We start from the raw sequence: 142,911 nt of genomic DNA, 5'->3' as shown, positions 1-142,911 counted from the left end.
TAAAGGAACAAGAAGCATCAGTGGCCGTGGAGGCTGGGGGTGGAGGGAGGTGTGGGCTGACTACAGAGGGGCGGAGTGAGGGAGGGAGGATTTTAGGGTGATGGGCTGTTCTGTATCTTGACCATGATGGTGGTTCCATGACTCTGCATTTGTCAAAACTCACAGAACTGGACACCAAAAGGAATGAATTTCCCTGAATGTAAATTAAAATATAAATAAATAAATGGTTTAAAAAACAAGAAAGGAGGCATTTTTACCTTTGTGAGTGGAAGTGGTGCTTCCTTCAGGAATGTGTGAGTGTGTGGGTGTGTGTGGAGTGGAGGAGAGACAGGAGGTATCAAGAGATGGTAGTCAGAGCTGCCGTTCTGGAACAGTCCCTGGATTTCAGGTATTTCATCTCTGCTGCTCTGTACATAAGCCTGGTCTAGGGGCTCTTGTTGCCCAGAAACAGGAGTTTGGACTTTGAAACAAAATACTGCGTTTTGTTTTGTTGTTCAGACGTTTTCTCTCTCTTTGGTGGTAGAGAAGAGGGAGGGAGCCGGTGAGTGAGGGAGCCAGTGATCCCATGCTGGGGGCACTCCTGAGCCTCCCCCTCAGTTCTGTTCCTTCCCCAGCATCCAGATTTCTAAAAATAAGAACATCAGGGATTTGGAAAGAGGACTGGAGTCCCAGTACTACATAGGTTAGCCGAGAGGCTGCCCCAGGCCTCAGTTTCCCCATCTCTAGGAGCAAAACTGTGGGATTCTGAAATCCTCCAGTTACCCCACCCCACTCAGCAAGAATGCAGTCATAATGAATGAAGGAGGCACACAAGGAGCAACTCAGCCTCTCCTGCTACCGTTCCCCTGCCTGGGGCTACCCCCTTCACTTCTGCATCCAAATGCTAACAGGAGTCCTGGGTGTTCCAGGCTACCCCGTGCTGCCTGCACACTCTGAGATTAGTGAATGAACAAAGGTGTTAGACCTGATGAGAGGATTCAGGAGAGTTTGGTTCTTTTTTTTTTTTTTTTTACTGGAAGTCAATGCTTCGGGCCAGAAAATGCTTAGACCCGGCAGCGGCTGACAAAAGCTGCCTCTTGTCAGCAAGTGTATCAGCTTCTGAAAGAGATAAGAGGCAGGGGGCTGGAGTGCAGGCTTCTCAAGTGAACGCTGACAGGAGAACAGAAGAGCTGCCTCCCACTCTCACCAGCACGGAGATCTGGGCTGCCAGGGCAGAGACATCAACCACTCCAGCCCCCACACTGCTCTGATGAGGGGAGACAGGTCTGGGCACCGGCAGTGATCTGCCCAGGGCCTGCAAGCAGCAGCGGCTGTTGCTGGGGTCCCTGGGGAGAGTCTGGGGACCTGTCTGCCTAAATGCGCACTGGGGAAGAGTGGAGCTGCTCTGGACTTAGCTGTGGAATGGAGGCAGCCTTGTAATTTCTGAGCGCTGTGGAGAACAGAATCCCTGTGACTCCCATTCTGAGAAAGGAGTGTTGAGGGCCCAATCAACCACAACTCCCAGGGAGGTTGGATTCAGCCTGGGCCAACTTCGGGACCACTTTCTTACTGATGGACCTTTCCATGGGAACAGGGTGAACACAGGGCTTGATGTTTATTCTTTTGGAAGATTCTACTGAATAGCTCTCATTCATTTCCAGGGTCCAGACCTTAGCTATAATGCCTTTTAGGGTCCCACCTGGGATGCCTCTAGATAAACATCCAATAGAAATGCCTTTTCCTACTGTTGTTGTCAAGCCTCTGGGGGTGGACAGCAGGGAGAGGCCCTCCGTTTTCCTCCTGGCTCATGTGCCTGGTCTATACCTGTTGGATCACACTGAGAAGCAAAATTGAACTGTTCAATGCTTCTGAGGCTGAGCGGATGGGGCACTCAGCCTCAACTTCAACATCCTTCTAGTGCACCTTTCTGTACCCAAGCCAGAAGGCTAGCAAGTAGATTTCCCAGACTCCTTTGCAGATAGAGTTCTGGATTTAAATTTAGATTCCACCAATTAGATGTGCTGGCATGAGATTTGAATAGCAGTTTAAAGCAGAAATCATCTTCCTACTGTTTTGGCTGTTTCTCCTGGCAAGCATAGTAGAGATGTTGGGCTTTTCTATATCAGTATTCCAGTGACCTGTGACTAGATTTATGAGTATAAAAAATAATATGTAGCAGGTTTAATGGCTTTCTTATCATGGTGAATTCTCCCTTCATTTTTTGAAGCACTCTCTTGGAAGTCAAACATCTTGTAGAAAGTCTGATCACCATGCTGTGAGGAAGCTCAGGACTGCCATAGGTAGAGAGACAGTCCATGTGAAAGAGCAATGAGATGCCAAGATGGGAGTAAAGCATTCTTGGATGTTCTAGCTCATCCTAACCAACAGCTGAATGCAGCTGAGTGAATGACCCCGGCTAATGCCACATGCAGCAAAAGAACCACTCATCTGAGTCTGCCCAGGTTCCTAACACACAAACTTATGAGCAAATTAGAAGGTGGTTTTTTTTTGTTTTTTGTTTTTTTTGAGACAGAGTCTTTCTCTGCTACCCCGGCTGGAGTGCAATGGCGTGATCTCAGCTCACTGCAACCTCTACCTCCCGGATTCAAACAATTCTCCTGCCTCAGCCTCCCAAGTAGTTGGGATTACAGGCACCCACCACCATGCCTGGCTAATTTTTTTTTGTATTTTTAGTAGAGATGGGGTTTCACTATGTTGGCCAGGCTGGTCTCAAACTCCTGACCTCAGATGATCCACCCGCCTCGGCCTCCCAAGGTGCTGGGATTACCGGTGTGAGCCACCGTGCCCTGCCTAGAAGGTAATTTTTTAAAGTCCATTAAATTTTGGGATAGATTGTTGCATCTCAATAGACAACTAAAACACTGATCCTTGGATTAAAGCTGTTATAATTAGTACTTTTTAAAATGGAGACATAATTTACATGGGGTAATATTTAAAGTGTACAACTTGGTAAATTTTGACATATGTATACGTCCATAAAATTGTTACCACAATCAAGATAGTGAACATATACATTACCTCCAATAGTTTCTTGTGCCCCTTGCACTCCCTCCCTCTTGTCCCTTCCTGTACACCCACCTCCTCACCCCTGTCACCAGGGAACCACTGATCTACTGCCCTTGCTTTCTGATACTACAAATTAGTTTGTATTTGTCTGGAGTTTTCAATAATGGGATAATTACTATTATAATTTTTCATCTGGCTCTTTTAAGCATAATTATCTTGAGATTCATTCATGTCATTTTACGTATTGATAGTTCATTCTTTTTTATTGCTGAGTAGTATTTCATTGTATGGTTGTATCACAATTTGTTTACTCATTCAACTGTTGATGGACATTTGAGTTGTTTCTAGTTTTAGCTGCCATAAATAAAGCTTCCATGAACATTCATGTGCAAATCTTTGTATGAACATAGGCTTTCATTTCTGTTGGGTAAATATCAAGGAGTGAAATGGCTGGATTGTACAGTAGAGGAATGTCTAATTTTTTAAGAAATCATAAAACTATTTTCTAAAGTGGTTACACCATTCCCACCAGCCGTGGCAAGTTCCACTTCCTCCATTACCTCCCCAAAACTTGGTCTGGTCTGGTCAGTTTTTTAAAATTTTAGCTAAGTGTTTAATAGTATATCATTGTGATTTTAATTTTTATTTTCCTAATGATGATGTTGAGCATCTTTTTGTGTGCCTGTTTACTATCCTGGTATCTACTTTTTGAAGTGTCTGTTCAAATCTTTTGCCCGTTTTAATATTAGATTGTTATTTGCTTATTATTGAGTTTTGAGAGTTCTTTATATATTCTGAATCATTTATCAAATTTGTGTTTTGCAATTTTTTTCCAGTATGTGGCTTATCTTTTTTTTTTTTTTTTTTTTTTTTTACAATGTCATGGACTTCTGGTTTCAAAATGGCAGCATAAGTTCAAGCTAGCTTCACTGTCCTCCCCACAACAGAAAACCAAACCAAAATTATACAGTGCTAGGATTATCACCAGCAATATCCCAGAACTCAGATATGAGAATGAGTCAATTCCTGGGGCCACAAAGAAGTGAAAAAACTCCAAGCAGACAGTAGTAGAATCAGATTTTCATATCTGCAATGCCCCTTTCCCCAAGCTGCCGAGCAGCAAGCATGCAAAATTCCACCCCCTCCTAACTCATATTTTTTTTTTTTTTTTGAGAGAGTCTTACTCTGTCACCCAGGCTTGAGTGCAGTGGCACGATCTTGGCTTGTTGTAACCTCTGCCTCCTGGGTTCAAGTGATTTTCATGCCTCAGCCTCCTGAGTAGCTGGGACTACAGGTGCAGACCTTGATAATTTTTGTATTTTTAGTAGAGACAGGGTTTCACCATCTTTGCCAGGCTGGTCTCAAACTCCTGACCTCAAGTGATCCACCCACCTTGGCCTCCCAAAGTACTGGGATTACAGGTGCCAAATCAGTTTCTACATTGGGAAAAGTGATACTAAGGTGAATAACCAGCTTCCCCACTTTCTAGATTCCCTGGCAGGAGCTCTGTCCATGCCTCAACCCACAGGAAGTAGCGTGAGTGCCTAAAGTGGACATATTCCTGAGGACAGCAAGAGACAAAGTGGGGAGGCAGGATTATCACCCCTGGCTCTAGAAAATTTGCTTTGTAACTTAGCCGAAGGAGATGGCAAATGGGAGTGGTTGTTCAGCAGCAGCACACTGTAGGAGATACATTCCACAGGTCCTCTGGGCACAAAACCGCTTGTCAGCTTTTCCACATTGCTGAATATCGCCTTTGGAGCCTTTTCCTGACTGGCAGCTCTCTGATTACTTGCTAGAGCTGAGGCAATCCTGGGCTTAAGGTGCCATCTAGTGCCAAAAAGGAGGCAGTGACCTAGTAGAAAAAAAGAAATTCAACAGGTAGATTATGAAGAATGTCTAAGTAAATATACCCAGTAAGAACGAAAGCAAGTCATACAGAGAATACTGGAGTAAGTTACCAATCCTTCAATCTGAAAACAGTTGTATACAGGGAACTATGACCTCTGCAAATGGACAAAGCAAAGAAACAGTTACTGACCCTAATGAGACAGTGACATGTGAGCTCTCTGACCAAGAATTCAAAATAGCAGTTTTAAAGAAACACAGTGGTCATCAAGATAACACAGAAAAAGAATTCAGAAATTTATCAGAGAAATCTAGTTAAGGCATTGAAATAAATTTTTAAAAATAAAACAGAAATCTTGGAATAGAGAAATACACTTGCTGAATTGAAAAATTCACTGGAGGTTCTCAACAGCAGAATGAATCAAGCAGAGGAAAGAATCAGTGAACCCACAAACAGGCTATTTGAAATGATATGGTCAAGGGAGAAAAAAGAAAAAAGAATAAAAAGGAATGAAGATTTCCTACAAGATATAGAGAATTACCTCAAAGGCCAAATCTAATAATTATTGGTGTTCAAGAGGGAGCTGAGCAAGGGCAAGGGGTATAAAGCATATTCAAGCAAATAATAATGGATTATTTTCCAAAACTTGAGAAAGATATAAATATCTAGGTACAGAAAGGTCAGAGAGCACAAAACAGTTTCAACCCAAACAAGACTACTTCAAGGCATATAATAAGCAAACTCTCAAAGGTCAAGGACAAACATAGGCTTCTAAAGGCAGAAAAATAAAAGAAGCAAATTATATATAAAGTAACTCCAATTCATCTGGCAACAAACTTCTCAATGGAGACCATACAGGCTAGGAGGGATAGAATGACGTTTTCAAAGTGCTGAAAGAAAACAACTGCCACCCAATAACACTCTATCCAGAAAAGTGATCCTTGAAATATGAAATAGAGATGAAGTCTTTCCCAGACAAATAAAAGTTAAGATAATTCACCATCACCAGACCCATCTTACAAGAAATGCCCATGGAAACCAAAAAAGAGCAGGAATAGCTATACTTATATCAGATAAAACAGACTACAAAGGGATCAATACAGCAGGAGAATATAATAATTACAAATGTCTATGCACCCAGTACTGGAGTACCCAAGTATGTAAAGCAAACATTAATAGATCTAAAGGGAGAGTTAGACAGCAATACAATAATAATAGAGGACTTCAATGCCCCATTCTCAGTAATGGACAGATTATCTAGACAGGAAAACAACAAAGAAACACCAGAGTTAAGGTACATACTATACAAAATAGGCCTAATTGACAGTTACAGAACATTTCACCTAATTGCTGCAGAATACACATTCTTTTCATCAGTACATGGAACATACTCCAGGATAGGCCATATTTTAGGCCACAACTCAAGTCTCAACAAATTAAAAAAGTAGAATTCACACCAAGGATAATTTCTGACCACAACTGAGTAAAACTAGAAATCAATAACAAGAGGAACTTTGGAAACTACACAAACACATCAAAATTAAACAACATGCACCTGAATTAAAATTAATTAACTTGAATTAATTTTAATTAACTAAAATTAATTCACGTTAATTAATTTTACTTAACTAAAATTAATTAAAAGGGAATTTAAAAATTGCTGGAAACAAATGGAAATGGAAATACAACATACCAAAAAGATGAAATACAGCAAAGGCAGTACTAAGAGAGAAGTTTATAGCAATAAACGCCCACATCAAAAAAGCTGAAAGACTTCAAATAAACAACCTAATGGTGCACCTCAAGGAACTAGAAAAGCAAGAACAAACCAAACTCAAAATTAGCAGAAGAGAAAATAAAAATCAGAGCAGAAATAAATGAAATTAAGACTAAAATTTTATGAAAGATGAATGAAATAAAAAGTTGGTTGTTTGAGAAGATAAATAAAATCAACAAACCTCTGGCTAGATTAACAAAAAAATGAGACCCAAATAAATAAAATCAGAAAGGAAAAAAGGGACATAACAACTGAGACCATAGAAATACAATGAATCATTGAGGACCATTATGGAAAATTATTGCTAACAAATTGGAAAACCTAGAAGAAATGGATATATTTGTGGACACATAAAACTACCAAGATGGAACCACGAAGAAATAGAAACTTCAACAAGTCAATAATGAGTAACAAGATGGAAACTGTAATTACACAGTCTCCCATCAAAGAAAAGCCCAGGACCTGTGGCTTCACTGCTGAATTCTACTAAACATTTAAAGAAGAACCAGTACCGATTCTACTCAAACTCTTTGAAAAAAATTGAAGAGACAGAATACTTTCAAACTCATTATATGAGGCCAGTATTAGCTTGATACCAAAACCAGACAACCAAAAAAACAAAACTACAGGTCAATACCCCTGATGAATATAGATACAAAAATTATCAACAAAATACTAGTAAACTGGAGTCAACAACACATTAAGAAGATCTTTTATTATGATCAAGTGGGGTTCATCCTAGGGATGCAAGGATGGTTTAACATGCACAAATCAATAAATGTGACATATCACATTAAAGAATCAAGAACAGCAACCATATAATTATTTCAGTACATGACAAATCCAATAAAATTCAGCATTCCTTTAGGATAAAAACCCTCAACAAACCAGGCATAGAAGGAACATACTTGAAAAGAAGACCATATATGACAAACCTACAGCCAACGTTACACTGAATGGGGGAGAAATGAGATCTTTCCTCTAAGATCTGGAACAAGACAAGGATGCCCACTTTTACCACTTTTATTCAATACAATACTGGAAGTCCTGGTCAGAAAATTAGTCAAGAGAAAGAAATAGAAAAACCTAAAGAGCACACCAAAAAATTGTTAGAACTGATACAGAAATTCAGTGAAGTTGCAGGATACAAAATAAACACACTAAATCAGTAGCATTTTTATATATTGATATTGTTTGGCTGTGTTCCTACCCAAAATCTCATCTTGAATTGTAATCTTCTTAATCACCACATGTCAAGGGTGGGTCTAGGTGGAGGTAACTGGATCATGGGAGTGGTTCCCCCATTCTGTTCTCTCTCGAGATCTGATGGCTTTATAAGCACCTGGCATTTCCTCTGCTTGCACTCACTCCTTCTGCTGCCCTGTGAAAAAGGTGCCTGCTTCTTCTTTGCCTTCTGCCATGATTGTAAGTTTCCTGAGGCTTCCCAGCAATGCTGGACTGTGAGTCAATTAAACCTCTTTCCTTTATAAATTACTCAGTCTTGGGTATTTCTTCATGGCAGTGTGAAAACAGACTAATACATATGTCAACAGCAAACAATCTGAAAAACATTTCAAGAGAGCAATCCCATTAAAAATAGCTACAAAGAATATAGAATACCTAGAAACCAACTTAACCAATGACATGAAAGATCTATATAAAAATACTCTATAAAACATTGATGAAATAAATAAAAAAGATGGTAGGATACTCCATGCTCATGGAATGGAAGAATTAATATTGTTAAAAATGACAGTACTACTCAAAGCAATGTACAGATTCAATGCAATTCTTATCAAAATACCAAGGACATTCTTCACAGATGTAGAAAAAAAATCCTAAAATGTATATGGTGATATAGTTTGGACATTTGTTGCTGCCCAAATCTCATGTTGAAATATAATCCCCAGTGTTGAAGGTGGGGCTTGGTGGGAGGTGTTTGTATAATGAGAATGGATTCCTCATGAATGGCTTGAGCCTTCTCCTTGGTGATAAGTGAGTTCTCACTGTGAGTTCACTTGAGGTATGGTCATTTAAAAGTGTGTAGCACCTGCCCTCTCACTCACTTTATCTTTCTCTCTTGCTTCTGCTTTTTCCGTATGATGTGACTGCTCCCACTTCACTTTCTGCCATGATTTTAAGCTTCCTGAAGCCTCCCTGGAAGCAGATGCCAGTGTCATGCTTCCTGTACAGCCTGCAGAACCATGAGTCAATTAAACCTTTTTTTCTTATAAGTTACCCAGTCTCGGGTATTTCTTTATAGCAATGCAAGAATGGTCCAATACATATGGAACCACAAAAACCCTGAATAGCCAAAGCAAACTTGAGCAAAAAGAATGAAGCTGGAAGTATTACATTACCTGACTTCAAGATAAACTCCAAAGCTATAATAACCAAATTTTAAAAATCTGATTTAAAAAAGGGCAAAATATCTGAATAGAAATTTCTCAAAAGAAGACATACAAATGGCCAACAGGTATATGAGAAAATGCCCAACACCACTAATCATCAGAGGAATACAAATCAAAACCACAGTGAGAGACCATCTCACCCAAGTTAGAATGGCTTTTATTAAAAAGACATGGAATAACAGATGTTGGTGAGGATCTGGGGAAAAGGGAACCCTTGTTCCTACCCATGGCAGGAATGTAAATTAGTACAGCCACTATGGAAAATAGTATAAAGGTTCCTCAAAGAACTAATAATGGAACTATGATATGATCATACGATCTAGCAATTCCACTACTGAGTATATATATATATATACACACACACACATATATATACACATATATATAACATATATATGTATATATTCCATATATATGGAAATAAATATATCAGAGATATCAGCCCTTCTATGTTTATTGCAGCACTATTCACAATAGCCCAAATATGGAATCAACCTAAGTGTCCATCCATGGATGAATGAATAAAAAGAATGTGGTATATATACACAAGGAGATATTATTCAGCCACCAAAAAGAATGAAATTCTGTCATTTTCAGTAACATGGTAGGAACTGGAGGTTATTATGTTAAATAAAATAAGCCAAGCACAGAAAGACAAATATCACATGTTCTCACTCATATGTAGGAGCTAAAAAAAGTGGATCTCATAAAGATAGAGAGTAGATTGATGGTTACCAGAGGCCAGGAAGGGTAAGAGTGAGGAGGATGAAGAGTTGATTAATGGATACAAATACATACTAAGATAGATAGACCTGGTGTTGGATGGATTATTAGGGTGACTGTAGTCAACATTAATTAATAGTACATTTAAAAATAGCTGGAATAGAATAATTCAAATATTCCTAACATAATGAAAAAATAAATATTTAAGGTGATGGATATCCCAGTTTCTATAATTTAATTATATGAATGTATCAGATTATCACATGTACTGTAAAAATATGTACAGCTATTATGTACCACTACAAAAAATACTTAATTTAAAAAATAAAAAAGTTTGATTACAAAAAACAAGAACAAGCAAATAAAAAGTGTCTTTTGCAGAATAGAAGTTTTAAATGTTAATGATTTATAATTTATCATTTTTTTCTTTTAAATTTTATTGCTTTTGAGCTTATATCTAAGAAAGCTTTGCCTACTGCAAGGTCAAAAATATATATTCTCCTATGTTTTCTTCTAGAAATTTTGTAATTTTATGTTTTATATTTAGGCATATGGGCATATATTAGGCATAGTTTAATATTTGTATAGGATGTGAAACATACATAGAAATTCTTTTTCTTTGCATATAGATATCAAATTGTCCCAGCACCATTTGTTGAAAAGTCCATCCTTTCTCCATTAAATTGTCTTTGTGCTTTTGTCAAAGATAAATTCACCATATATATGTGGGTTTATTTTTGGAAACTGTATTCTGTTCCATTGATCTGTATGTCTCTTCTTTCATCAATGCTGTATTGTCTTGGTTACTAAAGATTTATAGTAAATTAATCAAGTAACAAGAATTCCTGTACATTTTTCTTTTTTGGAAAACTTGACTATTCGAGTTTCTTTACCTTTTAATATAAATTTTAGATTCAGCTTGTCAATGTCTTATTTTATTTTATTTTTTGAGACAGGGTCTGGCTCTGTTGCCCAGGCTGGAGTGCCGTGGCATGATCTCAGCTCAGTGCAATCTCTGCCTCCCAGGCTCAAATTATCCTCCCACCTTAGTGACATGAGCACCTGGGATTACAGGCATGCGCCACCATGCCTGGCTAATTTTTGTATGTTTTTTTGTAGAGACAGGGTTTTGGTATCTTGCCCAGGCTGGTCTTGAACTTCTAAGCTCTAGCAATCTGCCTGCCTCAGCCTCCCAAAGTGTTGGGGTTATAGGCAAGAGCTGTTGTGTCTGGCCAGCTTGTCAAGTTCTACAAAAAATCCTGCTGGGATACTAAGATTATATTGAATCTATAGATCAGTTTATGGGAGAATTGACATCTTTGCAATATTAAGTATTTTAATTCATGAACATGGTATGTCTCATTTATTTAGATTTTACTTGATTTCTTACACCTATATTTATAGTTTTTAACATACAACTCCTGTACATATTTTGTTAGATTTATACCAAGCGTTTGATGATTTTTGGTACTGTTATAAATTTTACTTTTTAAAATTTCAACTTATATTTCTCCTTGGAAGGAATATCTCAACATGTTTCAGATCACTGGACTCTTGGAATCTGAGATTATGTGTGCTTGCATTTTAATGGAATTTACTCTCATCTTTTGATTCACATCTGTCTTACTAAGGCAGCTAAAAAACTTGCTACTTTTTGTTCATCAGATCTAATCAGCATAATACCAAGAATGATGTGAATCAGTTTGCTGTTATGTAGAATACCAATATTATGAAGATTTCTTCAGACTATATAATTGCAGGGAAAGCGAGTTTAAATAGTCCTGTAGCAAAACTGTGCAGGTACATTGTTAGTCATGCTAGGCAAAAGCAAGCTGCTTCTGATGATCTTTGCAAATTGATGTGAAGGAAAAAGCATTTGCAAGGTCAATAGCTGCATACAGGACTCAGAACCTGTGTTGATTTGTTCCAGTAAAGATACTACATCTGAAATAGCAGTTGCAATTAGAGTAACTACGTAATCAGGCTTACAGTAATCCGCAGTTATTCTCCAAGATCCACCTACCTTCTGAACAAGCTAAATTAGTGAGTTAAATGGGATGTGATAGATAACACTATCTGTGCAACTTTAAAGTCTTTGTTGGTGGCACTAATCTTTGAAATTCTCCCAGGGGTTTCAAAGGGCTACTGTAATAGCCCTTACTCCATGTGTCAACAAGCCAATGTGAGGATTCTGCCTGCTTCCAGGTATGCCTCTCCCAGCTGTCAGGGGTCAGGAAACATTTCCTGTGAAGGATCAGATAGTAAATGTTTCAGGCTTTGTGGGCCACATTGTTGTCATCTCCTCCTCCTCCTTCTTCTTCATAGCCTTTAAAAAAGATAGAAACTATTCTTAGCTCACGAGATGTACCAAAAAAATAAATAAATAAAGAAGGCTACAGGCCATAATTAGACCAGGCCATATTTTGCCCACCTCTGGTCTAGACCAGCGCTATATAATAAAACTTTCTGTGATAAGATGATAATGGAAGCTTAAATTTAAACAGCCACAGGTGGCTAGTGTTGACTATATTGGACTATGCAGATCTGTATCCAGTAACCATGAAGTATGTCAATAGACCTATTGGGTCCACTATGATTTGAACTTTGGTGACATCTCCATAATCACTGACTTCCATAAGCACCCATTTTCCATTTAGATTGCGGTGGCATTTTGGGTCCCCAGGAATTAGCTTCAGTTCAGAGTCAGTGTCTTTTAATCCCTCGGGATATTTCTTTTTCACCAGTGCACAATTACTATAGTAAATAGTTGCAAGTTCCTATGGAAAAAGCCTGGTGAAAGATTTATAGTATATACTTTTGGAAATTCTGCGGAATCCTTTTTCAATAGCAACTTGTCTCTACAATCAAAGGAATCTTAGTTTGTGAACTGGTTAAGGTTTGGAAACTGGGTGAGAGTCTGTGACTCTTTATTGCAGTGACCCTGCTTTGCAGTGGGTAATTTCTGTCAACCTATCTTCAGATTCACTGTTTCTTTCCTCAGCTGTTTTGAATCCACTGATGCATCAGTTGAAGGTATTCTTCACTGCTGTTATTGTGGTTTTGATTTATACTATTTTCATTTGATTCTTATAGTTTTCATTCCTGCTGAAATCTGATCTTGCATGTTGTCTATATTTTCCATTAAACCTTTCAACATATTACCCATATATATTTTGAATTCCCTGTCTGATATTTCCAATTTCCGTGTCATATGTGAGTTTAGTTTTGGTTATTGCTTTATGTCTTCAGCTTATGTTTTGTCTTGCCATTTTGTATGCCTCACTTTTTGTATTATTAAAAGCTGGGCACATTGTATAAGTCAGTAGAAACTGGGGTAAATATTTTTATGCTTGGACATGCACATGCTTTTGTTTTTGCTAGGGCTTTAGTTTGGGGGTTTGTGTTAATCTAGTCAGTAGTTGGGCTGGGTTGAGGGCTGCTCCCCACTTGGCTTTGAGTTGTCCCTTTGAGCTGCCCCTCAGAGAGAATGAATTTCTTGCAGCTCTCTCAGATGTATTCCACTGTCATTTTTACATGACACTTGTTAGCATGGTGGTAGCGGACAGGAGAGGGAAATGTTTTTTGATGTATTAATTTAGTTTCATTCTTAGGCAGGTACTGAGAACCTGGGTCTTGGGAGTGTGTTCTCCAAAAGTGTTCTTACTTCTTTATATCATACTGGGCCTTGTTTATACTCCTGTTCATCCCTCTGGGGATACAGGATTTTTGTTTGTTTGGTTTTATTTATTTATTTAGCCTCCCCTGGCTGCAGTGGGTTTCCACCAGTGTTTTAAGGCTATTATTCTGTTACCTGTCCTCTGTGGACTAGGGCTTTTTTAAAAAAAACTAGGGGAGATAGGGAACATGGGTCTGGGTAGAGGTTTTCTTTTCTTTTCTTTTTTTTTTTTTTTACTGTGGCTGCTGTTCCCCTTCCCCAGCCCCCAGCCAGCAATGGGGAGGGAGCTTTAGCAAGTTTCTTACCTATGTCGCCTGTGAGAACCAGGTGGGGTTCCCGGAATAAAAAGATGCAAGAGAATGTAGACTCCCCTGTTTATATGCCACCCCACTCCCTACAAGCTTTACTCTTTCATGCTACCCCACCATTGTACCTTACAATTTATTAAAAATTTCTAGTTAAGCCAGGTGCTGTGGCTCACGCCTGAAATCCCAGCACTTTGGGAGGCTGAAGCAGGTAGATCACGAGATCGGGAGATCAAGACCATCCTGGCCAACATGGTGAAACCTCGTTTCTACTAAAAATACAAAAATTAGCCGGGCATGGTGGCACACGCCTGTAGTTCCAGCTACTCGGAAGGCTGAGGCAGGAAAATCATTTGAACCAAAAAAGCGAAGGTTACAGTGAGCCGAAATTGTGCCACTGCACTCCAGCCTGGTGACAGAGTGAGACTCCATCTCAAAAAAAAAAAAAAAAAAAAAAAAAAAAAAAATTCTAGTTAAATCTTCTCATTGGCTTATATGGTTTTTAACAACATCTGTCCTAGATAAGCAAATGCTTAGGTCTTGTTTTTCCCTACAGGCACCTGTTTCTCTCCAGATATTGGGTTAGTTGTTTGCCCTGTGATCTCAGTTCTCTCATGGATTTTAGAAAAGTCACTACTTTTTCAGGGTTTTTCTTATAAGGGTGGGAGCAATGCTCTTTCCGGCTCTCTATATCTTCACGCTTGAGCTGGAAGTTCTCACTATTCATTTTAATAGAGGTAAATTAGTAGAGATAATATTATATAGAGAATTATGAAGTAGGTATTAATCTGTTAACTAAGTAACTGAAAAAGTAAAAAGAGAACGTTAAGGTCTCACAGCAGTAGGAACTACAGGAAGCAGATATAATTATAATTAGATAGAGCTGGAGGTACAAAGGAAAGAGCTGGAAGGAGGGGTCCTGAGGAGCCGAAACTTGGACTTTAAGGAGGTGACTCTGGCTGGCTAGTGAAGGTGTTTCTAGGGTAAAATCATGAAGAGGTTGGTTCTGCAAGTGCTGAAAAAATGCAAACTAGGTTTAATTGCTGCTTTGGGAAGGCTCTGCTGCTCAGCACATGACTAGTAGAAGTTTCTAAACCTGTGAATTTGCTAACATAAAGTCCAGTGACTTAACAAAACTCCAGCATAATAGGGGATTAAACAAAACAGAAGTTTATTTCTCCCTTGTGTGAATTAATTTTGAAGATAGGCAGTCTAGGCCAAGTTTTGTGGTTCTATGATCATCAGGAACCCATCAATTCTGTCTTTCTAATTCACCATCCTAATTCACAGCTTCTGTCACCTCACAGTCCAAGGTGGTTGCTCCATCTGTCTCATTTGTATGGTAAGCTGGATGGAGGAGTTAAAACAGAACTCAAAATAATCTGCCTCCTCTTTTTTTTTTTTGAGACGGAGTCTCACTCTGTCGCCCAGGCTGGGAGTGCAGTGGCATGATCTCTGCCCACTGCAGCCTCCTCCCTTTTAAGGAGCTTTCTGAAAGTCATAAAAATGCCTCTGGTGATATCTCTTTAATCAGAATTTAGTTATAAAGCCATATCTAGCAGCAAGGGAAGCTGGGAAGGCTGTGTTTTAGCTGAGTATACTTGTCAGAATTCTGTTACCAAGGAAAAAGAAGAGATTGGATTTTGGGAAGCAATTAGCTGTTTATTCCACTATGTGATTGAGGAAACCTACCAAAAACTGATAGCAAATACATTAATAAATTCTGAAAGGTTTAGATATACCTGCTAAAGTCAGAAACAAGATTATTATACCCACTCTTTTCACTGCGGTTCCACATTGTGCAGGAGGTCCTCCATGCATTAAGACAAGAAAGGAAATGGTGGCTTAAGGATGGAAAGGAAGAGACAAATATATTATTTTTTACATAAGACCTAATTATCTGCAAGGAAAATCTAAGAATCTACAAACTTGTAGCACTTAATAAGAGAGTTCAGAAAAATTTCCAGATACAAGATCAACTTTTGAAAATCAATAGTGTTCCTATTCAATAGTAATAATTAATCATAAAAAGTAAAGTGCAAAATATGCCTTTTGTAGTAGCAACAAACTATGTCCTAGAAGTAAATATAATAAAGTTGTGCAAGTATTTTATGAAAATTAATGTCATATGTTATTGAAGGGCATAAAAAATCTGAGTAAATGAATAGGCATATCTTGATGTTGGATTGGAAGACTGAATATTTTTAAAATGTCAGTTCTTTTCTAATAATCTATAAATTCAATGTATTGTCAACAATTACTCTAATAGATGATTATATGGAACAAATCATAATTCTAAGATTTATATGGAAAACTAAAAGCCCACAAACAATAATAAAATTTTTAGTAAAACTAAGTGAGAGACTTTGCTTATCAGATTTATTACAGGGCTATAGTAATATAGTGTTTTTCCTGTAAAAAGGCAGAGATACACATTAGTGAGATTGAACAGAATGTCTATAAACAGGCCCAAGCATATATAGGAACTTGATATTACATGTGTCAGAGGTGATATTTCAAATCACTTAGGGAATGGATGGCTCTCTACAAAATGGTGTTGGAAAAAATGACTATTAATATGGACAAACATTGAATTCTGTGTTGAAGATAACAGGTTGTCTTCTAATATCCATTATCCTTCTCCTGTTTTCATAAATCAATATATTTTTAGTTGGGCATAGACCTATCCCCAAGGCTGAGATTAAGACCTCTTTTAAGATGGTGTGGCCACCCCAGGAACACGGCCTACTGGTAGTGAAGAGATTTACCACAGAGTGTGGGCAGGAGCTAGTTTAGAAGTGGCCCACAATTGGCATAATAAATGGGTAGGTCAAGTCTGTTCTGTAGAAGTCACTTGCCATTGTGGATGGTATGTCATTGCCTGAGGGTGCAGCTAGAGCTGGTCCTCTGTGCTAAATAGATAGAGTGACAGACTAGAACCTGGAAAGGAATATGTTCTTGCTAGAGCTTAGTCAGGTGGCAGCACCTAGCTTGTAAGGGAGACTGTGACAGAAGAAATGTGGGTGACTTCCAATCATACCTTTAAAGGGAGAAAATGTGCTGTCCACTTTTCCATTTCCCGTTGGCTGAAATGTGGATACAATAGTGGGGTCCAGAACAGCCCTTCTGGGCCTTGAGATGAAAGCTTCATGATGCAGATGTCAGAGCAGCATGGTAAAAGGAGCCTTGATTCATGGTGGCTATGGAGCCTTCAGTCCTATACTTACCACTTGGATTTTCACATGACAAAGCAATGCACCTCTAACCGTTTAAGCCTCTGTGATTTGGGGTCTCTTTGTTACAATAGCCAAGGTTATATCCTAACATAAATAGATACCTTGTGTATTAAAATATAAAATTCAAGGTGAATTTAAGAAGCTAAGACAAAACACAAAATTTGAAAGTTTTAGAATAAAAAGAGAAGATTATATTTAAATTTTTAATTATATAAGGAATGATTTCTTACATAGACCAAAAGAGGGAAAAGATTGACAAATATGACCTATGTAGATCAAAATCCTCTTTTTATAAAAATCATTGAAATAAAGCAATAGTAACTATATATGATAAAGGCTTCTTTGCAAGTGACTGTTCTAAATTTCTTTTCAGTAATTACATATTTATGGTCAAAACAGTGCTCTGAGGTCTATGCTATTACTATCTCCATTTTGACAATGAGGAAATGAAGACACAGAGAGTTCATATAATTTGCCCAAGGGCACAGGGCTAATAAGTAGTAGAAGGGGGGTTTGAACCTTGGCAGTCAAGTGCTGGAGGTTACACACTTGACCACTACTTTATGCTGCTCCTTACTGATTTCTAAATAGACTAGAAAGACAGACGATAGGCTGGGAGAAGATATTTTCAATTTATAGCAGGTAAAGATATATGCAAAGAATGCCTAAAAGTGTATAAGAAAAGGACAACTGATGTAATAGACAAGTGAACAAAAAGTACAAGCAGGCAGTACGTAGAAGAAAAAATACAAACAGCCAAAAAATGTTTTTAAGAGTAGTAATGTTCACACAGTGGTCTAGAAAATGGAAGAGGAGGGAGAACTTCCAAACTTATTTTAAGAAGCTAGTATTACCCTGATACCAAAACAAGACATAGAAAGTACAAAAAGGAAAAAAAGAGATCAATGTCTCTCATGAGCTTAGCCACAAAAATCTTCACCAAAATATTAATAAATTGAATCCAGCAACACTTAACAATTATTATATACTATGACCAAGTGGGATTTATCATAAATATTTAAGGCTGGTTTGAAAAGTGATTTGGAAAATCAATTAATATGATCACCATATCAACAGGCTGAAAATGCTATGATTATATTAATTGATTAAGAAAAAAAGTATTGTAGAAATCCAACACTCATTCATGATAAAAACTCTCAGCAAGTTAGAAATAGAGAGAAAGTTTCTGAACTTGATGGAAAGCGTCTATGAAAAACCTATGGCTAACATCATACTTAATGGTGAAAGATTGAATGCTTTCCTCCTAACATTGGGAATGAGGAAAAAATGTCTATTCTCACTGTTCTTATGCAACATACTACCACTGGAAGTTCTAGATAGTGCCATAAGGCAATAAAAAGAAATAAAAGCATTCAAAAAGGAAGAAATAAAAGAATTACTATTTGCAGATGACATAATTGTCTGGTAGAAAATCACTACAAAAACAAACAAGAAAACTCCTAGAACTAATAAATTAATTTAGCAAGATACAGGATACACGATCATCACACAAAATTTTATCACATTCTATATACTAACAATGAGCGCATAAAAACTGAAATTAAAAACACAATACCAATTGGTGAAAAAAACCCACAATATCATTATTGTATTCATTTAAAAGAAAATGAAATACATTAATGAAACGTGTAGGTTCTACATTCTGAAAATTACAAAATGTGGGTGAAAAAAGAAGAGCTAAATAAATGGAGAGATATATACCATATTCATGGATTGAAAAATTTAATATAGTAATGATGTTAGTTCTCTTCATATTAATCTATAGATTTAATGCAATTTCTATAAAAATATCAGCAACAGTTTTTGTAGACATTGACAAGCTTATTCTAAATAGTACATAAAAATGCACAGGACCTAGAATAGCTAAAATAATTTTGAAAAATAGAAAAAGTGGAGGAAATCACTCTATTCAATGTTAAGGTTTATTACATTGTTATAGTAATTAAGATAATTAAGTAATTAATTAAGTTATAATTAAGTTATAGTAATTAAGTAATTATGGTGGAGAGATAAACGTAGAGGTCAATGGAGTGGAATAGAGAACTCAGAAGTAAGATATACATATATGTGCAACTGATTTTTTTTTTTTTTTTTGAGATGAAGTCTTGCTCTGTTGTCCAGGCTGGAGTGTAGTGGCATGATTTTGGCTTACTGCAACCTCTGTCTCCCAGGCTCAAGTGACTTGCCTGCCTCAGCCTTCTGAGTAGCTGGGATTACAGGTGTCCACCACCATGCCTGGCTAATTTTTGTATTTTTAGTAGAGACGGGGTTTCACCATGTTGGCCAGGCTGGTCTTGAACCCCTGATCGCAGGTGATCCACCTGCCTTGGCCTTCTAAAGTGCTGGGATTACAAGCATGAGCCACTGTGCCCAGCCTTATGTCATGCTGATTTTTGACAAAAGCGTCAAAACAATTCAATAAGGATACCTTTTTCAACAAATGGTGCTGGAGTGATTAGACATCCACAGGCAAAGACATGAACTGTGGCTGGGCGTGGTGGCTCACGCCTGTAATCCCAGCACTTTGGGAGACCTAGGCGGGAGTTTGAGACCAGCCTGGCCAACATGGCGAAACCCTGTCTGTACTTAAAATACAAAAATTAGCCAGGTGTGGTGGCAGGCACCTGTAATCCCAGCTACTTGGGAGGCTGAGGCAGGAGAATTGCTTGAACCCGGGAGGCGGAGGTTGCAGTGAGCCGAGATTGTGCCATTGCACTCCAGCCTGGGGGACAAGAGTGAGACTTCGTCTGAAAACAAACAAACAAACAAACAAACATGAACCACAACCTCAAAATAAACTTCAATAGATCACACATTTAAGTGTAAAATGTAAAACTAAAAAACTTTAAGAAAAATATTTAGGTAAAAAATTTCAAGACATTTGGACTTAGACTTGATGCCAGAAACATGATCCATAAAAGAAAAAGTTGACAAATTGCACCTCATCAAAATGAAAAACTTTTGTTCTGTGAAAGACCATTAAGGGGTTGAAAAGACAAGCTACAGATAGAGAGAAAATATTTGCAAATCACATATACAATAAAAAACTATTATCTAGAATATATATAGAATTCTCAAATCTCAACAGTAAAAAGTCTCAAACAACCAAATGGGAAAATGAGCAAAATGCGTAAACAAACATTTGGCTGAAGAAGATTTATAGGTTGCAAACAAGCATATGAAAAGATGTTCAACATCATTAACCATTAGGGAAGTGCAAATTAAAACCATAATGACATATCACTATGCACCTATCAGCATCGCTAAAATACAAAATAGTGACAACACCAAATGATGAGTAGGATATGTGGAAACTGGGTCACTCATGCATTCTGGTGGGAATGTAAAATAGTACTGCCATTTGAGAATAGCTTGGCAATTTCTTACAAAAGTAAACATGCACTTACCATATGAACCATCAAAGGCACTCCTGGGCATTTATTCCAAAGGAATGAAAACTTATGTTCACATAAAATCTGTACATGAACATTCATAGTAGCTTTATCCTTAATAAATAAAGAGTTAAAATAACCAAGATGTCCTTCAATGGGTAAATGGTTAAACAAACTGTGATACATCTATACCATGAGATGTTATTCAGCAATGAAAAAAGAATGAACTATGAATACACACAACAACTTGGAGGGATCCTTAGGGAATTATGCTGAGTGAAAAAAAATCCAATCTCAAAGCTTACATACTGTATGATTCTATTTATTTGATATTATTGAGATGGCAAAATTATAGAAATGGAGAACAGATTAGTGATTGCCAGAAGTTAGGTGTGGAAAAAGGAGGTGGGTGACTGTGCCTATGAAAGAGTAGCACAAGGGATCTTTGTTCTGTGTCTTCACTGTGATAGTGACACGAATCTATATGTGACAAAACTGCTTAGAACAAAATATACCCACAGGCACACACACATGCAAATGAGTGCAAGGGTTTTTTTGTTTGTTTGTTTTTAAGTTACTGAGACTCTGTGAAGAAGTTTTAGGAATACCTTAAATTATTAGTTTTGCTTATATACTCTTTTACATATATGCATAGAAACAATATAAAAGAACTATTTCAATAAGTTCAAAATAAAAATTCTAAGTGGTAAGAAAAAAAAGGAACCAGGAAAGTATCACTAAAATACCAATGATTTGTCATTTCATATTTAAAATTGATGAAATTTAATTAAAATTAATTTAAAATAAAAATTTCTGACATCTAGTGTGGATAATGACATGGGCAAGCGGGAGCTTTCCACACTATTGGCATCATTTGGTTTGACCACTTTGGAGTACATACAGTCCTTGAGGTGCAGAGTGTACCCCAGAAAACCTTGAAGTAGGTACCCTAGAGCAACTTTTACATATATGCACAAGTAATTGCTTATAAGATTGCTCAGATCAGCACTGTTTTCAGTAGTAAAAATTTCAAGCAATGTAAATGTTCATCAGTTGGAAATGGTTTAATCGTGGTATATTCAAAAGATGAAAAATAATTAAAAGTTAAAGTGAATAATGAGCTTAAAAATGTTGAGTAAAAAAGTAAGCAACTGAAAGACACAGGAAATATTACACTGTTTATGCAAAGTTTATAAAATGCCCAAGATATCATATATCACTCATTAAACAAATTTATGTAATATAAACACAAAACCTTTATTTATGTAATATAAAGATAAAAATCTTGCAAAAAAATATGTGCTCTAAATTCATCACAGTGGTTGTCTCTGGGATGGAAGGAAAGAGAATCAGAATGGCAAGGGATACAAGGGATACCTCAACTCTTTAATGTTTGAATTCTTTCAAGAATAAAGGAAGAGATCTGAAACAAATGTGATTGACAACATTTGTTAAACAGTTACAATGCTCCAGGCACAGATTCAAGTCTTGGATTCAGTCACTTAATATTCGTAACAATACACTACCCCTTTTGCAGATGAGGAAGGTGAGGCACCGAGAGGCTGGATAACTTACCCAAGGTCTCACAGTGGGTAGAACCTGGATGTGTGGTGTTTGTGGGTGGAGTGCCTGTCTTGTATCTGAGCCTTGTGAGGAGGGTTTCAATAGGCCAACTCTGTGATCTCTGAGGGTGCTTTCCCCACTAGTAATGACCACCAACCTATTCCTGAAGCACTGATTTGAGGATGGGAGATGTAGTGGCTGGTGTTTCTCATGCCTGGAACATGACGCAGCTGAAGATGGGCTGGCTAGCTGTTGGCATAGAGGCCGGCCGAATGCACGGTGGCTGTATTGGGATAGATGAGCCCCCCTAGAATTTGTCACCTAACAGGATGCCCAGAAGGACCAAGGGACCTCAGCAGAAAGAATCTGTAGGGGACTACCTCAGAGCTTCTCAGGGCTGTGGAAGGAAGCGAGAGGACAGGGCAGATGAGCTAGAGGAGAGCGTCTTACTCCAAAGGAAGAAACTACAGGTGGGAGAGCTCCAGGAATGAGAGCTTGAGGTAAACCCATAAAATCTCCTACAGAGTCATCTTTAAACATTGGCGAAGCTCAGAGAGCCGGAGGTCAACTCACAACAGTGACAGCTGGAAAGAATTTTCCAGTTCCCTTCCCTCTCCAACACCCAAACCCCATAGGGGTCAGAGACAGCAGCTAGAAGAGGGAGAAGGCAAGTGAGAGAGAAACAAGCAACACCCCTTTCCAGGAACTGAGACTTTGAACGAGGTTGAAAGCTTTGGCTATTACATAAGACCGGCATTCTAAGTACCAAAGTGGGACTGTATTTTGTGACCAAAAGTTATCAGTGGACTTCTTGTTAAATAAACGTAATCAGAAGAGGCAAGGGACAATGAAGATTTAATTCAGAAGTGTTACAATTTCCATTCTGAATGAAATTCAAGAGGGCAGTGAGTGACAAAAATGAAGTTGCATCATTGAATACAGAAGTAAGAGGCAAGCAATGTGCCAGGGTGCAAAATTTAAGGAGACATCAACTCTCAGGCTCATGCAACTGCAGGATCAGCACTTGAGGGTGAGTGCCTCCTTAAATCCTGTGTCCAGGGCACCATGCTTGCTTCACTCTGGTCCCCACCTCGACAGGCAGTGATCGAGGAGAAAGCACAATCCCTGCAGGTGGTAAGGGGAAGCCTATTCTCGAGGCACTGATTTGAGGAGGTCAAAATTACTGCATGGGAGCTTCTTGAATGGGGGCTCTCCTTCAGAAACACTGCTTCACAGTGTTGAGGGCAATCCATGGTGACTGTGGGCACTCAGGAAGGGGAGGGGTTGTTGCTAGATCTAATTAGAAAGCAGCTTTTCTGGTCCAAGATGGCTAAGGATGCTCAGATGACATATTGCTGAACATCTGCTCTGAGGGGCTCCATCTGTGGCACCTTCAGAATCTACTCTACTGCATAATGTTCATGCAAAAGCCACGTTCCTCCCATGCTGCCTCCATCAATGACTAAAGAGTGGGGTTCTAGAACTAGGCCATTCTTGCCCATTGAAGACCCCTCCACTGGGCACTCTTTATTCTAAGACTCCTCACCAACCTGCTTGAGACTTTCCCACTGCTGGCTGCACTGCAGACTGAGGCTCTTCCAATCTAATCCTACTTCCTTCCTTCTCTTCTTTTACAGACAGCAGACTTGCATCATATTGGAGGTTCTTTCTGCTGATTCTTTCTCCCCTCCCTTTTATTCTTTATAAATGTCCCCCTCCATGAATCTCTTGCAATGTAATTTTGACTTGAGAGACTGGCTCTTGGAGGACCAAGATTGACCAGAGGTGCTCTTCTCACCATGGCAGCATATTGCGGGGGCAGTTAATCTTGGTCCTATAGACTCTGTATGGGAGAGATTCAGGGAGGGATTTTGAGAACTATAGGAAGTGTTCAAGCTGGCAGGATAAATATATCTGAAATGTGCTCCATCATCCTCAAGGAGATCCCCATCTAGAAAGACTTTAGAGCTTAGTAAGACACTATAGAGGCTCTGTCCAAAACAAGGACAGTGAGTGGGGTAGGTGGACCTCATAGTCCATACATAGGATGCCACTGGAATGAAGCCACCAGTTGGAGCCCTTATTTCTCCATGTTTAGGAAAGAGCCTTGGCTGCCTACTGACTTCTTTTATGAGGTGGAAAACAAGGGAGAAGCCGGAGGGTTTCTCCCACGGTCTTCTGCTGCTCTGAGCGGCAAAAGCTAAGCTTCTTATTTACAGTAGGCCACAGCAACTTAGCCTGCTGTTGTGTGCCAGGAAAAGGAACCATGATAGCTTCTGGGTACAGTCACAGTTTGGAGAGTCTTGTTGCAAAGTGTGACTTCCAAAGTAGTCCAGTACAATAAACTAATGGAAAAAGGGCCAGAGGTGGTTATAGACTTGTTGGGAGTCTTGTCAGTTTACAAGAGGCAGTGAGAAGCTAGAACTTGGGCTTATAATTAACCTTTTCTTTCTCACAGAACAGTTGAGAGGGGAGGTGAGGATCTACTTGGTCCCAAAGCAGTTGCCACCAAAATCAAAGCCTTCAGTAGTGCTTTGAGAGGGTGTAGAGAGGAGTTTCACCCTCCTCCTTGGTCAAAAGCAGATGGGCGATGGGTGAGCAGTGGGGAGCTGGAGATGACAATGTTGTTTTTAGGTGGGACCCTTCAACAACTCACATAAGCTAGAGGAAGTGATTTCCTTTCTCCAGGAGCCATCTATAGCAAGCCTGGAGATGAGAGCGTTAGCATGTGGATGGCATGGGAAAGTGACTTCCCAATTCTGAGAAGCGGGATGTCTGGGGGTTTGTGTTAATTTGTGTTTTCCCCTAAACAGGAGCTGAGACAAGAATTTGGGGACAGAGTTTATTTGGGTGGCTATTCCAGGAAGTAAAAGTGAAGGAGCAGGAAGAGTTAGCTATGAAGGAAGAAACTCCAAGAAAAGCTGGTTAATGCCCTGGATAACAGGGCAGGGCAGGGACTAAGGCGAGCTGAGACAGTGGCCTCGGGTGCAGAAGGTAAGGAAGCACTCACTCTCAGTTTCATGAAAACCTAGCACTACACTAGAGCCTAGGCATGCTGGGGATTCTCTGAGGAATTTGGCTCAGAACTGTCTCTCCAAGGAGATTAGGATATTTATCTTCCAACTCTTGTCCTCCATTGGTAGAGGGTTGGCCTCAAGAGTGTCAACATCCCCCTGTACTTGCTCCACCACAGGAAGAACAGCTTCTGGGCTGCTGTTCCTGAAAAATAGCAGTGGAGAAAAGCCCAATGGCTTTGGAGAAAGCCCCGAGGCAGAAGAGCTGCAGAATTGTATCCCAAGTCAGATGAGGCAAGGGATGTGGCACGGAGCCCCAATGGTATGTGCTACAGGGTTGACATGGTAGAATTTGAGCATAGCCTCCCACAGTGGTCTCTAGAGGAGCTGCCATCTATTTTGATGACCCAAGTGCTGGGCATGTCCAGGGAGGACCCTGCAATGTGGTGAGATGCTCCTTTGTGTGTGAGCACAGTGTCACCCACCCAACACCCCTCTACTCAATGAGGCAGGGACAGCAGCATTGCCACTTGGGAGGGGCACAGTGTGGCAGGATGGGCTCTCTAATTTCCCCCCCTTTTATCTTTCTGCTTCTTTCTTCTGGGCAGGAGTGGAAGGCATCTCTTAGCATGAGAATGTTTAAAAGTTATGCCAATGGCAATAAATGGTTGGCCTGTAGGTGCTCCTTTCTAAAGAATACGGGGTAGGGGTCAATGGGACTTAGTGACTTAACATAAAAGGGGAGGGCAAAATGGGGCCTTGGCTGGCCAACTCTTTATGAACTGAAAGGCAACCCTAAGTGGGCAGCAAAGAAGCACCAGCATCATCCTCTGCTTCAGAGCAGTTTAGGGTCAGCTAGAAGCAAGCTTGGTTGTGGGTGGAGTGGGCATGACTTTTCAGTCACTGTGGGTTGGGGCCAGAATGATGGGAGTTATAGCACTGGACTGAGGTGGAGGTTTTAAGGCTGAATGCATTTCTAGGCAGTAAATTTAATATTTCAAAGAGTTTGGGGGAAGCAATCATACTAATCCAGAGAGAAGGCAAGATCCTGAGTTAGAGAAGTAAAAATAACAGATGGTGAGAGGTAGAGATTTGACATAGAGACCCCAGGACTTAGCTGATGGAGTATGTGGAAAGGCAGCAAGCATAGCTAGCTCTGAGTGTCCAAACTGGGTGGATTGGAAGGTGAGTGGTAACCTGAAAAGGGCAGGGGGCACTGGAGACTTGTATGAGAAAAGAGGTGTGAGTTGGAGTGATCTGAGAACATTCAAATGGACATGACCAGGAGGTGCTGGAGCCAGGGGAGGAGGGGTGACTTTGAATTCTAGGGAGCACTCACATTTTTAGTCTTTAGAGACAGTGCCTCACTCTGACAACCCAGGCTGGAGTGCAGTGGCACAATCATAGCTCTACTTCATTAGGAGGAAACTCTGGGAGTTAAGCACTCCCTTTGCACATTCCATATCTGCTGTATCCTCAAACTCCTGGGCTCTAGTGATCCTCTCACGTTAGCCTCCCAAAGTGTTGGAACTATAGGTGCAAGCCACCACACCCAGCTAATTAAAAAAAATTTTGTAGAGATGGGCATCTTGCTAAATTGCCCAGGCTGTTCTTGAGCTCCTGGTGATCTTCCTGCCTTGGCCTACCTGGAGTGCTAGGGTTATAAGCATGAACCACTGTGCCTGGCCGGCACTGATACTTAAAGATGGCCAGAGGATGAGGTGTTCAGAGAGGGAGAGGGAAAGAAAGTGAAAGAAAGAGAATGTTTTCAGAGAAGGGAGTGTTGTAGGAAGGATTCAAGCCCTCTTGCCTCTTAAGGGCCCGGTGTTTTGGAGGCTCTGCCATTCTACTTCATTAGGAGGAAGCTCTGGGAGTTAAGCACTCCCCTGCACATTCCTTATCTGCTGCAGAATTTCATAATGGTCCCACCATAACAACCCCTCCCAAAGCTGTTTTTCTCTTTCAAACCTTCCAAAGCATTTTCATCCCCTTCGAACTTCTTTGGTGGGTTTGGTAGGCCAGTAATCTTTCCTCCAATTGTGTAGATGAGAAAATTTGCTCAAGGAACTTGTGACATGCGCAGCAGAAGGCCTGGAATCAAATTGGGACCATCTGCCCTCTCATCCAGAGCTCTGTCTGGAGCGCCATACCACTTAGCAGATGAGTTTGAATGCTTCTGTGTGGATCATTTCCAGACATCTTCGGCCTCCAGGTGTTTCTGAGGCTCCTTGTTCTAGCTTCAAGAACATAATTATTCAACAAGTACACACACACACACACACACATACACACACACACATATTTATATTGCTTTATAATGCAATTAAATCTGTAAGCTGGAAGTAGGAATAGCTACATTTCTAACAATCAATTAACTCAATTCTGGTAAGGAAAAAAAAATGAGTCTTCTTCATGTACCCCCCTTTAGAATTTATCTTAGTGCAGTGTGCATATGGACCAGGTTTTGTTGTTGGTTCTGTTGTCAGAACTGGTATTTAAAGGGTTAGCAGTAGACAGGAATTTCCTTGGTGTATATTTGATGCCCCCAGAAAATCCTGCCTTTTTCTACCTGAATTCAGGTGAGTGATGATTTATCTGGGTCTCCTCAGGAGGACACATTTCAAACATATTTCCATTTCAAGGAATGTTTGAATGACTTTCTGGAGCCAGAGTTCACTGCCAATGTTTGGGGCCTAGGGAGCATTTATCCAGACAAAAAGTATTTGACCATCTCCCCTTAGATGAAGGTGGGAGCAGGAAGCCTAGTCCATGTCCTTGGCATCCTATCTGAGCAGGCTTAGTGGCTTTTAGTTAGTTTGGTTGAGAGACTCAGAAGTCCTTAGATCAGGTCAGCACTGGACACAACCTCCTACCTAATCTCTCTGCACCTAAGCTCAGCTTTCATGTAATTTGTAACTGTGGCCAGAGGGGTCTTTACAAAACATGAATACAGCCTGTAACTTGTAATACTCATGGGGAATTTTTGCCTACCAGCTTCCTTCCTCCTTTTGGTAACAGTGCTTTCACGTTTTTGTTGGGGGTGAGGAAGGGTTTGGAGACAGGAGGTGATTGCACGTGGTCTTGTTGGAGCTATCAGTCTAAATGCCCCTCTCTTTCTTCACTGGAGCTGGGCCAATCAGATGCTCTCTTCCTGAAATTTGAATCCTAACTGGGAGACTCACAAGGGAAAAAACTGGAACTGCTTGGTCTTGGCCTCCTGAAGAGACTTTCTATTAGTGTCTGCTGCTCAGAAACCTACCTAGCCTGGGGTGCCATCCTCCCTGGTTCTTCAGCATTTTCTTTCATTCTTTGAGCTTCCCATAGCCTTCTAGTAGATTATTTCTATGCTTATAGCTGAATAATTCTGATGCAGAAATTGATACCTAGAGATGAGTGTTACTGTTAACAGATTCTAAAATGTGTCATTGGCCAAACTGAGGTTTGAGTATAGAGCACTGAAACTTTCCTATCCCCAGATCCAAATTTGGAAATCTCTATTATGCCATTAGCTGTAGCCTGTTGTATCTGAAGACTCAGGCCACCTGCCTCTTGCAGTAGGAGTTTTAGGGCCTTGATGGAAAAATTCTAGGATTTGGAAGGTGTGGGCTACTTTCTGTAAGGCTTAGCAAAGTCATACGAATGAAGATAAACTTACTTTGCCTAAGTTGGCCCATATTAAAGCAGAAGGGGAAGCTTTCTCTCTTTATGGTAAGAACCCTAGATCTTATAGGCTTATGCATTGAAGAGTAGAAAAAGCAAATTTCTGTCCCAGGCTAATAATGGTAGAGAGAAGGCAATGGGGCTGGAAACAGTGGTGTGCCAGAGCCGGCTCATATTGGCTCAGGTCGACTGTGTACATCTCTTCCCAATTCTATCTTCAGGGTGGTCACATTAGTAGTTTCACATGGGCCATGGTGGAAGTGTTTACACTAGACAAGGCAGAAAATGCTACATATCAGGGTTTTTTTTTTTTTTTCTCCTGGAGAGCTGACTTTTTTAAACACTTACCCGCACACCACTGGTTGGGTACATTGAGATGGGGTAAGAATAGGAGCTGGGAGAAGCCTGACACCTCCTCCCCTCTCTTGCACTCTCTGTAGGGCAAAAAAGATATTACCCCAATTTAAAGAGCTGTCCAGTGGGATACAGACTGGGGTAAGGGGGAAGTAAACTGTGCCTCCAAACCCAAGCCTATGTTTTTTCAGCAGTATCTTTATACAGTGGCTGGCTAAAGCCAGGATGAAGGCTACTCATCTGAGAACTGGAGGGAGGGAAGGCAAAAGGTCTATTGTTAAAAGACAGTAACATACAGGTCTAAGTCTCGATGGAAGGGGCGTAACCCACTAGATCTGACAAGTTGGTAAAATATAACAGAAAAAATCTCTTATATTTTGAGACTGGGGTTTTGAGGGAGTTGCATTGCCAGAGAAACTTCAGTCCAGATAAGAAATGGCCTGTGATTGCTCAAACCTGAAGGGAATTTCTAGGGCCCAGTGGTACCAACAGAAAGTGCTGCCTATTCCCAAGAGGGAATCTCTTCCCAGTGCTCTTGTCTCATGAGGAAGTAGGACAGTGGATGAGGAATTCTTCCGGCGATCAAGACCAAGAAAACTCTCCACTGTCAGGTCAAGGAGTACATGCTTCAGGGTACATTGTGGATTGGCACTTCGGGACGTGGTTTCTCCTTTTCTGAACAGCGTTTTTTAAATGGAAGCTAACATGTTTATCCTATACTATCAATTGCATGGTTAGCATTTGGGTACTGGGCCATGAAGAGCTACCTCTAAACTGATCAGGAAGAAAGCATTTCACTCATTTGACAAATATCTTTGAATTTACTTTGATACTGTTCTGGTGGCTAGGAATATATCAATGAGTAAAGAAGAGTCCTTGCCCTCACAGAGCTTACATTCTAGTGGAGAAGACAGGCCATAGCCAAGTTCATGTATGAGATCCCAGAGGGTGTTAAGTGCTGTGGTTGTGGCTAATGATTAGATAGGCTGGTTGGAGAAGAACTGAAGAAAGCACAGGGCTGAGCGCTATGGTTATAATGGCTGAGGGAAAGCAAGTTCCATGGACTTGACATTGAGGCAAGAGCATGCCTTGTGCGTTTAAGAAACAGCAAGGAGGACAGCGTGGCTGAAGCACAGGGAGTGAGTGGAGGGGAGATGAGGTCAGGGAGGAGTGAGGGCCCGATGATGTGAAACGGTTGTAACGATATCTACTCAGAGCACTCTGGGGCCATGGGTGGATTTTGAGCTCTGGCTGTGGTTTGAGAATTGATTGTTGAGGGTAAGAGTAGAAATTGAAATAAAACTTGTGAAAAATGATGGCTACTTGGATAAAGTTGAAAGTTAATGTGGTAAGAAATGGTCAAATCCTGGATGCATTTTGAAAGCAGAGTTGACAGGAGTTGCTGATATCTATTATTGAAACATGCTTGACTTGAAGCTGAATGCAATAATTGGACAAGGCTCTGGAGTGTATGGTTTTATGTGAGAAAGTTACATCATGTTAGGAAGTTATTCTTGTTATTGCATGTCTGGAAAGAAGGAAGTTTGCTAACACTGGGCAGCCATGAGGTGGAATGCGGTGAGCAGCTATTATTCATCATCTGTTCCTTCTTGTTATGGCCACAGGGCTCCTCTATATGGGAACTACTCTCCACCCAGTTTCTGATTCTGATTGAGCACATGATCCAGGAATGGCCAGTGGGCTGCATGTTCCAGACACAATGTTTGCTTAGGAAAAGGGATGTAATATAATGAGGGCCAATACCATGCCCTCCTGGATTTTTGCTGGAATCATTAGGTAGAAGTTAAGCTTCCCCTCTGCGATCACAGATATGAGCAATTTGCAGGTGATCTTGGCTACCCCATGGAAAGAGTCTGCCTGATAATGGAGCCAACATATAAGAGACCAGAGTCAAGAGGGAGAGATGATATCTTGATGGCATTGTGTGAGCTCCTGAATCCAGCTAAGCCCAGATCCAGCTGCATCTCAGGGTTTCCGGTTTAGTAGATGAAAATGTCTTCTTTTCTTTCTCCTTTTTGCTGGGAACTAATCTAGGTGGGATTTCTATCACTTGCAACAGGGGATAATATCTGGTCAGTATATGCAGGTATAATGAGATATTTCTATACTGACTCGGAAATAGCGGCTGCCTCAAGTCTTCCAAGGGCTCCCTACTGTGCCAGCTATCCTGGTCCCTACTTTGGGACCTCTCTCTGGACCTCCCCACAATCCAACAATGAAAGGGTTAATACCTGACGCAGCAGGGGGCCTGCTTCAGCAATATGGTCAGTTCCTGCTAATTGGTTGGCACCAGGCAGATTGTGAAAAGTTTTAATATCACTCAAAGTACCATCCAAAATAATTCAGAGGGATATAAAACTTTGTGCCCGTTGTGAGCATATCCTACTCACTCCCACACTCCCTGATATGCTTGTTTTACAATAGCTTGGTTTCCTTTCCTCAAACTCTTCATCCACATGCACATCTTCTGTGTCCTTTGCAGTTTTTATTACTTTTTCCTAGAATTTTATTTTTTATTACCCACTATTGAACTCCTACGCCACCTTTTACAACTCAGCTCTGATAATCCAAGTCCAAGATATAAAATGTCACCACTGAGAGTAGCAAATAGTAACTACTTATGTGAAGAGGGAGGAGAATCAAAGCTGAACCATTTAAAATTTCTTTTTTTTTCCTTAAAATCATGAGATAGCGTATCAAAGCTGAACCATTTAAAATCTCTTTTTTTTCTTAAAATCATGAGATAGAGCACACACACAGAAAATGCATGAAACAAATATGTTTAGCTTAATGCATAGACATAAAGACGATACTTGTTAAGAGAACTACGTAGGTGAGTAATTTTTTTTTTTTTTTTTTTGAGACAGAGTCTGTCTCTGTCACCAGGCGGGAGTGCAGTGGCGCAATCTTGGCTCACTGCAACCTCTGCCTTCCAGGTTTAAGCGATTCTCCTGCTTCAGCCTTCTGAGTAGCTGGGACTACAAGCATGCGCCACCATGCCCAGCTAATTTTTGTATCTTTTAGTAAAGACAGGGTTTCACCATGTTGGCCAGGATGGTCTCAATTTTCTGACCTCGTGATCCACCTGCCTCGGCTTCCCAAAGTGCTGGGATTACAGGTGTGAGCCACTGCGTCCGTCCTACATGAGTAATTAGAACATTGCCAATCTCAGTCACAAGCGCTATCTTCCGTCTACCAGTAACCTTGATTTTTGTGGTCACCAGCCCTTGCTTTTCTTTATACATTCCTAAACAATACAGTTTAATCTTGCCTGTTTTTGAAACTCATATAATCGTAGAGTAGATATAGTTTGTGTCTGGCTTCTTTCATTTAATAAGGTTCATTTTTAGACTTGTTTGAGGCTGTATCTCATCCATTTTCATTACTGCCTAAAATTACATTAAAAAATACCACAATTTATTAAATTATCCTACTATTGAAGGACATTGGGTTGTTTCTAATTTGGGTCCATCATGAACAATATTGATAAGAAATCGTCTTGTAAATGTCTCCTGGAATATGCGTGCATGGATTTCTCTAGGTTTCATACCCAAGAATGGAATACCTGAGTCATGAGTTTATGTATCTTCAACTCTTCTAGGTAAATTTAAGCGGTTTCCCTAAACACAGTCATGCTCTGCATGATAACATTTCTGTCAATAACAGACCACATAGAAGACGGTGTGCCATAAGATTATAAGGAGCTGAAAAATTCCTGTTGCCTAGTGATGTCATAGCCAACAAAAAGTGGTAGCACAAGTCATTACTCTCATGTCTGTGGTGATGCTGGTGTAAAGAAACTTACGGGGCTGCCAGTCATATAAAAGTAGAACATGTACAATTATGTATAGTACATAATAATTGATGATGAAAATAAGTGACTGTTACTGGTTTATATATTTACAATATCATATTTTTGTTATTAAAGTGTACTCCTTCTAATTATTTTTTTTAAGTTAATTGTAAAAGAGCCTCAAGCAGGTCTTCCAGGAGGTATTCCAGAAGAGGGCATTGTTATAGGAGATTACAGCTCCATGAGTACTACTGCCCCTAAGACCTTCCAGTGGGATGAGATGTGGAGAAAGAAGACGGTGATATTGATGATCCTGACTCTGTGTAGGCCTAGGATAATATGTATGTTTGTATTTTAGTTTTTAACAAAAAAGTTAAAAAAATTAATAGGAAAAAGCTTGTAGAATAAGGATATAAAGAAAATACTTTTGTATAGCCTGTACAATGTTCTTGTGTTTTAAGCTAAGTATTATTATTGAGTAAAAAAGTTAAAAGAAATTAAAAAGTCTATAAAGTAAAAAAGTTACAGTAAACTAAGGTTATCACCGAAGAAATAAAAATACTTTAAAAAAATTTAGTGTAGCCTAACTGTACAGTGTTTATAAAGTCTACAGGAAGCGTACAGTAATGTCCTAGGCCTTCACATTCACTCACCACTCATTCGCTGATTCACCAGAGCAACTTCCAGCCTCACAAGCTTCATTCAATGTAAGTGCCTTACAAAGGCATACCATTTTTATCTTTTACACCATATTTTTACTGTATCTTTTCTTTTTTTTCTTTTTTCTTTTTTTTTTTTTGAGACGGAGTCACACTGTCTCCCAGGCTGGAGTGCAGTGGTGCGATTTTGGCTTACCGCAACCTGCAACTACCGGGTTTAAGTAATTCTCCTGCCTCAGCCTCCCGAGTAGCTGGGACTACAGGTGCCTGCCACCACACCCGGCTAATTTTTTGTATTTTTAGTAGAGACGGGGTTTCCCCATATTAGCCAGGATGGTCTCAATCTCCTGACCTCGTGATCCACCCTCCTTGGCCTCCCAAAGTGCTGGGATTTTAGGTGTGAGCCACCCACCCGGCCTACTGTACCTTTTCTATATTTAGATACACAAATGTGTTACAATTGCCTATAGTATTCAGTACAGTAACATGTTGTACAGGTTTGTAGCCTAGGAGCAACAGGCTATAGGTGATGCAGCCCAGATGTGTAGTAGGTTATATCATCTAGGTCTGTGTAAATGCACCCTATGATGTTTGCACAGTGACAAAATCGCCCAAAGACACATTTCTCAGAATATATCTCCGTTGTTAAGCTACACATGACTGAAGTTGTACCAATTTACACTGTCTTTAATGGGAATTCCTGTTTTCTCCATCTTTGCCATCACTTGATATTTCTTAGACTCTAACATTTTTGCAGATCGAATAGATGTGTGGTGGTATTTCACTGTGATTTTAGTTTGCATTTCCCTAATTACTAATTAGGTTGTGCATACTTTTATATGCTTATTGGTTATTCAGATTTTCTTTTTTGTGGAGTGCCTCTTCCAGTCTCTTGCCATTTTTTTTCTATTGTGTTATCTATTTTGCATTGATTTGTAGAAGTTAACAAAAATATCCTCTGAATATTATTTTGTTGAATATAAGTGTTTTAAATATTTTCTTCCATTCTATACTTTGCCTTTTCATTCCTAATATATGTTTTAATAAACTGATGTTCTAGATATTAATGTAGTCAAATTTATCAGTCTTTTCTTTATTCTATGGTCATGTAGATATTTTCCTCTATTATCTTCTAACAGCTTTATAGATTTGCCTTTCACATTTAGGTATACTTGAAATTGATTTTTGAGTACAGTTTTAGGTAGGGGTCTAATTTTTTTTTCTTTTTCTTCTGTAAACACAATAATCCTAGCACCACTTATAGGAAGACTATCTTTTCCTCACTCTGTGTTGTCCCATCTTTACCGTATATGAAGGGTCCATATATAAGCTTGGGTGTGCTTCCTTTTGTAATTGATTCTCAGCTAAATTGTATTATCGTCTGAAAACATACGTATATTTTAATCCCTTGAACATTGTTTGAATTTTATTCTATGGCCAGGCATACAGACTATTTTTGTAAATGTGCCCTATGTACTTGTATTTGTACCCTTTTGGTAACCTTAGGTTTTGTGTGACTTTCTGTAAACAGAATTTATTTGAATTTTTTAAAATCTTGACTGACACTCTTTTTCCCAGAGTCCATTTAAATTTAATGTAATTTATGAATATATTTGTTTTTGAATATACTACTTTACTCTGTCTTTTCTATTTGTTTCTTTTATTCTGTATGTCTCTTTATCCTGTTTTTTATTTATTATTATTAAACTTTAAGTTTTAGGATACATGTGCACAACGTGCAGGTTTGTTACATATGTATACATGTGCCATGTTGGTGTGCTGCACCCATTAACTTGTCATTTACATTAAGTATATCTCCTAATGCTATCCCTCCCCCTCCCCCCACCCCACAACAGGCCCCGGTGTGTGATGTTCCCCTTCCTGTGTCCATGTGTTCTCATTGTTTAATTCCCACCTATGAGTGAGAACATGCAGTGTTTGGTTTTTTTTGTCCTTGCGATAGTTTGCTGAGAATGATGGTTTCCAGCTTCATCCATGTCCCTACAAAGGACATGAACTCATCATTTTTTATGGCTGCATAGTATTCCATGGTGTATATGTGCCACGTTTTCTTAATCCAGTCTATCATTGTTGGACATTTGGGTTGGTTCCAAGTCTTTGCTATTGTGAATAGTGCCGCAATAAACATACATGTGCATGTGTCTTTATAGCAGTATGATTTATAATCCTTTGGGTATATACCCAGTAATGGGATGGCTGGGTCAAATGGTATTTCTAGTTCTAGATCGCTGAGGAATTGCCACACTGACTTCCACAATGGTTGAACTAGTTTACAGTCCCACCAACAGTGTAAAAGTATTCCTGTTTCTCCACATCCTCTCCAGCACCTGTTGTTTCCTGACTTTTTAATGATTGCCATTCTAATTGGTGTGAGATGGTATCTAATTGTGGTTTTGATTTGCATTTCTCTGATGGCCAGTGATGATGAGCATTTTTTCATGTGTTTTTTGGCTGCATAAATGTCTGCTTTTGAGAAGTATCTGTTCATATCCGTTGCCCACTTTTTGATGGGGTTGTTTTTTTCTTGTAAATTTGTTTGAGTTCATTGTAGATTCTGGATATTAGCCCTTTGTCAGATGAGCAGGTTGCGAAAATTTTCTCCCATCCTGTAGGTTGCCTGTTCACTCTGATGGTGGTTTCTTTTGCTGTGCAGAAGCTCTTTAGTTTAATTAGATCCCATTTGTCAATTTTGGCTTTTGTTGCCATTGCTTTTGGTGTTTTAGACATGAAGTCCTTGCCCATGCCTATGTCCTGAATGGTATTGCCTAGGTTTTCTTCTAGGGTTTTTATGGTTTTAGGTCTAACATGTAAGTCTTTAATCCATCTTGAATTAATTTTTGTATAAGGTGTAAGGAAGGGATCCAGTTTCAGCTTTCTACATATGGTTAGCCAGTTTTCCCAGCACCATTTATTAAATAGGGAATCCTTTCCCCATTTCTTGTTTTTGTCTGGTTTGTCAAAGATCAGATGGTTGTAGATATGCAGCATTATTTCTGAGGGCTCTGTTCTGTTCCATTGGTCTATATCTCTGTTTTGGTACCAGTACCATGCTGTTTTGGTTACTGTAGCCTTGTAATATAGTTTGAAGTCAGGTAGCGTGATGCCTCCAGCTTTGTTATACACCAATAACAGACAGAGAGCCAAATCATGAGTGAACTCCCATTCACAATTGCTTCAAAGAGAATAAAATACCTAGGAATGCAACTTACAAGGGATGTGAAGGACCTCTTCAAGGAGAACTACAAACCACTGCTCAATGAAGTAAAAGAGGACACAAACAAATGGAAGAACACTCCATGCTCATGGGTAGGAAGAATCAATATCTTGAAAATGGCCATACTGCCCAAGGTAATTTATAGATTCAATGCCATCCCCATCAAGCTACCAATGACTTTCTTCTCAGAATTGGAAAAAACTACTTTAAAGTTCATATGGAACCAAAAAGAGCACGCATTGCCAAGTCAATCCTAATCCCGTTTTTTTTTAACCTTACTTTTTTGATTGGCTAATAGTTTCTTAGCATAGTTCCCCCTTGTCCTACTTTGGAAATGATATACTCTATTTCTGATTTGTTACTGGCAACCCCAATAATTAAGTCATTCGTTCTTAAGTTACACAGTCTAATGATAATAAAAACCTTTACTTTTTTTTTTACTTTTTAGCATTAGGAGAAATACCTAATGTAGCTGATGGGTTGATGGGTGCAGCAAACCAACATGGCACATGTATACCTATGTAACAAACATGTACATTGTGCACATGTACCCTAGAACTTAGAGTATAATTTTAAAAAAAGAAAAAAAAGGAATTGTCTTTTTAATGTATTTGTGAACCTTCAGCCTGTGTTCAGCTCCAGACTGAAGATCTGTCTTATTTTGCATCCCTAGCCCTTAGGAAAGTGACTTCACTTTTGTCTTAAGCAAATGCTCCAGCACACCAGGGCTCCGCCTATACCTACTATTCTGTGTTAAGTGGATGTTCTGAATATTATTTGCCATCTGTGTCTATGTGTTATGCAGTTTAATGGTATAAAAAGTTAGGGCGGTGTTTATGGTGGAGGCATATTTTTGAGAACTTGCAGGTTCCAGATATTTGTACAGTCAGTATCATTATCCTGTCTCTTATCTCCCTTCAGTGCTAAGGTATCCTCACATTCTGGGCCAGAGAGATTCTAGTTTTATCTCTTATGAGTGGGGTTGAGAAGGTAGCTCTGGCTCTCAGGTTGGCTCCCATGGAAATCTAGTTTCTACTTTGTAATTGTACCACCAGGTGAACTTGGAAACTGGCTCTAGCAAAATTTTCAAAAGATAATCTTGCATTTGGTTATATTTCCAAAAACTCCGTGTCATGAAAGATGTATATATTGCATCCCTTTTCCAATGTTTCCCATTACAATTTAGGAAATGCATTTGTGTAGAAAAAATGAGAAATGGATTAGTTTCCCTGGGATGCTGTAACAAATTACCAGAAACTAGGTAGATCACAATAATAGAAATTTATTCTCTTACACTTCTGAGGCTAGGTGTCTAAAATCAAGGTATTGGCAGGGCCATGTTCCCTCTGAAGCCTGCAGGTGAGAACCGTTGCCTTCCATGCCTCCTCCTAGCTTCAGCAATCCTTGCCATTCCTTGGCCTGCAGATGTATCTCTCCGATTTCTTCCTGTGTCTTTGTACAGCTGTCTTTTCTCTGTTTGTGTTTTTTTCTGCATCTTCCCATGGTATTCTCCTCTCTGCGTGTCTCTGTTCAAATTCCCCTCATATTTTAACAACACCAGTCATTGGATTAGGGCTCACCTTCATCTGAATTTGTTTACATCTGCAAAGACCCTAATGTCAAATAAGGTCACAATCACAGGTACTATTGGTTAGAACTTCAACATACCCTTTTAGGGAACATTATTCAACCCAAAGCATAATTCAACATAAAGTTGAATTATGTTTCTATGTTTAGGGAGCATAATTCAACTCAAAGTAAAAATACTTTTGAGAATGGTGTCATCTACTTTAACAGAACCAGTCTGATGGTTTGGCACACTTAATTCTTTCACATATCATTGTAAAAATAAACCTGTGCCCCAACTCTCTGTCCACTTAGCTGTCTTATAAACACGTGGGCTAGTATCTCAGATGGCTTTTTCATCATCCACATGGGATTTAGACGTTGAAGAAGCTGCATAGGCGGTATCTGTGCTCCCGGGTTCAGTGGTACGAGAGAGGAAGGGTTATTTGGTTGAACTCATCTTTTAGAATAAATCAGGCATTCAGAGAATAGCTGATTTGAGACGGCTTGGGCCCTCTGCTATCCCATCATCATCTTATTAACCTGCATCTGTGGATGCTGCCAACTCCCAGTAAGCATCTTGAAAGCCTTTTGACTTCTGATGGGCTAATAGTGACAGAAAAGGGAAAGCAAGGGCTCAGCAAATCTGTATCTTTGAGGCATGTGAGATGTATCAGCCACTGTGCTTTGTAATTATACAAATGGAAAATCTTATGAAATGATCAAATATATAGACCATGAATTGGCTATATATTTGAATCTTTGTGATTGTGGCTGGGAATGGGTCAAGAGTTAATGGAAGATCATGATTGTCATTACAATCCCTATGTCCTATGTTGTCATAGGGAGTCTTTGCTTTCCTTCATCTCAAAATCTGCAACATGCCTTTGGCCTAAATAAACTCCTCTGACAATTCTTACTCCATTCGGTTCATACAACTAATCTTTTGGGGGCTTAACTCCTATTTTATCTCTTGTTCTTCGAGCAGTGCCCATCATATAGTAGGTAATTAATAACATTTGCAGGATGAATGAAAGAAACTACTGGCCATACATTTTATCTACCAGATCATCATTCTCATGATTATACCTTTTCTTCTGATTATACTAACTATGGAGTTCTGGACGCCAGGTAATGTAAAAACTCTCCTCCTTAATGTCTGATTATGAGATGTGAACAAACACTGGAATGTATTCTAAAGCTACCTCTTTAGCTACACAACAGAAAGGTCCAGCCATTTCAGCCTCAGAAGAGTGTTTTTCCCATATAAATGGGGCAGGCACCATTGAGTTCTACAACACGAGATGCGAAGGCTATAGAAAGCATTCATTTTCTTCTCTTCCCACCAATTTTACAAGTGAGGAAATTGAAGTTAAGAGGGGAAAGACTTTAGCCCTGGTCAGTCAGACAACTGGTGGAAAAGTTAGGATTCCAACTGGCATTTCCAGATCTCAGGACAGTGCTCTTTCCTGCTCCACCCAGCCTCAATCTCAAACTGAAAAATATCAGGATCCCAGAAAGTGAGGGGTAAGTGACTCATGATACATGTCAGCATCACAGAAATAAGAGAAAAATAAAATGATGCTTTATGATACAAGACTGGTGTGGACATACCTTTAAAAATATTAATTTTAATGGATATCTCAAAGGCTTTTCATGACATAGGCCACAGGTGTTACCCTGGATCAGAGCAGTTGTCCAACAGCTCTCACATGCAGTCATGCAAAATCCTAAATAACATTGCCAGTCTCTATATGGTGCTTCACAGAGGACTACCTTGGACCTTCAGTAATGTTCTTGTTCTATATCTTTGGAAGTTCTGGTGCTGAGAAGTTTGTCTCAGTGAATATAATCTGATTACAATAAAAATAAAAGGACAAGGGATATTTTCTGGAGAGTAAGAGAACCCATGATCTGATATTGAAATTCAGAAGGGAAATCACAGTGGAAGTGCTCTTAGCTTCTGACTCCTTTTTGTGTATGATGGCTTTTTTAAAGGTGGTTACCAGCTGCATTCCCTGCCCAGTTCTGACATTGTGACCAGTGGCATGCATTGGTGAGGCTGTAGCTGGGTGTGATCTGCAATGGGAAAGAGTTAACACAGAGCAGAAGGACACATCATAACTGAACATATCCAGGCTGGAGTGTTCTCACTAGGGCCCAGGGGCAATCACCTCTGTACTGGTGGCTTCATCTTCATTTTGTATTGAGCTTGATGTCCTCATGTTGACTCTATCACTAAGGCCTCTAGTGACACTCTCATAGGATGGTGGGAATGATGTGGCAGATGCAGTTTCAGATTTGTCTGGGAGTACACAATTTTCATTTGCTGTGAATGGAACAAAACTTTCATCTGGGAGTGATGCAGCCTCCTCCTCAGCTCTGGGCACACATGGGGTGTTAGAGAGTGCCATGGAGCGGTGCAGCACATAGCTCCGATAGGCCTTTTGAATGACAGTGGCTGAAATGTCTTCTTGCTTCCATCGGAGAGTGGTTGCTATTGGTTCATAGGATGATTTTGAAAGATTAGTTGCCATAAACTTCTCCTCCATATTTGCCTTCAGAGAATCCAACTCCCCGGATTCTCCTAGGACATTCTTGGTGAAAGCAAAAAGGATGTCCAAGCAGTGGATCTTATCTCCAGGAACCAAAGGCAGGTCCATCTGGATCAGTATATTTCGATTGGGTTTTGGGATTCTCAGGGGACCAGAGAGAGTGTCTGCAAAGTCCGAGAGAGCAGAAAAGGTAATAAACTGAGTGGCCTCTGGGTCAAACTTCTCCCAGGTCTCATAGAACATGTCAAAGTCATCCTCACTCAGGGGCTCGGTGCTCTCCTCCGTGGCCACATTGAAGTTCTCCAGAATCACTGCAATGTACATGTTGACCACGATGAGGAAGGAGATGATGATGTAGGTGGTGAAGAAGATGATGCCTACGGCTGGGCTCCCACAGTCCCCTCTGGTGCCATTGCTGTTGGGCAGATTGGGGTCACAGTAGGGGGGCCCTGTGTTGAGGATGGGGCTGAGGAGGCCATCCCAGCCGGCCGACGTGGTGATCTGGAAGAGGCACAGCATGCTGTTGGCGAAGGTCTGGAAGTTGAACATGTCGTCGATGCCAGCCTCCCACCTCACATGGGGAAAGCTGGACATACCGAAGATGGAGTAGATGAACATGACAAGGAAGAGCAGCAGCCCGATGTTGAAGAGGGCAGGCAGGGACATCATGAGGGCAAAGAGCAGTGTGCGGATCCCCTTGGCCGCTCGGATCAGTCTGAGGATGCGGCCAATTCGGGCCAGGCGGATGACTCTGAAGAGCGTCGGGGAGAAGTAACTTTGAAGTGACTTAAGAATTGCAGAAAAAATCAGGCCTTTAAAAGAAGGAAGAAATTATCTAATTAGTATCTCCAGCCATGCGACCTGACAAAGTTGGCTGTGATGGCACTCTGCTTTGCTTGGTATAGACTGTCACTTGGGCATCCACATTTGAGGACTCTGGGCCCTCAGAGCCTGGCATGGTAGGTAGCACAAAGTAGGGGCTCAGTAAATGCCCATTGCATAAGTCCTCTCTTCCTCATCAGTCTTACCCTTCCTACCATGCTATCTTTGCCTCCACCCAGAATATCCTCTTGGTCAACCTCCACAGTCAAAAACTTATCTTCTGCAGCCAAGTTCAGCTGGAAGTGACTACAGTTTATTCCACAGGCTCACAGTCTTTGGCCTGTTTTTGCCTATGACACAGACCCTGCTCCTCCCTGATACTGCAGCCTTTGGGTCATGCCCTTTCCTCCACCCTGGTCCTGTGCTCTGTGAAGGCCAGGACCCCTTATGATTCCTCTCCCTACCTCCTACTGTGAAGATTGACTCTGTTTCTGGCACCCGGGCCTGTGGCTAATTGTACGGAGCCTGGTGTTAATTACAAGGAGGCCTGAGGATTCGGGCAACTGGCTGACAGCTAAAGCATAAGGGCTTTAAATGACCAGCTGTCTGCACAATGCCTTAATTTGTTTTTTTTTTTTTTGGTTCCAGCTGTTTTTGAACTTTATGTTAGAGCCTGGAGATAGGTTTTTTTGGGGGAGTCAGTTACTGCCCCCAACTCCAACTATGAACAAAGTTGGAAATATAAAGAATGTATATGTCCCTCTATATGATGTCTAACTTGAAGATATTTGAATTTTGGTCTTGGGGACCTGGGGAGCCCTATTTGTACCAAAGGCCTCCACCAAAGATGAGGCAAGGGCTTCAGGTAAGAGAGGGTTCAACATCTCACAGGAAAAATGGTGAGGGATGTAGCAGCAAGCTCTCGCTCCTTGCCGGGTTCCCTGGGCCCTCTCCCCTACTTGCCCTTTGTCGTTATGCACATGGGTCACAATATTGTGTCAGAAAGAGGAAGAAAGTAGAAGGGGACTTGGGAGATAATTATAATTTTGGATTATAAAATCTTTGTGGAAGACCTTATGTAAAATTCCAGTTTAACTAGGACATGTTCCCATCGTGTAGGGTACATTATTTGTCTACATACTCTGGTAAAATTTTCTGTCAGACAACTGGTCTACAGTACATTTTAATTTGCTCCAGGATCTTATTTTAAGGGAGAATGGGTCCTCGTACTTGTAATAATTAGATACTCAGTCACCTCTTGCTGGTGGGAAGGAAGAAAGGGAAGTAAGGAGAGAGGGCAGAAAGACTGATATGTGGGTTTTTCTGCTTATTTTCCAGCTCTATAAGGGATTCCTGCCCCAGCGGATGGTGATACCCTGTAAGTCACAGGAACTGGTAGTTAAGATATCCCCATCATAGAACTTGGCTATGTTTTATTTCTATATTACTGATACACAAACAAGCTCCCTTCTTTAATATAAAATCAAAATAGCCTTTGGAATCTTTCATTTTGGAAGACAAACAAAACAAAACAAAAATGAAAACAACCAACCAACCAACCAACAAAAACTCCTATTATGCTAAGTAAGATAAGCCAGACACAGAAGGACAAAAACGACATGATTGCATTTATATAAGGAATCTAAAATAGTCATACTCATGGGAGCAGAGAATAGAATGGTGGTTTCCAGGAGCTGGGAGGAGGGGAAATTGGGGAGGTACTTGTCAAAGTGTACAAACTTTCAGTTATGTGACATGAATAAATCCTAGAGCTCTACTTATAGCATAGTGCCTATAGTTAGCAATATCGTGTTGTCTACTTAAAAATTCACTGAGAGAATAAATCTTAAGCGTTCCTAGCATTCAATAAATAAATAAATAGACAGGAGGAAGTATTTGGAGGTTATGGACATGTTTCTGGCATTGATGGTGGTGATGGTTTCATGGGTGTATACTTATCTCCAAACTCATAAAGTTGTGTACATTAAACACATATAGCTTTTTACATGTGGATCATACCTCAATAAAGTGTTAAAAAACAGAGCAGCAATATCAAAATAAAACAAGAACAAAAACAAACTGAAATCCACGGAAATACATGCAACCCAAGGCTGTGTTTCAGCACCAAGGTGGGGAGGTTGATGAAATGCTGCTAAGTTGTATTTAGATACTCTCAGCTCTTGGTAGTAAATCAATGGGAAATTAAATCTACAGCTACGCCCTGACATGAAAAGTAAGCAGGTCAGGATATAACCAATCAAGATACATTTATAATGCCAGGTGAAGCTGGTGAGCTGTGATTTGGCCTTTATAGGGTCAAACTTCAGCTAACCCATAAGCCCAGGGACAGTCTCTTGGCTGTTGGTGACAGGCAGCAAGTTCATTAGAAGATTGGAGGCTGTTCTAAATTCAGCTTCAACCCTTGGAAACTGTGACCCTGCATAATATTCTTGATCTCTGAGTCTCAATTTTAAATTATAAAATGAGGATAATAACACCTGCTTAACAGGGCTGCTGTGAACATTCATGGAACCCAGCTCAGTGCTCAGAACTTAGGAAGTATTCAATCATGGCAGCTCCATTTCCCCATGTTAGCCTCTAACTCTAGTAATTTTCTCTGAACACCATTGGGCCCAAAATACTGGGCCTGTCATTCAACAACACCGAGACTGGGCCTTAACAGTATTAATTTCTTGGCATTGATATCTTGACTTTTCTATCACTCATGTTCCCTAATAGAACAGTTGTGTAGAGATTTAATTCCAGACCCTAGACTTGAGAATCTCCTTTGAACAATCTCCTCCCAGTCTTTCCTCACTTTGATGGTAATCCATCTCCTTTTCCAGAACATATTTTAAGACTCACCTCACATTACACCACCTGCCCCCTGCTTTCAAGACCATAAAAGTAAGGTCTGCTGGAGACTCCATCGTCTTACAGCCTGAGGTTCTCAGGAGGAGTGATTATTCCCTGTCAGCCCCCGAGGTTCTAGCCATGGGCTGTGCACACAGTAGGTGCCTGAAAACACTTCGTGTGAGCATGGAGAAGGCCAATAGAACCTCTTCACTTCACTGAGAGAGCAGCCCAAGGCATTTAAAGCTTGCTACTCTTGGAAAGCTGCAAATACAGGGTTCTTCTAACAGAAACACTTATTTCAAAAAGTTGGTTGGTTATTTCCTTGGTTTTAGAAGAGCATCCCAAAGACCCCCAAGCAGAGGTGGGGCTTCCCCACCACGTGGCTGCCCACTTACTCGCAATGGAGAGAACCACGACAATGAAGTCAAACACATTCCAGCCATTGGTGAAGTAGTACTGCCTCAAAGCGAACATCTTCATGACACATTCGCCTGTGAAGACGGCCACAAAGAACTGGTTGATTTTGCCCAGAATTTTTGTCTTTTCTTCACTCTGGTCATCAGTCTCCACCATCATGGTGATCATGTTGAGGCAGATGAGGACCATGATGGTGATGTCAAAAGCTTGTCTGGTCACGATGTCAAAGACAAAACCCTGGAACTTGTTCTGAGAAAACAAGAGACAGTGGCATCATGGCCTTTGGGCCAACACAAACCAGGCATCTGTGTTATCCATAGATGAGTTTTGTCTCCATCACACTCCACATCCGAACAGAAGCCAAATACTATCCTTACCTCTTCCAAAATTTCACTTTTAGTTGACTCTACCTCATTGCCCCAGTTCAAGTCTTTAATACCTCTCCTGGCCCTTTGATGTCACCAAGCCCTTTCTTTCTCCTGGTCTGTGCCCTTGCTTCTATTTGCAATGCCCTCCCATCTCCTCTCTTGGCTGTCTAAATTCCAACAGTCTTGAGTAATCCATCTCTTTTAAGCTCCACTTACTGCATGGAGCATCCCTTAGTCACGCGACACCATACTGCCCTGTCGCTTTGGGGATCCCACTTTTCAGTCAGCCTCGAGTTCTAGCACTTTGTATATGCGTCTCTTCTTCTCTACTAGACAATCAGCTGTTTGAGGACAAGGGCTATACCTTCCTTAACTTTGTTTCCCTGCAGTGCCCTGCACATTGCAAGAGTTCAAGAGCTGCTTGAAATATTAATTTGAGCTACTTTGCTGAGAGTAAAGTCAAGTGCAAAGGGGAAACTTATTCTTGGAAATGTTCTCTCTGTTCCTGGTGCTGTGCAAATGCCTAGGCAAATGCAGGTATGGGGCGTAGGGTCAAGTCTTGGTTGTTTGCATCTTGGAAGGAGGCAGAGTGGCCTGGATAACCAAGAGATCATTTATATCTGGTTATTTTTATGGTGTCTTTAAAAAGCTCCTAGTGTGATCCTCTCTTCTTTTAGTGCTGTGAACATCTTACTGCTCTGTGAGTCCATGATCCCAACCCCATTCCCCACACTTTGACCTTCTCCCAAACCTTCTCCTGACCTCTATGGAGCTCACCCGCCTTGATCTGCACATATCTCCCCCTATTCAAAGGCTGCCATTCTCCCCTACCCCATGTACATCAGGGGTCAGGCCTGGGGTTCTCCTTGTTCACCACTGACCCTTCCACACCATTGCTCTTCCTGTGTCTTGTAAAACCCCTTCTTGCTTTGAAGCTTTGCCACCTAGCTTTGTCACTTCTTCATTACTGCCACTTGCCAAACTCTTGGTCCCTGTGCCTCATTAATGATGGGTGAGGCTCTTGGCCACATTTGCCCACTCTTGGCTATTATCCTAGGCAACATTAATGTCCATGTGCATTACTCTTTGTATCTTGGTTTATTGCACAAATCTCTAATGACCTGGTTTCTCCTAACTTAAAGCAGAATCTTTCAGAAACTTACATCTCCCTCCAGCTACTGTCTTAGATCTCTTCACACTTTCAAAGCAAAATTTCTTGAAAGAGTTGTGTACAATCAGTGTCCCTCATTCACTCCTCAGCCCACATCAACAGAGCTTTTGCCTCTATCCTGACAGAGATGGTTCTCACTAAGATCATGAATGACTTCCCATAATATTAGATCCAAGGACACTTGTCTGATATTGCCTAGTACCCCTTCTATCTTGAAATGTTGCTTTCTTGGTCTCCACCATGCCTTACATTTCTGCTTCTTTTCTTGCCATTTGTGATGCTCTTTTATAGTCTCCTTTACCCAATTTTTAGACATCAGAGCTCTTCGAGGCTCAGTCTTGAGCATCCTTTGATCTTCACCCCATTTTTTCTCCCTTGACAATTTCTCCAGCCAGGAATTAATATATATGTGCAACTTTTGGCCAACTGTTTGCCTCTGTCACTGGACTGTAAACTGTAAGAGTAGGAACTTTGTCTATCTTGCTCACTACTCTAACCCTGGTGTCTGCATAGTGCCTGGCTGCAATAGATGCTTTGCAAATTGATAAATGAATGGAAGACAGAATGTGACTTTAAATGAAAATTTAAAGTCACCCTTTATTTGACTAAATTCAATTCTGTACCAAGGGTACCTACTGAATGTATGGGATGTGCAGGCCTCTGCATGAGTGGCTATGAGGGAGGAAGAGAAGAACCTGTCTGATCCCTGCCAGGGAGCCCACGGGAGCTGCACAGCAAGCAGAGGGGGAAGTGCTGTGATGAGGCTGATCCTTGCCTTCTGCTTCATGGTGGGGATGGGTTGCTGCCCTGTTGGGTTAGAGCAAAGAATCAGACCCAAGTGGCCTTCGCTCAGGGCAGAACTGCTGGCTCACATCTTTCCTGGGGTGGGAGGGGGATTGCTGGGCCACTAATCCCTTCCATTTCATCACTGAAAATGGTGAAAGAATACAGGCCCATTCATGGTCACATGACTTCTAATTAAACAGAGCAGGCAACAGCATCACTAAGTGGCTGGGTGTGAAGTTTGCCCTGGATATTCTGACTTTAGGGAATGGAGTAGCTTGCTAGCTGCTCTTAGATTAGCTCACGGTCAGGGATCATACCTTTGCGACCCTTGGTGCTCTCAGAGACGATGAAGTGGGTGATCGATGATGTGATATTCTCTAGAGCCTATTATATTTCTATAAAGTGGAGTATTGAGAGCTGCTTTTATTGATTTCTGTAGCAGGGAATGTTAAAGAATAAAATTTCCCAGACTTGTGGAATCCTTAGCCTTTCCTATGGAAGAAACAAGATTTAGAGCCTGAGCATCATCAGAGGTGAGAGGAGGTGTGTGAGGCTCCTATGTGGTCCCAGGTAAGCTCTGTCATGAATGACACCCATGCACTGATGGGGCAGAAATCTTGTGTCAGTGCTTGCTGGTATGACCATTTTGACCTTTGGGGCTCCTAAGGGGAGAAGGTGGACATTCCAGGGCCAATAATCTGGTCAAAAGCAAGCTGGGCCTGGGAAGAAGGGTCTTAGTTGGGAGTGGGAATTTCCTTTTTCTTTGGATTTCTTTCTTGGTTCTAGACTTTGAAGAGGGAAGATGATCAGGGTTGTGCCACTGGGCATGTGGGTGTCAAAGATGTTGCCTGCCATATGGATGCTGGTCAGGAACTAGGATGATCCAAGACCTATGGGTCCTGGAGAGCAGCCATCTGCAGGTGCTGCTTGGACTCTGCTTTGTGCTGATTTCTCTGTTGGCATACCTGTGACTTCAAAGTTTTGTTTAAATGTTCTAGCCTTGCCTCAGCTATGCGAAATTAGGGAACAAAGGAAAGAGTGTTTACCTTGCTTGGGCCAGAATATTAAGGGGAGAGCCACGTTCCTCCACTAAGGCTAGCATAAGGTTGAGAGTCAATTACTAATCCACTCCTCTTCCATTCAAAGGATGGAGAATCTCAGGAACAGAATTGGTTATGAGGTTTCACTTCCCCTCCATATGTGGAGGTCTCCCCCAGTGCCATCCTCGGAGGATCTTGGTTGTAGCTTAATTAGGAGAAATGGTGATTTTGTTGCAGGTCTTCCTGCCTGAACATCAACTCCGTCTCCCACTCCTATTTACTGCCTGGAATTTCAACATTAGGGTCATGCCTTTATAGGTAGATGCCCTCTCCAGGGTCCCTTTTTGAAATATGATTTATCTTGTCCTAAGAATGTTGTCTTCCCTGAGGGGAGGAAGCTTTCTTTGGCATCATATGCGGTTGGGTGATGAGAGGGAAGAAGCTGGGATGTCAAAGAGAGATTGAGTAGTATGTGGGGGAAGGTGCCGAAAACTTTCATGATTTTGCCAAGGGTTGTCCCTAGCATACAACTCCTTGGCATTTGGTTCAAATGTGGATTCAACCTTACTCCAGCCACAAGTAAAGGCCAGTGTGGACTCAGCTGCTTGCTTCTCAGTAAGTCTTAGGGTCCTCCTCTCATTACCCATGACTTGAATGTGGTTGAGACTCAGCCTTTCACCTAATTTTAATTTTGAGCCTGCTCCTCTCCATTGAACTTGTTGATGGAGGGATACTCAATGAGCCTAAGCACTTTTGCTCAGGCTCACTCAAATCCAGTTATCTTGATCGTATGGGTGACTTAGGAGGAAAGCTCTGCCCCTACAGAGGTCTGAACCTCCTATCACTCCACACTGTAATACTTCTTATCAGAATCTAGACTAGTAATAAATTCATGACCACTATTTCAAAATAATGTGTCAAAAGTCATCACTTTTTTTCTCTTGTAAATGTTTTTCACTTAGTTCTGACAAAGTTTGAAGTAAATTATGCAAATCCTATACCTTGATTTAAAAAAATCTAATACCTTGGCTAACAGAATGCATGTCTCCGTAATTCATTTAGGGAAAGGCTTGTTCCTTTGTTAAATGTCCTTTGGACTTTTCCCTTGTGTGGGGAAGGGCTAATGAAATTGTGCCACCAGCAATACTTGTGATTTTCTTCACTAATGCTGCATCTTAGCCACAGAAAGTTTATGTAGAGGGACACAGGGCCAATTCCATTCACTGGAGTGGATGGCTTAGAAATTCTTTGAAGAGGATCAACAATAATTTCTGACACATCAACATCTTCACCCCCAAACCTGTTCATCCATTCCCAAAAACGTGCTATCTTGGGGCTTCTCAGAGGCTTGATGTTTTCTATCTTCTGACAGAGGGCTGAGAAGAACTTAGGTGATATCATGTGTGGTATGGGTAGTGCATTTAATGGAGGAACACAAAGCCATGTCTCTTGAGATCTTTATGAAAAAAGGAGTGAAACTAGAGTCTGGCCCTAATTTTTGCCCAATCTTTAAACTCAAGCGGGATAACTTTTGGTTCCTATTGGGCCACTTGACCACGACCATGACTGCATCTTGTATCCCGGCAGGGGAGTTGGGTTGTTGTCATTTCCTCTTTATACCTGTAGGTGTGGGGTAGAATATAGGGTGATACTGGAGATCCACTGCGACCTAGACCATGATACATAACCACACAAGTTTAATCCCTGGGTTCTAACTACCCTTACTGTCACTTAGCTTAATCTGCCTCCAATCCTGTGCTTGAACTCTAAAACTGTTGGAGAAACTCAGTGCTTCCCCCAACAGACTCATTTCAAATAGCTGTAAAAGGTATGTTTACTCCAGAAGACCAGAGTTACTTCTTTTGAACTTCTCATTCCTTGGGCGTAGGAACCCTCATCACCCTCATCCCAATGTCAACCCAGATTTTCTCTTCCATAAACAGCACTCCCTCAGGCCCCTGCCTGACACAGGCATAGACTGTCATGTTGGATTCACAGACAGGCTGTGCTACAGGAAACCTCTGGGGCTCACCAGGGGCCGTGGGATGGGCTTCTGGGGCTTCTTGGAGCCCAGTTTCTTCATGGCATTGTAGTACTTCTTCTGCTCCTCTGTCATGAAGATGTCCTGGCCCCCTAAGTGCAGAGAGGGCCACACTGTTATAAAGCAAGAGGAACCCCCTATGGATACCAAAATCAGAACAGGCAGGAGAGAAAGGATCATATCAACATTCTCCCCTCCTCTGCAGATAGACACACCAAGCCCAGCCTCAAGGAGTGTCTTGCCACAACCAGTGTCAGAACGGTGGGACTGAGTTCCATTGCTGACTCCCTGCCTGGGTCTCTAAAGCAAAGCCAGTTGCTGTTCTCCAGGGATCCAGAGATGCTGGATAGAGGGTGGGGAGGGTTGGGAAACAGGACTCAAGGAGAAGGTACATGTTGGTTCAGATCTGAGCCTTGGATCTAGCCTGTTCATTCCAGTAAAATTCTTTGGGCTTCTAGAGTCACAGTCCCTCCCAGGGGGCAAGAGATTTCCTAAGGACCTTGAAGCAAAGACTCTGGGACAGAAGCCCTCAAATCTTTTCTGGAGAGGAGGAGATGAGGACAATTACTGCCTTATCCTTGGGTCCTTTGTCTCAGAGGGACCTCTGGTTCTCTTGAGGCCCTGCCAGTCACACTGCCCTCTGCTGTTACAGTGCCAGGAACTGCACCACCAAAGATGTCTTCCTCCCTTAGGACTGGGTATTAGTTTTTCTTTAGGGGCCCTTTGGATTTTCTTCATTCAAGCTCTCACCTTTAACTTCCTGACATAATTTGAAAGCCACCTATTTTAACAACATGTTTATGTAAGTTAGTCCCTGCAAATGCTGGGAAAGTGGGCTGAGATCTGTGGAATTTGAAAGGAGATCTGAGAAGATCTGTGGACACAAAGGGCTTCCTGGGAGGACCATCTTTATGGGGGGAGAGAAGGAAAGGGCAAGGGCAGTGGGTAGGTGAGCTCCAGGTGAGGTCATGCTGAGAACTCTGACCAAGGATTCAGTAGATGCAGTTTCTCAGTGACCCCAGCCTGGTCACTAGCTCATCTCCTTCCGTTACCCTCTGTAATCTGTTTCTTGACCTCAGTTTTCTCATCTGTAAAATGAGAGAAATGATTGCTTCAATAATCTCAAACCTCCCCAGGGTACTAATCACACTGATCAGCACTGTCTTGTCCCAGACCTATCCTGTTCTCTTCTTATGCCCAGAACCCTGGGCAAGGATTTCCTGTAAGTGGGATGCCTGCCCTAGTAGGCATATATTTTAAATTGTTAATAGCAACAGCATCTGGTGCTCTTGGGGCCCTGCCAGTCACACTGCCCTCTGCTGTTACAATGCCAGAAACTGCACCACCAAAGCTGTCTTATGCTCAGTGATCTTTGTTCAGGGTTTTGTTTACCCCTCACCACAATCCAGAGAGTAGGTATTATTAGCCCCATTGAATGAATAAGAAAACTGAGACTCAGAGAGGTTTAAAATATTGCCAGCATGAGCCATCCACAAGTAGTTGAGTCAGGAATGCAAACCCAGGTTTGCATGTACTCTGTGACTTATCCATGTAGCCCCTTTTCTCTCGGGATCTCAGTTACGCAAATCTAGATCAGCGCCTATCTACCTCAGGGGTATGGAGGGCATTAAATGAAAGGATAATAGGAAAATACTTTATACCTTTATTGCCCTGAAATTTTCTTATAAACATGAGAGGTTATCTGGGATTTGATTCCTATTAATCACAGTTGGTACCTTTGGAGGCACAAGCCTTCCTCCCCATCCCAAGGAGGGTTGGGATTCTGCCAGTGTTGGGCCATGGCCTTTCCTGAGGTGCCCTGACTCAGTCCTTTGTGGGGATCATATCCCCCAACAGGTCAGCAAGCTCTGGATCCCTTTCTTTCCCTGCTTGTATTCTCCCAGGGCTCACTTGGAACACATCTAACACAGCTGGTTCCGGTTGGGAAGACCAAGATCCCTTTGGGATGTGAACCCTGAGTGAGGATGTTAGTGGGGCATTGCTGACAGAGAGAAATGCAACTCTTCCTGCAACAGCAATCACAGGGCAAGGGTTAGCACTGATATTAAACTGATGGGCTGTGAGTAGTGTTGGCTTTTGTCAGGAGGCCAGAGCTGGCCAGAGAACAGGAAATATAAGGCTTACCACTACAGCAGAAACCAGAAACCCCTGAGCCCCACTTATCTTTTTTTTCTGTTGATTGAAGTTGTCAATTATGACCCCAACAAAGAGATTCAGTGTGAAGAAGCCTCCGAAAATGATGAAGATGACAAAGTACAAATACATGTACACGTTGTCCTCCCACTTGGGTTGCATGTTGACCTGTGACCAGACAAGGGAGAGTGGGAAGGAGGGTGGGTGTCTTAGTTCAGATTCAATCTGAAAGCCAAGCCTGAGACATGGACCTGGGTGCAGGTGATTTATCTGGGAGGTGATCCAAGGAAGCAGGAATGAGGGAGTGGGGGAGAATAAGCGGGAATGGGAGAAGAGCCTGTGAAGAGGATGTTGTTAAGCAGGGCATCATTGTGGGCAACTGGAGCACAATCCTACTGGGGTCCTCTGAGTAACTGTGTAGAGCACATGCAGGATTGTATCACCAAGGGACAGGGAAGCTAGAGTATTTATCCTCAGACTCCCAAAACTTATTGGTAAGGGTTGCCCCTAAGGACATTAAATCCCTGGTCCTTGGGGGAGAAGTTGCTGAACAAGCTCCTAAGCCCTGAAGTCTTTACACAGAGAATCAGAAGTGCAGCCTGCAGGTGAAATCAGAAGTGGGCTAAGGGAAGAGATGGCAGGGAATTGACAGTGCCTGCCACAGCAGGAAGGAGTCATTCCCCAATAGTGTCTCCCCAGCCTGACTTTTTCTTTTCTTTTTTTTTTTTTTTTGAGATTGAGTCTCGCTCTCTCACCCAAGCTGGAGTGCAGTGATGCAATCTCAGCTCACTGCAACTTCTGCCTCCCGGGTTCAAGAGAATCTCCTGCCTCAGCCTCCCGAGCAGCTGAGACTACAGGCACAAGCCGCCATGCCCGGCCAATTTCTTTCATATTTTAGTAGAGACGGGATTTCACCGTGTTGCCCAGGCTGGTCTCCTGAGCTCAGGCAATCTGCCCACCTCGGCCTCCCAAAGTGCTAGGATTACAGGCATGAACCACTGCGCCTGGCCCAGCCTGGGTTTTATGATAGTTCCTGAGATTCTACCACATTCCTCTCGATGCACCTTGATTTAGCTACTACCCTTGCTTTGCTCCCACCCTTGTTCAGGGAGTGGCTCACATGAACTGTCTCTTAGAGGTTATCTGTTGCTTTCCTCAATAGTGAACAGAGGAAAACCTCGAGAAGCCTAGGGAGTGTAGATGAAAGGGGGATAGGCTCGGTGGCTGAAACACTCAACAGAGAGCCAGCTGGACACTGCTGCAAGGAGGGACAGTGTGAGGTTGCTGGGTGATCGCCTCTTCCAGTACCAGGGTCATCGTCACTTCATTTCAAATGCAGACCGATATGGGTAGGATGCACAGAGGGGAAGGCTGTAGGGACAGTGGACTGAGACTCACCTCCCGGGAATCAACAGCTGCATACATAATGTCCATCCAGCCTTTAAAGGTTGCCTGGAGACAAGGAGCAGAGGCCACTCAGTGTCTGCCCATCCATCTACACTGGACCCTTCCCAAGCCATGGTGGCCCAGTGAGAGAGGGGAGAGTCCTGAGTTGGAAAGGGCTTGTGCAGAAAGAATGAAAGGAAAGGTTCCCTTGGGCTACTTGACTAATCTCATATGATGATTTAAAGTAATCCCACATGTGGCTGTTTAAGAATAGAGTAGCATTAAAGACACAGAGCCTTTCAGAAAGTAGTATGGACTGAGGACTGAGTGTCTAGGTGTCTGGTTCTAGTGCCAACTGCTACAAGGCTGCTCTGTGCACTTGCCTAACATTTCCCCTCTCATGGCTGCCATTTTCTCAGCCACTTTCCCACCTTATGCACATGATGTAAGAACAGTATATCTTCCAGATGGAGAAGTTGAGAATAGAAGACCTCCACGTTCCTGCCTTCAGCTTTAGCACTCTTGAGGTCTAGAAACTGGGCGTGCCTTCCAGCATGTTCAGGGCATGCAAGACATCTTAGGTCTTACACTCCTAGTGTTACACTCGTGTTACAGCACTTGATGAGCTGTTTTAATTCACTTATTAGTCTGTTTCTCTCATACAGCATCGGTGTCCAAGCCCAGTTCTGACTGTATCTCCCAGGGCTGAGTAGTACCATGCCTGGCATACCAGAGCTACTCAGAGATTATTCGTTGAATAAATGCAAGAACCAGTGGTGGAATGTAGACACTCAAGAGTAACTGCATGACAAATGTATAAGTAATTGTATTAACACTTGAATGAACAGAGGACTGAATGAACAGGTAGATGAAGGCAAGAAATGAGCGATTGAATGGATGATGAAAGAAAGAAAGACAGGGTGAATGTGTTTGACTGTCATTATCACCAACATTATATATCATTACAATAGACCTAATGAGACATAATTTATTACCATTTAGGAAATGATGTGAAGTTGAAGACTGAACATGTGGCTATGCCTTGTCTATTTTGTACAGGTTCTGTGTTTTAACTCACCACCTGATAACAATCCCATGGCAGGCCCATCCCTTTATACTATTCTACTAACCCACACTTGTGTAATTGCACCACTGTGATATCATATTCACTAGAGGCCCTCTAGCCTCATGGTGTAGTCTGTAGGAATAGAGAATGATCTCAGTTCACACTGAGTGCTACTCCTTGCAAAGTCCCCACATAGCATCTTCTGGGAACCCAGACTCTCCATTTTATTGAGCAGCCAAAGCAAGAGATATGGTGATCTCATGGTTGACTCACCACCTGTAGAAGTGCAAGGTAACCCATTGCAACATTATCAAAGTTGACTTTCACATTGACCCAGAAGAAGCTGCCGGTGGAGTTTTGAATCTTGCAGTCAGACTTGTTATTCACAATCGACAAAGGTACAAGGGAAAACTCTCCATCGGTATAGTTGATGCACCTCCAAAACTTCCCTGCGAAGAGGTTCACGCCCATGATGCTGAAGATGAGCCAGAAGATGAGGCAGACGAGGAGGACATTCATGATGGATGGGATGGCGCCCACCAGGGCATCCACCACCACCTGGTGGGAGATAGAGAAAGACCTGGAACCCCTCAATACCCCACCCCCTCTGCTGGATTCTATCTCTTTCTATACTCATTCAGGCTGCTTCATGAGCCAGTGGCCTTTGGAAGCAGCAAGAGAAGTGGGTTAATTAGTGCAATAATTCAGACTCAGAAGACTGAGAGACACTGGGCAGCTGAAGATGGATTTAGACCTTCTTCCCTTAACCTCATTCAGGGTGGGTTGCAGTGAGAAAATGGATAAGTTTACAAGCATACTGCACTCATTTAGAAGTGTAAGTGTGTGTATTGTACTTGCACATACAGACTTCTAGAACTTTGACTTATTCTCCTTAAATACCATACATAAAACACAAACACAATTTAAATACAATTTAAAGTATGCTTTGGTCAAGAACTAGTGAAAACCTAAATCCATATTAACAAAACAGCTCATTTGTAAATAAGCAAATGAGAATCTATTAGATACAAAATAAAATAAATTTCAAACTATTTCAATCTTCAGGTCCTAGTGTTTGTAAAGGTACAAGTTAATTTCAAAAGCCCACTTTTGTTTTTGAAGCTATGATGACTACTTTCAGCCAATGATAGTGGAGCAAAGCAAAACCTTACTTTCTGCTGGGGAGCCTTTTGTAATTACGAGGAAGAGGTGGGTGTCAATCAGCAGTCTCTAAGACAAGGCTCTGGCTGTGAGCATTCTGTCCTGATGGAGGCAGTTAGGGCAAGGTGGAGGCTGACAGTGGTGGATAAGGAAAGGGGTGGATGGAAGGGAAAAATTCACAGGGCCTGATGATTGCATTAGGTAGGAGAGAAGAAGCATTCCAGTGGGTGGGAGCTGAGGTAATGAGCTAATGATGTCACTATTTTTAAATGGAGTATTAGAGGAAAGACTAATTTGTCATGGAAAGACAGAGAACTTGGGATGTTCTGGAGATGTTGGCAATAAGAGGCAGAGTTGGGTGATTGAGATAATAGATGCTTGTGGAGCGATGATTCAGGGTCACTTCACTAAGAGCAAAGGGGGTGAGGTCTGGGTCCTGGTGGCTGTAATATTTATGGGTGACAAGGGAAGAGGGGCCCACAAAAAGACTTGAAAGAGAACTAAGAGAGTTAGGACATGCAGCACCACCAAAGTCAGGTCAGGAAGTGAAGACTCAGAGCCTGCCTTTGGAGGTGGGGCCCCGGAGCTCAGGGTTGGTGGGATGGAGGGCATAAAGGAGGAAGGGTTACCAAAAGCTGCAGATCAGAGAAGTTTTTTGTTTGTTTTTTGAGACGGAGTCTCGCTCTGTCACCCAGGCTGGAGTGCAATGGCACAATCTCAGCTCACTACCACCACACCTGGCTAATTTTTGTACTTTTAGCAGAGATGGGGTTTCAGCATGTTGGCCAGGGTGGTTTTGGACTTCTAACCTCAGGTGATCCACCCACCTCAGCCTCCCAAAGTGCTGGGATTACAGGCATGAGCCACCGTGCCTGGCCAGATGAGAGAAGTTTTGAGATCAGACTTACCCGCATGCCTTCAAATCGAGACAGAGCCCGCAGTGGCCGCAGAGCGCGAAGAGTTCGAAGGGCTTTGATGGGAGCCACTTCAGAATATTCCAGAATCTTCGCTGTGAGACTTATCAGTGAGATCTGAGTGCAGGAGAGGGCAGAAACATCACTCTAGGTTTCCAGAAAGGCAGTCCTGGTGGAAGGAGACAGGAACTCCCTGCCCAGCCTCCCATCCCTACACGTCTAAGCCATCATCCTAGCTCCCACCTTATTCGGAACTCCAATGAGAGGTCTAGAAAGAGTTCTGTATCCTCCCTTTTATTAAAAATTTTATTCACCACTCTCTTAAACAATCTGGGCAAGAAAAACTCAGTCTCTAACACCACCAACCTCTGGTATGTAAGTGGCCAAGCTTCCAGTGTGTTAAATCAACTCTTCCTTTTCCCTCTAGGGGTAGCAGTCAGGCCTCAACAACCTTGAAACTGATTTTCAGAGACTTGGAGACATGATGTTCCCTCCTAGGGGCTATGCTGAGAGTCTATTCTGAGGAATATAGTAGTCTGAATTATATTTGCTCAGAGAAGTGGGGTGGAAAGAATAGTGGTTTGAGTAGGGTCTAATTCCCTTTTGACCCCTGATTTTTTGTGACTTTGGGTTAGTGCCTGGCTAGTCCAGGGTACTTTCACCCTTTGTAAAATGAAAAAGTCAGACTAAGAGAATTCCAAAGTTCTGATAGCTCTGTAGTTCTTCAAAAAGTTTCTGGTACGGGTCCATGAGATCTAGCTTCAATAGATATCTGAGATATAATGACTGACTTGTGAGCCCCTTTTGGTCTGTCAGTTTTCTTTAAGTGGTGGTCCAAATACTGCAAAGGACAGAAACTTACATGAAGAAAGTTCCCCTGCTAGGAACTTTAAAGGTGCCAGGGAGATGTCACAGATACGGGCTATGACCCTGTCCTGTGAGATCTTAGCCGCACCACAGATGGTAGGCTGAATTCAGGCTCAGCTTATCCTGGCAGTTAGGTGGGATGCACACAGGAGCTTCAGAAAAGAAGGGCTTTATACTTGAGTGACAGAGCCCCAAGCAATGTCCGTTCTTTGGGTGAGTGGCTTATTCCACCAGGACAAAGAAATGGAATGGAAGAGACCCCCTTCCTTCATTCATGCAAGGCTCCAGACATCAGCAGGTGAGACCCAGTTGCCTGGGTGCCTGAGGGTAGGGAGGTTTGGGGCCAGTTCCATGCTGAACCCTATTCAGTCTTTTGCTCAGCCCCCTGGGAAGTCTGCCTCACATGTATAATCTGCAGCTGGGGCAGACAGGTGCTGTTGCCTCTCCAGCAAAGTCCGTCCACCCAAGCCCACCTCCATTCCCACTGCTCAGCCCACTAGCCTCCCAAGTAGTCTCCAGGCCGTAGTACAGCACCATGCATCTATTCTCCACTGCATATCTGATTATGATCATGTCTTTCTCTTACTCCCAAACTTCACTGGTACTTTATGACTCTCAGGATAATCTCCATACTCTGTAGCCTGTGTCATATGGTCACAACCTACTTTTCTAATCATATTTCACCCACACATTCTACCCAAATCAAATTGTTCCCTGAGCATACTTGTGTCTGTGCCTTTGTTCAGGGTCAGTCTTTAGCTAAGACGGGCCTTCCCCAGTCCTCTCGCAGCTCCTTGCTCCTGCTTATTTCTATGCCCCACATCTAATGCCACCTTCCATAGGAAGCCTTCTCAACCACCCCACCCCAAGAGTGGAAGAAGGCTCATGTCTCTGTGTCTCCAAGGTACTAATTGCCCCCAGCAGTGCTCAACACATTCACCCTTATAATACATTTATTTCCGTGTGTGTCTTGTCTGCTGAAATACTAAAGTGTAAGATCTTGGAGATAGTGAGTATTTATTCTGTGCTTCTGTTTCTTGCAGAGCACTTCATAAGGCAATCCTGTATTCAATAGTTATAAATAGACATTTGACAAATGGAAGAAAAATAGGAGCATTGGGATGGCTAGAAGGAAGGAAAGAAAGAAGTACAGCTGGATGAAAAGTTGAAGGGTGATTGCATAGAGGGATGAATTAAAGGATACAATGATAAATAGGATAGATTTAATGTATAACGTGAATACTATAGTTAATAATAGCATATTGTTTTCAGCATTTTTGCTAACTGAGTAATTATAGCTGCTCTTGCCACAGTGGGAGAAATGGGTAACTATGTGAGATGATGGATATGTTAATATGTTCCTCTATAGTAATTATTTTACTATATATATATATCTTATAACATCATTTTGTATCCCTTAAATATTGATATGATTTGGCTGTGTCCCCACCCAAATCTTATCTTGAATTCCCACATGTTGTGGGAGGGGAGGGGCCCAGTGGGAGGTAAGTGAATCATGGGAGCCGGTCTTTCCCATGCTGTTCTCATGATAGCGAATAAGTTTCATGAGATGTGGTGGTATTATAAGGGGGAATTTCCCTGCCCAACCTCTCTCTTTGCCTGATGCCATCCAAGTAAGATGTGACTTGCACCTCCTTGCCTTCTGCCATGATTGTGAGGCTTCCCCAGCCATGTGAAGCTGTAAGTCCAATTAAACCTCTTTCTTTTATAAATTGCCCAGTCTTAGGTATGTCTTTATCAGCTCCGTGAAAATAGACTAATACAAATATATACAATAAAATGTATTTTTAAAAATTTTAAAACAACAGATACAAAAAGATGGATAGGATAGGTAGTTGAATGGAAGGATGGAAGAAACAAAGAAGAAGCGAAAAGCATGAAAGCAGGGAATAGTGAATGGATAGATGAAATAGGTGGATAAGAGAAGGATGGATGGCTGGGTAAAATGACTGATGCATGAATGGAAAGATGGAGAGCTGGACAGAATAGTTGAATGGAATAAATTAGTGAATGACTGGAAGGTTGATAGGATAGATGAATGGATGATGAATGGAAGTGAAAGGGATGAATGAACAGATAAGTGGAAGAAATGAAGAATAGATGGATAGGTTGAAGCAAGAATGGAAAGATGGAAGAATGAGTGGATAGAAGGATGAGTGAGTAGAAGGATGCTTGGATGGAAGACGCACGAATGAGTGAACAGAATGTTAGATGATTGGACAGTTGGATAGAAGAATGAATCAAAAGATAGAAAGATATAAGGGTTAAGGATGATGAATAGATGGAATGAAGTTTAGAATAAATGATTGGGCAGAAGAGAAGAGGGAAAGAAGAATGGGAATGGATGGATAGAAGGAGAGGACTGATGGAGATGTACAGCTGGAAGAAATAAAGATGGATGGATGTTTGGGAGGAAGGAAAAAGGAAGACTGAATGGTTGGATACAAAAGGTGAAATGTATGGAAGGAAGGATGGATGGTTGGAAGGAAGAATCAGTAGGAAGATGGAAGAAATGAGTGCGTGGCTGTTTAAGGTGATTAGGACTGAGACTGGTGAGATCAACATAAGCAGGAGTGACTGTGCCCCTAAAGGGGTGGGACAGTGGAATAAATAATTTTCCTTTCATTTATGAATAATTATTTTGTACGCACAGAGTTATCATCCATGACTGAAATTTCAGGCCTCACAGCTAATCCTTGTGGTACAGTGGCCTGAAGCTGCTAGTGCATTGGCATCAGGGAAGAAGAGAATTGAATGCACAGGCCTGCTGTGGAGGACCTGCCAGCACAGGAGGCTGGACAGAATGTTCTGTGCTGGACCTCATCCAGCTTCAGGAGGCAAGCACCAAATACAGACACATTTCCTGACACCTCTGCTGGGCAGACCTTGCTGCTGGCAGCTGCTGGAGTGGGGCAGGCAGAGACCAACACAGCACATGCCTCACCCTGCTTGCAGAAACCCTCAGCTATGCAGCAGTGAACGGATAACTCAGGTAACCATGCTGCAAAGCAAAGAAGGTAGGGACCTAGACAGTGACAGGGCAATGTAGTGGTTAAGATAAGGAAGAGATGACTCTGAGGAATCACATATCTGATGTGTGAGAGGCACACAGTCAATTCTCTAATGCAGGGGGTACTGGCCACAGGTTACTCTGAGTGTGAACACATGAACTCCAGCTCATTACCTCTCCAAATGGGCCCTCTGTTCTTTTCAGTACCACTGGGGAGGAGGCAGCAGTATAAACTCAGTGGTTCTTATCCATGGCTGCACCTTGGAAATGCCTGGGAGCATTTATAAAATACAGGTGCCTGGGCCCCACCCAAGACCAATAAGATCAGAAACTCTGGGGTAGTGGTGTTCAGTCACTGCATATTTCAGAGCTCCCCAGGTGATTCTCAAGTGCAGCCAGGTGTGAGGACCACAGAGCAGCAGGTGGGAAGATTATCTGTGCTCACAGTTCATGGCTCCCTGAGGTCCAGAAGACCCATCCATGGATGCAGGGCCATAAGACCTCTGAGAGCTGCATGTGTCATCTCACTTTGGATGTAAAAATGCAGAGGATTGCAGGGATCTCTCTGAATGGAGACCTGATAACTCACCTAACAGTCACTATTGTGTCACAGTCACATACTGCCTGTACTTTACCACTCATGGATGTCAGGGCTATTCTCACACTCCTCACTAAATTCTCAAAGCTTTTGTTTAGAGTAGCCCTTGAGGGCCAGGTCTCTGAGCTTCCTTTGCACTAGCTGTAGCCAGTAGTCAGAGGGGAGGACCCCAAACCCCACGTGTTCCCACTGAGCCACTCACATTCACAATGAGGAAGTCCAGCCAGCACCAGGCATTGGTGAAGTACTTTTTGAAGCCATAGGCCACCCACTTAAGCAGCATCTCGAACACAAAGATAAAGGTGAAGACCCTGTCAGTGTACTCCAGCAAAGCTTTCACAGTGGGCTTCTGGTCCAGGTAATAGTCTTCAAAGGCCTGGAAGGAAGAAAAGATGCAGAATGGCAGGCTGCCTGGACCCACAGCACTGGGGCCCAGACTGATAGGGAAGGACCCAGCCAGCCCTGACCACAGTCCCTGGAAGGGGATTTGGTAGTCAGCTTGCCAGTAGCATTTTGTTTGCTGTGGGGGAGGTAAAGTGGGATAGTGGAGGAGGTACTGTGAGCTACAAAGCATGACTTCTTCAGGGCCAACGGGGACAAACAGCCCTGCTGATACTTGCAGGGATGCTGAATGCAAGGGAGAAAGAAAACCTTCTCAAATTGGATTTTGGAAGTGAACCAAAGGGATGCTAACAGTGACTTTGTTTAAAAATAAAAGCATCAACGGATGTTCACAGACAGTTTACAAAAATGAAAGAATCGCCAACACACCTCTGAAAAAGAATGTTCTATCTCACTGGTAATCAAGGAAATTCAAATTAAAAGAAGATGCTGTTTTTCTTTTATCAGACTGGTGGAGATGGAAAAGAATGGGGAAAACCCTAGGATGCTGTGGCTGTGGGGAGCTGCCACTCTTACAAGTGACTGGCAGGAGTGAAAATGTGGCCAGTCCTGTGTGAAGCCAAATTGGCAATGTGACTCAAAGGTTTCAGGAACCCAGCAATTCCTCATTCAAGCACTAATCCTAAGGACACTGGAGGCTGTTGGTGCCCACCGAGGTCCTCTTTAAGGGGCCAGTGCCCCTATCCTTCATCTGCTGGGAGTGTCGGCTGCTAATAGTTCACGGATGCAGACACCCCCTTTACCAGATGGCTTCGCTGGGCTGGAGGGAACTGTGTCCACCTTGGGAAATGCTCATCCTCCCCACTGGGGCAGCCCTCAGCCAGGGACACTGACAGGGGGGTTTACAAGGCTGTCTCTTTTGCCTCAAGGTGGGACAGCTCTGTGGTGCCCTTTGTGCTTCAGGGCTTTCCATGGGATCAGCTGAAGCTGGATTTCAACTGAACCCACATCTTTTCTCAGCTTCTGATTCTGTGTCTAGGACCAGGACTAAGACAGGAGATTATCCAACATCTCTAAGGGGTACACATAGGGAATATTCAATGTGTATTAGAAGTAAACATAGAGATTGGTTGAATAAATTATAAAGGAATATCTTATAGCCATTAAATGAGATAATATGAGAATATTTACTGAGAAAATGTACTGAGGTTATAGAATGCATAAATGTGGTTTTATTTTTGTAATGTGTGTATATTTTATGCATAAGCAAGATGAGAAGGAGGTATACCAGCATGTTTTCAAAGTGAGCTTCTCTTTGAGTGATAGGGAAATGGATGATTTTTTTTCTTTACCTTTTTCTATAATTTCCAAGTATTTTTTTGGTACTTTACTTTGTCAGATGAAAATGCATGTTATTTTTAAAAGGTACTCAAAGTGAAAGCCTAAAGAAGGCTAAATTTGGTGCCAGCCTGTTCAGTCCCAGGGGGAAGGAGATGGGAGGGAAGGGAGAGCTGCAGGGGGGCGGGTTGGGCTGGAGCAGTGCGGCAGGTCTGAGCTTCCTCCTGGGAATGTGGGGGGTGGACTGGGGTGTGAGGAGAAGTGGGTTAGAGAGAGAAGGGAGGGAGCAAGGGAGAGCAGAGAAACAAAATGAGGAGAGAAGGCCCACAAGCCAATGAGGTAGTGAGGAGAGCACCTGGCCAACAGCACATGTGGTTATTATTTTAATCCAGGAAGACTGGAAGGAGAGGAGCGTAGGTGTGGAGAAAGCACTGCCCAGCCCCCTCTTGCCCCTGCAATTTGGCCTCTACACTGTGCTGAGGTCCGTGTGGACAATCACTGCCCTGTGCCAGGGCACTGGGCACCTGCAGCCACTGTCACACCCTCCTCCCTGTACCCAAGATGGCAGACCAGTCCCTGCCCTGAAATTCTCTTCTCCTTTGGCTTTGCGTCATTGCCACCCTAGTTTTCCTCCCACCTCTCAGATTCTGCCTTGTCCCGCACCTGTGCTCCTCCCTAAGGCTGAGGCCATGCACCGAGCAGTTTTGTCACCCTTCCTGGGCAATCTGGCATTTAGATGGAGGCCCAGATATTTAGTAGGTTGTTTTTAGAGAGTAAATGACACATGAGGTACAAGATGAGTGAAAACACTGCAGCCGTGAATCAGAAGAGTGGGACTGTAGTCCTAGCCCTTCAACTAATTAGCTGCCACCCTGGACTCTATTCTCAGCCCTTCAACTAGTTACCTGAAGCCCCTCATGCCTTTGGGCTTTGACTTCCTCATCTAGAAAATGCAAGCAACTGAGGATGTTAAGTCCCTTCCTGTGTCTATGTCTACCTTGGTCTATTGGCGGAGTAGTTGAGATTGTATAAGGAACTTAAGCCACAGTACAGAGAGAACCTTCCTTCTTTGCTCTACAAAGCCCAATATTCAGCCAGGGCCTTAGAGATGTCTCCCAACTCTGAATCGCTATTCCCATAAGGCCTTGTTATTCAAAGTGTGGGCCACTGAGGGCAGTGCAAGCATCACCTGGGAGCTTGTTGGAAATGCAAATTCTCAGGCCCTGCCACAGATTTATGGAATGAGAATCTGCATTTGAACAAGCTCCTGGGAGATTAAATTTTGAGAAGTGCTATTGTAATGATTTTCTGTGAGCTTTAAAGGAGTAATTAGTAGCATTTGGAAGTGGTTTGATAAGGAAAGACAGTCCTTTTTGTACCATAGGCCTTCAGAGAAGGCCGTGTGTTGGGGAGTCAGAGGGTGGGAAGCCAGGGGCTTCGGGATTAAATAAGGGCAAAGCTGGGTTTTGCTACTGACAAGTTGGGTGACCTTGGACAAGTCTTTTAAACATTTTGAGTGTCAGTTTCCCCATCTATATAGTGGGATGCATACACCCACTCACTCAAATGCTTGCAGCCAGGTTTGGCAGGCCATGGCACGGGCACCTTGAACACCTCCCATGCTCTGCTGCTAAGAGGGGCCCTCGCCCTGGGCTGCAGCTCTCCTTCTAGTGACAAGGTTGGGGACTTTCAGCTCAGTAGTCAGGAGAACCCACCGATGCAGCTCCAGGGCCTTTGGATTGTAGGAGATTCCTATCTGGAGGATTTGGGGGCAGGGGCTGTGCCTCCCCTTACCAGAGATCCACTGCTGAGCAGGATCATGAAGATGATGAAGCTCTCAAACCAGCTGTGCTCCACGATACGGTAGCAAGTCTTGCGCACCTGCCAGCCCACATCCCATGGACTCTTGGTGGTATCTACTTTGCAGCAGGGACAGTGGCGAATGCATCCTGTGGGGAGAGGTGACTGATGGTGGGTGATGGCCACTGGGCAAAGGGGATAATTTCTGCTCCTGCTGCAGAGAAACCATTCTGCTAGGAAACCCACTTGTCATGCCCTTGGAAAAAAATTCTTTCCTGGAATACGGGTGAAGAGGGATCCCTTCCAGGCAGTCCCTCAATCCAGACCTGCAGGTGTTCCTCTCCATCATTAGTCTTGCCCACCCTGATGTTTTTCCTAGCCATATCCTTCTTACAGATGACACCAGTGGTCCCTGTCCTTCTGCCCATCTATACCTGGAAAACAGACAAGCTACGGGGTATGAGCCTGGGCGTGCCTGAGGGGGATATGCTCCAAGCCCAAGCTGAACTGAGGACCACGATGTGGCTGGGATGGGGATTGGGTTCAGCCCAGCTCAGCCCAGCCCAGGGTCAAATAAAACTATTAATAAAAACTCAAGTGTTTAAAAAATTTTTCTATGTATTTTTAGAAAGCATTGAGGCCACAATTCCCTTCATAAAATGGACTCTTGATTCATTAATTGCACAAATATTTATTGAGAATGTAATGTGCCTCACTGTTCTAAACACTGAGAAGAAAGATGACTAAGACACAGGTTCTGCTTTTGAGAGCTAAACAAAAGATTGAGGGAAGCAGATACATCATGGCCCTCCTCTGGGTCCTTCATGGTCCAAATCAAGAGTTTTCAGTGGTGTTTATGGTGGTGATTACCTTTCCCCCTTTCAACTCAAGAGGGCTGGTTTAGAACTCAGGGAGGGGTTTTTGAGGGTAAAGAGGAAGGCACACGTCTCTCCATGGTGTCTGATAGGGCATGAGATGCAGATACCATGGCCAGGCTGCTGCCAGCTGGGGCATGTGTGTCTGATGCTGGCGCCCTCAAGCCTGGGAGTGAGGCAGCAAGTGGGCACAGCTTGTTTGTCTTCTGTGGATCCCAGGTGAGTCTTCGCTCAACTGGATTCTGGCCCTAATTAACATCAGTGTGAGGGGGCCTGTGGCTGTCCCTTCACCTTCTGTGAAGCAGTCATCTGGTTCTTCTAGGTCATCTGCCAGCTCAGGGATCTTCCTCAGGATCTCCTCAGGATCTGGGCAGTCCACCGTGCTGCCCTCAGAGGAGCTTGTGTCATCCACTCCCTGCAGGGGAGAAGCCCAGGGCAGTGAACTCGTCTCTCCGCGGGGCCCAGGGAATTGCACGCGGTCACTGCAGGTTCAACTGCACCCACGTTTGGTGCCTCCCCAGCTGAGGCCTGGAACACTGCTGTTCTCCCTGGAGCCCCAGAGGCTTAGCTGTGTGAGACTGTAAACCTTCGGGGCCCCTGATGGAGTGCTGGCAATGGCCCGAGACACCGTAATTACACCCATAACGACTCTCAGCATTCACTGGGCTTGAATATTTAATCATGGAGTGATGCTGCAGGGGCCTGCTGCCCTCCTGGCAGCTCCAGCCCTATAATGTCTCCAGATGAATTCAATTAGGGGTTGAAGCTACTCTCATATTAGTAAACCTGATAGCTTGGCTAATGGACCCAAATGGTGGGGCGGGTCCCCATCTGTCGCTGTCAGGCCCCTCCTGCCTAGCCGGGGTCACGGACAAGAAAACAAAAACAAAAAACCAACACCCAGAAGTTGTGTACTGAAAACACTGAGTAGGGACAACTAGCCAGGGGATTCCTTGGAACATTTGGGAAGAAGCATGACATCCACGTGCAGAATGTGACAGCCCTCACCCAGTGGGAACCAAGTGGCTTCTGTTCACCCACAGCCCCCAAATCCCGTCCCAGCCCTCCCTCTTATCTTACCCTGCTGTGGTCAGCCTTGCCTAGGGCACACAGCCAGTAGCTGACATTCTTCAAGCTGAAGGGCTTGATAACTTTGGGGATGAATTATGACTTCCTTATCTCTGTTGAGCCCAGTGCCTGTCACATAGTCAGCACTCAGTGGCTAGGTGTCAAATTAAATTCTCGAATTGAAGGCAGTGTTATTAAAGATACTAAACTTTTATAGAAGCCTTTTTCCCTATAGCTTGTTTCCTTCAAGATTTGTAAGTGAAACCACATTTATTTTTACCTTGTATAAGACAATCCTAAACCTCAAATCTTCCAGCTCAGTCTCTGTCAGGCTGTCACTTCACTACTCACCTATAGAGAGCCTCTCCCTAGCCCCAGGCTGCTTTTGCCTAGAGAAAATGATGTGGACAAAAGAAAGCGGGGGAGAATCACAAGGGAAAACTTCCTCATCTGTGAGCACCTCCAACTCTTATTTGCTGGCTCTGAAAGATATTTGACTTTCTTTGAGCATTGTCTTTCGTTTCCTTTTTTCTTGGCTGTCATTTCCTGGTCACTTACTTTGTCTTAGGCAGGACCTAAACATTTGACAAGCAGCGTCTCATTTAAGCTTCAAAATAATCCTACCAAGTAGACACTACCATTCAGTTTCATAGATGAATAAATGGAGGCTCAGAGAGGTTTAGGAACTGATCTTAGGTCCCACAGCTTGTGGAGTCTCACTCTTTTTTTCCATACCTACAACCACCTTGGAATGAGATTGTGGCAATGGTATATGGTGAAAGTTGAAATTGTGTGGATTAGCCGGAGGTTGGGAGGGACTTAAAAAATTCCCAGGATAAGAAATGAGGTTATGTGGTTGAGTGCAGTCTGGAATACCCCACCTTCACCCCCACCCTCCAGCCTCTACGAGCCCACTGGTCAATGTCTGGCTGGCTGTCCAACCTCTCCAGGAAGCTCACATACCTACCTCGGCAGGGGCCTGAGGAACAGACTCAGCTTTCCATGTCTCACCCAGGGATGGAGCCAGGTCCTCAGAAGATGTCCCAGTGCCTGGGCTCCTGGGTGTCAGGTGGTCCTCACACCTCTCGACTTGCTGCAGCTGCTCCTGCTAGTGAGAGAGGGTCCCAGCTGGGTGCCTGGCCCCACCCTTAGATGACCAGTTCTAAATTTGAAGGGATCTTGCACATCACAGGCTGCCAGAGCCAAGGGTTTCATATATGCAACTCACGTACATACATATATACATACACGTGTGTGAAGTGAGCATGAAGACTCTAGCTAGGTAGACCTGTGTTTTATCCTTAGGCTCCATTAATTATAAGATGTGTGACCTTAGGCAAGTTGTTTAACCTCTCTAATCTTCGTTTTTCCCATCTTCAAAATTGAAAAGGCTAGATCTGCATCATTCAGCTATTTTGATGACTAAATATGTTAGTGCTTGTAAAACACTTTGCACGAAGTGCTTGGCTCAATAGATGTTAGCCATGACCATTGTTATTTGTCCAGAGGTCAAAATTGTAGGGAACTTGGCCATCTGGAGCTCCCCAAGAGCCCCCAAAGTAACTGAAAATGCTTCTGAGTGGCAGACAGCTGTCACAGAGTTCATGTCCTTTACTCTGGGAATGGTGATGCCCTGCCCTCTGCTGTCACCCGGACAAAGGCATGTAAAATATGGCAGCTGATAACAGCAGCTGCTGGAACACAAGTGATGACTGCAGGGAAGAAGGCTATGGGAGAGCTACTGACTCAAAGCACAGCTTTTCTGGACCACTTAGTAACCTGGCCAGCAGCCCTGTGTGTTCCTGAGGCCCCACAGGGATCCCTGCCTTCCCACATTGGGCAGAGGTGAATGCCCTGAGTTACTGAGAAGAGGTTAGCGAGGGTTGATATACCAGCTTAAGGTAGTAAGGAATAGTGCCAAGTATTTAAAAATATATATTATCAAATGGCTCAAATGTGCTTTAAATTAGTTGGTGCCAAAAGGAGTGTGTCATTTCCCTGTGATATCACTTGTGGGGAAAAGCTGGCTAAATGAGTCACATAAGAATTAGGACTTCTTAGGATGCTGGTAAAGATTAGATGAGCCTTGCTCTTGGACAACATCCTGTTCTTAGAGAAATCTCATTAGCATCTCATGCACAGAGCCTGGGTTGGGCAGAGTGCATGGGACAGCTGTGTGAAAGACAATCCCCAAGCACCTCAAGGTGGCCTGTTGCTCACCTGCTACCCCCCACTCCCTGTTTGTCTGTCTGGGGAATTCTGACTTTTTCTTCCAGGCCCTGCTCAAACGTCACCTCCTCTGGAAAGCTTGGTGTGGTTTAAACCTCTTTATGTCAAGGTCTCCTCTGCATTTCCCTTTTGCCCTTTGTCACTCAAGCCCTGAAGCCCCTCCCCACTACCTGTGGCTGTCTCATGGGGATAACTCTTACCTGTCCTTTGGGGATCACTTCCTGCTGGGAGCTCTGAGCATCTTCCTCACCATCATCCTCCAAGTCATCAAGATCAGATTCACCCTCAGCAATGGGCACAGAGACCCACACAGTAGGATTAGCAATGAAGTCACTGTGCTCATCCCTGGGGCCTCTGGGAGCTTGGAGCCCTCCAGAGCTCCCCCTGGCAGTGTTGACAGCAATGTGGTTCTCAGCTTTGGAGCTGGAGAGTGGGAGTTTCACCACCAGCTCAGGCTCTGCCTTGGGCCGGGGGAATGGGCAGGGCCTGCTGAAGAAGCTGCAAAGAGCCTGCTTGGTACGATGGCCAAAGACCTGGATCCGTGCCAGGGCCACCTGCAGGTTGTTCACCTCCCCATCGTCCTCTGGGGCTGTGAGGTTGTCAGCACTGAAAGAGTTCAATAGCAGGGCGATGAACAGGTTAAGCACCTAAAGAGAAGGAATGGAAGGGAAGATTGATCAATCTCTAAGCTGAGCCCCACATTGGCCTACCGGGTTAGCAGCTGGCTGGCAGGACAGCCATGGCCTGGGCCTCTTCCTGCCCACTTGGGATGCTGTCCCTTTTCGGGGAGTGGACATTCCGAGAGCAGTTGAGGGAAAGTTTGGGGATGTCCTGGAGTGACCCGCCTCAGTGGACGAGGCTTGGAAGCATATTTTCCACCATAAAGGAGGAGCCCCCTGCTGAGCAGAGGATCATTTAGGGACAACAGACAGAAGGCACCGGCCCTTCCTGCAACCACCCTCATGTGCCAAAGCCCTGGGCTCTGTTCCTGACTCTGGAATCCTGGGCACATCTTGCTGCTTCCCGTTCTTCACTTGAGAGCAGATGAAGAGTGGTTATGAAAACAAAATGATACGAGAAATGTAAAAGTGCTCAGAGGGGTAAACTTCCTGTCTGAGGGTGAGGGGCATCTGTGGCTCTGCAGGGATGCTGGGCTCAGCCTGGAAGAACAGAGTTTCTGGGATGCAGGCAGAGGCATCTCTGGCCCAGGGGCCAGGGTGGAAAAGACTAAAGAGTCTGGATATGTTGTTGCTTCCCTTTTCTTGGTTTACCTTTCTTCTGTCTATAAAACTCTCATGAGGAAAGAACCCAAGTTGGTTGATGTCCAGGGCAATAAGAAAGGGCCTTCTGGAAGACTGCATCCTCCCATACAACCAGTCAGTCCCACCAGGGCAAGGACCCCCCATGATCAGAGTGGGTGGAGACAAGCTGAGGGCAGGGGGCCAGGCTGGGGCAGAGAAGGGGTATTGGGGCTTATTGGCAAGTAAGTCTCCAGAGAGGCTGCCTCCAAACATGGAGTAGATTTTGTTATTATCTCCGTGGCCTTGGATGTTGTTGATGTTGTCCGTGACCCATTGTGCCCCCTCCCTGCAGCCTCTCCCCCTGCTCTTAGCTAGGACCTGTGCAGCTTGGAGAAATCAGTCAGCTCTTACTTTCCTGAATAAAAATGTTTTCTGAGCCCCTTTAGATTGGGGAAGGACATTTTTCCTTTAACAGCTAATAGCCACCATTTATTGAGTTCCTGCCTCAGCCCAGACATTGCATTAGGCAATTTGCATATGTCATCTCCTGTCATTTAATTCTCCCAGTAAACCCATGAGTAAGCACTATTTTCTGGATTTTAAGGAAATTAGATCTTGAGGAGATTAAGTCTCATGCCTGGGGTCACCCACCTAGTAAATGGTGGAGCAGGGATTCTACACCAGGTTTTTCTTTTTTAATCATATGTTCTCATTCCTGCAAGTCAGGCTGCCTCCCAAGGCACACTTCTTGTAATGAATCCCACATGAATTTGAAAAGTTTGAAGACTTTTCAACCAGAGAAGTACAATCTGAGCATAAAAAATGCAGATCAAACCTTTTTCAGATAACCCAGAAGCCTCCTCCTTTCCCCAGGAGACAGTGCCCCCAGCAGGGCTCACCACTCACCACCAGGTTCCCTAGCACCATCACCGTCAAGAAAAGGATGAGGCATACGGATTTTTGGCCGACTTCCATGCAGGCCCACATGTTCTCAATCCACTCTCCACAGAGGATACGGAAGACAATGAGGAAAGAGTGGAAGAAGTCGTGCATGTGCCAGCGGGGCCAGTCTTCATGGGGCGCGGAGATATTTTTTCGGTTGTTACGGTAGTTTTCCCCTAGAAGCTGCTTGCCAACCAGAGCAAAGACAAAGACAATGATGGCCAGGATGATGGTGAGGTTCCCCAGTGCCCCCACTGAGTTTCCGATGATCTTAATGAGTGTGTTTAAGGTGGGCCAGGACTTGGCCAGCTTGAAGACGCGCAGCTGCAGAGAAACAGAGACTGTCAGGTTTTGGTAGCTGTGCTCATTACCTTTCATCTGAAGTTTTGCCTGGAAACCAAAGATCTGGGAAAAACACAAGGCCTATCATCCCATTAAACCAGGGCGTTTTCTGGAAGCTGATTTCGGAGACCTTTCTTCCTATGCTATAAATTACTCACAAATATGATCAGCCTTCTGTGGTTCCTAAGTTTCAATGTGCTTCATTGACTGTGGCCGAGTCAGGGTCTTGCACTGGGGTGGTGGCCTTGCGATCTGTACTCTGTTCTATAGCCACAGGCCTGATCCCTCCTGAATATGGGCCTCTTCTATGGAGGTGGGGTGGGTGTGATTGGGCTCACAAATAAGTGAGAACAAGCTTATTTGTGACCTGAAGACAGACCAGCCTCCTTCGGGTAGGAGATGACCCACTGCATTCAATAGGTATTGGCAAAACATCTCTTAGGGCATTTCTCATCTTGGGGCAGTGGACAACATCTGTTGCTCCTACCAGCTTTGAAACTGCAAATGTCCATGATTTCATGGACTCAGCATTCATATGTTGATTTAATTGACCAACCAACCTACCCCCCGGAACACCAGCCATGCAGGTGCATGGCAGTGTGCTAGCCTATGAGGTGTATGAAGAGAGGTGTGTGGGCTCTTGCTCTCATGGAACTAATGGTTTAGTTACTGAGAAAAGATGAAGTCTCAAAAGTCTTCATTGTAAACTCAAATATGCTAAGTCCCACAAGACAGCAAAAGCATCAAGCATAAAAATGTATAAATGTTTTCAAATATATTTGTATGGTTCTCTAATTTGTCAGGAAAAAAAATCTGAGCTCAACTGTCAGTCTGTCAGTCAAGGTGTGTTTATGGAGGACCTACTAAGAGCCAGGCTGTGGCTTAGGTGCTAGGATGCAATGCTGAACAGAACTGTGTAGCTACAATTTTATCACCCATATCAGTGAGTAAATCCCATGGGAGGAGGTTTAATCCTCTTATACAGTAAGTACTGTATACACCTCTTTATGTGATGGGGGAGAGCGGGTCCACGTTCACCTTACACCCTATCTGGAAATTACTCTCCTCATATGGGAAGCAGAGCTTAAAACAACAACTCTGTGGACTGGTCACAGAGGCAGCTGATAAACACAAATAAAAACTGAGCATTAGTAACTAGTATGGGGAGCAGGAAACATAGTCCCTGGCCTGCTGAAGGTTGTAAGCCTAGCAGGAGTTTCTCCCCGCTTTAAGACTAGATCCCAAAAAGCTATACCCTTCATGTAAGGATGAACCACAAACAAGCCCAGGAGAATGCAAGGAAAATTGAATGGCTGGTGCTAGGTACCAGCTACAGGAGGAAAATTGATGCTGAGCATTTGGAACAACAAAGTCGTGCTCATGTAGGATTTTAGCTGGAATTCACACTACCTAGGTATTTTAAGTTGAGAATTTAATTTAGAGCAATTCTACAAAGTGCTCTGCAGAATTAAATGTGAATACTCTCTGGAGGAACCTGCCTTTATCCCAGGTTTCAAAGTATTCCCTCAAAAATTAAGAGTTGCAGTAAAAAAAAACAAACAAAAACAGAAGGAATGAGTCATCAGGAGTGAATGAGATCGAGAAGAAACCACAGATGTGGAAATAGTCATTCCATTTCTTCAGACGACATAATTATTAGTCAGAGATAACAGTATAATTAGGTATAATATGTTAAAGAAATAAAATAATAACTTGAAACTATGTGCAGAGAATAAAAAAACTATAGATAACAAGTTGTGAAAAACAAATACACTCAGAAATGAAAAAATATAATACTTAAAATTAAAAATATTATGAAGAAGGTTTGCATCAGATTTGACACAGTTTGGGAGAGAATTAGTGAACTGAGGATATATCAGAATAAATTATTCAGAATATAACCCAGAGAGACGTAAGATGAAAAATATCAAAATAGTGTAAGAGACATAGAGGATAGAATGAGAGAGTTTAACATCTATCTAATCAAATTCCAGAAGGAGAAAAAATAGAATGGAGTGGAGGCTATAATTGTCCACATAATGTCTGGGAACTTCCCAGAATTGAAGAAAATTACAAATCTAAAGATTCAAGAAGTCAATATACCTTAAGCATTATAAACGAAAAGAAGTCCACACCTAGACATATTACAGTGAAACTGCAGAACACCAAAGATGGAGAGGAGATTTAAAAAGCATCCAGAAAGAAAGGAATAACAGTTAAATTGAAAGCTGACTGCTCATTAGCAACAATGGAGGCTAATTGTTGGAATACTATCTTCACTGAAGGAAGATAAAGTATCAACTAGAATTTTACGTTCATAAGAAGTGTCTCTCAAAGACATGGGCAAACTGAAGAGCAAATTTCAGATAAACAAAGAGATTATGGCCAGAAGGCACTTACTAAAAGAAATTCTAAAGGAGGTACTTCAGGTAGATAGAAAGTGATCCCAGAAGTAATGTGTAATGTGTAATATACAAGAATGTGAAACTGTGCTCCAAAGGGTTAAAGAAATCAATAACCAAATTTTTAGGCTTACAGGACACCAGATAAGAAACAACTCACTGAAAATGTGAAACTCAAGCTGTGTTCCAAAGAGTAAGAAATCAGTAACTTACAAAAATTCTTGAGTTTTTAGGATAGCAGATAGGTAAAGAAACAACTTGCTGAGACCCTGAAACTCCCTCCCCTTGTGTGATGATGAAAAAACTGGCTGAAATCAATTGGAACCAGGATGGCCGACTGGAGTTTGTGTGGAATGAGCTTGCTGACGTCATGGACTGAATTTCTACTTCATATTGCATACTAACTCCTCCCAGATTTGCATATGCAACCCATGGGTTAGCATGAAGAGAGAACTGCGCAGGCCCAGGGACTCTCCAAACCTCCCCTTTCCTTCCACCGATCACCTGCAAATCCCGGTATCCACCCACTAAACATTTTCTAATAGAAATACTGCCTTGAAGACAGCACAGGCAGACAGATCTGAGCTTGACCTCCTGTCTTCTTGCCAGCCAGCTTGCAATATTAAGCTTTTCTTTTCTCAAAAACCTGGTGTCATTGTCTTGGCTTCCAAAGTCATAGTATTGGCTTCTAGAGCATTGGGCAGCGAGCCCCCACTGGCTCTATAACAAAGGCATAAAGAGCAAGAAAGTGCTAAGCATGAGAGTGAATCTAAATAAACATTGAGTGGACAAAACAATGTCTTGTGAGATGTGGAAGAGACCGGTCATATGGTCTCCATTCACTTTTCTCCTCCCAGACACAACGGAAGACTGTTTTCCAGTTTTGCTTGCAAATAGTTGGGGTCACGTTAGTGGGTTCTGTCTGGTGGAATGGAGATGGAGACAGAAGTAATATACATGACTTTTAGGCATAGCCTTAAACCCCCCGCACTTTTTCTTTCCCTTTCATGTTCACCATAAAGGTCACTAATTGAAGATGGTGACATCAAGATATGGGATAATCCTAGATCCTTGAGTTGCTACTTGAAGTAGACACTCCCAGGAGAGCTTCCCAACAAGCACTGAATGTGCTGTGAGACATACATCTCTATTATGTTAACTCACAGATTTAGAGGGTATCACTGCTGCTAGTTGTACTTATCTTGAGTAATGGAGAAATTGCTTCATTGAAAAAAGGTATTGCCTTTTCAAAAGCGTCAACTATGTGGCACTGGCTTAATGATCATGTGGTGGGCAACAAGGAAGCTGATAGGAGAAGGCTTGGAATGTCAATCTATGTTATTCAGTGACAAAAATATTGCTGGCAAAAATTTTGAGGCAGAGCATGAGCCTCATGAACCAGCAACCCTAGGGGAAGGGTTTATTAAACCTTAGTATTGTGGGTCAGTTGTAATTGGCTATGCTGGTCAAGACAGTACAAGAAAGAGATTAGCTCAGGAAAGATTTAGCTGGTTTATAAGAAATAAAAGAAAATATAATCCAGAAGTTTAGAGCCTTGACGATTTAGGGAACTGTACTTCTTCTAGATTCCAGGCAGTGAGCAATGGGATTAAGTCTTCAAATGTTGAAGGCTAGTTAAATTTCCCAATTAAATGAAACAACTCTTAGCAAAGCTTATAGTAATGGTGTAGCCACTGTTTCTAGTGCAAGAGAAAGGCATGGGGAAAGGCAAGCAAAGAAATAAAGAACAATTGAGAGCTTTGTCAAAGAAAGCACTTTGTGTGGCAATGAGAGGTCTGAAGCCATCCAAGTTTTTGAAGTAATTGTACTGTGAAATAAACCATAATCCCTGACTGAAAAAGCCTTTCACTGTTTAAACCTTAAAACAAACCTTGGCTTTCAATTTTCCCACAAGCAGGAGGCAAACTTTGAAGGTTATATTGGCCTCCTTCAGGCATGGCAAAGTCACTTCTTGGGGTCCCACCTAGAGCTGTCTGGCTTGCATTAGGCTATGATATGAGTGAGAAATAAACCTTTATTGGGGTAAGTTACTCAGTTTTAGGGATTGTCTGTATAATAGGTAGCTTTATTTTTCATTTCTTAATAAAAATTTTTATAAACAAGATAAAATTAAAATACTTATCATTACAATAAATTGGGAAAGGATATCTGGAATGAAAAATAGTCTTGGAGGAAGGTTAATGTTTTTAGCTAACTTTTGGCTTTGATTAAGTTAACTAATGGAGAGTTAATTTACGCTGTAATTTCTGCAGCCACGACCTCCTGGGCTCAAGTCATCCTCCCACCTCAGCCTCCCAAATAGCTGAGACTACAGGCATGTGCCATCATGCCCAGCTAATTTCTTTTCTTTTCTTTTTTAAATTTTAATTTAATTAATTAATTAATTAATTTTTGAGATGGAGTTTTGCTCTTGTTGCCCAGGCTGGAGTGCAATGGTGCGATCTCAGCTCACTGCAACCTCCGCCTCCCGGATTCAAGCAATTCTCCTTCCTCAGCCTCCCAAGTAGCTGGGATTACAAGTATGCACCATCACACCGGGCTAATTCTGTATTTTTGGTAGAGATGGGTCTTCTCCATGTTGGTCAGGCTGGTCTCGAACTCCCGACCTCAGGTGATCCGCCTCCCTGCGCCTCCCAAATTGCTGGGATTACAGGCATTAGCCACTGCCCCTGGCCTTCTTTTTACTTTTTTAAATGAGATGGAGTCTCGCTCTGTTGACCAGGCTGGAGTGCAGTGGCATGATCTCAGCTCACTGCAACCTCTGTCTCTGGGATTCAAGCAATTCTCGTGCCTCATCCTCCTGAGTAGCTGGGATTACAGGCATGCGCCACCACACCCAGCTAATTTATATATTTTTAGTAGAGATGGGGTTTCCTCCTGTTGGCCAGGCTGGTCTCCAACTCCTGTCCTTAAGCAATCCTCCCACCTTGGCCTCCCAAAATTCTGAGATTACAGGCGTGAGCCACCCCACCCAGCCCTCTTGGCTTTAAAAAAAAAAATTGGCATAACCTTGGAACCTTGATACCAACACCTGGCAAGGACAATGAAAGTCAGGAAAATTATAGATCAAATATTACTCATCGATGTGGATAAAAAAAATCTTAAGCAAATTTTTAGCAAACTAAATCTTCCAATGTATTAAAAAATGCATCAGGATCAAGCTAGGTTTAAGCTGGGAATGTAAAGTTGATTTAACATTAGAAAATCAATTAATATAATTCACCACTTTAACAGATTAAAGGAGAAAATACATGATTATCTCAATACATGTAGAATAATTGTCTGATAAAATTAAACATCCATTCATGATAAATATTCTTGATAAAAGAGAACTTCCTAAACTGATAAATGTTTCTTATCTTTAAAAAAAGCCTGCCACAACTGTTAGAGGTGGTGAAATACTGAAAGGATTCTTTTTGGGATTAGAAAATTGATAAAGATACTTGTTATTAACACTTCTTTTCAACAGAGTACCAGATGTCCTAACTAGCACAGTGATCTAGTAAAAAGAACCTAATGGCATAAGGATTAGAAAAGAAGAAATTAGGCTGGGCGTGGTGGCTCATGCCTGTAATCCCAGCACTTTAGGATGCCAAGGCAGGCAGATCGTGAGGTCAGGAGATGGAGACCATCCTGGCTAACACGGTGAAACCCTGTCTCTACTAAAAATACAAAAAATTAGCCGGGCATGGTGGTGGGCGCCTGTAGTTCCAGCTACTTGGGAGGCTGAGGCAGGAGAATGGTGTGAACCCGGGAGGTGGAGCTGGCAGTGAGCTGAGATCACGCCACTGCACTCTAGCCTGGGTGACAGAGCAAGACTCCGTCTCAAAAAAAAAAAAAAAAAAAAAGAAAAGAAAAGAAGAAATTAAGCTCATTATTTCACATGATGTGATTATGTTAGAAAATTTAAAACATTGTATAGATAAATTATTAGAATTAATAAGAGACATTTCTGGATATAAAAATGTTAAATATCAAAATGCTAGCCAAAAATGCCAGAAAAGAACATTTAAAAAGATATGCAAGATCCTATGGAGAAAATTATAAAAACCTCATGGAAACATTTTTAAACTTTATTGAAAGACTGGTATAGAGAGCATACTATCTTCATAGATCAGAAAACCGAATTATGTAAAGATTATAAGTCTTCCCAAATTGACCTATCAATTATAGCAGTCCCTAATGGGAAAAACAATAGCAGTTTTGTGTGTATGTGGGTATGTAACTTGGCAAGATAATTCTAAAGTGAATATGAAAGTGTGCAGGCCAAGATATTCTTGAAGTAAATTAGGTGGATTACTTGATTTACAGACACAGATATATTTAAAGCTGCCATAATTAAGACTGATATTGGTGCCAGGATAGACCAATGGACTAATGGCGCAAATGGAGCAAGGCTTTAAGTGATGGGAGGAGAAGCAATGGTATTTTGGGAGAGAAGGAAGACAGACTTTTTATTTCTTCCTTTTTCCCTCCTCCCTCCTCTCTTTCTTTCCTTCTTTCAATCAATCAACAGGTGTTTATTGAGTTCCTATGTATGTGCTGGGCCTTGTGCTAGGCCCTTGGGATAAAATGGTAGACAAGAGACTCTGGTTTTTGCCTCATGGGATAGCAGGACAATTGTAAATGCCAGGTTAATTTGATGAGGGAATCCAACTTTAGATAGTGTGGTTGGGGAGGTCCCCTCTAAGGAGGTGACAAGTGCATTGAACACAGAGGTTGAGAATAAGTGAGCTAAGTGAAGACTAAAGGAAAAGCATTCCAGGCACAGTGAAAAAACTTCAAAGGCCCATAGCCAAGAAGTTCTCTGTTATGTGTGAAGAAGAGAGAGTAGGCCTTTCTGGCTGGAGCAAAGTGGGCAAGACGGAGACTGGCGAACTGGCAGGTCCTGATTATGCAGAACTTTGTACACCATCATGAGGAGTCTGGATTTTATTCTCAGAGCAATGGGAAACCAGTGAAGTTATTTGTAACAGATGTAGGTACTAACATAAGATGTTGGTAATAGGGAAACTCTCTCTGTGTGTGTGTGTGTGTGTGTGTGTGTGTGCGTGTGTTGTGGGATTGATGGTATATGAAAGCTTTCTGTTCAATCTGCTCCAGTTTTCTGAAAACCGAAAACTGTCCTGAAAATAAAGTCTACTAATTAAAACCAGGAAACTGACCAGCTGGCGGTGATTTTTCTCCAGCATTTCTCACAGCTCAGGTGCAGGCAAGGTGGAGAGAAATATTTGACTTAGACTCTCCAGTGAGGTTTTGCCAAACACAAAAATGCAAAGAGGCAGAGGGAAAAGGTGATTGAGTTTGTTTTCAAGGGCATAATAATACTGGTGGGCTGTGAAATCTAAGCCAGGTCGTGAGAGAAGTGGAATAGATCCCAAGAAAGTGTGTAGTTGGTGGGTGTAGTTAGGGAATTGTGCACTGATCAGCATGTTAAATCAGCGAGGTGGGGACAGGGCAGCATTCCCCTGCAGAATCCTGTAGGGGCAGATTGTGAAGTAAACTTGCCTATTTTTGGTTGTTTGGGACTTTAGACTGTGGGATCAGAACAAAAGTAGCACATAGACCTTAAAACACTAAGCTTCTGCTTCCCCAAGTGTAGCAGAAATGTTAATATTTTATTAGAAAACTAACTGTGGGCCTGCCAGGGTATGGGGGTGTGATATCTTGCTCTCTTGACGATTGTGCATAGGTACCTTATATTGACCATTAGCTTAGGGGCCTGCCTCTTGATATCACTTTCTAGATACCTAGAGAAATCTGTCCTTCTAAAAATGTGATTTAATTCTGACCTTCTAAGATTTTCAAGTTATGGATAAAGAGTCCTACAGGCCTACTCTACCCTTCTCCTCCCTGGGATGGTGACAGCACCATCAGCTTAGGCAGATGCCATCAACCAGCGTTTCATGGCACAGCTGTGTCTCAGGACATGCTTTATTTGGTCTTTAGAGTGTTTTAAAAAATTGGATTAGTAGCCAATATTAAAGACATTTGCACAAAAGTCTGGATTTCTGACTTTTTATGGAAAATTAGTAACTCTGACAGTAATGGACAGGCCATAGCCCGTCCCTCCCTCCCTCCCTCCCTCCCTGTCTCTCTTCCTCCCTCCCTTCCTTCCTCTCTTTCTTCTTTCTTTTCTTTCTTTCTCTTTCTCTTTCTTTCTTTCTTTTTCTTTCTTTCTCTTTTTTTCTTTCTCTCTCTCTCTTGCTCTCTTTCTTTCATCTGTCTTTCTCTCACTTTTTCTATCTTTATTTCTCTCTCTCTCTGTCTCCTTTCTTTTTTGAGACAGGTTCTTACTCTGTCTCCCAGGCTGGAGTGCAGTGGCATGATCATGGTGCACTGCAGCCTCCACCTCCCTGGTCTCAGGTGATCCTCCCACCTCAGTCTTCTGAGTAGCTGGGACAACAGATGCGCACCACCATGCCTGGCTAATTTTTTCATTTTTTGTAGAGATGGGGTTTCACCATGTTGCCCTTGAACTCCTGGGCTCAAGCGATCTTCCTGTCTCGGCCTCCCAAAGTACTAGGATTACAGGTGTGAGCCACTGCACATGGCCTGAGATGGTCACATTGATTTCTATGTAAATATCCCTCCCTGGAGTTGTGCACTGCTTTGGGTCTGCCTAGGTGAAATGGTGTCATCTTTGCCTGTCTACCTGAGGCAAATCCAGTGCCCAAATCTCTTCCATGCCTGGCTCTACGTCACTGCACATGGGCATTTGAGTTTGCCACCCCTAATCCAGGTACACCAAGTTTAGGGGCTCAGCACTGTCTCACTGGCCCCTGTGATAGGGTCCCAAGTAGATCTATCCTAGTGTCTCGTTGCCTCCTGAACCATGCACCCCCTTCAACCTCTGGATGCCCAACACTTATCAGGACCTTGGGGAGATTGCTGGATACTCCCCTTTGTTTTGTCACCTCTCTCCAAGGCTAGATGCAGGGCTCCCAGTTAATACTGAGAGATTCCTGAGAGCAGGCAGCCTGCACTAACAAGCCATGACATTTCTTCAGGCCTCTTTCCTATTCCCAAGAGTCAGTGAGATGCCAAGCTTCCTCCAGATGGCCTGGAGACCTAGTGACCCGACACTCCTGGGAATCTGACAGGTTTGGCTGACAAACGTGGCTCTGATAAAAGTGGGTGGCCTGTGGCACTTCTCCTGTAGAGGGCGTCCTGGAGCTGAGTTTAGAGAAGAGCCGTCATTGCATGTGAGTGAGACTAATGGGAGGCAGGTTGAAGGTGCTTGAGACATTGGGGCTGTGATTTCGGGCACCAAGGAATCAGAGAATGACTTCCTTGAGGCTGGAAGGAGCTGGGGCTCTGGAGTCAGACAACATGGATTTGAGATCCAGGTCTGAGGCTTATTCGCTTGCTTGGCAGATGGGAGACTTTGGGGTTGTCATGGAACCAATTCTTTTTGCTCACCCACCCATGAGGATCTTAAAAACGACTATCTCTCAGGGTTGTTGTGAGCATAAAATGAGGTACTTTTTTCCAAGTGTCCAGTGCTATGCCTGACACATTGTAAGTGCTCAGTAGTATTAGCTGCTATGATTATTGCTGTTATTGTTATTTGATAAGAGACGAGGACAGTGCTTGGAAGTCCTCTCTTGGTGCAGATGAGGAAACCAAGGCCCAGAAAGGAGAAGGCATGTCCCCGCTCTGAGTCAGCAAAAAGCTGGGACCACAGTCCCGAGTCTCCAGTCATCCAAGAGTCAGACCCTGCTCCCTCCCACAAGGACAGGAGAGGAAGGGGGAGCTGGCTGGTGCAGTCCCCAGAGCACAGTGTTTTCCCTGAGTCTGGGTGGGAGTTTATCCAAGCCATAAAGAGAAAAACATTACCAAGCGGAAGCTCCGCAGCACAGACAGGCTTCCCTTCTTGGCCACGCCCAGCTCTAGCAGACTCACAGTGACGATGATGCAGTCAAAGATATTCCACTTCTTCTGGAAATAATAGTATGGGTCGAAGGCAATGATTTTGAAGACCATTTCAGCAGTAAAAAATATGGTAAAGACCTAGGAGTGGAAACAAGTTTTCATCACAGTGGGATCTGTGGAGTCAGAGGCAATGATAAAAATGGCAGCAAGAAAATGTCTTATTTACAAAATAGAAAATCCTCTTGTTTTGTTCAGTTGCTGTGTTATCTGTGCGCTCCTGAGGATTGGCCAGGGGAACAGTCAATGTGACAGAATGGAGACATTTCTGCACCTTTCTCAGGGGCTGTGCATGCTGCAGTTTTTCTATGTGACTGGTGGTGGGAGTGGAGTAAGCGGATAGTCTTTAAGATCATTATTATAATATCATTTTGTCAGTGAAGAGTCAGTCTGGTTCAGTAGTTAAAAAGCGTGGGTTGTGGGACATCATAGACCTGAATTAAAATCCCAGCTCAGACATTTCCTAGCTTATGTAAGCTTGGACAAATAATGCATCCTCCCTGTACCTCAATTTCCTCATCTGTATGATGGGCATAAAATGAGCCAATGCATGTGCAGTTCTTAACAAAGGGCCTGGCAGACAGTAGTTCATTCATAAATAACAGTGACTAGTAAGAACAATGATTCATTGTCTCTAAGATTCTTTTAGGCTCTGTGTGTCTCTAATTGCCTTAAATAGGACAGAATTCTGACACTGAGAGAGGTCAGAACCAGGCTCGGGTAACACAACAACCAGCAGGGAAGGGAGACAGAGAAGGAGGAAAGCAAAGACCAGGGTCAGGTGCTTTTCCTTCATATCTTTTTACCTGAGCCCCTTACCAGCCTGAGAAACAGACAATGCATCCTCTTATGGAGAAGAAAACAGGCTGAGAGTTTAAGTGACTTTCTCATGCCACAAGACTGATTCAAAGAGTATCTATTGAGTGCCCCTTGTAGGCAAGTCAGTATGGTGTGGTGGAGGGTAGGGTTGAGGTCTTGTGTCTTCCAGAGACCTGGGTCCACCCTGGTTCCACCCTCATCAGCTATACAATCTTGGGCAGGATACTTAAACTCTCTGAGTCAGTGCTCTCTTTTGTCATGTGAGGGTGACAATAACCTCATAATGTTGTTGTGACACTGGAATAACATTCATAAAGCACCTGACTCATTGCAGGCACCAAACACATGACTTTCTTGCTTTAAAAAAATGGCGCTTTCCTCTGACTCTGTGGGAAAGGCCTTTTCTCTCTCTTGCTTCTACTTTTCTAACTGTAGAATGAGGGCGTGGGCTCAAATGTCTATTCCATAAGGCCCTCTGTGGTCTTAGGCTGACTTCTTGGGAATAAGCATTCTCTTCTCTTTCCATTTTTCCTTTTCATATCAACTTTAGGATGTGACCTCAGCCTAGGTGCTGCCAAAACGTGAGGCATGCTGATTCTACCATGTTCCAGAACCTACTGCAGCCCCTTTCACAGCCCTGGATTATGGCGGAGGGAGTGGTTTCTAGGGACAAGTAGTCACATTTCCTCTGGGCCTTCACCCTCCACCTAAGTCTGCAGCCTATAAGAAGCTGGACCCCAAAGCCAAACAGTTCTGGTGAATCCAGTAGGTCACCTCCAGCTTGGTAGACCCTGCTGCGGACATGAAGGCAAGACGCTGACCCTTTCTAGCTTCTGCCTATCATGTGTGCATGTGTTTGAACACACACACACACACACATGCAGGTCTTGTGAGGTGGCTTAATTAAGGGGTTAAGAAAAGTGGGCTTGGGAGCCGGTCTGTTTGGGTTCAAATTCTGATGTGGCCACTAAACTCAACTCTATGATCTTGGGAAGATTATTTAACCTTTTGCATCTCCATTTTTCCATCTGGGAAAGGGAATAACAAGAGTGCCTCCCGTATAGGGTTGTTGTGAAAATAAAATGAGATAATCCATGAGAAGCATCTGAGTATTATTACTATTCCTGTGGGTGGGGCAAGGTTGGAGCAGTTGTTCTCCCTCTGAGTCAGATACTTTATTCAGTATATAGTGAAATCCAGTATGGATTGTATCTTGTTAAGAGTAAATAATACTAACAAGTGATGGAGGAAAATTTAAAGTAGCATCATGTCTAAACTAGATGCCAAAGAAAAGTTCCGACTTCCTGATGCTTTTGTTACAACAGCAACCTTGTTTCCATGTTTCCTCCCTTCCACTGTCTTCCCCTTCCCTCCCCAACTCTTTTTCTCCTTAAGTGACAGCATTGAAAATCGTGGCTACTGTTAATTGCAGTCATAAAAGTAATTACATTGGAAGGAAATGGACAAGTCCAAAGATTGTCTTTAGATAAAAAAGTGACATTTATCCTCATTTCAAGGTAGAGGCAACTGAGATCCAGAAGATTCAAGTAGTTGTCCCATGTTTTGTAAAGGGCAACTAGCTGCCTCTGGCTCCAGGCTCTCTTGGTTCACTTTCCTGTGCTTGTTCATCCCAAAGCCATTCCCACCAGCTCAGCCTGGGTCCTCCCACACTTGACCTCCTGAACCCAGTGTCCACATGTCTCCCCTACTGTTGCTCTGCTCTCAGCTAACTGGCTCAACACACTAACCAATAAGGGCATGCCCCACCCCACTCGAACCACACCCTGCCACCATCCCCACCCTGCCCCGGCCACACCACTGAGGGCAGTACCAGCCAGAGCACTCACAATGTTGCCTATCTGGAGCATGGCTTCGAAGGTAGGGCTCATGCCATGGTGCTCCATGGCCATGAAGATCGTGTTCACCACGATGCACAAGGTGATGGTGAGCTCTGCAAAGGGATCCGTCACAAGCCCAAAGAGAATTGTCTTGAGCTTCATCCACATGGGGCAGCAATCCCAGATCAGATACTTCTGAGCCAAGCTGGTCAAGCAGAGTGGGCACTTCTGTTCAGACTCCTCGAGTTCTGCATTACAGGTGTGGTCAATGACAGCTGTTAGCCATGTGTCACCTTGGACCCCAATTCTGCGGTCATCCTCTAGACCTTGTTGTTACTAATAAGTACCACCTCCAACATTTTGACTTCAGCCCTCTCTCTGTCTCTGGTGTTCATTTCCTATATTTTGAACTCCTTTAGTCCTGCAACTCCAATTAATGTCTGCCCCATCCAGTCCTTTAAACTGCTGACATTACACATTTTTACTGCCCATCACCTATATCATGTCCTTACTTCTCAATTTACTCAGCTTAGATTTCACATCCATCTCTCTAACTACTCCCTTGCAGACACCCTCAATTGTTTTGACCCTCTCCTCCTTCATTGCACTTGCCTGGCAAACCCTGAACTGTGAATAGACCCAATTTGTAGACTACTCTGTACTTGCACCCAACCAGCTAGACCTGGCTGGAAAAAATACACAACTATGCTTACCGACCCTCCTAGAGATCTGTGAGCCCCAGTCTTGCCCTGCCCAGAAATCTGGCTGTGTTTCTATATTATATTCCACTCCTTCAGTCTTCTAGATGACTGTTTCTCACTTCCTCTTCCCGCCTCTAACCTCCAGCTCTTCTTTCTACTTACTCTCTGTTGATGAGCTCCCTTTTATTTCACTCAGAATATAGACTAGCTCACAAAAGAACTTCCCCTTCTTCCTACCACTAAATCTCTGGCATATCTGCAAGTCCACCCGGTATTCTGTCTTTGTGCCCTACACAGTGCGTGGGTGGCTCTACCCCTCCCACTTGTGCCAGGCCCTTTCCTTTCCCACCGATTCAAGGCCTGCATCATCCAGACCCGTCTCCCTTCCAGACCATTCCCATGAGCAGGTAAACATGCTTTAATTACCTCGCAGCTTTGATAAAGTCTCTCTGGACCCCATGCTCTCTTTCATTACTGCTTCTTTAACAGTAAAATTCCTTGTAAGAGTTTTCTACACTTAACCTTCTACACCTCCTTACCTCTTTTTTTCTCTGCAGCCCCTGGAATCTGACTTTAACTGCTTCCAAATTCAAATAATTGATTTCTTGATCTCATCTTACCCTTATAACATTTGACAGAATTTATATTGTTCTCTTTGAAACCAGTGTTCATTTGGCTCTGGGGACTGCATCATCTTTTGCTTTTTCTCCCATATTTCTCCACTTCTTTTCACTTTCTGTTTTTGTCTCCCTTTTCTTTCCTGCTTGTAAATGTTGAATAACTTAAGCATTCTCACCTTAGCTTCTCTGTGTTTTTGAATCTCATAGCCCTAAAAAACCATCTCTATGCCAAGTCCCACCAAATTATGTGTCCAATTTCTGATCCCTTCCTGAACACTTGGCTCATCTCTCTACCTGCCTCCATTAAATCTCCATGTGGATGTGTAACTGTGTCCACCTCGATGGAGGGCAATTTCTTAGCTTTAAGTTTATCTATAAATTCCTCGGCAAGACATGCATCTTGAACAGATATCAGCCTATGTGGGCAAAGAAAGATGATGTCCATTGTTTATAATAATAATGGAAAACAACAACTGATAAAGCATAATACATTATGAAAAAGAATGAGGCAGATTTATTTGTGGTAATGTAGAAAAATATATATGTGTAATGTGTGTATGTGCATGCATGTGCTTATATATGCATAGAACATTGCTTGAAGAATATAAGATAAACTGGAGTGGGAGGGGGGTGCACCAGGAGTCTGGGGAGCAGGAAGGGTCTATAGTGGGAAGGAGACATAGTTGTCATTGCATACACATTTGCAGTGTTTAGATTTTTTTTTTTACTATATGCACTTGAAAAATGAGTTTAGAGAAATAACGGTGTGCCCCCAAATTTTGCTAACAGTGCTTTTTCCTGATAATTTAAAAATGTGTATGTAGTCAAGATTTATCAGTAGTATTTTTATTTGTTTTCTTGCATGTATGCCTTACATATGAAGCTTTTCTCACTGCAAGACTTGGAAAATACCTTCTCCATGTTTTTTTCTTTCTTTTGTAGTTTCACTTTTTTCACTTAAAACTTTGGTGCATTTGAAATTTATTTTGGGTATAGAGTAAGATATTGATGTGGTTTATTTTTTCCTGTCTCTGATTATTTATATCAACATTACTTATTGAATAATTTTTCATTTTCCCAAGATTTGAAATGTCATTTTTGTCATGTTATTACCATTTATGTTCATGTGTTTTCATATACACATGTCCATTTCTCTTCCACAGATCAGACTATTTATTTTCACTGTCATGCTGTTTTAATCACTGACTGTGGGTTTTAGAAACTACAGATGTCAAAACTGGCAAAGCATAGTTCTCGAAAGAAGTTGGCACATCCTGGGACCAAAATCAACAATCCCTGTTTGGAACAAAAGCAAGAACTTCCCTGGACCTATTTTGGCACTACAAAGAAGCACAGGAAGTAGTGATGAATGAGGACACTTTAGATGTGCCATTTTGGCAGGAAGCAGCCACCTGTGAGGCATGATGGGAAAAGAGAGGCATCTTTGTAAACAGCCTTGACATTGCTGAACTTGATTGATTGCAGAGACACAGAGGCTAAAAGTATCTACTTGCCAGCTTAAAACATGACCATGGCCCCACCTCAAAAGGATCTCCTATATAAAATTGATAACAGAAAGAACTTTCCTCCCTTTATCCTGTTACGCTTAAAGAGGTCCCCCTGCTCCTGTTAACACCAGTGTCTCCACTGTGCATTCTCTCCTACCACTGCAGGAGTCTGTTGAATATTCTCTTTCTTCCCTTAATCTTCAGTCTCTCTTATTCTCCCAGATCCTTCCCATTAGCATGCAAATATTCTCAAAACAAACAAACAAACAAACAAAAACTCCCCCAAACACAAAAACCAAAAAGTCTTCTTTCAATTCTACCTACTCCCTAGTGCCATCTTACTATCTCCTCTTCCTCCCAGGCAAACTTCTTGAAAAAATTGTCTGCACTCCATATCTCCATTTCTTCACCTCTCACCTGCTCTTTAAGCCCCTTCAATATGACCTCTGCCTACCCTTTTACTCCATTAATCTTCTTTTGCTTAGATTACCAAAGACATCCATGTGACTAAAGCCCCTGGACCTTTTCATGTTTCATTTTACCTGACCTTTCCACAGCATTGCCTCTGTTGGCCTTTCTATTCTTTCTGAAGAAATTTTTACTCTTGGCTCTGCATTATATTCTTCTAGATCTTTTCCTATTTCTGTACCTTCCTTTTCAGTCTCCTCTGCTGGGTCCATCTCTTCTGCTTAACCACTAAACATTTAGTTTGTTAGAACTGTGTCTGAGGCCTTCTTCTCTTCTTACTTCAACCCTTCTGTGTTAACTTATCCACTTGCGTCTTTTCAAAATTACCACTAACATCCAAACTGCTTTCATATATATATATATATATATATATATATATATATATATATACAGGCCATCTTTGTCATCTAAGTTCTAGACCCATATATCCTAAAGTCAACTTCCTACTGGACACCCCTACCTAGATGCTCCAAGGGCACCTGAAACCCAATATATCCCAGACTCAACTCATAATCTTCTTTCATCTTTCCCCAGTAAAGCCCACTTCTTCCCCTAAAATGCTCCCTTTATGAGTTATTGTATCAGCATATCTTAAGGCGCTTATACCAGAACCATATGCATCATCAAGTCCTGAATCTTATGCCCCTTAGATAGCTCTCATATCCTTCCATTTCCCATCAGCCCCACTGTCACCACCCTAGAGTTCAAGCACCGCCATCTTGTACTTGGTTTCCTCCTAACTGGTTTCCCTGCCAACATACTTCCCCTCTTAATTTCATTATCTACAAGTATCCAGAGTAACTTTTATAAAATGCAAATGTAACTTCCCTGCCTCCAATCCTTTAATAGCACCTGACTCCTCTTAGCATGAAATCCCATATCCTTAATGCAGTCTAGGAGGTTCTTGGGATCTGGCCCCAACTCATCCCTCTAGCCTTATTTTGAGTTCTCCTTGTTCTCTAGGTTACAGCTACATTAGGCTTTTTCATTCCTTCAAATGTTATTCTCTCTTCTGCTTTGCAGTCCTTTCAGCCTGGGATAATTCCCTGGCTCCAGGCAAACCTTACCATATTTCACTTAGTATCCTGCACTTCCTTTTTAAGGCACTCACCACTCCAGTAAGCTCACTTCTGTGATCCAGCTTCTGGAATTCTGGTTTGGACAACAGTGAAATCTCAGCCTGCATGCCAAGCATAGATGGTTCACATGCTTTGAGTTCAGTGAATTGTCAAACTCCTATTGGTTTGGGCCAAACTTTCTTAAGCACAATCTCTCTTAAAGAGGTGGCCTTTGTAAATCCTATTATGACTCTGGCAGCATGAAGCATCCTTCAGGTGTCTCATGTGTGTAATGAATATAACATCCAACCAGAGAAGACGATGTGCCCTATGCTCAGAAAACTTTGACGTCTTTGATTTAACCTAAGGTTTCCTCTCCTCAGATTTTCTTTAAAACATCATTTTTTCTCTGGCCTTTCTTACTCTACTGTCACAGCATCTTCCTTGAGGGGAAGTCTACCCTACCCCAACATATTTGACTATTACTTATTTTCTTCCTTTTTATCAGTTCATACTGTTATACATTAGCATCACTCCCCCCGCCAACCACCCAAATATCACCTTTGTGCATGCACTTGTCTTCTGGGTAATGGAGGTCAGGCTGTGAGCAAAACAAGACACATCTCCGCCCTCATAGATTTTACAACCTAGTGAATCATAATAGCCAAATGTGATGAGTATTTACTACATGCCAGTCACGGTTCTAAGCATTTTGCTTGACCTGACTCATTTAATCCTCACAAAACTCTACAAGATATTCTCACTACTTTACAGGCTAAAAATCTGAGGCACAGAAAAGTTACTGAAGCTCCAAGGTCACACTGTGTACCATAAGTGGAAGAGCTAGGATGCAAACCCAAGCAGCTGGGCTCCAGAGCAGTGTTCTAACTACCACCCTCTGTTGCCTCTCATTCATTCATCCCATGACCTTCTTTTGTCTTACCTACACTGGGATGTGTTTGGGACACGCATTTTGCTTATTGCTATCTCATTCTTGCAGAATGCATTGTACTTGCTATTTGTGTCGGCGAACTTTCTCCTCAGGTTCTTACATAGCTGATTCCTTTATTTAATTCAAATTTCTGTTCTTCTTGGAGAGAATTTTCCATCTCCTTTCCTACTTTATTTTTTCTCTTACTTCTTATATCTGAATATCTATTCATGTTCATCTTTCATGTCCCCTTCCCTGCTAGGATGTAGATTCCATGAGCACAAGCTTATATCAGTTCACCACTGAATCCCAGCACCTAGAGCAATGCCACACACACAACAGGGGCTCAACAAATGCTTGTTGATAAGAGAATAAATGAAAGAAGAGAGAAGGAGGAAGCTTAACAGTTTTCGAGAATAAATGAAAAAACAAACTGTTTGTATTCAATGTTTGCTGTTTGATGACTAATTGCAAAACAAAAACCAAAACAAACAAACAAAAACCAAGAAACCTATCTGGCCAAGAAAAAAATTGTGGGAATAGCAGCTTGGTCAAATTCTATGCCATGAAAAGTGTTAGAAGTGCAGACTCTATTACAATGAATGGTGATATTAAATAATTATCAATGAGAAAAAATAATATAAGACAGTCTGTACACATTGTTGTTGAGAAATGAGTACACATTTCTCAAAGCGCAAACTCAGGTATGCAAGAAATGTAACTTAGTTGAATTCAATTTATGCTTCAGGTCCTCACCATGGGAACTGTCTCTTGTTAAGTGAATGTTGGGTACTATTTCAATATCTGAGTCTGTGTCTGAGTTTTGTAGGGCTCAAACCTGGTGGAGAGTTGGGCTGGTCCTTTGTCATTGCTAAGCGTATTTTGCCTGAGTTGTAGCTCCCATCTGGTCCCTGGTGGGAGAGTCCATGAAGATGGCTCTTCTCTCTCTAGTTTCCATCTGTGGGTCTCACTCATCTTTTTCCATAGCCTTCACTGGGGGCTAAGTCATCATCCAGCTCCTCTCTGCCATTCTGGAGCCACAGGGCTCTCTCTGAGGCTGCTTCAGGCCTTCTCTAACCTAAGGTTGACCTAAGCTAAGGTTGCCTTTCCCCAGATTTTCTTAAAAACTTCTTTGTTTCTCCTGCCTTTCTTACTCTACTCTCACAGTATCTTCCTTGAGCGGAAGTCTATCCTACCCCAAGATACCTGACGATTCCTTATTTTCTTCCTTTTTATCAGTTTACACCACTATAAATTAGCATCACCCCCCAGATATCACCTTTGTTAATGCACTGCTCTTCTAGGTAATGGAGATCCAGCTGTGAGCAAAACAGATACATCTCTGCATATCTGGTAAATTACTGGCTAGTTCTACTCTACAGTTTCTGTGCATGTGAATCTCTCTCTAAGGCTTGCCACCTCTGGCTTTACCTAGAAAGTAAGGCACACATTGGCTCTGTTTTGAAATCCCTTAAACATTTTTTTGGTTTCTATTGCTCACCACTTCTTCCCCTCAAATTAGGATTCAGCCTAGGGCTGGGAGGAAAACACACAGGACTCCTTCTCAGGAGCACACCAGCACTCAAGCTCCCTTACAACTCCTCCAGCCTAGGTCAGTTTAATTTGTCTAGGGGAGTAAGATAACTGGAAATGACTAAGGTTGCATTCTCCATGCCCTAAGGCAAAAAAAGGCTGGATTAGAACAGACCTCCTGCTCAGGGTTAGGGGGATGCAATCACGCTCTATGGCAAAGTGTGTGGATAGGTGGCCATGACCATTGCCACTCTCTTCCTCTACCCCTTGGCTTGGAACTTAGACACATTGCTGGGGAGACTGAGTGGATTCCCACTTGATTGGTAGAATTCTAAATTAACAAGGACTTAGTTAAATTGACTGATTAATGGACTTAAATTGTCTTCCAATATTCAGCATAATGGGGGCTTGAACAAGAAATTAAATTACAACTGTGTAAGTTACAACCATGAAAAATATAATTTTGAAACCATTAAAAGGATAATTTTGCCATGTTGGAAAATTAAAGATGGTTACATTTCTTGTACACTGGAGAGCTGGCCTGAAATTCTCTGATGCCTGCCAGATCACTTTTAAAAATCTAGTTTTGTGATGCATGCAAAGCAGATGCTAATTTGAACAAGAGATGAGCTAGGATCTTTTACTTATCAAATTATTTTGTTTTTGAAAAATTATGCATATAAAAAAACCACATTGATAAAAGATGGTGGGACCTAAGACATAAGAAGGAGGAGTATTAAGAATTCCAGTACACAGAGATGGAAGCTTTGACAGGAGTTAGAGACATTGCTTCTGCTGCTCACATGGGAATTCATCATGGCACAGTGGATGAACAATGCAATGAGCAGCACTTACCCTCAAGGACGGAGGTTATGATACTGACAACACTCATTGCCCTTTGGGCTCGGAAAGGTTCATCTAAGTATTCTGCTGACAAGAAAGTCTTCTTTTGTCCTGCATCGAATGCCTGCTGAGACACAAACAAAGTCAGGACACTCCCTTAACCTGACATCTTCATGGCAAAGTTGGATCATTCAGCCTCTTATTGGCCAATCTCATATATAGTCATATGTCACTTAATGATAGAGATATGTTCTGACAAATACATCATTAGGTGATTTCATCATTCTGTGAATATCCTACATTGTATTTACACAAACAAACGCTATAGCCTTCTATACATCTAGGCTAAATAGTGTGGCCTATTGCTCCTAGGCTACAAATCTGTACAGCATGTTATTGCTGAATACTGTTAAGTATAAACAGTTAATAAACATAAAGAAAGTTTATAAAGTTTCCAACCATGAGGACTAAGCAAATGATACTAGTAGTCACTATTTATTGTTATCTGTCAGACATGTATAAAAATGTAGGCACTTTATTATTTCATTTAACCCTCCAGCTATTTAGAAACCTTTTTACAAGGGGAGACAAGGAGGCTTGGATAATTTAAAGGACTTGCTAAAGGTGACTCAGGTGGTAACTGGCACAGTTGGGACAAAAATACAGGTCCATACTAAACAGAAGGGCCTAAAGAGTCAATCTTTCACTAGCCTGGTAATTTAACTAGAATGAATCAAGGTCAGAATATCTAGACACACGATAATCTCAGGAACAGAGAAAGGAGGGTGGGGGCCCATCACAAGAGAGGCATAAATGCCTTCAATGAGGCATTTTCTAGAGTGCTAATGCACTCCCAGGGAGCCCTGCAGGCTGCCTTTGACTTTAAGGCTCTGTTTTGGTGATTCCGTTTGCCCTGGAGACCTACTCTCTACCTTCTCTGCTCTCTCTGTTCCTGAGGAGGGAGACCTGTACAAAATGCATTACCCTTACCCTCTGGTTCTGGCCAGGTTTGGTTAATGGGACACATAGGCAGGACATTCAAGGACAGAAGGAGAGACAAGTCAGGTATTTTCCCCTGGCTTCTTCTCTCCTGTGCTATGGCTGAGTAGCAGAGCTGTGATCCTCTACTAAGATCACAAGTTCTGCCAGGCAGCCTCTCTGACACATGAGGGCAGCTGCTGCTGTAGTCTAATTCTGGTCCTTTCCTTCATCCCTTCAGCCTAGGCATGTAACAGCTTCCCCCGTTACTATTTTCTAGGTGCCTCACTGTCGCTTATTCATTCCCTAAGCCCAGCCTACACCTCTGTATATACTTTACTAAACTCTATTAGCCCATCGGAGTGGTCCATCTGTTTCTTGCTGGGACTCTGAATCACGTGACATTGAGTCAGAGACTGAGCTAAAGCAACTCTGTAAGACTTATCTGTATCAGTGGAACCATATATTGGTCTCTTTACAATTCTGTCTGCAAATTGCTCTGTATCCCTGGCTAGCCAGAGAGGGCAAACGAAAAACACAAGAAACATCATTACTGAAACTGGAGGGGAGAGCTCACATTAACTCACAGCTCCCAATCCAATGAGGAATCCCTGACTTGCCATTACACTCTGCGATTATTCTATTAAAGAGTGCTGGCCAGTTAGTCACTGTTGCCTAATTTGTTCATTTTGGCAAATTATTTCTTCTGTGAGTAAAGCAAGGAATACTGTGCTTCTATTCAGATCTGTCCTAAGAAACTTCCTGAATTTCTCTGGGTTCCATTTGCCCAGCCTAGAGGAGTTTGCATAGAGCCATAAGAAGGAAGAGAAGGGTCCTTCAGTTTTTCTCATACCTGTCCAGCAAGAAAGCAGGCCTATCACTGAGGCAGTGATGTTGAGTGGGGACAGAGAAGCACTGATAAGAAATGCGGGGTCAAATGGAATATAATTTGTATCACTACTGCAGAATAAACCAGGAAACCTGTTTGACCTCAGGCCAACTCAATCTCTCTCTCTCTGGGTCTCATCTTCTATGTCTGTAAAAAAGGAGTAGAATGGGGAGGCACTGGACAGGATGATGGCTAAAGATCCCTTCCATTGGTGATACTCAGGCTTCTTGGTCCAAGGCTTCTAGCTGGAATACAGCCTGGGGGAGTCTGAAGCATTCACAAACTCACCGAGACATCGACAGCTCCAGGGGCAAGCTCACTAGTGGGTGGCGGTTGGTGTTCATCTTCTCCATGCCTGGAGTCAGGATTGCTGGGTTGAGGAAGAGGGCTTCTAGGGAAGGGGCCTTGCTGGCCAGCACCCCCACCCAGCAGCAGGGAGCCCCAATGGCTTTCGTGGTCTCCAGGAAAGACTCCATCATCTGTGACTCCCTCAGGGAGTGAGGTATCTCGGCCAGGGGACCAGAAATGGAACACGCTGCCATGACTAGCCCGGCGTTTTCCAGAGGTGAGGCCTAGAAAAGACTGGGCATTGCCCCAAAGGAGCAAGAAGGCTGGAAACTGGTCCTCTGGCAAATCTAGAGCCCGACACTTCCCTCTACCTACTCCCATTTCCCTGCCCCTATCTTTATGACCTTTCAGTCGCTAAGTAAAGGCACAAATCTAAGGGGTATTCTAGGTATGCATGCTGAGGGAAAAAGAAAAAAGGAGATTCTAGACAAACTCGGGGAAAGACCAGGAGAGAGGAGAGATTACAGGGTGCCGATGCTCAGCAAATAGGTTATCATGGCCAGGAACATGTCAGAGGAAACCTTGTCACCTGGATAGTTCAGTTGATTGCCAATCTTTGGCCACAGGGCTAGACAAAGCTGTCCTAAGTTCCCTTTTCCACATGCAAAGTTGTGACCTAAGGAGGCTACTATGAACACCAGTACTGGAACATACTTGGTAAGTGGTTGTTGAATGAATGAGTGCACTTCATTGTCTGAAAATTAGGTTGTACAATTCATTAGATCCCATCTGTATGAGTGTGAGAGTTTGTGTTGCAAAGAAGGAGACAAGAGCTGTACGGTGCAATGAGTTTCTAGGATCCCTCGAGGCTTGAACAGTCAACAATAGAGAGATTGAAGAAAGGGTTGCAGCCTAATTTCCTGGAAGAATAATGTAATTCCTCCAAATTGATAAACATTTCCCATCAAAATCTTCCACTGAGGGAACTGTGTGGCTTAAAGTTGCCAGAGAAAAGAGCTAATTCATAAACCCAGAGCCCTCAGAGAATTAGTGTGCTGGGTTAGGTAGTTCCCATGACCATAGTGAAACTTGACCATAACAAACCATCATTTCTGTCCTCAGGTGGTCTATACTATGTACAAAATCTAAACATTGACTTCATACTGAACTCTGATCATACTGATTTATTCCACTCACCTTCCTTAATTCCTTTTAATTACTAAGCTACTAAAGTGGAGAATCTTGCCAATTGGGGTTCTCCTTACTAATCCCCTTATCTTACAGAACTGAAGTTTCCTCTCGATAAATTGAAGCCTGATCCTGTTTAGCAACGATTATTAAAAGCCCAGTATTATAAATAGAGTACTCTCTGCCTGTAATACATGCCCAAGGACTATAGAACTCATAAAATGCAAAAATCCTTCCAATTTTTGAAGCAAATGAGAAAAATTGGCACATCCATATTAAGGAAGGGAATACTACATTATTTGCACTTGAGCACCAAGCAAACCAATGAAGAAACTGAGAAGAAAATTTTGGGTGCATATTTGACAGCAGTGTCTCCTTGGCCACGAGTTATTTTAGAATTAAGCTTTTTGACAAATGGTGGGCAATGTCTTCTGAGTATAAGCATTAGAATTGCTTTAAAATTCATCCTCTAACGAGACCAACTGGTCTGTGATTTTCCACAAAAACCCTCTTGGGTCTCTCCTATATATTCCTCTATTTAATTTCTATTGGTTATAAAATGACTTTATATAAAAACTGCATTAGGTCTATTTACCAGATGAATGTACCTGGGAAAAGAGGGAGAGGATGCCTTCCTGAGTGGGCTCCAATCAATCAGTTAGCATTAAAGAAGTACTCAAATGGTGCCTCCCTGTCTTTGCACATATTTGTTGTTCTTTCTTCTGGGAAAATACTCCTCCCCAAACTCTCTCAAGTCTTCAATTACTAGAAGAATCCCTACATGCTATTTATTGTTGACCCCAATTATGCCATCCTCCAGGAAGCCTTTTCTGATACCTATCCAGCCCCATAAGAGTGGATGTTTCTTCCTTGATTCTCAAAACACCATGTATGTGTCTCTAATACGCTATTTAACACATAGCTGTGTTTATATCTGCCTCCTCCACCCAAATGGAAATCCTTGGGGAAAAGAACATGTTCTAGTCATCTCTTTATACCAAGAACCTAGTATTGTTGAATGAACAAGTTACAACTCCTCTTTTTTCCCTTTGAAAGTAAGCATCACTGGAGAGACAAGCACACATACCAATTATTGGACATCCAAGTGCTAATCTGTGTGGGGCTGACAGAATGGGGGAAATTAAAGCCCAATTCAGTGTCATTGACATTTCCATGGAAGCTGTGATTCATCCTGTTCTGTGATTGACTGAACTGTGCCCCATGTATGCCAGGTGCTGTTCAAAAGAGGCAAAGCAAGAAAGAGGAGGGCACAGATGCAGATAAATGCTGAAGTGTGGGTGTGTCATGAGGTTGGTGTGCATGCAAGTGTGTCTGTGTTTGTATATGCACACATAAATCTGAGGGTTGGAGAGATGGTATTGCAAAAAAGTAAAACATCCTTCGGCTTAGCACAGGAAAAGAGACTGAGAGGGAAGTGAGAGGTATAAAGCATAAAAAATAGCCATGTTGATCCCCTTTTCCACACTGTTAGTGTGGAGCCACCCTCCCATACAGGCAATATTATCTGTCAGACCTATAGAAAAGGCATATTTGGGGTAAAAGGACTTTCAAGGGGCAGGAAGGTGGTGGGAGGAAGCATGGTGAGGAAAGTTGCAGTGCAAATTTTAGAGTGGGAGGCAGAAAGTTATTATGGGGGGAAGAGAATTGCTACAGGGTCTGAGGTGAGGTGCTGAAGCCATTCCCAGGCTGGATTGTGTCACAGAGATGGGTGCTGGGACCTTTTCTGATAACAACAGGTGACAGCTTGAATTGCAGGGCCTTAGGAAGGAGGTCAGAAATTATACCCAATAATTATGTAAAATTGTGATGTGTCAATTAAAAAAAAAAAACTAAGTAAAAAATAAAAACCACCTCGACGCATCAGAAAAAAAAAAAGGTGCATGAAGGATCTCAGCACCATGGACAGGGATCCTTGAGCTCTAGAACTGCAGACCAGAGCCTCAGAAGGAAGCTGACCTTTGATGTCCACAGACACCTTAAGATCGGCATGTTCAGTATGGGCTTCCCATCTTTCCTACAAACCTGGGTTCTTCCTCCAGTGTCCTCATCTTGGAATCCTCACCCATTTGATTGCCCAATCCTGAAACCTGGGAGTCAAATTGGACTCCCCTTTCCTTTTTCTACAGTCCACAATCCCAATCTTGTTGATCCCCTCCCCTAAAGTGTCCTTATAATTCACCCCTTTTCCCCATCTATAACTACACTTTCCTAGTTTAAGACACAATTTTGGAGGGGTGTCTGGATCCTTTTAAGCTCTATGCCTCCAGCTCTTTCTCTGCCACACACTTCTTCCCACTCCAGCCCATTGTCTATGGCAGCTGCAATGGTAGGTAATCTTTAGAGCACAAACCTGAGCCTCTTACCATCCTGCGCTGGTTGTAAGGATCAGAGCGGGGTGATTTGTTGTCTTCTGTGGAACCCTCTGACACTGTTGGCTTTAATCTATGCCTTCTCTCACTGGCATTTTTGGAGTTTAAAGGTGATCCGTTGTGGGAGTGGAGAGAGGTTGTGTCAATCCCTAGCGCTGCTAGCACCTGTGAAGAGAGAACAGCAGGTGTAGCCAATAGTATTTTCTTGGACTTAGCATGAATGTGTCCCCCAGACATGGGGTGCCAGGGGTGAGAGATCTGAAACAGAGAAGCTCAAGGGTTAGGACCTGGGTGGTGGTGGGATTAGGCCATGGCAGGAACAGACACCTCTGGTCACCCCCCACTCATTCATGGGGCACTCTGTTGGTGCCCCACCCAGACCCCTTTCACCAGGTCAGCACACCTATCCCGAGCTGCTTGAGTGGCAGCAGCTGATGGCTCATACTTGCAGCATTCTGCAAAGAAAATCTCTTTTGGCTGCCTGCTTCTGGGATAGGTACGAGGAGGGTAAAAAAAGTTGGCTCCCTTGCCTCAAGGTAGGACTAACTGTGGTACAGGTCATGCCCCAGAGTTCCCCATGGGATCAAGCTGAAGCTGGTCTCTAGCTGAGAACACTCCTTGTTTAGTTCCACCCTCTTCCCCATTCTGTTTTGCTTCACTCACTTTCTCCTGAGAGCACTCCCTCAATTGGTCACTTGCACAAGAATCCTCACTTAGTTTCTTCTTTGAGAAAACCTGATCTAATATGGTCCCTGAGGCAAGATGATTCCTCCTATAGCTCCCTAAATGGCAGCCCTAATTGAAGTGGCTAGTCCAGAACTGTATCCAAGAATGGACAGTCTGCAACCTTCTTCACAAAGCTTCCACTCCTCACAAACCTCCTGCTCCTTCTGGAGTATTTCGAGGGCCTCCTGGAACTTCTTCTCCTTTGCTTCAATTTCATCAATGGTTGCCTGGTTCTGCTCCTCATACGCCATGGTGACTACAGCCAAGATCAAGTTGACCAGGTAGAAAGATCCCAGGAAGATTACGAGCACAAAAAAGATCATATAGATTTTCCCAGAAGCCCTCAGGGTCTGCAGATTCAAGGGAAAGAAGAGAAACCTGTACCCATAGCACATGGACCCCTGAATTTAAGTCAGCCTCCTCCAGGAAAAGCACAGCCATGCAGCTGACCCACCAGCCTCCAACCAAGTCTGCGTGGGGGAATGCAGCTCAGTACCTGCTGGTAGAGGCGTTCCCAGGAATCCTGTGTCATGAGGCGAAACAGTGAGAGGAAAGCCCAAGCAAAGGAATCAAAGCTGGTGTAGTTAAAATCCGGGTTGTCAGAAGTTTTAAGGCAGATATAACCATCAGGGCAGTGGCTGCAGCAAGAACAGAGAAGGTCATCCCCTGCTTATTGCAGACAAGGCAGCCCAGGGCTGCGAGACAACTACAGAGTTTCATGTCAGAGATCAGAGTTCAAGACCTAGTCTTCCTCTTATCAGCAGGATGATCTTGGACACTTGGTCTGTTTAGGTCTTGGTTTCTGTTATCCATAAAACGGGGATGGTAATACTTTCACGTCAGAATTTCATGCACAGGGGAGTGGCCTGGGGAAGGCAGCTGACTGCCCAGACACGATACTATAAGCTCTTTGCCAGTTCATACCAGGGAAAGGAGAGTCAGTAGCAATAATGCAGACTTAAAACCTGAGCCTGTTGGCATCATCTGCAGAGTTGTCTATCAAGGGAGGTCTCACATTAGCCAAGTTCACTGATTAATTATATATAACAGTGGAAATAACACTTTCCACTTACTGAGCACTTTCTGTGTTCTTCTCTCTCCCCTTAAGTGCTTTACAAACACTATAATTTAATCACTCAGTGTTCTTTCTTTACAGATAAGGAAGCTGGGGGTCAGAAAGAAGTCAGTTGCCTAAAACTATGCAGGTGTCAATGTATTTATTAAAAGGAGAAATATAACTGTCAAGTAGCCCAATACTTGAGTCAGCCTAGCCTCCTCCTGAAGATGGCCTATGAAGGAAGGCCAAATTAAAAATGACTGCCTGTTGAGTATTGAGGTGGGAGTGCTGAATTCCTTCTTCTCTCTCATAATAGGAGGATCAGTTGATGTCAAGAAGCATCTGTCAGCTCAGGGAGCGTAAAGTGCTCTCATCCACCCTAGTGGAGATGGCCTGATCAATGAAAACAGCAATGCCTCATTTGAAGTCCAGAATTATTATTTTAAATTTTTTTCTTTTTTTCCTTTTTTATTTACCTGCATTCCTTGTGAATACATGGAATTCTTTTACTCGCAGGATTTCTCCATGAACTCCAATCTCTGGGGCTCTCCTTGTCCCAGACATCCATGTGAACAACCCATACCATGGACGAGAGCTCAGACAACTTAATTCTAATCAATTCTAAGTCTATCACCACTTCAATTGAAGATTGCAAGTTCCCTGGCTTTGTAGACCCACATTTAAAGGTAGGCTCTTGGTTTGCTCTTCCAACGAGCTAGGCAACCCATTTCCTGTAGGTTTCTTAATTAACTCTGAGGGCAGTCTTATTTCCATGTCTTCTGTAGAAACCCACTGTAGCCACTGCATATAAACAGTTCGCTGCTCTGAGGATTAAATGAGATCACTGTATAGTGTCTTGCACTTCTGCATAGTAAATATTGTATATAAACTGCGAAGGAAAATTCCTATTGTTTTTAACCTTGGAAGCTGCTGAAAGGATAAACTGGAATAATATATGTGGAAGAACACTGAAAATTATCAACTATTTTCTGGTATCCATTTTTTGGCTTGAGACCCCTGACCTTCCTCCCACAGTGCCATTGGCCAATGTGGGCCTTTCCTCAGGACTCTGGCTTCTCTGCAGCCCCACAGAGGACCCAGGTTTAGCTTTCACGGCATGCCCCTGCAGGGCTCACTCTGTCCGTTATCCTGAGCTGGCCTCTCTCTGCCATCCCAGCCTGGTCCACTCCCCCACTGCCTGGCTGGCACCTGTCCAATAGCAGGCCTGGCCTCTCGGGGAGCTGAGATGTAGAGATGTGTAGATGGACCCAACAACTTTACCACAAAAAGGGCTTGAGCTGCTCTGGAGCCATTGCCTTGAGAAATGCCATTATCTAGACAGAAAGATGCTGAGGGGCTCTTGGTTTACATTTAAGTCAAAGGCAAATGAAAACTGATGTCAGAACAACCCTTCATGAGCCAAACAACCAAATGCCAAGTGCATTTGTGGAAGAAGAGTCCAAGGAACCTAATGTTGACCAAATGCTCCTGCTTGTTTCCAGTCCTCAGCTCCAACTGAGATAGTTTTCCTAGTGAGCTGATGAAGGTGGAGCCTCATGCAGGCTCCACACAGGTCGACCTGGGCAATATGGAGCCGTCAGCCTCTCAGGGACTGGGGGTGTTGTGAGCTCTGCTCTTCCAAGCTCTTAGCCATGGAGGTGGGTGAGATGGGCCTTTTTGATCTTTTGCCTAAACTCTTTCTGCTCATGCTTTCCTCCAGTGGCCAAAGCAGCAGGCAGAGCTGAGGGGTCCTCATCCCTTAGCTTTGTCTCACATTCTGTTCTGCCACCTGGAATGGCCTTCACTCAAACTATCTGGTATTCACCCAGCCTGGAGACATCCTAACTGCCCTTGAAAGCTCACTTCAAACACCACCTCCAGGAAGCCTTCCCTACTTTCTCTCTTGCCTCACACCGCCACCTCACTGTGTTTCCCCAGCCCATGAAGCCTCTAGTAAAGAACTTGTTTTCCACAGAGTAGCATCTTTATGTCTATGCATGAGAAATTGCAAACTAGCAGCTTATAGGCTGGATTTGGCCTGCAGAAATATTTTGTTTGGCCCAACAATATGTAGACATTTTTTGGAATAGGTAGCCAATGTTTACAGTTGGGAGATTTTATATAAAAATCTAAATTTCCTATCTCTATTTTAAAAGTTGGAAGAGCTGGAAACAGTGAACCCACATTTCCACATGGCAACCAAAAGCTGGACCGAGCAGTGGGGCTGTCCCCTTTAGAGGAGGCTTGAACTCTCAGCTCCTAGGTTCTGTCCTGGCCCACTCCACTCATTTGTTGTTATGAATCTGGCCTCTGTAAGAATTTGAAATTGCAAAGTCTGATACATGTGTTTCTTCCTCTATTTGTGAGGGTAATGTGGCTATAGAATGGAGTTAGCTGTGATGATTAAGTGTAGAGCATTTGACACAAATAAGTATTGGTTCCTTCCTGGGGTAGATTGTTTATTAAGATGGCTATAATTCTTCTCCCTATGTATCCACACCCTTTCCAATGTGACTTTTCAGCTCTTTCCATTGAGTGATGAAGTCTATTTCTCTATCTCTTGGATCTGGACTGGACTGGGACTTGCTTTAGTCAAGAATGTATCAGAATGTACAAAAGGTACATTGTGTTGGTTCTAAGCCTAGGCCTGAAGAAGCCTTGCAAACTTCCACTTTTTCTCTGGGAACCCTGCCATGAGAACAGGCCCAGACTAACCTGCTTAGGGGTGAGAGGCCACATGAGCAAAGACAGGACATCCTAGACCAGCCATTTCCAAGTTAATATGCTGGCTGCATATGCATGAATGAGCCTAGTCAATGTCACCCAATGCCCATCTGATCCCAGTCCAAAATGCTGATGCACAGAATCAAGAATTAAATAAATTTTTGTTTTAATTCACAAAATTTTGGGGTCATTTGTTACACAGTGAAAGCTAACTCATACATTCCCTCCCCATGAGCTCTGGGTTGACAGAGACCATGATTTATTTATTTATACATCTTTCCCAGGACCTCCAACCCCATCTGTGACCATACTATGCCAAGGACAAGATGGAGAAGGAATTGTTGGGCACTGGTGCTTTGTCATAATTTGGGAACTCACCCTGAGTCAGATCCATTGCCACACAGTAAGGGATCAGAAGTGCCTCGCTTATTTATGTAGATATCTCCTGAAGAAAGGAAGAAAAGAAAGCCTTGCAGATGGTTCTGAACCCTCCAACCCAAGCCTTGTGTGGTGAATGCAGCACTCCCAAGTCTTCCAAAGTGAGCTCCTTTGGCTACATGTACTCAGTGGGCATGCTGGGCCACATGGAAGGTGTAAAGTCACATCTGGAAAGAGAAGAGCTAAGCAGTGACTTCAGCTCCCAATCTCCCCCAGCAGAGGTAGAATGACTTGTCTCTAGATTTATGGCTCATTTCCTTGCAAGAGGGATGCTGAGCAACAGGAAATAGAATACCCAAAAGTAAAACACAACTCAAGAGAACCATTTTGGCGGGAAAGGGGAATCAAAATATACGTCTATACACACACACAGGGGCTCCATATCCCCTGTCCCTATATGATACCAAGGGTCCAACCAGACCTTGGTCCCTATGGAAGAGACTCCACTCACGTTTTCTGTGAGATGAGTAGTTGGTTGTCTCATTGACAGCCATATCATTCTTGACACATTTATTTTTGAGGTTGCCCTTGAAGAGTTGCAGCCCCACCAAGGCAAAAACACTTAGGCAGAAGATGGTGAGGATGGTCACATCAGCCAGTTTCTTCACTGAGTGAATCAGGGCCCCCACAATGACCTTCAGGCCTGTGGGAAGATGACAGTGGTATGACCACATGGATGAGGTAGCACACACAGAGCACACATCTTCATCTTAGCCATCCTCCCTCATCTCTACGTACAGGAGTGAAGTACATACATACTCCAGGGCAGTTCCAAGACCTTTCTCATCTGAAGCTTGCATTACTCTGAGAGGCAGGCGGGCAGTCAGGGGCTATTCTCATTATAAAGACGATGCAACTGAGACCCAGGCAATGCATTTTTTATTATCTGGAGGCTAATAAAATTCCTGACACTAGCAATTCAATTTAAATAATTTATGCTAAGTACCTACTTTTTTCCAGGCTCTGTGCTAGGCATGAAGCTACTAACTTCATCCCAGTAATTTGGCATCTGTCTTTCTGCATGCATCTCTCAGTTCTGGGAGGCAGCTTGAGACTTGGGACACATGAACCTCGCTGTGTGTGTGTGTGTGTGTGAGAGAGAGAGAGAGAGAGAGAGAGGGGCACGAGAGATAGAGTGAAACAAAAATAGACCAAGAGAAAGAAAAAGACAGAGACACAGAGAAACAGAAAGGTGAGTTTAGCAATAGAGAGAGACTATAAGAAACACTGAGACAGTCACTGGGGCATAAATAGAACTTGTGCCAAGCACAGCTGTCAGCAAAGAAGGATACACCTGCTTGTTTAAGGAGGGATGATTTGTTGCTCTGGTAAGTAAAATCAACTTCTTCGGGAGAGCAGCTTCACAGGTAGCAGAAAGAGCTCTAACCAGGGAAGCAATCTAGGATTTATTTTTGGTTAGTCATTTTGGTCAGCAAATAATCCACTGAGCACTACATGTGTCAGTCCCTGGACTGGGAGCTGAGTGATGGCTAAGGCAGCAGCATGTCGAGTGCTGTTGTCTGACAATTGAGGGGAAAGTCCGTAGCATTACTGAGCAGGTGGGCACACAGGGGAGCAGCCCTTAACTGAAGTTCCAGGTGTGGGAATGGGGTGGGTGGAGTGTGAGGAAGGTGGGAAAACCAGGGAGGAGGTAAAACCTTGGCAGAGCCCTGAGGAATGAGTGTGAGTTGAGTAAAGAGAGGAGGAAGGATATCCCAGAAGAAGGGGCAGCACAGTCGAAGGCTGGGAGGTGAGCAATGGTGTGGAGTATTTGTGGAACCATAGGTGGATTCCAGAGCACGGTGAGATGTGAGGAGAGGTGAGAGATGAGGCAGAAGAGACAGTATGGACAGACCAGGTCTTGCAAATAAGACTCAGGGTCTTCCCAGTTGAGAGTAAGTGAGAGAGATATGAAGGGGCAGGACCAGGGCTCTCTTCAAGAAGTGTGTCCAGTGAGAATTGGCAGAGAGTTTCCTGTCTTTCCCTGCAGAGTCAGACAAGAAATGGTAGAAAAGACTTCCACTCTAGAATGGGTGTTTCTGTTTACAAATGAGAGAACGAATTCTTGGGGTGAGAGGAGAGAACCCATCAGGCCACAAAGGGGAAGCGTTGAGTCCCATTTCAGAAAGTTTGCCTTGTCTCTGGCCTCCCCATCCTCACCATCAACCTAATGGGGGCTGAAGAGTAGTTGCTGGGCTACTTGTGACAGTGGAGATCTTAGAGGCCCCACACAATGAGCTTTGATGGACTACTTTTGTTTCTGAATTCTCAGTAATCAAGAATTGCCTAATTCTTTTTTCCTCTGGGTGTCTAAAGACAGGATTTTAGACCTATGGAAACAGTGAAGATACTGGGACTGCTTTCTCCCTTCCTCCCCATTTCCAAGTTTAATTCTTTAGTTTAAGGTATAAATAAAAATTCACCTGGGAGGTCTTGCTTGAATCCCACAACCAGAACAGAAAGTGAAGACATGCCCCTCCTGTTATGTATTGATTGTGAGCATGTGGTATGTGGGAAGAGCACTGGCCTAGGAATTGGGACAATAGGCTTCCAGGTCACACTGTCTCTCACTAGTGATGAGGCCTTGGGTTTATGTTTCCTATACTCCAGGCCTCAGTTCCTTTGTCTCGTAAGTGGGGACAATAGTCTTTGCCCTGGAACTTTACAGGGTTCTTGTGAAAATTAAAGAAGGGAGTTAGGCTGTGAAAACCAACATATGCTCTGTGAATAAGTGTTCTGGTTCAAGCAGCTCACCTGGGATCACAGAAACTGTTTTCAATGCTCTAAGAACTCTGAATGTCCGCAGGCCTGAGATCCCACGGAGATCTATTGCTGTGCCAACATATCTGTAGGACCAGAAGTTAGTCAGCATCTCTGCAAGCAAGGGTCCTGGGGATGCATGCAGCATAAATAAGGATAACTTGGGGTATCATTAGCCTAGAAAGGCTGCAGAACGGACACTTAGACTCTAGTGACACTGCCATCTATAGACTGACACTGACACTGATTTCATTATTGCAACATCTTTCAGAGTGGACCCTTTGAGAAGATGCATTATGATCTAGGCAACACTGCATGTGGATCGATCTTCAAACACGGGAGTTTGACCAACCAGTCTCCTCAGACACTCGTTTCTCAGGAGGAGACCTCCATGTCAGGGGGGTACAAGGCTGGGCTTTGTCTGATCCACTGTGACAGGCTAACTATTATCTCAGATTTGAGGTCTCTGACATCTCCTCATGGGCATGGGACTAATCTTGGAAAGCAACCCCCAAAGCGGTACTCTGTGGCAAGAACCCCAGGCCATACAATTCCAAATGAGGAAGCTGAACTGAGATGAAGAACCATCTTCAGAGTGTGAGCCTGGATACACCCATAAGCCCCACATGGACACACATGCAAATCTTTTTATTTTATTTCAATAGTTTTGAGGGAACAGGTGGTTTTTGGTTATATGAATAAGTTCTTTATTTGTATTTCAGTAGTTTTGGGGAAACAGGTGGTGTTGGGTTGCACAGAAAAATTCTTCAACGCTGATTTCTGAGATTTTGGTGCACCATCACCCCAGCAGTGTACACTGTACCCAGTGTGTAGTCTTTTATCCCTTACCTTCCTCTCACCCTTCCCCCCAAGTCCCCAAAGTCCATTATGTTATTGTTATGCCTTCGCATCCTCATAGCTTAGCTCCTGCTTGTAAGTAAGAACATATGATGCTTGACTTTCCATTCCTGAGTTACTTCACTTAGAATAATAGTCTCCAACTCCATCCAGCTTGCTGCCAATGCCATTATTTCATTCCTTTTTACAACTGAGTAGTATTCCATGGTGTGCATACACCACATTTTCTTTATCCACTTGTTGGTTGATGGGCATTTAGGCTGGTTCCATATTTTTGCAATTGCAAACTGTGCTGCTATAAACATGCATATGCAAGTGTCTTTTTCATATAATGGCTTATTTTCCTCTGGGTAGATACCCAGTAGTGGGATTGCTGGACCAAATGGTAGTTCTACTTTTAGTTCTTTAAGGAATCTCCATAATGTTTTCCTTAGTGGTTGTGCTAGTTTACATTCCCACCAGCAGTGTAAAAGTGTTCCCTTTTCATTACATCCATGCCAACATCTATTGTTTTTTGGTTATGGCCATTCTTGCAGGAGTAAAGTGGTATCTCATTGTGGTTTTAATTTGCATTTCCCTGATAATTAATGATGTTCAGCATTTTTTTGCCTGTTCATTGGCCATTTATATATCTTCTTTTGAGAATTGTGTATTCTTGTCCTTTGCCCAATTTTGGATGGGATTATTTGTTTGTTTTCTTGCTGATTTATTTGTGTTTCTTATAGATGTTGGATATGAGTCTTTTGTTGGATGCATAAATGGCAAAGATTTTTCTCATCCTGTGGGTTGTCTGTTTACTTGTATGACTATTTCTCTTGCTGTGCAACAGCTTTTCAGTTTAATTAGATCCCATCTATTTATTTTTGTTTTTGTTGGATTTGCTTTGGGTCCTTGGTAAGGAACTTTTTGCCTAAGCCAATGTCTAGAAGAGTTTTTCCAATGTTATCTTCTAGAATTTTTTATAATTTCAGGTCTTAGATTTAAGCCTTTTATCCATCTTGAATTGATTTTTGTATAAGGTGAGAGATGAAGATTCAGTTTCTTTCTTCTACGTGTGGCTTGCTAATTATCCCAGCACCATTTGTTGAATAGGGTGTCCTTTCCCCACTTTATGTTTTTGTTTGCTTTTTCAAAGATCAATTGGCTGTAAGTATTTGGCTTTATTTCTGAGTTCTCTATTCTTTTCCATTGGTTTATGTGCTTATTTTTATACCAGTATCATGCTGTTTTGGTAACAATAGCCTTGTAGTATAGTTTGAAATCAGCTAATGTGATGCCTCCAGATTTGTTCTTCTTGCTTAGTCTTGCTTTGGCTATGTGGATTCCTTTTTGGTTCCCTATGAATTTTAGGGTTGTTATTTCTATTTCTGTGAAGAATGATGATGGTACTTCAATGGGAATTGTATTGAATCTGTATATTGCTTTTGGCAGTAACGTCATTTTCACAATATTGATTTTATCCATCCATGAGCATGGGATGTGTTCCCATTTGTTTGTGTCATCTGTGATTTATTTTAGCAGTGTTTTGTAGTTTTCCTTGTAGAAATCTTTCACCTTTTTGGTTAGGTATATTTCTAAGATTTTTTTTGTTTTTTTGCAGCTGTTGTAAAAGGGATTGAGTTCTTGATTTGTTCCTCAGCTTGGTTGCTGGTGGTGTACAGTAGTGCTACTGATTTGTATACGTTGTTTTTTGTATCCTGAAACTTTACTGAATTCATTTATTAGATCTAGGAGCTTTTTGGATGAGTCTTTAGGGTTTCCTAGGCATACGATCATATCATTGGTGAACAGCAACAGTTTGACTTCCCCTTTACTGATTTGGATTCCCTTTATTTCTCTTGTCTGATTGCTCTGGCTAGGACTTCCAGTACTATGTTGGATAGAAATGGTGAAAGTGGGCATCCTTGCCTTGTTCCAGTTCTCAGGGGGAATGCTTTCAACTTTTTGCTGTTTGGTATAATGTTGGCTGTGGATTTGTCACAGATGGCTTTTATTACCTTGGAGTATGTCCCTTCTATGCCAATTTTATTGAGGGTTTTAATCATAATGGGATGCTGGATTTTGTCAAATGCTTTTCCTGTACCTATTGAGATGATCATATGATTTTTGTTTTTAATTCTGTTTATGTGACATGTAGCATTTATTGACTTGTGTATGTTAAATCATCCCTACCTCCCTGGTATGAAACCCCCTTGATCATGGTGTGTTATCTTTTGGATATGTGTTGGATTCAATTAGCTAGCATTTTGTTGAGGATTTTTGCATCTATGTTCATCGGGGATATTGTCTGTAGTTCTTTTTTTAAATGTCCTTTTCTGGTTTTGGTATTAGGGTGATACTGGCTTCATAAAATGATTTAGGAGGATTCCCTCTTTCTGCATCTTTTGGAATAGTTTCAGTAAAATTGGTACCAATTCTTCTTTGAATGTCTGATAGAATTCAGCTGTGAATCCAGTCTGCTCCTGGACTTTTTTTCCTTGGCAATTTTTGAATTACTGTTTCAATCTCGCTACTTGTTATTGGTCTGTTTAGGGTTTCTATTACTTTCTGATTTAATCTAAGATGGTTGTATATTTCCAGCAATTTATTCATCTCCTCTAGATTTTCTAGTTTGTGCAAATAAAGGTGTTCATAGTAGCCTTGAATGATTTTTTTTTTTGTATTTCTGTGGTGTCAGTTGTAATATCTCCCATTTGATTTCTAATTGAGCTTATTTGGATCTTCTCTCTTCTTTTCTTGGTTAATCTTGCTAATGGTCAATCAATTTTGTATATCTTTTTAAAGAACCAGCTTTTTGTTTCACTTATCTTTTGTATTATTGTTTTTTTTTTGTTTGAATTTCATTTAGTACTGCCCTGATCTTTATTATTCCTTTTCTTCTGCTTGGTTTGGGTCTGTTTTGTTCTTGTTTCTCTAATTCCTTAAGGTGTGACCTTATATTATCTATTTGTCCTCTTTCATACTTTTTGATGTAGGTATTTAATGCTATGAGCTTTCCTCTTAGCACTGCTTTTGCTGTATCCCAGAGGTTTTGATAAGTTGTGTGACTATTATCATTCAGTTCAAAAAATTTTTAAACTTCTATCTTGATTTCATTGTTGACCCAAAGATCATTCAAGAGCAGATTGTTTAGTTTTCATGTATTTGTATAGTTTTGAGGATTTCTTTTGGAGTTAACTCCCAGGTTTATTTGACTGTGCTCTGAAAAGATACCTGACATAATTTCTATTTTCTTAAATTTACTGAGATTTGTTATGTTATCTATCACGTGGTCTATCTTAGAGAATATTCCATGTGCTGATGAAAAGAATGTATATTCTGCAGTTGTTGGGTAGAATGTTCTTTAAATATCTGTTAAGTCCATTTGTTCTAGGTTATAGTTTAAGTTCATTATTTCTTTGTTGACTTTCTGTCTTGATGACCTGTCTAGTGCTGTCAGTGGAGTATTGATCCCCCACTATTATTGTATTGCTGTCTATTTCATTTCTTAGGTCTAGTAGTAATTGTTTTATAAATTTGGGAGCTCCAGTGTTAGGTGCATATGTATTTAGGATTATGATATTTTTCCATTAGACCAATTATTTTATCATTATATATGTCCCTCTTTGTCTTTTTTTAACTGTTGTTGCTTTAAGTTCTGTTTTCTCTGATATAAGAATAGCTACTCCTGCTTGCTTTTGGTTTCCATGTGCATGGAATATCTTTTCCCATCTCTTTACCTTAAGTTTATGTGGCTCATTATGTGTTAGGTGAGTCTCTTGAAGACAGCAGATACTTGGTTGGCAGATTTTTTTTTTTTTTTTCCTTTCTGCCCTGCTGTATATTTTAATTGGATCATTTAGGGCATTTACATTCAACATTAGTATTGAGATGTGAGGTACTTGTTCTATTCATTATGCTAGTTATTGCCTTAATTCCTTTTTTTATTATGTTATTGTTTTATAGGTCCTGTGATATTTATGCTTTAAGGAGGTTCTATTTTGGTGTATTTTAAGGTTTTATTTCAAGATTTAGAATTCCTTTTAGCATTTCTTGTAGTGCTGGCTTGGTAGTGGCAAATTCTTTCACCATTTGTTTGTCTGAAAATAAATTTTATCTTGTCTTCTTTTACGAAGCTTAGTTTCACTTCATACAATATTATTGGGTGGCAATTATTTTGTTTCAGGAGGCTGAAGATGGGACCCTAATCCCTTCTGGCTTGCAAGGTTTTGGTTGAGAAATCTGCTGTTAATCTTATGTTAATCAGATAACCTTTCCTTTATAGGTTATCTGAGGTTTTTGTCTCACAGCTCTTAAGATTCTTTTCTTTGTCTTGACTTTAGATAACCTGATGTCTATTTGCCTAGGTGATGATCTTTTTTGTGATGCATTTCAGAGGTATTCTTTGAGCTTCTTGTATTTGGATGTCTATATTTCTAACAAGGCCAGGGAAGTTTTCTTCAATTATTCCCTCAAATAAGTTGTCCAAACTTTCAGATTTCTATTCTTCCTTGGGAACACCCATTATTCTTAGGTTTGGTTGTTTCACATGATTCCAAATTTCTTGGCCGATTTGTCATTTTTTAAAAAATTCTTTCTTTTTGTGTGTCTTAGTTTGGGTCCATTTAAAAGCTTTGTCTTTGAGCTCTGAAGTTCTTTCTTGTACTTGTTCTAGTCTATTATTGAAACTTTCCACTGCATTTTGTATTTCTCTAAGTGTGTCTTCCATTTCCAGAAGTTGTGATTGTTTTATCTTTATATCTATTTTTCTGGAGAATTTTCCATCCATATCCTGTTGTTTTAAAAATTTCTTTAAGTTGGTTTTTATCTTTCTCTGGTGTCTCATTGAATCACTTAATAATCAGCCTTCTGAATTCTTTTTTTTTTTTTTTTGAGATGAATTTTTGCTCCTGTTGCCCAGACTGGAGTGCAATGTCATGATCTCAGCTCACTGCAACCTCTGCCTCCCAGGTTCAAGCAATTCTCCTGCCTCAGTCTCCTGAGTAGCTGGGATTACAGGCATGCACCACCACATCTAGCTAATTTTGTATTTTTTAGTAGAGATGGGGTTTCTCCATGTTGGCTTCAGGCTGGTCTTGAACTCCTGACCTCAGGTGATCTGCCCACCTCAGCCTCCCAAAGTGCTGGGATTACAGGTGTGAGCCACTGTGCCCAGCCCTGAATTCTTTATCTGGCAATTCAGAGATTTCTTCTTTGTTTGGATCCATTGTTGGGGAGCTAGTTTGATCTTTTGAGGGGTGTTATTGAACCCTCTTTTGTCATATTACCAGAATTGCTTTTCTGGTTCCTTTTCATTTGAGTAGACTATTTCAGAGAAAAGATCTGGAACTGAAGGGCTGTTGTGCAGATTCTTTGGTTTCATGGGTGATCTCTTGATGTGGTGCTCTCCCCATTCCCCTGGGGATGGGGCTTCCTGAGAGCTGGACTGCAGTGATCGTTATTGTTCTTCTGGGCCTAGCCACACAGAGGGGCTACCAGGCTCTGGGGTGGTGCTGGGAAATGTCTGCAAAGAGTCCTGTGATGTGATTGATCTTGAAGTCTCCCAGCCATGGATATCAGCATCTGTTCTGGTGAAGGTGGCAGAGGAATGAAGTAGAGTCTGTGAGAGTCCTCGGTTGTAGATAGATTTAGTGTGCTGCCTTTCTTGAATGCTAGTTATGTTAGCAGTGAAGTTGTCGTATGGACAGACTCAGGACGTCTGGTTAGCCAGGATGCTGCAGGCAGGGAAATTGGTTGTTGTTTTCTTCTTCCTGGGATCAAAGTTATTCTGTCATGAGTCGCTTTAATGGCCTGAGCTGTTTCACCTCCAGCAGGTAGGTGATGCTTTCAAGAGAGCACTAGTGCATTAGTAGAAGGGGGTTCTAAGCTCACCCTAAGTTGGCCAGGGTAAATATTTTAGTTTCTCAGGTGATGAGCGGGGCCATAAAGTTTCCAAGAGTTTCTGTGTTTTGTGTTCAACTACCAGGGCAGGTAGGGAAATACCATCAGGTGGGGGCAGGGGTAGGTGAGTCTGGACTCAGACTCTTCTTGGTTAGGGATTGCTGTGGCCACTGTGGTGGTTGGGGGTTCGTTCTCAGGCCAATGGGGTTGTGTTCCAGAGGGAATTTTGGCTGCCTCTGCTGTGCCATAGAGTTCTCCAGGGAAGTGGGGGATAGCTGCTAGTGAGAGGCCTCACCTAATTCTCATGTAGTTGGTGAGGCTGGTCTTGCTCCTGCAGTGCCCCACTCAGACCTTGCCCCAGGCTGTGAGCTTCCCCACTAAGAAAGAAAGCATGACTTTTGGACCACATCCCTCACTGTCTGCTTGCAGTTCCCATTTGCCCCCTGGATTCTGCTCAAGAAAATTTGTGCCCAGTTGAAATTATTACTAATTTTAGTTGAAACTTCTTTCACCCTGTGACCCCTCCCTGATTCCACTGGCTGCCTTCCCCAAGGGTCCCTGTGAGACATAGTCAGGGATGGAGTCCCTGGTCTCAAGCTGGAGACTGGGAGTGCCTACAAGGCACTTCCCTTTGCTGTTTCTACTTTTATATTTTGTGTGGCTCCATAAATTTATTTACATTCCAGGTAAGGGTAAATTCTTCTCCTGTGATCTGGATTTTCAGATTACCCAGTCGGGATGTATGTTTGGAGGCAGGTTTCCCCCCCTCACACTTTGGGAGGTCACAGTTTTTCACCTGTCTTGCAGAATTTCCAGCAGTGTGCCACTTATTTAAAAGGATCTATGAATTCTTTCAGTTCTCCTGGTATATTCCTGCAGTGGTTCTTGGAGCAAACGTTCATGGTGTGAGTCTCCACACTCTGTCCAAGTGGGACTCGCATGTTAGCCCTGTCTCCTACCCACCATTTTGTCCCCTCTCCTATCACACATGCAGATCTGCATAGAGATATACTCACGCCAGGGTAATGACGCTAAAATCCAGCCAGTTCCAAGGATCTCTCAGGTACGCGAACTCATTTAGACAAAATCCTCTTGCCAGTATCTTTATCAAGGCTTCAAAGGTGTAAATGACAGTGAAGACATATCTGGGAAGGAGGGTAGAAAAGGAGTGTCAACTGTGCCATGGAGAGTACTCAGGGGGTTCCTTCTGCTTCCAGGAGGGAGGGATGAGCTGCTCTGACTGCTCCAAGAAAAAACATGCAAAGAATATCACCAAGGTGATGAGGGGGAAGAAGGTAAGGTGAGGAAGCAAGACACAGACTGAGGGAAAAAGAAGGGCCACACAAATAGATGGAGTGGGGAGGGATGTGTGTGGCTGGGACAGCCAGCAGCTTCTGCTGTTCTGGGGTTAGGCAGAGGGCAGTAGCGGGTGAAGAGCAAGGATTCTCCTGTTTATGTCTGCCAGGGCCTCCCTATTCTGCAAGAAGCTGGAGGCTCATCTAAAAACTCCCAGTTTTTAGAAACTGGAGTGCAGACTGATGAGTGGTAACTGACAGAGCAGACCTAAGAAAGCTGAAAACCGGCTGAAGCAGGGAATACCCAGAAGCAAGCCAAGCTATGCTGCAGAGCCCCAGAACTGCTTGGAACTTAGAGATGCTAAGTATCTCTGAAAGCAAGGTTTGGGGGAGGGTGATAAGTAGGGCTGAAAGAATTGTTTGAAATTTTTTTTACAAGAACCAGTTGAGCTTTCTAGACTCTGCTTTATACCATCCATTCAGTGAGAAACTGTTTCTGCTCCAGAAATGGATTGGATGCTCATTTTCTTAAGAGTTGAAGAAGAGGGAAAGAGTTGCATACTGAAAAATGCATATAAAGAAAAGTTTACATACTGAAAGGCAAATGACTCCCCTCCCTATTCATTTCTGCTCCTCATTAAGTTTCCAGAAGATAGTCTGGTTTAGAGCCCATGAAGATGCTGCACTTTTAACATGAACAGCCAGCCAAGGAGCATCAGGAATTTGAAGGATGCTTCTAACACCAGAAACCAAAGCAACCAAACAACTGAAAAAAAAAAGAAAAGAAAAGAAAAGAAAAAGAGACAATAAAGAGGGCAGAAAAAAGTTAGAGAAATAAAACTGTATTGGCCAGGCGCAGTGGCTCACGCCTGTAATCGCAGCACTTTGGGACGCCGAGGCGGGCGGATCACGAGGTCAGGAGATTGAGACCATCCTGGCTAACACGGTGAAACCCTGTCTCTACTAAAAATACAAAAAATTAGCCGGGAGCGGTGACGGGCCCCTGTAGTCCCAGCTACTCCCGAGGCTGAGGCGGGAGAATGAAGTGAACCCGGGAGGCGGAGCTTGCAGTGAGCCGAGATCACGTCACTGCGCTCCAGTCTGGGTGACAGAGCAAGACTTCGTCTCCAAAAAGACAACAACAACAAAAAAAACAAACAAAAACAAAACAAAACAAAAAACCTGTACTAATATTTTTAGAGAGTTAGGAGATGAGAAGAGGCTCCACGTATAGAACAAGAACAGAAGGCTGTGAAAAGTACCTTCAAAGACAAAATGGAATTTGCAAACAAAAATATGATAGCAAAAGTAAAACACTAATAGGCGGACTTGTAAATAAAGTTTTGGAAATCTCACAGAAAGTGGAACAAAAAAGCAGAAATGGATAGGAAGTGATAAAAAGTTTGAAAATTAGAGAATCAGACTAGGAAGTATATTGTTTGACTAATAGGAGGTCTAGAAAGAAATTAGAAGACAATGAGCAAGGCCTTCAAAATTAAGAGGAAAATAATTTCTGATACAGAAGTCTTTCCCTAGCCAAACTGTCAAAGAAGGTAGAATATATGAAGTCTTGGGAAATGTACTGCTTAGTTACTCTTCTAATAAAGTTACTAGAAGCTGGGCATGGTGGTATGTACCTGTAGTCCTAACTACTTGGGAGGTTGAGGCAGGAGGATCACTTGAACCCGGGAGTTTGAGGCCAACAGCCTGGGCAGCATAGAGACTTTGTCTTAAAAAAAAATGTCACTAGAAGATATGCTTCATCCAAACAAGAAACATATATGCGATCCAGGGAAGAAGCAAAAGGAATCCAAAAAAAGGATGAAGAAGAAAAAATCTCTAGAAAACAGCTGTGCATCAGGCCTAGAAAACATCTAGGTCAGAATGAGGCAGAAGATGAAGTACTCTAGCAGTGATTTCCATAGGAAAAAAATGATACACATGCACCTGATGTGTCCAAATAAATTGAAGCAACAATTAAACATCTGGAGAAGAGTTCGGGAACACATTAGGGATAAATCTGAGCAAACAAAAAAATAAAATCCTTATTAACTCCAGGGAAAGCAAAAACATTGGTAAAAAGGAAATATAGTCAAAGTACACTGCATGACACAGCTGTAAACAGTGTTTACTTAGCAATGTAATGTAATTATATATGTAGTCAGACAATGGATATATTATCTGATGATCTAACTGAAGATTACAATATAACTGTAACAGGAAGGCGAGGGTGAGAGGAAATGAGTTTGTGTATGTGGCCTTAAGTTTTTTCTCATAATAGGAAGCCAATAAATAACATCAGAAATTGAAAAATTAAAAATTAGTATTATGAGTATATTATTGGAGATAGGGAGGTATCAGAAAACACAGGTAAAAAAAGCTAAAAGTGGTGGCCTCTGGAAAGAAGAGATGAGAAAAATGAAATTGCTGTTTTTTTTGTCAGAATCTTTATAAAACTCCGTGACCTTTTAAATCATGAACATATATGTCTTAAATAAAAGTAAAAGTCAAGTTAAAAAGTGAAAAATTTTTTTCACATCTGTGAGAGGAGAAATAGTGTTTGAAATCATGAAGGAATCTATATCTGGTTGCATAGCTGCTTGAGCTGTCGGCTTCCATGTCTTGTTGGTTTCCCCCCCACATTCTTTATGTTTTCTAAATTAGAAAATCTTAACTCAGAATTATAGGTTGTTGGGAAGCTTTGACGGATATTTCTGGTTTGTCAAATCAAACACAGACCTAGAAATTATGGAAAGAGTGCTCTCTAAAAACTATTTTCAGTGCTTCACCAGAAGGCAAGTGCCCCAGCTCAACAGCAGCTAATGGAGTTGCATCCTCTCTTTGGTGGTATTTGGCTCTGCAAGGTATTTCTTGACGTTCGGTTGCAGCATTCAGATGTAATTTTTAATAAGCCCAATGTGTTATTTCCTAAGTGCTTTTTCTGGTGAATGAAGAAAATCATTGGGTATTGGGAAAAAGTCAAGCTCTCAGCCGTTGAGCCACTTGTACCACTGATGTCTGATCGTTACGAATCCCGATATTCAGGCTCTGAAGGCAAAGATTCATAATATTCAAATTCTGAATGGATCACTGAGATACCCAACTTATATTCATAAAAATGGTAATTTAAAAAATTTCATTCCTTATTTTTAAAACTCTGTGTAAGCCTTTCCTATTTGTCAGCCAAAGCAATTCAGTGTGGGAGAGCAGCCTCTCTTACTCACTTTTCATTTCAGCCCAGTAGGCCAAAGAGATGTACACTAAGTGACCACAATCAGTTTGTATTCACAATTTCCACTGTGTACCTCAATAGCAAATCAGAATCTAGAGGCATATTACAGACCCCCAGCTGCGTTCCGTGAATAAGGTATGCACTAGCATTGGGATCTGGGAGCAGCATCTTCTATCTGGATAGTGATACCTTTCCTTGCTGACCATGTGGCTGGAGTTTCTTCAATGGCAATTTAACACCTTTCCTCTTTTAAAAAAGAGTTTTGGTAAAATATACATAATATACGTAACATAAAATTTACCACTTTCACCATTTTTAAGTACACAATTTAGTGGCATTAAGTACATTCAGTGTTGTGGAACTATCACCACTATCTGTTTCCAAACTTTTTTATAATCCTGAACAGAAATGTACCCATTAAACAATAACTCCCCATTCCCCCTCTCTGGCAACTTCCATTCTACTTTCTGTCTCCATGAATTTGCCTATTCTAGGTACCTACTAAAGGTGGAATCATGCAACGTTTGTTCTTTTGCGTTTGAGTTATTTTACTTAGCACAATGCTTCGTCAATGTTGTGGCATATATCAGAATCTCATTCATTTTTAAAACTGAATGATATTCAATTGTTTACATATATACTACATTTTTTATCCATTCATCTGTTGATGGACATATTTGGCTATTGTGAATAACACTGCTACAAACATTAGTGCATAAACCAACATACATTTTAAAGTCTGTTTCATAGGTTCAAACTAATTTTTAATTAAACCAGAAAGCTCTTCTTTTAAAATTAGCTTCATGATAAATAGAACAAAAAGTCACTGAGTCTTTCCCATATATATAGTGAAGATATGCTGACAACTTACTTATTCATAGTTTTGTTCAACTATAAAATAAAATGTCTGCTCATATACCTAACAGTCATTGACTTTAAATGCCAGTCACATTATAAGGAATGCAATACTTCTAATTAAGGAATTATACCAATTGTTTTTCTTGTTTGTTTTCCAACCACAATACTTGTAATTGATTTGGAAACTGGTTTTGTATCTTACCAGCAGGAGTGCAGTTGTGCTTGTTTTTGATATGAGGATGAATGATGACTCTATAGTTTTGTTGTCTTCTCAACCTTTAACATAAAATTTTCACAGTTTTATACTGGGAAAGCCTTATTTTGTGTTTGTAGTAGAGATATTCAATTGGTTTAAAAGTGGGGTTGATAAGCTTTATTGGAAAATAATATGGAAGTTTTGATAGCTTTATATCATTACTTGACAAAAATGTTAGCAGATAATAAACTGGGTACTAGGACAAAAGGATCATCGGTCCAATAAAATTCAATTATCATTATTCATTGTCATGGCTCCCATTTTCTTGTATATTTTTGTCTGTTTTTGGGAGATTATCCACATCCATTGTCCACTCGTCTCATGACAAACAGATTCATGCTTTGTATTTTTACAATGGAGGCCATTCATTACTTACACTGTGACCTTATTTCACATTGTAGGATTTATATTTCTATTTTTATCATTATTGTTATGCTTCAGAAAACCACTTTCGAAGTGATGACTCTTTTTTTTTGAATTGTGATATTATGCAAAGAGACAGTAATAATGGCAAATGCAAGTCTGACAAGTGTAAACAACTGTCAGGTGACAATAAAATACATTAGTCAAGATAAACTGCCTATGATTAACTCCATGTTAACCATTATGAATGAAATCAGTTTTTGAAGCACATGCACTGTTTTTGAAAACATAAAAAGTCAGAAATTCTATGAATATAATAATCTTACATGTTAGATTTTAAAATTATATGTGCATAGAGATCCTTAGATCACTTGTTGAGAAACATTGTAGGAGATGGAGAGAGATGAATTTCTCTGCTAAACAAATTAAGAATAAGTTGGAGTTCCCAGGGACAATTCAGGAGAGTTGGAACATCCCAAAGGGACAGTTTATGAAAGAAGATTACAGGCCAGCCTCATTTAGCAAAATAGAAAAAATGAAATATGCCTAATTGAATCCAGCAAAATGATCAGCTGGAACCATTAAAAATAGACTAGCAAATCTGTTAGTTTACAGATTTACTATATTAACAGATGAAAGACTATATGATAACCTCAATAAATATAAAAATACTGATGGAAGCCAACACCCATTCATGATGAAATTCTCAACAAACAAGAAATGGAAAAAATTGATATAAAAAGTAATTATGACACTCTCATAAACATCATAATAGTGAAACATTAGAAGCACACACTTTAAAATCAAGAGCAAAATAAATATGCTCACTGTCACAGCTTTGAACTACCATCATGTTGAAGGTCCCGGCCAATTCAATAAGACAGGAAAAATAAACAAGTGGTATAAGAATCGTAAAGGAAGAAACAAGTTTGTCATTATTTGCAGATAATAAAACTGTCTAAATAGAAAGTCCAAAGGAATCTACAGAAAAATTTAACTTTAAGGAGCTCAGCAGGGTTGCTGGATGCAAAATCAGTATATAGAAATTAATAATATTAAGATAGTTTAGCAATAATAAGTATTCAACAGGGCAACCAAAATTGCAATGTACCTAGGAAAAAGACATTATAAAATGTTGTAGAAAAATATTAAAGAAGACCTGTATAAATTAAGAGATCTGCCATACTGATGTGTGGGAAGGCTTCGTATTGTAAATGTGGTGATTCTTCCTGTGGTGATAAATAAATTCAGTGCATTACCAAACAAAGTTTCCACAGAGTTGTAAGAAAAGAGCTGGAAAATATGACCCTTAAACTGATATGGAAAAGTAAAGAAACAAGAACCAAAATAATTTTCAAGAAGACAAATAAGGAGGGGCATGTGAATTGACCAGGTTAAGTCTTACTATAGAGCATTTAAATCCACGTGGTGTTGACTCAGGATGTGACAATGAGATTACAGGGAGAAACAGATTCAGTAGACATGGGAATGTGGTGCATGGCAGAAGCAGTGGTAGGACCCACCTGGGAAATGATGTATTGAAAATAATGTTAGAATAATCCATATGGAAAAATATTGGAAGCCTATCTCACACCACACACATACAAAAATAAATTCTAGGAGATCGAAATACCTAAATGTAGAAAGGAAAACTGTAACTTTGAGGAGAAAACACAGGATAATATCTTTATGGAATACTATATGGCAATAAAAAATGAATGAATTAGGTCTACATGTATCCATCTGGGCAAATCTCAAAAACATAATTTTAAAACATCAGATAAAGCACACGTATAAAATGATAACAGTTCCATAAATTTGAAAAGATACAAATCAATACTTTATGTATGCAGTTTTAAACACCCACTTCCCCATTTGCAGTTGATTCAGCTTCATTTCACATGTTCTTTGCCAGGTGAGAAAACATTTATCTTCTCTACAACCAAATTGCTCTAATTTGTCAAAGGTTTTCCAGAATATTGATATGGTTAGAGATGAGTGTCCTAGGGTCATCAAAGAGCTCCTTCAATGATTCTCTGAAACCGGGGCATGCGGAGAGTAGGAAAGTTCTGATCTTGCCCTTCTTAACAATTTTTGACCCCCCTGCTCTCTTCACCTTCTGGTGCCCAATCTGAGGAAGAACCTCTAGTTTCTTTCCAAGCAAAAGAGGGGATTAGAAAATGGAATATCTATCTTTATCTTTCCACAAGCAGACAGATAGGCAGGCACACAGAAAGACATAGAGCTACCATTATCAGCAGGTAATTGTGCAAAGCTAATGTTTCAGCAAGGAATAATGGAAGGGAGGGAAGATAAGGAAAAAGATTGTGTTAAGAACATGGCAATAAGATTGGTTTCTGATTCCTCACTGGCTAAAATCTAATGTTTTTTCAAAAGTATACAGCATGATCTTTGGAGCCCAGTCTATCCCAAGGACATTTATTATCTTCCTCTGGGCTCTCAGCAACATAGGAAACAACTAATGGCTATTATCAATTTGCATTTCAAAAAGAAAATCTAGTCTGATTATTTCCACGAGGCCAAGGATGCTGAACATTCATCCAATACCTGTCACATAAATTCCCAGGATTGTGACCATATAGGTAGATTTGTATATGTTATACTTTTCATAGTGTGCATATAAAGGGAATTATGTCAACCATTCAGTTAATACAAAATCTCCTAAAGAATGGATTTGATAATTAGTGGAAATGGAAAGGATTCAACTTTGGAAGATGATTTGGCAATATCTCAAAAACTAAAACGTACACCCCTTTGACCTGGCAATTCTACTTCTAGAAATTCATCCCTTAATTTTACTCATATTATGTGTACAAAGATACATGTGCAAGGATACTCAGCAAAAAATTAATAAGTGGTGGCAAAATATGAGGATTATGTTAATTATGATAAACGTGAATGTCTATCAATAGGAAAATAGTTAAATAAAATTTGCTTCATCCATGCAAATGAAATCTGTTCAGCTAATTTCTACAAAACAGCTGCTGCTGGGATTTTTTTGGGGATGTCATTGAATTTATAGACTAATTTGGGCAGCACTGACATTTTAACAATTATGAATCTTCTAATCCAGTCACATGAGACATCCTTTAATTCATTTAGGTACTTTAAAATTTCTCTCAATAATGCTGTATTTTTTTTAGTATAAAGGTCTTGTGCATATTTTTACAACAGCATTTGGATTTATTAGATCTACTGTTTTTCTATTTTCTAATATACTGCTTTTTATAATTATTAACTTCTTTCTTTCATTTGTTATCCTTTTTCTAGTTTTGTTAGGTCTTTAAATAATTTCTTTTCAGCTTTTACTGATATAAATCTTCTATGCTTCCATGCTGTGAATTATTCCCTGAATATGTATGTCTCTAACTGCACTCTCTAGGTTCTGATTAAACTGTTTTTTATCTTTTCTTCCCTAGAAATTATATAGTTTGTAGTTTGTCTTTTGTCCAAGAGTTCTTTAAGAGAGATTTTTTGAAAATTATCAAGTGGAAAGTCCTCTCATTTTATTAAATTTGGTTATTATTTTTTAACTATTTCAATGTGATCAGAGAATGTTTTCTATATTATTTCCACTTTCTGGAGCTTATTGAGGTTTTTGTCATGGCTTAATATTTGGTTTGATATGTTTGGTTTTTTTGAAAAAGAGGTGCATTTTCTATTGTTAGGGAAGGTAGTTTGCTATATATTAATCAGATACATTATATCAATTATATTACTAGGTCGTCTATAACTTTACATAATTTTAATACATTTGATCTGTTATTGGCTAAAATTAATTGAAAATTTCTATTCCTACAATATTTTTATTTATCCTCCTACTCTAATAATTTCTGATTTATAAATATTGTTGCCATCTTATTTGTTGCAAAGATATAGATTACTATTGTCTTTAATATTAATATGTCTGTGCAATTTTTGTCCTATTTCATGCTTTTTGACCTAGATTCCACTTTCTCTGATATTAAAATCACGGATCCTACTTTCTTTGTTTGCCTTTGCTTATGTCTTTCAAAATCTATAATTTAGCTTTTCTGTATCACCGTGAGGAGTATCTTTTTTATTCAACATAGAGTTGGGTATTGCTTTGTAATGTAATAGGCATTTTTAAAAATAGGTGAGTCAAATCCATTTATATTTATTGACATGACAGATTTGCTTAGTCTTAGCTTGTTTGTATTATTTCATATGACGTATTTAGTTTTTAAAATATTAGGTTGATACAAAAGTAATTGTGGTTTTTGCATTGTTGAAATTTGCCGTTTGATATTGGAATACATTCTTAAATAAATGTGACCATGTTATACATCATTTTAATGTGCATTTCTCACTTTTTTTTTTTTTTGCTGACGACTTATTACTTGCTGTTTATTTTATATTTATTTTAGACTATGGAAATTATGTTATACAAAAAGCAAATTCGAGCGATTTTTTTTCTTTCAAAGTCCATATATTTATTGACAATTTTTTTTAATCTTCCCAGAGAAAAGAACTATTTTCTAAAATTGATTAATTAACTTACTGACCTGAGTCAAAGCTTTGATGAAAAACAAAATGAATGTACTTTCTCATATAAATCCCAGAAAACATAGGGCAGGTGGGTTTTTGGCTTTTTTTAAAAAATTTATTATTATTATACTTTTGGTTTTCTTATTTGAGTTCAAAATGGGTTGTAAAGCAGCACAGACAACTCAACATCAACAATGCATTTGGCCCAGGGACTGCTAACAAAGGTACAGTGCAGAGGTGGTTCAAGAAGTTTTGCAAAGGAGATGAGAACCTTGAAGATGAGGAGAGTAGTGGCTGGCCATTGGAAGTTGGCAACGACAAATTGAGAGCAATCATCGAAGTTGATCCTCTTATAACTACACAACAAGCTGCGGAAGAACTCAACGTTGACCATTCTACGGTCGTTCGGCATTTGAAGCAAATTGGAAAGGTGAAAAAGCTCCATAAATGGGTGCCTCATAAGCTAAGGAAAAATGTTTAAAAAATCGTCATTTTGAAGTGTTGTCGTCTCTTATTCTATGCAACAAAAATGAACTATTTCTTAATCAGATTGTGGTGTGCGATAAAAAGTGAATTTTACATGACAACTCGCAATGACCAGCTTGGTGGCTGGACTAAGACGCTCCAAAGCACTTCCCAAAACCCAACTTGCACCAAAAAAAAGTCGTGGTCACTGCTTGGTGGTCTGCTGCCGGTCTGATCTACTACAGCTTTCTGAATCCCAGCAAAGCCGTTACATCTGAGAAGTATGCTCAGCAAATCGATGAGATGCACAGAAAACTGCAAGGCCTGCAGCTGGCATTGGTCAACAGAAAGGGCCCAATTCTTCTCCACAACAACCGACTGCATGTCACACAACCAACACTTACTTCAAAAGTTGAATGAATTGGGCTATGAAGTTTTGCCTCATCCACCATATTCACCTGACCTCTCACCAACCAACTACCACTTCTTCAAGCATCTCAACAACTTTTTGCAGGTGAAACACTTCCACAACCAGCGGGATGCAGAAAATGCTTTCTGAGAGTTCATTGAATCCCAAAGCATGGACTTTTATGCTACAGGAATAAACAAACTCATTTCTCATTGGCAAAAATGTGTTAATTGTAATGGTTCCTACTTTGATTAATAAAGATGTGTTTGAGCCTAGTTATAATGATTTAATATTCATGGTCTGAAACCCCAATTACTTTTGCACCTTTTCATTATTTGGCATGTCTTATTTGCTTTTTATTTTTTGATGTACAATTCTTCCAGTATTTAGAGTTTGTCATATTATTTGTTACAAATATATAGATTACAAAAGAGTTTGTATCTTTATCTTAGTGGTTATCTTTATAAGTAAAAACTTATAAATTTATAATTATAATTAAAACCATGTAATACATCGTCCTTAGTGTACTATTTCTTTAAACAAAATCTCTCACTTCTGTTTGGTGATTCTCTTTCCTTTCCTCTCTGTTTTATCCATCATCTGACTGTATTTAATAATATCTTTTTGTGCTTACCTTTGTACTGTCAAGTGTAATTATTTTGTCCATTTCTTTATTTGTCAACTTTAAATAATACTCTTTAACTTCTTGTTATTATAGAAGCAGCAGTAAGTGAGCATACTCTGCTCCCATGTTGTTTCCTCTTTCTGCTTCCATTTCTTGCTATTTGTATCATGTGAACACTTGCAGGGCCTCTGGGGCTTGTTGCAGGGGGTGGGGCGGTGGGCAAAATGCCTTTATTCTCATTTTTATCCCCCTCTGGAGGCACCGTGGTTTAACAAGCCCTGATCTGCTAAGTGATTTACCACTTCTCCACCCACTTTTGGTCTTCCAATTGTTTTGACATCATTTGTCCTCTATGTTTTCCATTCTCTTTCTCTTTGTTCTTGTATATTTATACTATTCTTTTCCCTGTGCTGTCATTCTATTGGCATTTTGAGAGGGTGGGGCAAAACATATGCATTCTATCTTCCATATTTAACCACAATCTCCAAATAACTCCCAAATAACTCATTTTGCAAAAAAAGTTTTACATTAAAAGTCCAAAAGAAGCATAGACATTTTACATGCTATATGATCTCAACTATATTAAATATAATTTCATGATTTTGTGATTTCTCAACTTAGTAACCATCTTCTGATTTATATTTTCAGTGTTCTGCATTTTATGCAATGGTCATTTATTTTAAAAAATTATTGGGTTTTTATTATGATATGTAACATGCATAATAAAAATGTACATAAAACATAAATTAATTGTTTTAAAACAAATGCTTGTGTATTAGTCAGCCTTTGTTGCCTTAACAAAATACCATAGACTGGGTGGCTTATGCAACAGAAATTTATTTTCTCACAAATCTGGAGGTTGAAGCCTGAGATTGGGATGTCAGCATAGTTGGGTCTGGGAAAGACTCTCTTTCTAGCTTATAGATGACTACGTTGTCCTTGTGTTCTCACACAAAGGGGAGAAAGCTGTCTCTTTCTCTTATAAGGACACCAGTTCTACCACTTAAGGGCTCTGCTCTTGTGACTTCATTTAACCCAATCACCTCTTTAAAGGCCCATTCTCCAACATAGCAACATGGGGGGTTAGTTTCAACATTTGAATTTTGAGGGGACACAATTCACTCCATAGCAGCTTGTGTGACAACTACCCGTGCCATAAAATGGAACATGACCAGCACTTCACTAGCTCCTTCCCAATTATCTCCTCCCTCTTCTGCCCTGGAGGCCACTATTCTCCTAATTTTTGGTACTTTTTCTTGCCTTACTTTATTGATGCTTTTTACTTCATAAGTATGCTTTCCTAAACAAAATAGTTTAGTTTTGCTTGATTTCAAACTTTATATAAATGAACCATGTTTATGTAATCCTTTGCATTTGACTTTTTTTGTTCAATATTATGTTCTTAAGACTCATCCTTATTGTTGTGCAGCACTAAAGTTTATTCATTTTTATTGCTGTAAGTTTTCTCATTTTAGAATATAACAGAAAGAGTTAACATACTCAAAGTTTATGGACATTTGAGTGGTTTCTGGTTTGGGGTTTTTATGAGCAAATGTTCATAAACTTTCTTGTAGCTATATTCTGGTGTCCACAAGTACATATTTCTGTTAAACATAGGTACCTAAGAGTGTAATAGAAGAATACAGCATATGTATGCTTACACCTTTACTAGATAATGCCCATTGCTTTCCAAAGAGGTTGTCCAAATTTACACTCCCACCAGCAGCGTGTGAGTTTCTGTTGCTCCATGTCATTCCCAATACTTGGTATTGTGACACTTTAAAAAATTTCCCTTCTATGATGAATGTGTAATAAAATCTCAGTATGATTTTAATTTGCATCTCTTTGATTTAAAAAAAGGTTAAGAATACTTTCATATGTTTATGGCCATTTGGATTTCCACTTTTGTAAAGTGCCTGTTCAAATTTTGTGCTATTTTACAAGTGGTTGTTCTGACATTTTTTCTAATTGATTTGTAGGGTTCATTACTCTGAATATAAGCACTTGCTTTTTCATGCTCTTAAAGTTGTCTTCTGATGAACATTCTTAATTGTAGTATACTAAAATGTATCAGTTTTTTTCTCTATAGTTAGTGCTTCTTGTGTCATATGTAATAAAGTTTTCCTTAGTCTGAGGTCATAAAGATATTCCTCTTTGTTTTTTCCTTTCAAAAAGCTTATCCACCACGATCAAGTCGGCTTCATACCTGGGATCAAAGCTGGTTCAACTTACACAAGTCAATAAACGTAATCCATCACACAAACAGAACCAATGACAAAAACCACGTGATTATCTCAATAGCTGCAGAAAAGGCCTTCGACAAAATTCAACACCCATTCATGCTAAAAACTCTCAATAAACTAGGTATTGATGGAATGTATCTCAAAATAATAAGAACTATTTATGACAAGCCCCCAGCCAATATCATACTGAATGGGCAAAAACTGGAAGCATTTCCTTTGAAAACCGGCAGAAGACAAGAATGCCCTGTCTCACCACTCTTATTTAACATAGTATTGGAAGTTCTGGCCAGGGCAATCAGCCAAGAGAAAGAAATAAGGGGTATTCAAATAGGAAAAGAGGAAGTCAAATTGTCTCTGTTTGCAGATGACATGATTGTATATCTAGGAAACCCCATCATCTCAGCCCAAAATCTCCTTAAGCTGATAAGCAACTTCAGCAAAGTCTCAGGATGCAAAATCAATGTGCAAAAATCACAAGCATTCCTATACACCAATAACAGACAAACAGCCAAATCATGAGTGAACATCCATTCACAATTGCTACAAAGAGAATAAAATATCTAGAAATACAACTTACAAGGGATGTGAAGGATCTCTTCAAGGAGAACTAAAAACCACTGCTCAAGGAAATAAGAGAGGACACAAATAAATGGAAAAACATTCCATGCCCATGGATAGGAAAAATCAATATTGTGAAAATGGCCATACTGCCCAAAGTAATTTATAGATTCAATGTTATCCCCATCAAGCTACCACTGACTTTCTTCACAGAATTAGAAAAATCCACTTTAAATTTCATATGGAACCAAAAAAGAGCCTGCATAGCCAAGACAATTCTAAGCAAAAAGAACAAAGTTGGAGACATCACACTACCTGACTTCAAACTATATTACAAAGCTACAGTAACCAAAACAGCATGGTACTGGTACCAAAACAGAGATATAGACCAATGGAACAGAACAGAGGCCTCAGAAGTAACACCACATATCTACAACCATCTGATCTTTTACAAACCTGACAAAAGCAAGCAATGGGGAAAGGATTCCCTATTTAATAAATGGTGTGGGGAAAACTGGCTAGCCTTATGCAGAAAACTGAAACTAGACCCCTTCCTTACACCTTATACAAAAATTAACTCAAGATAGATTAAAGACTTAAACATAAGACCTAAAACCATAAAAACCCAAGAAGAAAACCTAGGCAATACCATTCAGGACATAGGCATGGGCAAAGGCTTTATGACTAACACACCAAAAGCAATGATGACAAAAGCCAAAATTGACAAATGGAATCTAATTAAACTAAAGAGCTTCTGCACAGCAAAAGAAACTATCATCAGAGTGAACAGGTAATCTACAGAATGGGAGAAAATTTTTGCAATCTATCCATCTGACAAAGGGCTAATATCCAGAATCTACAAAAAACTTAAACAAATTTACAAGAAAAAACAACTCCATCAAAAAGTGGGCAAAGGATATGAACAGACACTTCTCAAAAGAAGACATTTATGCAGCCAATAAACATATGGTAAAAAGCTCATCATCACTGGTCATTAGAGAAATGCCAGTCAAAACCACAATGAGATGGCGTCTCATACCAGTTAGAATGGAGATCATTAAAAAGTCAGGAAACAACAGATGCTGGAGAGGATGTGGAGAGATAGGAATGCTTTTACACTGTTGGTGGGAGTGTAAATTAGTTCAACCATTGTGGAAGACAGTGTGGTGATTCCTCAAGGATCTAGAACCAGAAATACCATTTGACCCAGCAATTCCATTACTGGGTATATACCCAAAGGATTATAAATTATTCTACTATAAAGATACAAGCATGCGTATGTTTATTGTGACACTATTCACAATAGCAAAGACTTGGAACCAAGCCAAACGCCCATCAATGATAGACTGGATAAAGAAAATATGGCACATATACACCATGGAATACTATGCAGCCATAAAAAAGGGTGAGTTCATGTTCTTTGCAGGGACATGGATGAAGCTGGAAACCATCATTCTCAGCAAACTGACATAAGAACAGAACACCAAACACCGCATGTTCTCACTCATAGGTGGGAGTTGAACAATGAGAGCACATGGATACGTGGAGGGGGACATCACACACCAGGGCCTGTTGAGGGGTTGGGGGCTAGGGGAGGGATAGCATTAGGAGAAATACCTAATGTAGATGATGGGTTGATGGGTGCAGCAAACCACCATGACATGTGTATACCTATGTAACAAACCTGCACTTTCTGTACATGTACCCCAGAACTTAAAGTAAAATTTTAAAAAGGGCTTTATATATTTACATTTCACAAAGAAAGTGAGGTGTTGATCTACCTAGAATTGATTCTTGTGTGTGGTGCAAAGTTGGATGTGTAATGTAGTTTTTCCAGTGGGATTCCTAATTCTTCAGCATCATTTTTTGAAGACCGCCTTTTCCCTACTGTTCTGGGGTGCCACCTTTTCACACATTAGATGTTTATATATGTGTTGGTCTGTTTATGGACTGTCTATGCTGTTACATTATTCTGACCAATCTTACACCAATGGCACACTGCTTCAATTAGAGCTTTATAGTAAATCTCGACATCCAGTAGAACGAGTTCTCCCACTTTGTATTTCTTCCTCAAAAGTTTCTTCGCTATAATTTGCTCTTTAAAATTTCATGTAAACTTTTGAGGAAGAAAATTTAAAGTTTAAAGTTTGTCAAGTAATACCAAAAGAAGCCTGTTGAAATATTGACTTGAGGATCATATTAAATTTATTAGTCATTTTGGGGAGTCTTTACAATATTGAGACTTTGAATCTGAGAACATGTCTCCCCACTGATTTGGTTTTCTTTAAAAATTTTACACAATACTTATTATAATTTTGCTTATAGAGCTCTTACTTATACTTTGATAATCTTATTCCTAGATACTTGACATTTTAAAATGCCAGTGTAAATGGTATTTTTAAAAACTATTTTCTATTTGTTGCTAGTGTATATACACAATTGATTTATGTATGTTAATTTGTACCCAGCTACCTTACTATACTCTTTTATTAATTCTTACAGTTTATGTTGGATATTTTATGTATACAGTCTTATTATCTGTAAATTACATCTTTGGTACTTTTTTCTTCTTGCATTTTTTTTTCTTTGCTTTACTATGCTGGCTGAGACCTCCTTTACAAAGTGGAACTGAGAAGAACAGACATCTTTGGTTTTTTTTTCTTTTGATCTCAAAGGGAAAGCTTTCCATGTTCACAATTAAGTATGACACTTGATACTTTAAAACAATGAATACCCTTTATCAGAGTGATGCAATTGCCTTTTTAAAATTATTATATTTTAAGTTCTGGGGTACATGTGCAGAACGTGCAGTTTTGTTACATAGGTGTACACGTGCCACGGTGGTTTGCTGCACCCATCAGCCCATCATCTACATTAGGTATTTCTCCTAATGCTATCCCTCCCCTAGCCCCCAACCCCTCAACAGGCCCCAATGTGTGATGTTCCCCTCCCTGTGTCCATGTGTTCTCATTGTTCAACTCCCACTTATGAGTGAGAACACGCAGTGTTTGGTTTTCTGTTCTTGTGTTAGTTTGCTGAGAATGATGGTTTCCAGCTTCATCCATGTCCCTGCAAAGGACATGAACTCATCCTTTTTTATGACTGCATAGCATTCCATGGTGTATATGTGCCACATTTATTCCCTTCTATTTCAACTTTTCTAAGTATTTAAAATTATAAATGGAATTTAAACTTTATCAAATGACTTTTAGCATCAATTAAGAAGACTATGTGATTCTTTTCCTTTAATCTATTAATAAAAATATAACATATTTTCTGTTGTTGCATGCATTACTGTTTTGATTAGCAAAAAAAAAAAAAACAAAAAAAAACAGCTCTGCAAAGCACCTGTTATTATACCCAAAGGTATGTTAGGTTCAAGCTGGAGTGGAAGCATCCCTCCCAGATGTGTGGATATGGAACATTTTTGGAAAGCTCCCAGATTTCTGAAACTATAGGGGTTTCACCCACTAACCTAGGGAAAAAGAATAACCTCAGGAATACTAAGGTTACTTTGAGGCATATGAAGCATGATAACTTAAACAGCTTCATTTATGAGTTATTTTCTAAATATACTCCATAGCCGTTTTTTCTTAGTTCTGTCTCAGTTTTGCTCCTGTCTCTCTTTCATAGTAGGCCTTCTCAAAAGCATACCTTCTCTAAGGCATACATTTGTGTATGCATCTAGCAGGTGAGTGAGTGTGTGTGTGTGTGTGTGTCGGGGGCGAGGAGACTCATCTTCCCAGGCCACCTTAGACTAATGAAAGTAGAAATTAGACTTTCTGGGGCTGGGACTCAGGCGTTTAAAAAATCTCCCCAGAAATTGCAATATGCAGCCAAAGTTGAGAACCACTAATCTGTATCTCCTTGAAACTGAAAATCATGTATGTTTATGAAACAAAGCTCACAGAAGGAGAGACCTGGTTATTACAAAGACACATAGACAATGAGATTCAGCATTACCCACATGAGGCATGGCAGGATAAATAAAAGACAAAGACTGCCAAGTGAAGGAAGAAAAGAAAGCAAAAAGAGATGGTACAATAATGATAGCAAATCTACTCACTCAATTTTCTCTGGAAGGTCAGTTCGGGTCATGCACACACAATTAACCAAAATAGTGACTGTAATAAATAAACTGAACCACCTGAAAGGCCTGTGTTAAGGAAAAGCTGAGATCACCAAGTCTCTGTGATGTCATCTAGGATCACCTTGATGCTGAATGATTACATTCAAATCTTAGCTAATATTAGTTTATGATCTTGTCACATAATAACCACTAACATTTACCGAGTGCCTAAGCTAGGCTGAGTACTTTGTCCACGTTACTTCTAATACAACTGATCTAAAGGTGGGTATAAATATCTACATTTTGAAGCTGAGAAACAGGCTGACAAAAAAAAAAGTTAAATAACTTTTCTCAGGTCATGCAGCTAGTCAACCATGCTGCAGAGATGTGAACTCTTATCTGTCTGATAACAATCTCTGAGCAAGATAGAAGGAAACAGGCTCCCTGTTCCAAAATGTCCTTTTGCCCCGAAGCCTTCATTTCACTATACAAAATGGCCTGAAATTTCATCTGGCAAATGTCTTTTTTATTCTAAAAGACAAAGAGAAGTTAGAAGCTTGGAGATAAGTGAAAAGGTACAAACTTTCATGGGAATTAGTTTCATCAGATTGTTTGCGTAACTTAGTTGAGATCAGTTCCACCGAGGAAATGGTCTTCTGGGTAGGAACGGTGGAGGCAGGCACAGGGAAGTGAAATACTGGCTCAGGAAGAAAACTCCAAGTAGGATTAGGCTGGAGTGGAGAACTCTGAATAGCCAGAGTGGAGAATATTGACAGCAGACTATGGACAAAGAGATTACCAAAAGGGGAGGGAGACATTGAAAGGAAGGTGGGTGGAAGGGGTAAATAGAAGGGAAGAAATGTTGGTGGGGAGAATCTAAAGGTAAATTGTTCCCACTTGGACATTTTTCTTAGGAACAGCTGGACTCCTAACAGTACTTCCTAAGGAAAAACAAAGCTTGAAGATAAGCTTGACCTACAGAGAGAGTACAACACTCATTTTTCAATTTGAACAGAAGTATTTAAATGTATTTTAGTTTTCTGTGAATGTCTTGATGTGTCTAGTTTTAGTTACTTAAGAACACATCTATTTTGAAAAGGAAAATTCTATTAATTAAACCACATTTTCCTGCTGACTTACAACTAAATTAAGAAATGTGCTCACATGGGGGGAAATGTTAATCCAAGGATTAAACTAAAATCATGTCTCCAATTCTACAAACCTTTAAAAGTAATATATCTTATGTATAATATTAGTTATGAAAACATTCATAGCAAATGTGATTAGAATTATATTTTTGGTGAAATATTAACAATAGGGCCCTGAGAATTCTAGTACCTTTTGGGGCTGGAGTTACCAAATTTATGAGATTTAAATGCAGACTTTTGTGAGGAAGAGACCCCCTCAACAGCTTTTCTGTCCAGCTGTGACTCTACCAAGCAATTATTTACTCATCAAGTCTCAAGATGAAGAGAATATTCACTGGTCACTTGGTTCTTTTAAGGGGATTTTATTTCTAATTAGTTGTTTATTACTTATCCAGATGTAATTCAACCAGAATCCATAAAGAGGAGTTTGTACATTTGTGATTTCTCTTTATTTGTAATTTCCGTGTAATTGTATATATTTTGAAAAAGCAACAACTACCCAAGCAGAGATGACACATTGAGAGAATAATTACCCTGATTACTTTCCATTAACTGCGTACTTCCTCACTGTAGATACTGCTCTACGCAGGATGCAGGCTGGACTTCTTAACTAGCTACATGGTCTTGGATAATTTACTTAATGCCTCTGTGTGTCAGTTTCATTATCTGTAAAATGGGGATGGTAATCTCTACTTCAGAGGCTTTTGAACTGATGATGGTATTGACACTTAGGAAGTATTTAGCAAGTGGGAGACACTGTATTGTCATTAAATATCCTTCTGTAGAATCTGAAAATTCAAGATTCAGCTCAGAAAACGTAATTCTTGCTGGCCAGCCAGAAAGAAAAAAATGTAAAAAGAGAAAACGTAATGCAACCTCATCAAGCTGTGCAGCTTCATGTTGAGTGTGCAGATAGATGACTGTGCCAGGGTTACCAGCTCAATGAGAACTGTCCAGAAATCCAACAATCTGCCTCAGAGTTAGGGAGCAGGGTAGAACTCCTTTTTACTGAAGCCTTCTAAGAAAAGGCTGGTTACCATTTGTCAGGCAACTGAGGCAGGTGTATTCTTGTACATCAACCTCCTGCAAGCCAGGGCTAAATTTGTCATAAAGAACTTCCAATCCTTCCGATGACCAAGGATCTTAGGTCATTAGGATCTTTCCATTAGGACCACCCAGGAAGATCTTAGGAAACCAAACCAGAGTCTCTTTTTTCTACCAGTTTGTCTGGCCTTGCAAAATCCCCCCAAGGCAGCTTCTGACACTACCTAAAACAATTCATATAGTAGACATTTGACCAATATGTCTCTAATCATTACAGTCTTGTATGGCATGAACATCAGATTATTGACATTTTAAACCTGTTAGTAGTTTTTGAGTAATTCGTGATGTCAACAGTGCCCCATGACCAATGAGGTCCCATTGAGACTATGTGTGCTCTTCCCATCATGGTCTGTTTTCCTTGCCCTCTGGGAGGTGCTGCTCTTTTGCCCAGTAAGCAGCCACTTCTCAGCATGGCAATGGCACAGAATAACAACCCATGCCTATCTCATCTGCCCAAAGAAGGCTTGGGCCCTCTTACTGCCTGTTGTGTTGTGGGGAAAGCAGACCACACACCGTGGTGAGAATGTGTCTAGGGGCATCAGCAAACCTCCCCTCATAAAGAGGACATTTTTCAAGTTGTGCATCCACAGGTGTGTCTAGATTAGTCTGAGGTGAATCCAAACCACCTGTGTGTTGCATGAACACTTCCTCTGTGTCTTGGGACTGCTTTGGGGTGTGGGACACATTAAAGGCCCAAGCCATTTTTTCAATCTAATGATCTCATCGTCCTTTTGGGATTCAATTGGATGAGGACTCTGTTGCTAGCCTCTAAAGAAGGTACTGGACACAGTGGGCAAGGTCTAATTCTAACACGTGGAAGAGGCAATCGTGCAAAGGATATGAGTGGACAGACACTTTGATGGCCGTTCTTCTGATCAGGTTGAAAGGACTGAATAGCCACAGGGCCCGAGTGGCACTAAACCGGGAAATGGTCCTCCCTTTGTTCAGCACCATAAATGTCTAAAACAAAACAAAACAGAGAGTGAACCTCCAATGAGAAACAAGATTCCTTATACAACCATGTTTTTAAACATGAGAGGCATTATCTCAGGCTCATGAGCAAGAAGGGCTCTGGGAACCACAGGTCAATGAGAGTCAAATGCAGGTACAGAGAGGTAGAGAGGATCAAGGACTAAAAGCCATATCCTCACCCTCTCAGCAAGATCCCGGTCTCTGGGACTGACAGTGCAACAAGATGAGACCACTGAGGGTACTTTAATGGACAGACAGCCAATCCTCGGGCTGGTAAGATGTGTTATGCCCAGGGGAGGACTCTGACAACAGGATGGTGAAGTTCTGGTTGCATTTAATTTCTCTTCTGACTAGAGAACCATCCTTGTTTTGCAATGTTTCTTCTGTCTCCACCTTCTAGGTCTCTGTCTCTTAAACCCTCTCCTGTTTTCTCCCTCTGAGCATTTAGGAGGATATGAACTCTTGGCATGGGAAAGGAGGAAGAAAGATATTCAGTGCCTTTTTATTTACTCTGCTAGCCATATTTGAGATGGCTGATTCCTGTCCTCCTAACTCCCAAACATGCATTCACCATTTTTTGGCTCTGTAGAACATCTCAAATACAACACAGGTGAGATAATTGTCATGAAGAAGCTCTTGTTTAAACTACTGATTCTCAAACTTTTTGATTTCAGGGATTATTACTCTCAAACCTTATTGAGGACCCCAAATAACTTTTGTTTATGTTGATACCTTTTTGTTTATGCCATATATATGTATATCATATTAGAAATTAATATATATGTATATATGCTTATACACATATATATACATATCATATGTGTGTGTATATATCTCGTATTAGAAATTTAAAACTCAGGAAATTTTAAAACACAGGAATATACAGGCACACATTCCAGTAGCTGTTAGAGTGATGACATCATCCGCCATCAATAGCCTCTATATTCACCAATGTATGATCATAAGAGAAAGTGTGTGAAAAAGACAAATTACATCAAAGTATTGTTATAAAATAGTTTTGGTTTTATAAACACACTAAAACAGTTTTGGGGACACCAGGAATTCCAAGATCATAGTTGAGGACCACTGGCTTAAATCATCCTGCTTTCTGTCCTCACCGCCATACTCCTCCCCCAACCTCAAGATGTCTGCTCTCCACCTGCAAAGAGAGCCAACTCCTCTGGAGGCCCCAGGCCAGAGCTCATCCAAGGGAACAGCCAAATTTCCCTGAAAGCTCTGCAGCAGTTATCTGCTTTTGAAGATGTGGGTTTAGTTAGTTTTTATCATAAATGTCATAAAAATTCAAAGAGATCATCAAATAAGTTAGATTTTTTTTTTTTTGGTTGTTAACGGAATCTTTAGCAGACTGCCACATCACCCAGGGCTCAGGAGGACTTCCTGGGCTGGGTGGGACTGAGACTTCGTCTCCAAGAGCTGAAAGCAGACATTCCTACTGGTTGCTCTTACCCGGTGTGTGCTGTAGAAGGGGTCTAGATCCTCCAGGGGCTCCCCGATCAGTTCTGCTGGGAGCTCTCCATAGAACTTGGGCAGCTGGTTGCAGGCTTTCAAGTCTAGCTGGGGCCGAGCCTTCTCTTCTTGGTCCTTCTGCTCCCTATGCTTCTCTCTGGCTTTCTTTGTTGCCTGCTTGGCAGCAATTTGCTTCTCTATCTCCACCAGTGACTCCGGAGTAAAGCGACGGAAGTTGTTATTTTCGAGGGATCCAATGGGGAATTCCATCTTCTCATTCTTCTTAAGGAAGTATTTATGCTCTTATAAGAGTGGACATAACCACAGAGAGGTGACAGCTTGCCCACTGGCCCTGTCCCTCTCATCTGTCCCATCTTGATTGTCAGAACAGCCCCCCTCCCACCCTCATATTTGGCCCCTCCCTGAACTCACACTTGGCTCCTCCCAGGAACCCATTCCCCTGCAAGGCTCTCAGGGGAGGCTGTTTATTCCACCCTCCTCCAGGTGCCTCAGGGTTATGTCTTTGCTCCCCATGTGCTTCTATGTCATTGCTTCTTCACCACTTTGTACCATCCTACCACCACCACCGGATTTAGCCATGCTGCCCTCTCTCCTCATTTCCAGGACCACTGAGTTCCAGGCACTCTCCCATATTCATCAAAGACGTTGGTTTATAGTCTACTTTATCTTAAGTCTCATGCTACTTTCTTATCACAACCTTTTATTTATTGACATTGTCAACATTTCTCCACCTGTTTGAATTTCATTCAGACCTCCAAGTTACTGGAGAACTCCAGATTATTGGAGAATTTCATTGGGACCTCCAATTTTGCTGGGACTTCCAGGTTCAGTGTGTGGCTGAACACTTTTCTCCATAACCAAATCAGACCTGTGGTCCACAATTTTAGCCACTCCCTCACCCTTATCCTAAATCCCAAGGCTAAGTCAATCTAGAACAGTTCCCCTGAACTGCTGAGGGGTTATGGGGAACTTCAGTATTGCCTGGGAATCATATGGTATCCCTAGTCAGCAGTTTCTTCTAGTCTGAGGTTTCAAATATACTCTTTTCTCACTATTCCCTGTCTTCCCTTGCAGTGAGCCAATGACCATATTTCCTAGTTCATGGAGAAAAACAGAACTCTGTCAACTTCATACCATCAAACCTCCAACTCACCTGCGCCTGCAGCCTTCTTTCCTCCTTCCCTTCCGTTACAACGTGAAAGGTATCATCCTACATTCTAAGGACCATTCCTTTCCCTCTGCTTAGGATCTTATCTCATAGCTACCTCATTTTTCTCTCTCTCCTTGTCTGCCAGCTCTTTCCTATCAGCATTTAAAGATGCTTAACTTTCCTTCAACTTTAAAAACTCTCCCTTGATGCAGAGCCCATCCAGGTCTTCCCTCCTCTCTCCTCCTGTTCTCTGCTGGCTTTTAATAAAGGACTTACTTCTACTCACTTTTTCCAGTCACTCTTCAGTCTTTGAAGCTTGGATTTTGCCCTCCTATCTCACTAAAATGCTTCCTTGCAGGGATACAAGAGATTGCCTTGTGGCTAAAGTCAGGGGGCCCTTCTCAGTTCTTGTCTTTTTTGTCTTTTTCTTTTTTTTTTTTTGAGACAGGGTATCACTGTCACCCAGACTAGAGTGCAGTGGTGCAATCTCTGCTCACTGCAACCTCTGTCTCCTGGGCTCAAGCAATTCTCCCACCTCAGCCTCCCGAATAGCTGGGCTATAGCCACATGCCACCGCACTCGGCTAGTTTTGAAAAAATTTTTTTGTAGAGAAAATGTACCACTATATTGTCCAGGCCCATCTCAGTTCTTATCTTGATGGTCCTATTGGCTGTTTTGACAATTTCCTCCTTAAAATACTGTATCTTTTGGCTACCATGACACTCTTTTGGTTTTCCTAACTTTCTGTCTTCTCCTTCTCAGTCTCTCCTTTCTCAGCTTCTCCCATACATGATTGTGAATATTGGCACTCTATCTTTTGTTTTCAGAATAATAACAGTAGTAACAACTTCAACAGCACTAGCATTTACTGAGATTCCACTGTATTTCAGACTCTGGATTAAGCAATTTTCATGCATTATTACATTAACTATCACTGTACCTGTGAAATATTATCTCTAATATATAAATAAGATACCAGAGCAGCAAAGTTAAATTTTCCAAGATCACATTACTAATGAGTGGCAGAATGGTACTTAAACTCAGGTATGTTTGCCACAATCTCTTGGGAACATCTCATCATTCCCATGTCTTCACTTCTCATTTATATGCAGATGACTGAGTCTTTAACTGTAGCTCTCAGAAGTCCATGGGGCTCAGATCTTCATTTGGTCTCTCCACTTGAGTGTCTCATGAGCACCTCAAACTCAGCATGCCCCAAACTAAACTCATAATTATCTCCTCACTTCTTTCTAATACCTGCCTCTCTTCTATGTCTTTTTACTGCCATTAGCCCCAAATAGCCTGTTTCTGCGTCTGTCCACAACCTGGGTACCATAATTATGCTCTTTCTATTTCATTCCCACATACAATCAGACATCTAGTGCTGTTGCTTCTGTCTCCTTAGTATCTTCTCTTCATGTCTCTCTAACCTTTCCATCATACTGCTGGTCCAATCACTGTCATCTCACTGGCCTCGTATGTGTCATTTTGATGCCCCTTTAGGCCTTTCCAACCTATTCTCCAACAGTGGCCAAACGATATTTCTAAAATGCAAATCTGGTTATGTGATATCTTTATTTAAAATCATTCTAAAGCTCTCTATAGCACTCAGGATAACGCAAACTGTCTGCTGACCTCTCCAGCACGGTAGTCCCCAGCCACACTACTTTTATAAGTTTATCCTTGAATTTGACCCATTCTTTTTTATGTCAAGGCTTTTCCGTATTCCACTTCCTTTGCCTAAAATTATCTTTCCACTTTATTTTGTCTGGCTAATCCTCTCTTATTCTTCTACTCTTGGCTTTGAGACAATTTCTTTCATTTCTGACCTCTATGAAGTCCATGTTAGGATTCCTGTTTCATGTTTCCATAACTCTCTGCACTTTCTCTATAAACATCTGATTTGTAATTTCTGTTTGCCTTTCTATTGTTTCTACCAAATTGTAAGCTCAGTGAGAGCTGGACTCACATCTATTTTGTTCAGCATCGATTTTCCAGAACCTAGTACAGTGCCTGGCACTAACTAGATACAGAATAGATAGTTGTTGCATGAATAGAGGTAACGACAAAGCTTAATAGCTGAAAAACTAAAGAACATTTTGTTCAGAAAAATGCAGCAAAAATCAAAGATCCAATAATAGGAATATAAGGAACCAAAGATATTATTGAGTCTATTGACATTTTAAAGCTCACACACCCCAAAGTCAAGCAGATGGTGGCAGAGGCAGTGCTTAAATCAAATACCCCTATGATGGAGATCCTGCTTGCTCCCACCATACCTAGAGGTATTTCTTGAATCCAATACCCCTGTGATATAGACACTGCTTATTGTCACCAGCCCTAGAGGCAGCTCTGGCACCCAATACCCATATGTGGGAGGCTCCGCTGGTTGTCACCAGTCCTTCTATGCATTGAAGTCCTGGGAGGAGCTCTCACTGCTCTGACACCATTCCTCTTCCTTAATGTCCTCCATTACTTTCTTCTGAGAACTTTCCCTCACCCCCTTCCTCTCCTCCTGCCTATTTGTAGTTGATCCGTTTCTTACGGAACTTTTCAAAGTCAACCTACAATACATAATTGAACATCTGTCTTCTATTTTCTTCTAACTTAGAAGTTCTATGCGTTGTGTGCCCAAATTCTGATTAACATGGTGTGTTTATGCAATGACCATTCAAACACTGTTGACTTCAGTGTCTTTAATTCTTCCTTTCTGAGAAACAAAGATTAAGTTAACTTTCTCTTCCTTGTCTAGGGGAGAAGAGATACTTGTAGTTTGGAACCAAATTTGAATCCCAGGACTCAGTCGTTTAGTAACAGTGCAAGAATTCTCTCAGTGACACTGGAATGCAATGTTGAGGATTGAGAACAGGACTAAGCCAGAATTCCAGGTCCTGGAGCTGGGGCTTGAGGTCAAAGCAGACTCAGCTATGAGACTGACTTGATGCCAAATGACCATAATTCTTCTGGGCTACCATAAATCCCTCCGGCTAAGGACAAAGTTGTTTTCAACATTGGGGTGGGAATTTGTAGTGATGTGATGTAGGCATGAAGGACCAGTCCCTCTTTTAAGACTTTCCCATCAGAAGTGATAGCTCTGGACTTGGGATCCCTTGATTGAGGTGGTTCTCTATATTCCCATCTATTACCCAGTGTCTTTACATGACATCCTGAGAAAAATATTGGGGTGCAAGTAGTTTATCTGAGAGCTATTTCTAGGAATGTCATAGAAGAGAGGAAAAGTAAGATAAGAAGAAGAAAGCAGTATTTTTATGAGCCATTTAATCTTATGGGCAAACTGGGCTCAGAACTGCTTCACTGAGGGGTAAGGATACTAGGGTTTTATCTACCAGTCCTGTCCCTTATTGGTTTGGGGTCGCCCTGGGATCTTAACTCTACAGAACTTACTTCAGTGGCCAGAGAAAGCCCTGGGCAGAGAGACGCAGGAAGTCACATGTAGGAAGTGTCTGCTGGTGATCTCTGGTCTAGATCCCTGGGAAATGAGCAAGGTGCAGATAGTGATGGCTACAGTCCTTGCAACCTTAATTGGGAATCCCTATTTTAGAGTCCAGTTGAATGTAGTGGGGAAAGCACATCCTTTGTGAGGTAGCCATATCAAATGTATGTGTTATAGGATTAGTCTGGGCCTGATATTCACTTCTTGGATTGATGGCTGAGGAGGAGACAATCCAAGAAATATCTATTCTAGTTTAGCTCCAAGCTCGGACCTGGCTTTCAAATAGTCTGCATGAGTTTTTGCAGGTATATTCCCGTAAGTTTAATAGCTGTTCGTGCTAAGCAAGCCTCTCTATTCAGTGGGCATTCAGCTCCCCCAAGATGAACCAACAGTGATATTTGGTTCTCCTTGCCTGCTTTTTTTTTTTTTTTTTTTTTTTTGAGACAAGGTCTCACACTGTTGTCCAGGCTGGAGTGCAGTGGCACAATCACAGCTCACTGCAACCTTGACCTCCCATGTTCAAGTGATCCTCCCACCTCAGCCTCCCAAGTAGTGGAACTACAGGTATGTGCCACCATGCCTGGCTAATTTTTGTATTTTTGACAGGGTTTTTCCATGTTCCCCAGGCTGGTCTCAAACTCCTGGGCTCAAGCAATCTTCCCACCTCAGCCTCCCAAAGTGCTAGGATTCTGGCATGAGCCACTGTGCCCAGCCCCTTTCGCCTTCTTAATATCAGGTGGGAGAGGTTCTTTCTCTATTGCTCTTCTCTAAAGATCCCATGTCTCCCAGAACCTGTAGGATCTCTGAATACTAACATGAGTGATGGCAGAACAGATTAGCTATAGGGCTGATGCTTTCCTTTATGCAGTGGTGATCCTCTCTGGCCCCAGATCCTGAGGGCCAGACCCAGGCCTACAGAAATTCCTCTCACATGCAGTCCCCCATCACTCACATTGACTGATCAGTTATAGGGGTATTGGCTCAGAGCCTTCAGAGAGGACTGTCTAACCTTGCATTTTCCACAATATGTTCTGCAGAATTTGTAAACAAGTGTCCTGTGAGAAAAACAATGTAGGTAAAATTTTCCCCTTTGTAGTGGGCATAGGAGACTCCATTTTGTTCTGACTAGGAGAAATTCTTCTGCCTTGGGATGCTGTTGATCTATGGCCTTTCCCCCAGCCCCATGCTCTCTGAAACATATGCTGTGTCAACTCAGGGTTAAATGGATTAAGGGCGGTGCAAGATGTACTTTGTTAAACAGATGCTTGAAGGCAGCATGCTCTTTAAGAGTCATCACCACTCCCTAATCTCAAGTACCCAGGGACACAAACACTGCAGAAGGCCGAAGGGTCCTCTGCCTAGGAAAACCAGAGACCTTTGTTCATGTGTTTATCTCCTGACCTTCTCTCCACTATTATCCTATGACCCTCCCATATCCCCCTCTCCGAGAAACACCCAAGAATCATCAATAAATACTTCATAAATTAAAAAAAAAAAAAAAGAAAAGGGAGAGTGCACAACTATCTGGGAGAAATTAATTCCAAGCAGAAAGAACTCCAAGAACAGAGGTCCTGAGGCAGGAGTTACATGGAGCAGTTAGGGAAAGGCCCTGAGCAAGATTGGCTGGAGGTGTTGGCTGGACACGACAGAAACAGTAGGAAATGAAGTCAGAGATAGAAGAAGAGGAGGAAAGGTGCAAGACCTTGAGAACCATGGTTTTTTGGCTCAAAACAAAATCACTGGTGAGTAACATTTTTTAAAATATCATACTCATCTCTAAGCGTTAACCTTTTTTTAGAATGAAAGATAATTACACTACTCTTACAGTGCTTAAAATTGAATATTGGGGCTGGGCATGGTGGCGCATGCCTGTAGTCTCAACAGCTTGAGAGGCCGAGGCTGGAGGATTGCTTGAGTCCAGGAGTTTGAGAACAGACTGGGAAACATAGCAAGACCACATCTCTACAAAAAATAAAATAAAATAATTAGCTGGGCATGATGGCATGCACCTGTAGTTCCAGCTATTCAGGCAGCTGAGGTGGGAGGATCACTGCAGGCCAGGAGTTCAAGGCTGCAGTGCACCAGGACTGTGCCACTGCTCTCCATCCTGGGCAACAAAAGGACACCCTGTCTCAGGAAGAACATAATTACATTTGTGGTTCACTTTGGGC

General features: G+C 41.6%; 1 protein-coding gene and 1 pseudogene across 3 annotated transcripts; one reads left to right on the top strand and one right to left on the bottom strand.

The window, feature by feature from the left end:
• Positions 1–40,414: 40,414 nt before the first annotated feature.
• On the bottom strand, positions 40,415–136,385 carry SCN10A (sodium voltage-gated channel alpha subunit 10). 3 transcript variants are annotated; one of them, XM_054481487.1, is made up of 27 exons: positions 136,116–136,385; positions 134,509–134,636; positions 131,422–131,502; positions 113,538–113,666; positions 105,778–105,869; positions 103,475–103,666; positions 102,964–103,030; positions 99,301–99,442; positions 98,957–99,154; positions 98,073–98,243; positions 94,501–94,794; positions 92,358–92,469; positions 84,693–84,931; positions 81,934–82,107; positions 71,294–71,653; positions 69,347–69,793; positions 67,885–68,025; positions 66,141–66,264; positions 64,969–65,123; positions 61,697–61,870; positions 56,993–57,115; positions 55,197–55,481; positions 53,870–53,923; positions 52,502–52,639; positions 50,309–50,413; positions 44,890–45,160; positions 40,415–41,628 (listed from the first exon to the last, which is right to left on the bottom strand). In XM_054481487.1, exons 1-27 carry the CDS (start codon positions 136,383–136,385, stop codon positions 40,415–40,417), a joined length of 5,880 nt encoding a protein of 1,959 aa, XP_054337462.1. The 3 variants fall into 3 exon arrangements, with proteins under 3 accessions (XP_054337462.1, XP_054337464.1, XP_054337465.1); XM_054481489.1 differs by having other exon boundaries at positions 67,885–68,022; XM_054481490.1 differs by lacking the exon at positions 94,501–94,794.
• Positions 122,938–124,184, top strand: LOC129033247 (histone-lysine N-methyltransferase SETMAR-like; annotated as a pseudogene).
• Positions 136,386–142,911: the final 6,526 nt, after the last annotated feature.

Source organism: Pongo pygmaeus, chromosome 2 (genome assembly GCF_028885625.2).
Source record: "Pongo pygmaeus isolate AG05252 chromosome 2, NHGRI_mPonPyg2-v2.0_pri, whole genome shotgun sequence".
NCBI classification, from domain to species: domain Eukaryota; kingdom Metazoa; phylum Chordata; class Mammalia; order Primates; family Hominidae; genus Pongo; species Pongo pygmaeus.
Note: the sequence above shows the minus strand (reverse complement) of the source record. Positions and strands in the feature narration are given on the sequence as shown.

What these genes read in the sequence shown, in the direction of transcription:
- SCN10A (XM_054481487.1), bottom strand. Translation starts at nt 136,385, where the DNA reads ATGGAATTCCCCATTGGATCCCTCGAAAATAACAACTTCCGTCGCTTT. An exon ending in CTACTCATCTCACAGAAAAC is followed by an intron (nt 103,031 to 103,474) that starts GTGAGTGGAGTC and finishes TCCTTTCTTCAG; the next exon opens with GAGATATCTACATAAATAAG. An exon ending in AAGTGATCCCCAAAGGACAG is followed by an intron (nt 68,026 to 69,346) that starts GTAAGAGTTATC and finishes CTCTCTCACTAG; the next exon opens with CAGGAGCAGCTGCAGCAAGT.